Here is a 144179-nt window from a genome sequence, read left to right as displayed (position 1 = left end):
CGTGAGATCCTCAGTAATGACATCATTAGCACTGGGGGTAGGGTGTGGACATGCCATCATTGAGGTAGCATTTATTTATTTAACCTCCATAATGCATTCTTTACATAATAAATACACACACACGTTTTCATATCTTAGTGAGGGCATCTCACTGACATAATTCTTTCTCGAGCCACTTACCCTAACAGTAACCATCGAAAATGAGTGCCTAAACCTAATCCTCAGCCTAAACGTAATCGTAACCTAACTGTAATCGTGACACTAAAACCACATTTTGAGCGTTAAAAAAAGGCCTTCAATGGGGCATTTCCCCCCATAAATGACTGTTAGTCCCCACAAGTATATTCACATGCCAATTTTCTGTCCTCACAAAGATGTCTAAACATGTACACACACATACAACAAACCACACACTAATATTTCTGATGCAGGAGACAGAGAGAGGGAGATACTTGGGACTTTTTACCACCTTTTGCCATTCAGAGAAAAAACATACGCTATACCAATGGGAGACACTTGTTCACATACAACAGGTGCAACAGATGAGGAGCTAAAGCAGTATTAAGTCACAAATCACATTTGCCTTCCTCTTTCTCACTTCTTTTGTCTTCTTTTTTTGTTTGCTTTAGGCCTGTAGTTCTACTACTAACTCATTCAATCCTTTGTTGTGTGTGTGAAGGGGCCATCCACCTCTCTTCCAGTCTGCACCAACAAATGCACATATCTTGTGACTAAAAATGTCAGGTAGGAGACAAGCATTTCTGCAAATGTACAGTTTTTGTTCTAATCTAAAACCAAACCCTAAGACAGAAAAAAACTCCTGCTGTTTTCTTTCGTTTTGAAATGACAAGTCCAAGATTGCAAATGTTATATGCAGTGACGACGACAAGAAACTATAGTGAAAAAGGTTCATTTTGCTATCTGATATCAATCTTTATTTACAGAATTAAAGAGTAAAACGTTTTCGCTCCTCATCATTCCCAGGGTTGTCCATCAGTACAGACCTGGCATGTACACATTTGATCCTGAGTTCTTTGTTCTGGTTCTCACTGTGGACGTCTATTCAGGCAATTTTTCAGCATCCGTTTTGTGTCACTTCAATGTTTTGTGGTGCTTTTTGTGTTACTGGATGTCTGATTAAATTGCCAGTTTTTATTGCAAATTATGTTGGAACCTGTGCTAACAGCACAAAGCAATCAGTAACCACAAAAAGTATTATTTGTACAGGCACATGAATAACCAGATTTCTCTGTGCTTGATTCAACTTCACAACCGGGATAATGCTGCATATTTAAACAGAGATATTATAGATTTTAAAGTTGATGGTTTATAACCTGCTGGTGTTATATTTCTAATTCACTCTGTAAAGGGTATTTTTCCAGTCGGTTGGTCTTTTTTTTCCCACATAGCAGATACTGGTCCTGCTGGTGGGTTAACGATCTTCTACGGTCCTGTTCAGCTCTCCTAGAGTAACTGCCTGTCTCAAGGAATCTCCTCCATGCTCTTGAGACTGTGCTGGAAGACATTGTTTCAATCCTGTCCCCCTAGTGCACCTGTTTTTAATTTCATTAACACGAAACCGATTAACAACCTTACGGCTAGGGTATATCCCAGAAGTTTAATTGACTTGATGCTAGGGCTGGGCCATATTATACTGTTTACGGTAATACCGGTATAATGTTAGGCAACGATAGGAAAATGAAATATCGCAATAGAATATGAGTAAAACGCGCATGCGCAGTGCCTTTGTTTTCATACGCACATGGCCGATTGTTGAGTGAAACAGATGAACCAGAATTGGTTTGTAAAAATGGTGCAACTTCAGTGATGTGAAACTGGTTTGGTGTTTGTCCGTCAGATACACGACAAAGCACATTTTTTTGCAGAACATCCAAGCGGCCGTCGTTATTGTCATATTTGTCGGACTAAGATGCTCTTAAATCTGGGAGTAATCTGGGTCCTAAACACTGCAGCATCACTGAGAGTTAAAAACTGTCTAAATTCTTTCATCTTTAATAAAACGATCAGCATTGCTGCTTTACCAGGTGTAACTATGAAGTTTAACTTCCAGGTGTAACATGTTGACTCATGTGTGTATCAGCCACTAGATGGCACTGTGTTGCTGCAATGTGTGTAACTCACTGGCGAGCAAGAAGCTCCAGAGGAAATGGAGAAGTAGAGGAATAAAGTGGAATCGGAGCAGAGAATGGTGTGTGCGTGCAGTTAATAAGAAGCTCGGTATATAAACAAAAACAAAACATGGTGTCAGAGTAGCGGTCTTCTACGCAATCCCTCGCCGTCGGACAGCGCAGACATGGAGGCTTACGGCGTTCCCACACCGCGTATGGATTGGGACTCCAGCAACCTGCCCGAGGCATGGCGGCGTTTCAAGCAGCACGCCGAGCTAATGTTCGCTGGTCCTCTTCGGGGGAAGGAGGAGGCAGATAAATGCAGCTACCTTCTTCTATGGGTCGGTGAGAAAGGACGGGACGTCTACAACACGTGGACACTCACCGCAGACGACTCCCGAAAGCTTCAGACGTACTACGATAAGTACACTGATTACATCATACCGAAAGCTAACCCAATCTACGCCCGATATAAGTTCCATGAAAAGATGCAGGGTGAAAATGAGACACTTGAACAGTTTATTACGGAATTGAAACTGCTTGCTAAAGACTGTGGGTACCCAAATACAGATGAAATGGTCAGGGATCGCATCGTATTTGCCACTAACTCGCCACACGTCCGAGAAAAGCTACTCAGCCAAGGCGCAGAGCTCACGCTAGAAAAAGCTATAGATATAGCACAATCACACGAGCTAGCAAAGCAACAGCTAAAAACTATGGGTCACTCCAGGGGCCAAGAAACTGTGCACGCCATCGGCAGGAAATCGCACAGACAAGAATATCAAACAAGAAGCGTGAGACCAAAAGAACACGCTAATGCAACACTAAAAACGTGCAGCTATTGTGCCGGACAACACAGTAATGAAGACACCTGCCCAGCAAAAGGGAAGCAATGTGCAAAATGCAAGAAAAGGAACCATTTTGCAAGAGCATGCAGGTCAAGACTCCCTTCGCAGACAAAAACCCACCTCAAATCAGTACACACTGTGAGAGAGAACATAGAAATGTCAACTATGGACACAGATAAGGACCAAGACTGTTTCTACATTGATAGCATCACCATAGAAAATGAAGGAAGAAATGATGAGCAAGCATATGCAGACATGCAGCTTGGTTCCCCCCCACAGACAGTGAGGTTTAAAGTTGACACTGGGGCGCAAGCAAACACAATTCCAGCTAACATGTTCCAGACACTCTTCCCACATGTGACACTGAAGCCTGTCACACACAAGCTCACAGATTACAGGGGACACTCACTCAGCGTTGAAGGGAAATGCCAGTTAAAATGCAAACACAAAGACAAGACCTGCACGTTGGAATTCCATGTTGTTAACACAAGCGCCCCACCTGTATTAGCAATGAAAGCTTGCCGTGACCTTAACCTGGTAAGGATCGTGATGGCGGTGACGGAGGAAAGAGGCAAGACAACCAACAGTTCACAGGCAATACTAGACGAATATGCAGACGTATTCAAAGGGATAGGAGAATTTCCTGGTGAATGCAGTTTCCATGTAAATCCAGACGTTGCACCCACAGTCAGCCCACCTCGTCGGATTCCCATCGCTCTGCGAGCCCGACTCAAAGACGAGCTCGACAACATGGAAAGGAACCAAATCATATGCAAGGTCACAGATCCTACGGACTGGGTGAATGCACTTGTTGTCGTGGAAAAACCCAAGACGGGCAGACTCAGAGTATGTCTGGACCCCAGATCCCTCAACAAGGCTATACAAAGACCCCATTACCCTCTACCCACCTTAGAGGATGTCACCACAAAACTTGCTGAGGCCAAGTATTTCAGTGTTTTGGACGCCAGATCAGGCTACTGGGCCATTAAGCTAAGCCACGAATCATCTCTGTTAACCACATTTAATACTGTGTTTGGCAGGTACCGCTTCCTTAGGTTGCCATTCGGCATAATCTCAGCTCAGGATGAGTTCCAGCGACGCGTGGACGAGACCTACGAGGGCCTGAGGGGCGTGGCAGCCATTGTGGATGACGTACTGGTCTTCGGAGAAACCAAACAGGAACATGACGACAATCTGAGGGCCATGCTGCAGCGCAGCAGAGAGAGAGGTGTAAAACTGAACCCTGACAAGTGCACCATCTGCGTCAAAGAGGTCAGTTACTTCGGTCACACATTGTCACATGAAGGGCTGAAACCAGATCCACAAAAAGTAAAAGCAGTCCAAGACATGGCACCCCCACAGAACAGGGCGGAATTGGAAACAGTGCTGGGGATGGTTAATTATCTAGCAAGATTTGCCCCACACCTGTCAGAGATAAACGCTCCGCTCCGCCAGCTGTTAAAGCAGGACAGTGAGTTTGTATGGGACAAGAACCATGACAGAGCCTTTCAACGAATGAAGGAGCTGATCACTAGAGAACCAGGCCCAGTTCTCTCCTTCTTCGACCCCAAGAAAGCGCTACGACTCCAGGTCGATGCATCCAAAAGTGGCCTCGGTGCTGTGATGCTGCAGGACGGCAAGCCAGTCGCCTACGCATCCAAGTCACTCAACAGCACTGAGCAGAACTATGCCCAAATCGAAAAAGAGCTGTATGCTGTTCTCTTTGGTTGCAAGCGGTTCCACGAGTACATGTACGGTCGACATGTGACCATTGAGTCGGACCACAAGCCACTTGAGTCCATACTCAAAAAAACACTAGCATTAGCACCACCACGGCTACAGAGGATGATACTACAGCTGCAAAAGTACGACATCAGCATCATCCACAAGCCAGGGAAAGACATCCCGGTAGCCGACACGCTCTCCCGGAAATCCATAGAGTTCCACGTCGAATCACTATGTGACGGGATGGATGCGTAGATCCACTCAATCCTCAGCAACATGCCTGTCAGTGATCAGAGACTCTCAGAGATAAGAAACGAAACAGCCCAGGATCCTCAGCTCAACAGCCTGAGAAGGACCACATTGAGTGGATGGCCGGATAAACGGTCTCAATGTCCGCCTGACATTCAGGAGTTTTGGAACCACAGGGATGAGATCTCACTGATAGACGGGATCATGTTTAAAGGAGAGAAAATGATCATCCAAAAAAAGGCTCAGAAAGGACATGATAGAGCGGATTCATTCCAGCCATATGGGCATAGAAAAGAGTAAAAACAGAGCCAGAGACCTTCTGTTTTGGCCAGGCATGGGAAAGCAGATTGAGGAAGCAGTCGGAGCTTGCAGCACATGCCAGGAGAGACAAGCTGCTAACCCCAAGGAACCCCTGTTGTCACATGCAATACCAGAACGACCGTGGCAGGTCATAGCCACCGATCTGTTCACTTGGAACTCGGAAGACTACATCATCATGGTAGATTACTACAGTAGATTCTTCGAGTTGGAAAGACTGCGCAGCTGCACTGCAGAAGCAGTGATCCACAAACTAAAGTCAGCCATTGCTAGGCATGGTATTCCAGAGTCGGTGATTAGTGATAACGGTCCGTGCTATGCTTCAAGTAAGTTTCAACAGTTTGAAAAGTCATGGAGTTTCACCCACACCACTACTAGTCCCCATTACCCACAGAGCAACGGCCTAGCCGAGAAAACAGTCCAGACAGCAAAGAAACTTCTGGACAAAGCCAAAGCGGAACATAAGGATCCCTACTTGAGCCTATTAGAATACCGGAACACCCCTGTGGACAACTTAAAGTCGCCTGCACAACTACTCATGAGCCGGAGACTTCGCTCCATCCTCCCTGCAACACCAAAACAGCTGGCACCCCAAGTAGTTTGCCAGCAAACAGTGCGTGAGAGGAGAGAGGTCTGCCAGCAGCGCCAGCAGACTTATTTCAACAAAGCCGCCCGACCTCTGCCTCAACTATGTCCGGGCACACCGGTCCGGTTCCGGCAACAAGATGGTTCCTGGAAACCAGCTGTGGTCACCAGTTGTGCCGACACGTCCAGAAGCTACAACATAACTACAGATACAGGACAAGTTTATCGCCGTAACCGCCGACACCTCCGCGAAAGCAGGAACAGCGTAGGAGGTGAGGAGTTCATTCAACCAACAGGCATCAACGATAACAGCCCTGTGGTATCTCAGCCCCCGCCTGTGGAGCCCCCTGATAAAGACATTACAACACCTGGATACACGACTCGTTATGGGCGTGTTACTAAACCAAGACAGGTCTTGGACCTGTAATATTGTAAAGGGTGCAGGCGGATCGCTGCCCTAAAAAACAAAAACAAAAGCTGTTTACATGTTTGTTGTTCCAATGATGTCACCAAATACATCTGTTTATTATGGTTGTGATGTAGCCAGTATTGAGTCGAATGCTATGTTATCAATGGATGTGCTCAGGATGTTATTCCTGTAATTTCAGTTGCCTTAGGAATTTTACAAGCCTGAGTTATGTTGTGGTTTTTTTTTTTTTTAAGAAGGGAGATGTAACATGTTGACTCATGTGTGTATCAGCCACTAGATGGCACTGTGTTGCTGCAATGTGTGTAACTCACTGGCGAGCAAGAAGCTCCAGAGGAAATGGAGAAGTAGAGGAATAAAGTGGAATCGGAGCAGAGAATGGTGTGTGCGTGCAGTTAATAAGAAGCTCGGTATATAAACAAAAACAAAACACCAGGCATCCATGAAAACAGAATTTATTACATTTAGCGGAGTTAGAAGTTAGCAGGAAGCTAGCGGAAGTTAGCTCGCTAGTTTCACTAGTTACCTAAGCATGATATTGCATGTTCTGACTGAGAGATTTCTGAAAAAATTCAAACGTACAGCTCTGCTATCACTTCCAACATAAATGAAGACAGGAAACTAAACAGCAGTGACGTTTGTAGGGTTACTGAAGTTGGGCTAGCTAGTATATAATGATGTGCTACGTGATCGCTAGCGACACAGCTATGTTAGCATAACATAAACAGTGAAGCTGGAGGACGAACACTAACACTTTTCCACTTATAAAAGTTAACGTTAAGGTTCCTGATAGTTAGAGACAAATGCAATCGCATGGCAGGATGCTGTAAACGGACCAAACTTCAGTCAGCAGAACAACTGAGATAATCCATCCACAATACAAGGTTAGTCATTAATATACTGCAACAACATGGGAATAGAGCAGCTGCCAGAGAATTCAACATTAATGAATCAATGGTACAGAAGTGGAGGAAGCAAGAAGAATGAGTTTAATAAAGTTTGATTTATCTGACTGCTTTGTTTCGCTTAATGTGCCTTATAATCCTGTGCACCTTATGGTCCGAAAAATACGTACTGCACACTGCAGTTTAATGTTGCAAAGCACCTCTTTTTAACTTCAGTGGATATTATACATGGTTATGCTCAGGATATGTCAGCCCATTTCTACTGGAAATGCCTTTTGGTTAAACTCTCAGCAAAGAATTTGCATTTGCACTGTTACATTTTTATAAAGCTTTAATGTACATAAAAACCAGCTTCTTGTTTAAGTGAAAATGGAAGGTTGTCTTTTTGCGCTAGTAATGTTGTGGAGTTGTATTTTGTCTCGCATCAATTATATCGTCAGTTATATCGTTATCGCAAATTTTCAAATATATATCGTGATAAATATTTTTGGCCCTGTCGCCCTGCTCTACTTGATGCTACATTCTGATTTAAAGTGTTTCTTTTTTTTCTTTTTTTTAAGCAGTGTATTTGGCAGTGTGACTCTGTTCTGGGACTGCACGCCCCTCCAAGATGCATAGGAGCAACAAGAACCTCAGTGCAGAACAGAGCAGGGATTAAATCACAAGAAACCTTGGGACAGGTGCTTCTTTGTTTTATATAACAGTCTATACAAACCATGTGACAGTGGGCCTTGGTTACTTAGATTAGTAATTTTGTTCGCTTTTGTTCTGAGTGTGAGTATGGACATTTGCAAAATGCGCAATAAAAACTATGAACATTTGTTTTTCTCTTTCTTAGGTTTAATATTTACTTCAATCATAATCTAGCAAAAGAGCTAGCCCATATCAAGTCCCCTTCTTTGATTGGAAGTGAAGTGAATACACTCAGACCCTGGCATTAATCTCCTAAGGGGAGACACAGAAGCAGAAAATGACTTATTAAGTAAGCAGCACCATGAGGTTGGGTAAAACGAAGCAAACAAGTAAGTGTCCAAAACTGCAATTATCCCAGTGGCCACTTGAGACTGACTCCAGAAGCAACTCCCATCTTCAGATGAAAATTCACACCATGAAAATAAGAAGTTTGCATCCGATGTACCAGGTACCAGCTATTGTTTTGCATGTGCATAGCTCACTCAATTATTTTAATTTTATTAAGGGTTAAATTTAGTGACTCGGCTTTTTTGACCGAGGTGTGCAGGCAGCTGTTGTTCTCTGTCTCTTTTGAATATGGCCTGCTGCCAGGAATAGCTTGTAAGAACTTTGTTTTCCCAGTTTTTGTGAATTAAACTGTATATTGCTGGTCTGCTACATAATACTGTTTAGTAGATATGAGTGTCACTCGTCACCCCATGCAGTTTATTAACTCCACCCTGTCTTCCAAATATCATCACCTTTAGCTCTAAAAAACTAGCAACTAAAATACAATATTAACAGTTCAGAATGTGCATCTATGCTAGAGATATACTGCAGTTGTATTAATTTGACCCTCAGAGAGAAACTGAAGACATTCGTTTGCATTTTCATTTAAATACAATATGACCGACAGGTGACATAGCGTTGGAGGTGAATCAATTCAAGACGTTTGTCGTATCAGAAGGCGGTAATAATCTGGTTAACTCTAAGGTGCAATATCAATTTCACTTTTCACACTTTACAGTGTTTGCTTTGAATTAATTAGTTGCTGAATATTTCCAGTTTTAGTCGGCTTTAATTTCACTTTTAGTTAAAAGCATCAGCTCCAATGTTCATTAAACTAATCTGTCAGCAAATTGTCTTTTTCCTATAAATACATTTCAAATTAAAGACTGCAGCTTAAGGGTGCCATAAGGGCCTTTTCTGATGGGGTTTTACTTTAAGCCCAGCAGGTACTGGAAGATAACTTGAACAAAAATGACTCTCCTATACAGATGGCCACATATCCATTTATATAATTAGACACATGGAAGGCTTAGCCTCTAATTGCAATTTTATATGCACACCTCCTTCTGTATTTGAACAGTATATGCTGCATTACATTCATCATAACATGAACTTACTTCATAAAGTGATTTACCTTTCTGATAATAGTTGTAATATACGTCGGCCCACAACTACGCACACACACACTCACAGCTTTCCGCACTCAATACTTCACCCTGTCAGCCACGACTTGTGTGGTTGGTCTATCAATCAGTGTAAGCTGACAACTATGGCTAATGCTTCCCTTTTATTTAACCTTGCTTCATAATTTACCATTAGATTACTGGGTTTAGATCACATACAGCATGTTGTGCTGTTTGTAGTGCTCTGTGACGCATATTTTAAGGCGCCAAATACTCATCATTTTATGACATTCTGAGGCATTTATTAACTACACATACCTTCAGTGCTTTGCATATTTGACATAAACAGTGTCAACATAACACGCTGAACCATGAAAATGCGCTATGCGCAATCTGATTATATTGCTGTTTTTAAGAGCGTAACGCTCAATGTTACCTAAAAGACAAATTTAATACACATGCAGATTCGCTCAATATCATTCATTATATATATAATATAACCATTTGCCACAACATCTGTGAAAAGGCATGTTAACAACTTTGACAGTCACACTCCATAATTGGCAGGCCAGGGCTTGCTTAGTTATTCAGTGATAATGAGAATATCTCTTTCCCCCTCTGGACAGAGCGATGTGCTCACTCTCGCTCTCAGACACACAAAGACACACATACAGTCATGTTTTCAATGGTTTAGAGGACAAAACAGTGGCTTACATTAGTTTCTTTATTATGCTTGTGCCTATTGTCTTTCAAACATATACAGTTAAAGTGGATTTTGATAGTAAATGGTGTGTTCTTAAGTTGCAGTGTGTTTGACCTTTCAGGGCCACCGTAGAAGGCACTAAAACAGCTTCTTTCGCACAGAGAGTGAATTGAGGGGCTGCACAAAAGCCCAGGTTATTTTGAACTATGAATCATGCAAAGCTACTCTCTATAATTATTTACATTATTGAGACCTGCTTTTTGTCCCCGAGGCAAGTTGCTACCCCAAAATGTCACGGTGCTAACAGATTTACTGTGTGTCCACAATACACGAGTAAGACACATTCATATAAAACCATGACTTGCAGATGTTAAACAACAGCGGTGACAGTTCTGCCCAATGCGCCGGCTGGATCGTTGCCAGTGCCAGGGTGAGACTTTACCAAACGCCAGTCGAATTGTGTTCATCTTCTGCAGCAGAGTGCCTGACTTGAGGGGAAAGCACATCGCAAGTTTAACTCCAGAGCTGTGAACTTTAAGCGACCTTTCAGCAGGCTCGGATCTAACATCTTAACTGAGGCGATCTGGAGATGACAGCCCTGCACATCCATCATGAGAACTGCTCAGGCCTGACACACACAAAGGCAGAAACAGGACAGAGTCGGACCCAATAGAACAGAAAATAAGTTAAAATCCGAGTCCCACCGTTTCCCATATGACTTTGCTTTGACTTTGACAATCATACAAAAACCAAAAGATACGCTTGGAAATATGTCGTCCCTTTGCGGCGCCCTCTGTGAAACTTCACTTTGCATTTTAATACTTCTCTCCATTCTAGCAGGTCTATTTCTTTGTCAAATCCCCTCTGTTCTGGCTGCCGTCTCCCTCTACATAGAAAGGTTAAACACACCTAAGCAGAGGCAGTGTGACTGATGCTGGGGCTGTTTCTAAATGTTAATGACACCCTCCGGGCAGAGCGCCGTACACGGCAGTATCCTACTGTAGAGTTATAGTGTGGCGGTTATGCTATAGTGGCTCCATCTGTGCATGCACACATCAAAATGTGTGTGCGAGTGCAGACACAGACGCACACACGCTGGGGACGGACCCACTGTACCGCTGGCACGAAGCCAGGAGTCCTTCCACTGAGTGGTCAGGGAGAGAAATCAATCAAACATGGCTTGTCAGGCCCCTGAATCCATTATGGTAGAGAGAGTGGTGAGGCTTGAGTAAACAGGGATGACAAGAAGAGACAATTAGCAAGAATTCAGGCCGCTGTTAGAGGCAAGCTTGGGGATTTGGTAGTCTTGCATGGCCGTTTGGCCCACCTAGGCTCAGTGCTGACAACAGGCAAGGCTTCACAGCTTTGTTGCTGGTAATTCACTAGCCCTCAGTGTTTTATGCCCTCTCTCTTTACAGCCTAAGCAAGCCAAATCCATTTAAATAAACACCAGTGCTGCAGAATGATGGCTGAGGTGTTTAAAAGCACCGATGCAAGACTCACACATACAGCTGGGGTCATTACGCCGTTTCAGGTCAACCTAGAGCCCAAAGTATGCAGACACTGGATATATAAACTGAGAGCCTCTTTGAATTTATACATTGTGTAGGCGTAGGTTGTACATAACAGCACCATGTCTACTGTTTAACAGTCGCCAGTCTCACACCAGTTGTTGACTCAAAATGATTAACCTCCAAAATCAGCCTTGCCAGAAGATTCAGAAGAAACCGCTATAGAAACGGCGAGCGGATGGCTCACTGTGTCAGAAAGTGTGCGGCCATTACTCATACATAAACTCATTACATTGGTCTAATAGCTCTGTCTCATGACTCTGCCTGCCTATACCAGGAGGACATTAGTGCAGCCTGTGTATGGAACAGAACACTGGAGTTCATTCTTTCCTCTCAATGGTATGGATCAGGCAGATAATTAACTGCAGAGACGTGAAGTCATTGTTCAGTTGGAGATATGGACCTGGTCTAATAAGAGCTTGCTCTTTGCCAGGGAGAGAAAGGGGTGAGATAAAAGGGAGACCTGCACTGTCTCTATGCACAGCGGTGCAATCATATCCAGGGGCCCCTATTCTTTTGGAATCATTATTTAATTTAAGGTCAGCCTGGTTCTACTGAAGGTTTCTTCCTGTCAAAAGGGAGTTTTTCCTTCCTATCGTCGCCAAGTGTTTACGCACTTGTATTGTAGATTTCTCTTATTGTAGAGTGTCTACCTTACAATACAAAGCAACTTGAGGTGACTGTTGTTGTGATTTGGCACATTATAAATGACACTGAAATTGAATTAAAAATGCTTTTTCTTCATGGTTTCTTCAGTTGGACTGTTTGACAATCATTGTGTCAGCTGTGTATGTGCAAAAACCAGTGTGAAATTAACAAAGTTTGTGTACTAAAAGAGAAAAGCTATCAGTTAAATGTAAGATATGTATACATCTTTGAGCATGATTTTCATAATCGTCACAAAAGTGTGACGGGTGGGGAGAGTTTTCATTTAAACAAACAAGCAATTTTATGACAGAGAAGCAGACTCAGTAATAGCCTTAATGATTTTAATACCACACAGGTATTACGCTTATTCACGGTCCTGCATTCGTGTCCATCTTCAGAGAGAGGGATTATGGGAATTTAACCACCATAGGGCCTAGGGGTGCAGTCCTCTAAAAAGTCAGCAGCCTGCCCCTGACACACTGTGCTAAGCAAAGTCTTTGTGATTCCAACAGAAAAAAAAGTTAATCTAGTTAAGTTGTGGCATCAGAAGCTTGTTGTTAAGATGTGTCAGCCAGCTGTTATCACGACTGTGCCAAAGATGATGTAGCATGGAAACAAAACAACAGCAGCCACAGCCCAAATCCACGCCACGTTACCTCTGTGACGTCTGCATTCACTGAAGCCGATGTCCTACTCCAGTTATTAGATTGCACAACAAGGATACGAGGCTGTTGAAATCTCAGAGTGTGCAGGACCCTTAAAACAGCGAGTGAAACACAGCAAGTAAAACCCAAAAGATGTAATCATGTTGGGCCTTAAATTAACATTTTAGTTAGTTGTTTATTGGGGTGCTTTTTTTAGGCCTGTGCAAGTTCTTGCCATAAAGTCAAATTTACATCTCCTGCTCAGAATTTGTCTGGATCTCACAAACAAGGCTGGTCTGTGCTCAGTTCAACCCATAAATCCTGACTTTTTAAATCTTTGAATGGACCTCTGTGCTGGACTCGGGAGCCCCATGTCTGAGGGGCTGTGTACGGAGGCCCCCAAACTGAGGAACACAGCAGGAAAACAACTGTGAAGTTTATCACGTCATTCCAAGGACTGTGGGGGATCCTTCAGACTGTTGGTCACAGAGGAGCGGCATCTAACTTTATTTACTATTTAAGGGTATGCACGATGGCACAGGAACTCCATGCTTCAGAGTGCATGGCTACTACACTGGACATTGACTAAGCTAATGCGTTGTATCAATCTATATATGCATACTGTGTGTGCGTGTGGATGCTAGATTATTAATAAAAGGACGCACAACCTAAAAGCCTAACATAAGCGTAAGTGTGTACACTTTGTTCTGCAGACCAAACAGAAGACAGAGCCAGTTGAATGATTATTGAGAATAGCACAGCTCTCTGTGGGAACTGTGGGTAAAGTGGGTGACAGCATCAGAACAAATCATGATGAAATGGTTGCATCACCCTTTCTGATAGCCATCTCTATAGTTGGTATCATCTCTTCTCACATATATGATTCATATAGGAGCGTGGAGGGTTTCTTCAAAGCGCTCACATGTTTATGAGTCCATAACATCTGACGCAGTCATGTTTACGCTCCCAAGCCACATTTGACATTTTCTGGATATGATGAATCATTAATGATGACCTCAATAGGCTTTCACATCTTTGGCCCACAGATCAATAAAGTGGTTAGGGGAGTAGGTCAGAGGCTCTCCAGGGGTGTCTGTCAGTATGTGTGTGTGTCTATGTACGCGTGTGTGTGTGTGTGTCTTTGAGCATGCCTTCAAGCAGTCGCACCCACCGAGCGGCGGTAAAATGCCGGTGCTAATTGGTGGCCGAGCGAGGGCCCTGTCTCCGATGCAGCACTCCGGGGCTGGCAGAATTGCGGATGGTTTTCCAAGTTTTTTCCAAGCAATCCCTGCCTGTCAGGCTGTGGGAGTTCCATCCATTATTGATCACATCCAAGGATGAAAGGCAGAAACGCTCAGTGGGGACTGAGCATCTTTGGCCCCACGCAGGAAAAAAAAAAAAAAACAGGGGAAAGAAACACAGCCTGGACTGCCAACTCTGTGTGAAAGGAGACGGGGAAACATCTTTTTTAAGTCGTATTGAACTGTGACTGAAAACCAGACAGTTTGAAAAGTAAATACAGTGTTACATCAATAAAATGTGTCGCACGGTTTGAGTCCTCACTCACCCCTAACTCTCAGCAGCACAGTCCTCTCTGAGATTTCTTTTTCATTCCCAGATGATGACATTGTGCTATGCACCGCTTTGCCAGCCTTGGACGCGGGTCAGCTCAGTGCTGTTCAATGATTCAGCTGTGTGGAACTGACCTCCACCTCACCTTGGCAATATCGTCTAACCAAATGGACGTTTGGCAGCCAGAACACACACTGGATATACAAGCATGCATGCACGCCAGTGACAACACACACACATGCAAGCACACACGACGTCTAGAAATAGACACACACAGACACACTCTCTGGGAAAGGGTTACAATGCTGATTGAAACAAAGGGGCAGATGGTTTACAATGATGCAGTGCCAGTGCTGGCAAGGTGGCTAAAATATGCATTTCAGTTTGTATGTGCGTGCTAAAATATGTCCACATACATCTCTCTGAGGTAGTTTTTACTGGGTTGGTGTCCACCCCCCACCCTATTCCACCTTCCCCCCCCCCCCCACACACACACACACACCAACATCAGTCTAAGCATCTGCCAACAGAATGCAGATCTGTGTGCATTTGTCTTGGCCTGCCAGCGTGTCTTCAGTCTTGCGGGAGAGCAAAATGTTTTGCCAGAAGTTGCTGCGAGATACTTTGAAATTTTACAGCGCACTATAAACTCTACCGCAGTTGGTACTGAATCATCATTTAAGTAGATGGCTGCTATTTTTCAGATGTGAAGGAGTTCTGGGGAAAAAGCACAAAGGCACATAAAAATGCATAAAAGTGAGATACTCCCTTGTGTTTCCCTCTAATTACATCCCAATGAGTTTTTCACGGAGTGTTTGGGATACAAATATTCATGTTATAACCGATGTGATTTAAGTCTTCTGTGATTTGTCAGTGTCTGTGTTGGCTTTAATACTACAGGCTTAATACTGCAGCATTACTATATAAAACAGTCCTTCAGAGGCTGCTTCTGTAAAGAAATTACAGCAGGAGAAGCTTTTTTGCCCGTCTACAGAGCAGCCATGGAAATTCAGAGGGTTTTAATAGAGAAACAAGTTAATGATTGCACACAGCATAAGTTACACAACACCCTGCAGCAAATGCATTGCATGTCTTGCTCTTAAATAAAGTGACTGTGTGTGTGTGTGTGTGTGTGTGTGTGTGTGTGTGTGTGTGTGTGTGTGTGTGTGTGTGTGTGTGTGTGTGTGTGTGTTTACAGTTCCAGCAGTAGGAAATAATGGTTTAGGGTTAGCAGTAATATAATACAGCTGTGAACTGTGTGTGATTAAACAGCAAACAGTGAGGCTGATAGCACTGATAAAAATGACACTAACTGGGGAACTGTGTGTGTGTGTGTGTGTGTGTGTGTGTGTGTGTGTGTGTGTGTGTGTGTGTTATACTCTCCTAGTTAAGTGTGCCTATGTAGTGGCACACTTATTACTATTTGACAGATTTATTATTCTAGTTCTTGGTTAAACTTTCATGAATAGATGGTTTCAAAGTAAACTGCAGTAAAAAGTAACTGCAAGTTCAGAAAACAGAAAAAATCCTCAAATCAAATCAATATTATTATGTGAGCAATTCTTGTGTTTCAAACAGAACAAATTCACTTGGTTGGTTTTCTGTTTCAAGCATCTGCAGGAGTCCTGCTGTTGATGCGTCTCTAACAGCGTCCTCCATCTCCTCATGCGATCCTAGTCTGACTCCATGTCAGTCCAGTTTTCCACCAACATATTACCACATCTGATTACTGATCCAGCTCTGATACAACACTTACTGCATCTGCAAACATCAAGTGTTACATTAACAGGCTCTGAGGGAAAAACTAAGAATATTTTTTTAATGTGCAAGCATAGCAGTTTTATTTTCCATAGTTCCCTTCAGTCTGCTTATCCCACCTGTGCCTGTCTCTCCTTTGTCTGTGTGAATAAGTGTGTCAGTGGAGTTAACCACTATTTTTCAGGAGTGGGCGAGATCCAATCACAGGAGTACCTAAACCCTGCTCTCATCTTCCTGTCTTGCTAGATTGTAGTAGTGTTTCTCGGGCCAGTTACAATTCTGTTCCATGATCTCTGTTAACTTGTGTAACCACAGTTTTACTCAACTACTTGTCTCCTCCTCTTCCTCCTGTTGGATGCTGTTTGGTGGGCGTGCTGGACTATCTCTCCATCTCCACTTTCCACACCCTCTCTGGAAAATGAACCTCCTTTGAACCACCTAAAAAAAGAGGACAAAACTGGTGCATGGGGATAAAAATACCCTTCAGACAAAATAACAAGTATTCACCTGAGACACCTGAGATTTAGCTTATCATGGACTGCTAAGAGAAATTTTGACAAGACTTGCTTTAGTGACTTACTTGTGTTGAGTATTCAGCTGCTGAAGTGATTTCTGAAGCTTTATCTTTCTGGTGTGAGTCAACCTGCTTTTAGTTGGATCGACTGTGGTTGCAAATATTCTTGAGCTCTGATCTAGTGCATATTGTGTCAATGAACCAAACCAAACATCCAAAAATATGAACGTGCTGTTTTTTTTCCATTAGTAAAATAACTGACACTGAGTGAGATAAATAAAAGTGCACCTGCTCACACATATCGCACGTGGAGAGGTGCTGAAAAGAGACGGGCGAAGTGAAATGATATCAGACTGACAACAGCGTGTTACGTTACAACAAGCGCCAACAAGTGTTACAGCAAAAATAACAGAAGTGAGCAAGCAGGAGAGAAGGTCAGGAAAACCATCGTTGTTGGAACTTCTAAGTCATTTCAGGTATTTTATTTTGTCCATGTGGGCAGCTACAAATTTCAGTCGAGCTTGAAGATGCTGTTTTTAGAGCAGGGGCTTCTTTCTTGGGCGTCACCCTTTCAATCCGTGGTCGTATAAAACTCCCTTTGGACAGTGACGCTGGTGTTCGGGTTTCCAGTTATGACAGGTTTGAGCCTTGGTGGTTGCTGGGTAGTTCCTGAACATCCTAACCAATTTCCTGCCATCTGAGTGTGACAGTTTGGGTCTTCTTCCAAAGTGGTGACACATCTGGATAACCTGATTTCTGGCAGTTGTTCAGAAATGGCACCAACAGACATTCCCAACTTGTGTAAATCTACAATTTTGCATCTTAGACTTACCTGTTGTTCTGAGTATTGATCAGTCCAATGAGAGTCAAACAAATGCTTTTTATACTTGCAAAGAGAAAATCCCAATTGGAGTCAATCATGATCACTAACGGGAAATTAATAGGCCTTTTCTTTGCCAAGTTAAAAGACGTTTTATCCTTAACCTTGTATATTTGAGCCTATATGTATACTTGTGACCACGTGTGGATTGTGTAGATAAAAACTGTGTGGAGAAAAGCTAATTCAAACTTGTGCACCCTATCCTTTTTTTTTCTAAGTTCAAAGAAATCATTAAAAGTCCCAAACTATCATGGCATTTATACCCATCGATGTAAACTGACGACAACTGTATATCCGTGACCTCTTCCAGAACTCACTGGAGGATTGTTCTTCAAAAATAGTACTGCATAATTAATAAACCTTTAAAAATCTAAAATACTATAAACATGCGCATAATTGTTCTCTTGCAAATACAGTTTCCCATGTATCACAACTTATTCAGATATAAAGCAGTTTGTATGTTAAGAGTGCTACCTTATTTACAAACAGAAACACTGCGTCATATGCTGCATCAGGAAGCAAATCAATTTGTACATGCAATGGCAGAATCCACCACTTTTACTGAATGTAATCAAATAGAGTTAATGGTTACTGAAATAAGTAGTATGAACAGCAGCGTTTAAAGCTGATGGCAATCTTAAGGGTTGCACTTGCAGATTTCATTGGCTCAGAGCAAAGCCTACTTCACTCGTCTCCTCTCCCGACTCCTTTCCTCCTTTACACCAATGAGTCCATCCACTCCATGTCATTGCCACATTCAATGGCCATCCAGACTAATCCATCCCAGGTTGTTAGCCCTGTCTGCAGGGCTAATCATCATCTCCTCTGGCTCAAGTTAGCCAAAAAGCGAGCATCACCAGAATGAGACAGTTAAATATTCATGCCCCAGCGCAGTGTAATATCCTCCTCAATGATGTTTGAACCTTTTGACCCGAGGTAATCAGCAGTAATCACACGGTCACACCGAACAGCGAGACATTTGATGTGTAGATGGTTGAGTCTGATGAGCTTTTGACACTGCTGAGTGCCTGCATCAGGCAGAAGCTCAAACTTGTGATCGGCACAAGCGCGAGGCGCACAAGTGACACGCGGCGGCGTTCCCGGTGACAGACACTTCATTTCACCCCCAGGCATACCGGTATGACATCACTCGATTAATAATGGAGCAATTAATTATGACCTATTAGACTGATGAATTAGATTAGATAGAAAGGAGGAATGTAGCTGTGTGATAATATTACACTGGGATACATTAATGACTTCTTGGAGAGCGGGGTGTGCTGGGAGGGGCTGAAGGGAAGAATTTATATATGCCAGTTTGGAATGACACACAGTCAACGATCTAATTATATCGGTGATAAATGGTGTTATTGATATGATGATGATTCCTTACCCCAACATGCTAATACTCCACTCTGGAAACACGCGGATCTATACTGCGAGACTTTAATGTCTCGTAGTATGACAGCAGACACTGTCTTCAATGAAAGCTCCATATTGATGACACACTTAGCGTCACAGAAGCCACCGGTGAATTCAGGGTACCTTTGAAGCAGCTGTATGGAGGCTATTTAATGATTGAAAATGTTATGTGGCTTTTAAATATGAATGCAATTCTTCCATCAAACCAGCAACACAGAAATAGAGAAATAACAATAAAGACTGAACTTTGCTGTCACACTGATAGAGATTAAAGCAAGTGATTCTACTCTCGTGTATTTGACCTTTTAACTGTTACTTCTTAAACCTTTCCATAAATAATACAGATATAATATAAGGGTGATTTGTTAGTGTGTGTGCGCAGTGGGGGAGGGGGGGGGGGGGGAGGGGGGTGATACAAACACAATTTTGACTAATTAGGAAAGTGTTAAAACATTCACTTCTCATTTTTTTCCTCTACATTAACTCAATGAAATTACTACTGCACTCAAAGTCCTAAGTGGAGCATCTGCATAGGATGAGCACATTATATGGTTTTAAATATGTAAGCTGTTATTGCACAGTGTGTGATGAAAGAAAAAAAACAAAGGAACTTGCACTGATGAACTCATTTGAAGCCCTGAGCTGCATTCCACTGACATCTAGTGTCAGATTCAGGAAGTGAGATATCGTCCCGTGCCTGTGTCTGACCCCGTGCAGGTGTGTGTTTGTGTGTGTCCTGTTGTCCACTTCCCAATACATCAGTGTAGTCCTATTGATCTGTTTGATATGACCTTGAACGATCAGACAAGTGGAAGAGTGGTGTTGGAATGAAACTCATCCATTCCCTCTGTCTGCTATCTGCTGCTGCTGTAATGACTTGAGGGAAGACGGGGAAGCGAAGAAGCCCATTGAGAACGACTCCTGAACCAGTCAGCTCTGCAGCAGCCTTATGCCGTGGCCAGCCTCGCCTCCAGGCACAGTCTGCTTTCTGGGTAACAGGAAGAGAAGTGGGTCAGTCTGTCTGAGACACGAGTGATGATATGTGGGCTGGTTAATGCTATATATCAAATCATAAAGATAGATGGGTAGATAGAGCTCAACTATTGCAAGGGTTATGTAAGTGGATTTGTTCCCAGGATAGCTTTACATATGAATATGAAATACAGTGTATTAAAATGATAATCAGTAGATGAATGATGAAATTTATCCTCATGGGGCAAAAGATGAGGAGAAGCCATGCTTTAGGGCCTTATGGTGGATGGTTTAAGCTGAGCATGTTTCATCCTCTAACATGTAGAATCTAAGAGTATATGTAAAACATTTCCCCTGCAGCTGAAGCATGATGAAAATTGAATAATCATTGTTTTGCCCCAATTTCAAATCACTTACATGACTACAGAAATCAGTATGTGAAGAGGGAAAAAAATCACCCAGTGCCCGTTTCCTTCTTTTTTTCTTTTTTGCTGGTAGTTAGCGAGTGACTGAGAATCGCTAATATGATAGCAAGTGATGAAATGCACCTGAATGCATTAAATTAAGTGCTGAAGCCTTGAATGGATACAATGGATGTGGAAATAATTTTCACAGAGATCATAAAGTTATTAAATTATTTTCAAATGATTTTAGTTCATGTAGGCTTGTTGACAACATCTTGGACTCCTCTGAGGACACGCCCACATCTGTGGCATACCATAGTCATGGATAATGTTACGGAGGGAGAAAAAGATGCAAGTAATGTGTGTTTTAATCACATGATTCACATAATACTGTAGATACATGTTTGCTATTAGCCGTTTACTGTTACCTTGTGACTGTCGCAGCTGTTCCGTCACATTATTGTCTCCCCAAAGACATTTGTGTCGTCTGCATTTTTCTATTTGCTGGTATTTTCTTAAGTTGCAGTGTGTTTTACCCTTCAGGACCACTGTATCCATTCAAGGCTCCAACACTTAATTTAATGCATTCAGATACATTTCATCACTTCCTATCATATTACCGATTCTCAGTCATTCTTAAGATCTTTACATCACAGCTAGCACAGTACAAATTAAAATTGCTCTGAATTTTAAAATCTTGCATAGACAATAACAAAGTAATGCACTGTAATGTTGTGCAATGTATTCCATCATAACTGTAATTAGTAGAGATGAATAAAACTAGTGAATAAAGCTAGTATTACTGTTATGCATGTAGGATTTGTATCGGAGCACTTTAAAATAAGTAGTGTTCCATTCTCTACCACTTTTTATTTAGTAATAAAAGTAGCTGTCCAAGCCTAGAAAATGTGTGGACTTAAAGTGACAGCTGTATATTTCCCTTATATTTCCTCTTCCACTGTCTGGAAATCTAATTACTGTGAGTTCAGCACATGCTCTGCTCACAGTGGTTTAAAAAAAAAGACACAAAAGAAATTCCTCCTTCATGACAAACACCAACAAGGAACATGAAGCTGAAACCTAAAATAAAAATTTTAAAGATTTTTTTTCTTTAAAGAACAGGGTTTTATAGCCCACATTGAACAGTAATGAGCAGAGCACCCATGCTGCACATTCACACAAACACACACACTCCTTTACCTCTTCATCATGGGACGTGACACCTGACGGCCCATTAGTTCCTAAAGTGCTATTCTATTCTATGAATTCCTCTCCTTATAGAATATTTAGACTCTGTGTGGTTTCCCGCCGCTTGTCAACATGGGATGCATTAGTCATGTTAATGTGCCATCATCTGACGTGCTGCGTGATGTAACGCTGCCATTCCCTGACTCCTGCACCCACAAACGCATCCAGTGACCTTCTGAACTGTGCACTGCCATCGCCCCCTACAGAATCGCAGCAGCTTTCCCTCATATAATGCAAAAAAAGAGAAGGAAACTCAGCTTTGACAAGCCTTATTGTGCAATTAAATGAGTGCTTACTAAAAGCACAGCCACAGCTGCATTGACAATAACAAAAGATCTGAGATTTTAGCACACTTTAGGTGCATGCATATCTGTGGGCCTGGATTACCTGCTTTTACAAAAGAGATAAAGAGCAGCAGAGTGACTTTAACCAGCTTTTAATTATGAAATTAAAAAGGTATGCCTGTATTTGAGATAGAGTAGATGTATCCTCACTGTGTGTCTGAACTCAGGAGAGATATGACACAATGGAGTGAAGTGAAAGAATTTGAGTTACCAAGCCTTTAGTGCAATTAAAAGATAAGTCAAAGGCTGCTTCTATTTGAGATGGAATGAGCAAATGATTCAGAGTTTTAGTAAGCCTTTTGTTTAACCACAAACTTTGCATGTGTTTAAGCTGGAGAGAAGAAAAGGAAGCTAGGAAGAGTTGTATTAGCAAGTTGTACAAAGGTAAGCTTAAAAAACATGTTAAATTTAAAGCTGTCCACTTTGTTGATTTTAATGGACTGATGGTGCCACTCAAACTTAACATCTCATTCGAAGCAATCCAATGTATGTATATATGTTTCTATGGACCTTATCTCCTCCTTAGCAGCTGGGCCAGTCTCAACAAAACTTTGGACAAACACCATCACGCATACAGCAATCATGTCTTTCCATTTCTCTTGATTTTTGTATTCATTATCGCGTTGAGGAAGCAAGGTTATGTTCTCTGTCTCCGTTTGTTTACCCATATGTATCTTAATGGTCGATATAACTTGTGTCTGCAACAGCTTTTTATTGGACCCGGCACTAAAAACGGATTGAAGAACTTGTGTTGCTAGCTCAGCTCAAATGTTACCTCAAGAAGATGAGTTTTAAAGAGAAAATATCAATTGATATCAAACTGGTGTTTTGAAACTGGTCTGCAGGGTCAGGCTCAGCTGTGAAAGCGATGACCATTAAAGAGACTTAAACTGTTTGCACATCCATGTCAGCTTTTTCAGCTTCAGAGGTTTGACCTTAACAGAATGAAAAAAAAAACCCAAACCTGCCAACTATGCTTCTTAGTTCTCTGGCAGATCAGGATTTTTAAAAAGTGAAATTAAGACTGGCTGAAGAAATTTTCTGTTTGTGTGGTCCACGCAGATAATTTGTGTACAGTATCAACAATGTGGAAGAAACTGAGTTTATAAGACACAAGTTTTAACGATAGTTATTGTTTCGTGGATTTACACGCAGAGGGGGCGCAGAAGAAAATGTCTCTGTATCTCAGTTAGCACACAGATGAACTGCCAACTTGTCAAAATAGTCTTCCAATGCATGCTGGGACAGCCGCCACCATCACTACCACCCCAAAAAGGATTTGACAGGTGGAGAAATGAAATACTGAAACTGCTTCCTCAGTCATCCAACCTAAATATTGTGGCTTTGGAAAACGCTTTGCCCTTTCTGTTTGATGAGCCAATAAATGAAAGGCTTTTCACAACTAATTAACATGATTGCTTGGGTATTCTATGACATTGATAGTGGCTTTATAGGCTGGTGTGGGTTGATGCACAGGTTATTTTTAAGATACCAAACAAGCATAATGCATAATTTATCACACCAAAGAATAACCCTCCCAAGCTGGTGAATAAAGGAAGTAATAAGGGCAGCAAGGCAGCTGAAATGACTGATAATGCTTTACAACAGCTTCTAAATAAAGGAGATGAAAGAAAAAAAAATCCTGTTTGCACATCATCTTAAAGGAAAGTGTAATTATCTGTCAGCCAATCAACACCTAGCAATCACTTCATGTGCCTGACCTTGCTGGACTGGTAACCATGGAAATTTTTTCTCTCTCTCTCTCTCTCCAGTTGAACACAGCTTGGTCATACAAAAAAAAAAAAGCCTTTATATGTGCACGGGGATGAACGACAAACAAGAGCGGTTTTCCATGGCTTTCTCTCACCAGGGCACCTTGGAGACAATCTTACCCTGGCTTTTATGGCTCACCATAGTGCGTCCAAATAACAAATATGCAGGGAGGATGAAGCACAACCCCCCACGCAGACCAGATAAATATGTGAAAATGACAGTATTTGTTTTCTTTTCATTTGGGATCTGTTATGACAGTCTGCATAAATAATGCACCTTCAGGAAATATTTACAGAACACATATTGGTCTATATCTGACTGTGTGTGTGTGTGTGTGTGTGTGTGTGTGTGTGTGTGTGTGTGTGTGTGTGTGTGTGTGTGTGTGTGAGGCTGCTTCTTTTAACATTATTTCAGCTAGGTCCCGTGCCTTGAAGTGAGCCTGCTTTTAATGAGTACTACCGCTTACAGAGGCATCAATGCTTCTTTAGTTTGCCTTCCCAGAGGCATTATCAGCCATTGACAACTGGTTGAATGCTGCTCTCTATTTAAGCACACTATCCTGTCAGCACTGGCAGTTGATGGACAGAGTTGTACAAAAACTACCTTCCAATATTTATCTCATTGTAAGCGAATAGCTTAAAAGAGACTCAGTGAAAGCGAAGGACACATTGCACAGTAAAGAATGCAAAGGCGTGGACGAATGTCTGCATTTTCCCCCTTGAACCGAAACAAGACAGCTGAACGAAAGAGTTCTCAGCCTGATAAATTTTGGTATGTGGTGAATTTTGGTATCTTTTTAAAACATTTGTAGCGAAAACATCACTTTGTAAGTAGAAGAAAACATTGTGGCATTTCTGTAATATTTCTGGAAGATGTTGTATTTACTTTTTATGGTTGATTTAATGGAAGAAAATATATAATTTTATATAAGAAAAAACTTAATACGGTAAAGTAGTAAAATGCCTGTAATATCTGCCATTTTTCTAATACACTGTCCAGAATGATTTACAGTATGTGTGGATAGTTTCTCTGTATGCACCCTGAATCTGAGTTTAAGATACGTATGATACATATTACAACTACTGTGCAACTTACAGTGGACCTAAAATTCATTTTAGGCAGATAGTGGATTATGTGAAAGTCCTCCACCCACTTTTACTTAATCCATGAAATAAACCTTTTACAAAAACAAAGGCTTCTAAAGTTCTAAAGAAATCATGGCGATCTCTTGATCAATAGAAAAAAGTCCCACATCCACCTCTTGGAATTAAAAATACATTTTCCATTATGGTCCATTAAGGAACACAATACATTTCATTAATGTGAAGAATCATATAACATCCTCTACTGCTCTGATTTCTCTTTCTAACTAGTCAATGCAACCTCTCTCTACAGCTGTCACATGAATAGTGCAATGTTGGCAGACAATTCTGACCTGTGTCTCCCCCCACATCCCACCATCTATCTAGGTTATCAAAGTCTGTTTTTCTTAGCTTCCAGTAATTCCAGCAGTCAGAAAAAGACTGACAGAAAGGCTCATCATGAATCAGATTCACATGAAATTGCCAGTGTGAGCAGTGTCGACAGCATGCCAGTAGCGAGATGTCCGAGAGTCCTAAATGATGATCTGAAAACCAACAGGAGAAGTTACTGCCCTAATCAATTTGCTGTTATGTATCTGATTAACGTAAATCCAATCAAGTCTAGCTGTCCTCACACTACCCTCAGACACACTCATATGTGCACTGCTTCCTCCAGACATCCAAATGTCCACAAGATCATTTTCACCAGTAATTGTTGACAGGAGAGAGGCTGAAGGTGGACGAGGCTCGCCATAAGCCAAAGGATGTGTGGTGCAATTACAGTCCCCATCAACCACCGCCACTGAGTTACTGCTGCACTGTTTTCATTTGTTGTTAAAGTTATGAAATAGCTAACACAATCAGTACTGCTGTTGTGGGCACAAATGTTTATGAACACGCACTGTATACCTCTAATTACAGCCTCTACTATTTGGGTCCTACCCTGCTCTGCTTCATTTGCTGTAATGTACTTGTATTTCCTTTAGAAATACTTCTCACCCTTTTTTTTATCACAACCCCTATTTAAGTTTAAACTTCCAACTCTTAAACCGCTCATATTTAATAGAGACAGGAAGACGGTGAAAGCTTTATGAGAGAGACCACCTTCAGTGCTCCAGGCATCTTACTGCACTTTTAGAAGATTTTTCCTTGTTTCTTCCTGCTCAGTTTAGTCAGTATCTTTTTTAGAACTAACCTTTTTGCTTGCTCAGCTGTTTATAGCTGACCACTCTCCTTAAGGTTATAAGATTTTATAGACTGCTCAACCCTTGGGGAAAAAATCGGTAACTTTAATGGATTGTCTGCCAAAAGTTCCATCTAGTAATTCGATGATATCTTATAAGGAATATGACCATTGATTTGGGTCTTTCGTCTTGTCATCCTTGAGCATGGGATTTTACCATTTTCAACATTTGAGCAGCCTGCAGCTGTGTTCTGATTTTCAGCCCTACTTGTCACCGCTGTCTGTTAGTGTCTCGGCTTTCCTCCACATTTTCCTTGTCATTCCTGTCAGACTGTCTATCCTTCACCTCATCAACACATTGCACCATTCCCTCGTCAGTTTGTGGGGCACCAGTTGTGACCTCCACTGTTTCCTGCTGCATTACTTGCAGGTTGCTTGTGACCAGTTCCCTCAGCCCCTTGTTTCCCTAGATCACTAGGTGTCTGCTATTTGCCAGCAGCATTGGCTACAGCACTATGTTGTCAACCTGAGCATGAGCATGAATGCAGGGTGAGCATGTTCCTAAAATGTAGTCCTAGCTTCCCAAACTCAATCAGCACCTTTATGCACTCTTTCACTCAAACTCCCAACATGCAGTGCAGTAAGGAGAGGACATCAGATACATGTTACTCTTCAAAAGAGTTTTCACATGCCTTTCACACCTTCAAAGGTCTTCCAGTGATCTAATAATGAACTTTCATGAAGTTCTTGGAACTAATAAAAATACTATATTTTTATATTCCTACTATGGTTCAAGCTCCAAAAACACTCTTCCTTGGTTAATGCCATTGGAAATGGACAGTGGAAGATTAACCAGCAACACCAGTCATGTTATTAGTGGCCTGTTCTCAGCGATATAAAACACATGCCACCTGCAAATCAAGAACCAAACACCCTATGAGTGCAATAGTTGTAAGTATACAGTGGGCTTTGTGAAACCTTTAATTTTATGAAAACATTACTTTCAGCTACCTTCTTATTCACAAGGGGTTGTAACCCCAAGCAGGCAGCTCCACATGTTTGATTTGTTACATTTTTTACACCAGATACTGTTTGTGACAAAACCTGGTCCCAGAATCAAACCGGGAATCTTCCACTTATTAAGCACATGTGTAAACCACTACATACACAATGGAGGCATTAACTTGAAATTGTATGAACGGTACGAAATCCAACCAACCATCTTTGATTGGAGGCACTTGGCTAAAAATAAATTAAATAAAATATGACAGTAAGAGCCATTAAATTTACATTTAAAGAGCGCCATAAGAGCCAGTCCTATGACTAATAAAATTAAATTAATCACTGAGCTACGTTTACAGGAAACACAACAAATTTACTTACAACCATACATGTACTATCTATATTATTCTGTAGATTATGTACAAATACGTACACATGTGACATACAGGTAAAGTGCTTGCAATGTACCCATCTCAACAATGTACACATGTAACGTGCATGTAATATACATGTAATCCCTGTAACATTTACCATGTAATCCCTATAACATACACATATAATGTATATGTAATGCACACACGAGGTACAGATCATTTAAACAATGTACCCATAAAATGTACATGTACCCTACACATGTCTAAACTTGTAAATGTAACATACATATAATGGATATGTATAAAGTGTGTAATGTGTAAGGTACACATAATATTGTCATTGATTTTGAGATCAGCTGATCACAGTGTACACCTTTAAAGCATCATCAGCCAGCGATTCTTCCTGTATTGACCAATCTGAAACCAATATTCATATAAAATGTCCTCTCAGTTCTTCTCTACCTCCTGACCACACTATGCTCATTGCTCATGCTCGCTGACTCATGCTCATTCATGTTCATTTCAAAAGTGCTGAATGGAGTTTAGGTGAATCAAATTCTTCTACACCAAAAAGGCTGAGCTTTTTTCTTTTCTTTTCTTTAACATATTATGTCACAATTGAATTGCTATGTTGAAACGGATAAACACAGAATGCCGTGTGGAAAACATTTCTTTACTCAAAGGCAGTTTGGAGAGGACAGAGGGTCAAGATGAGGTCAGTCAAGAAAAGTTTGAAGCAATCCTAAAGCACCTGCGGCAAAAAGCCCTTCAGACTAAACAAACGTCAAAAGGATAACATCTAGACAGGTGCAAAATGAGCCGGGGGGGTTCAGACAGCTCATCCCAGCTGAACTGATAACAGTCCTTAACTTCCACTATGAGAATGGGAAGAATTATATAGGGGTCTTAATCTGGCTTTCTCTCTTCAGGCAGGTAGTGAATCTGTGGCACCCAGACAAGTTCAGAGAGGATCATGTTTAATCTTTCGCTGTATATGTAGGCATACTGTGTTTTCTTTTTCAAACAAGGAGTTCCTTTTCATACTAAAAAAATTATAAAGGGATAAAATATTTCTTTCAGTAAATTTTACAGATTTTTTTGGATTAAATTCCGCATGATTTGATGATTTATTTATTTATTTATGTGAAGAAAGTTAAAGGTCAGCAGTCACTCATACTTTAAAGATGAAATCGTGTTATCTGGTTAAAACATGTGATTCATTGTGAGGACAGATGTTTCCATATTTTCATAAGACAAAACAGCGGAGTAAATACTCAACATCTTTCCCAAAAATGAGAGATCGTAGATTAGCACATGTCGTATTTAATTAAGTTTCCACGTTTTTGTCTCCCCCCCCCCCCCCCCCCCCCATCCTCACGCATGCTCAGTGTCTATCTTCGGCTGATTCACAGCAGCAGCAGCGTTGGAGATCCAGCGGTCCGACAGCACATGGATCCCCAGTGAGAACCTAGAGCTCTCCGGCCAGGAGGGGTAAGACTGCGTCCTTCATTGCTTGTAAAGTCGGTTACAGCAAAAGAAGGAGGCTGTGAGGAAAGAGAAAGATCACCGTAGCTGAAGTGCGATGGAGAAAAAGTGTGAAATGGACTGAGAGGCTCCATGGCCGCGATGACTCACTGGTGTTCAGTGCCGGCGGTTAGTTTGCGTCTGTGAGTTGAAATGACCGTTTAGAAGAAAATGTCGGCAGTGAGATTGAGGGCGACCTTTTTTCTTTTCCCGTTTCAATGTGAGCATTCAATGAATTTGAAATCATATTTCCTGCATCGGTGTACTCCAGTAAATAGCCTGTTGCATTCTTTTTAGCATTATAAGAAACGGTCAGATAAAAAGTGTGTGTTTTTTTGTTTTTTTTTTACTTGTCTGGAAAGCTGAGACAAGCTTACTAGCACCATGGACAGCTCCTTGTTTTAACGACCCTTTTGATTATGTAGGCCATACTATTAAAAACAACAACAACAACAACAACAACAGTAGTAAGAACAGTAAGCAAGGTCAATAGTGTTCAATTCTGATTTTAACAATAAGTGTTTAGTTGGGTTAAACCAGGCTGCTGGTTTACTGGTGGTTACAAGGGTATTTAAAAGTAGAATGGGAGGCAGAGCCTTCAGCTTTCAGGCCCCTCTTTAGTGGAACCAGCCCCCAGTTTGGTTTTGGACAGACACCCTCTCTACTTTTAAGATGAAGCTTAAATGTCTTTTTTGATAAAGCTTATAGTTAGGGCTGGATCAGGTGATCCTGGAATCTGCCTTAGTTATGCTGCAGTAGGCCTGGGCTGCCGGGGGCTTCCCATGATGCACTGAGTATTTCTTCTTCACCTTTTTTCACTTTTCTCTCGCTGTCATTGCTATTCTCTGGCTCCCTTCCACTGTCTTCCACCCCTCACCTCCAACTGTTCACAGCAGATGGCCGCCCCTCCCTGAGCCTCAGGTTTCCTCCTGTTAAAAGGGAGGTTTTTTTTCTTCCCACTGCCCCCAAGCACATGCTCATAGATGTTTAAGTGATTGTTTGGTGTTTTCTTTCTACTATTGTATTTATATATTTTATATAAATAAAGCTGAATTGAATTGAATCTTAGAACTTATAATGAAGAATATCAGTGGACTTCCACGTACGTAGAGGACTGCTTTGTCAGTTTTTGTTAAAAAGTTTTCATTGAGCCTTAGGTCTCAGTCAGACAGCACTAGAGACCAGTCAGTGAATCCCTGACAACTGCTCTGGGGAAAAATGTCTATTTCCCAACACGTTGCTGAAGGTTTAGTCACAAATAGGGTGATGAACCAAAAACCTCCTTGTGAGTGCTTTTATCACATTGCTGCACTTGCCTGTAGTGTTTATGGAAAATGGCCACTTGTCTCCAAACACTCGCTGATTAACCACCAAGTGGTACTGAAACTTGAAAAATGCAACAAAAACCGGAGAGCCTTCAAAGTAAAAGTTGGGCCTTAGAACTGAAACTACTATGTTTTAAAAGCCCTGCACATACCATTAACCACCACAACGAGACAATCCTTTAACTCTGCTTTCAGTGTCTAGTTTTAGTTTAGCCCTTTAGCTTTATTCATTGAGGACCATCTCGGGGATGCCCTCTTCTCCACCTCTGGCTTTATTATAGGCAATTTCAGCACAGTGGGATTAATCAGAAGTGGCTCCCGTAGCTCTGACCTTACTAGTGCTTCAAAGTGTTCCTATTTAAAATTACTAGAGTATCAGTGTTTTAAAATTTAATTAACCAAAACGAACAAACAGTAAACTTTGAGTTATTGTGTTATGAGTGGCTTTTTTTTTTTAATCTTAAAGCATAGCTGAATTGTTGAGCAGTGGTGAATGAACTACTGAGCTCCCTTACATAAATAAAAACACCATTAGCACTGTCCTGCAATCAAAATTTTGCTAATGTAAAATTAAACTTCCCAGTATTCCAAATGTAGATAAAAATTTTTAAATATAAGCGCTCCAATTTTATACACTTGTTTATCATTAGATTTTTAATACTGCATCAAGTCAGACATGGTATTTTATAGCATTATAATTAATATTGCAACACGAAAAAGTGGGATAATAATAAATAACCAGTAACTATAGTTGTTATGTGAGTATATTATGAGATAAAAGTATGCCCTTGTATACAGCCCCACAATGTTTCTGTTTCAATGTTTCTATGTATACACCATGTATATAGTTTACTCACATATATGTATACATATATATTGCTTTTTTCCCATTTCTATATTGTTTCCTTTACTTTTGCACCTTTGTGGTCCACCTACTCAGTTTCGCTGTGCAAGAAACTGCACAATGACAATAAAAGCTCAAAAGTCTAAAGATGCTGCCACAAATGTGAAGGTTAGTAAATGTAATTGGTTTGTAATCACTGCTCTGCAGACACATTTAAAAGTAAAGGTGGAAATAAAAATATGTATTTGTTATTTTCTGAATTTGTGTTTTAGGGGGCTCATACGTCTAACTATCTCAACTTTACAATCAATTAAGGGTAATGTTCCAGTGAAAGATAAAACAGGGTATCAAACCATAGAAATAGACCCTTGGCTGGCAAAGTCTTCCCTTATTGAATTGTTTATTTGAAAGAAAATGTAGGCAAATGCTTTGCAAAACCCTTTTTCTCAGTGCTTTACATAGGATAAGATAAAAACATGCTGCGCATCATGTTCAGCTCCAGCATGCTTTCTTTGTGTCTTAGTTTTATTTTTATCATATCAACTTACAGCTATAAAGACACCAAACAGAGATGTGGTATATTGGATCACTTTTGTTAGTAACTCATTATTTTCAGCTTAAGCAGCAAAGGAAGGTAATAATGTAACGTTACCTGAACAGGAAGTTCTTTCCGTCATTTGGTCATTTCAAATTTAGTCATCAGGATTGATACTGCAGTCGGATTAGACCACTGCTGTGCTACAGACTGAGTTCTGGCGTTTGTGCACAGCTCAGGGAAACAGTTTGAAGAATGAAATAAATCAACCCAACAGCCTTAGGAGAATAACAACAGAGGGACATGAATACAGTGTACACGCACTTGCATATGTGTGACTCATCCGTGGGTGGTGATAGAGTCACCTCAGGGCCGTCAATCGTTCACATGCGGCAACAATAACTGGGGCAACCTGAAGACACGGGTGAAGGATTTATGACGAGTCTCTGCAGGGAGGGAAGGTTTTTATTGCAGGGAATCCATATTCAGCAGATAAACAATGTCTGTGTTCACAGCCAGGCAGCTGATATGTACACAAATCAGTCTGTTCAGAAGTACGGCTGGCTGTGTATCACCATTCTTATCATATGAATTTCTATCTTTATTGTAGGTGTACAAGGAGAGAGATGGCTCTGTGCTCCGAGGCCTGTGCTTCTGGCTCAGGAGCAGAATCCTCCGGCAGTGAGGTGAGCTGCGCTAACACCGGTGATCATTCTGATCTGATTACAGCTGAAGTAGTGATTTTGGAGTTAGGCAGATGACAGGAAGCTCTCATAAAGAAAATGTTTGCGTGAAAGTCAGTGTAACAATAACAAAGTTGTAGCAAAAATAGTCTGAACATACCTGCTAATTACTTTGGCACTGTGACTGATGGATTGATAACTATATCTTGGAAACTAAGATAAATTAAAATATATACCAAACAAGTTGGCTCTACTCTGAGCCCATCACAGATGGCCGAACTTCTCACCCTATCTCTAAGGGAGAGGCCAGCCACCCTTCGGAGGAAGCTCATTTCTGCCGCTTGTATCCGCGATCTCATTCTTTCGGTCACTACCCACAGCTGGTGACCATAGGTGAGGGTAGGGTTGCAGATCGACCGGTAAATAACCTTAGAGATAAAGTGAGGAGTGGCCCTCTCTTTACCACGACGGACCAGTACAGCGTCCACATCACTGTAGCTGCAGCACCGATCCGTCTGTCAATCTCCCGCTTCCTTCTCCCGTCACTTGTGAACAAGACCCCAAGATACTTAAACTCTTCCACTTGGGGCAAGAGCTCGTCCCTGACCCGGAGTGGGCACTCCACCCTTTTCCGACTGAGGACCATGGCCTCAGATTTGGAGGTGCTGATTCTCATTCCCACCGCTTCACACTCGGCCGCGAACCGTTCCAGTGCAAGCTGGAGGCCATCACCTGATGAAGCCAACAGAACCACATCATCTGTGAAAAGCAGAGATCAGATGCTGAGACCAACTAAGCGAAAGCCTTCCGCCACTTGGCTATGCCTAGAAATTCTGTCCATAAAAATTACGATGATTCATGTGTTTATTTCAAATGTGATTTTTTTTCTCTCGTTTTGGTCACAACTTCCTTCCAGGCAGGTTCAAGCTGTCTTCGTTTTGGGGTTCGTTCCTATCTGCACCACTTCTATGAAGAGTGCTCCTCCTCCATGTGGGAGAGAGACCCGGAGGATCGGGGGTTCGTCCAGAGCCAGAGGTCAGCCCTGTGGTGGAACTCAGCAGTCTGGAAGGTAAAGCTACTGTTCTCTGTACATACCATGACATGGTTTTCAAATGTTTCCTGTGGCACAATAAAGTGCTACATTTCCTCTTTTACTGTGTTTATGGTACTAAAATTTTAATTCCAAAAATAATATTGATAATATTAACTTGACCTCGGATCATTATATGACTCACAGCTGCATCAAATAATTCAGGGGATGAATTCTTTTATGAGGCTTACGGTGTAAAAAAAAATTAGATGTGGTCCTTTCACAGCTAAATCCATGAAAAGTTAAAATCAATATACATTTTTACTTCATTGGCTTTTCAGTCGAATTGACTTTTGAGTTCTTCCACATAAAACTGGACAGCCCTCGTCTTCACACATTGATGCCCTGTCAGCCCCGTGGTGCCCTGAGGAGTGAATGTGTCACCTCTGTGACACATGGTGCCTCTTACTGGCAGTTTGCAGCTGCCAGCAGTGAGCTTCACTGGTGTAATAACTCTGCAAAGTGTCTATATTGTTTATATTTATATATTTAGGTATAATTACAGAAATTAAACCATCATTACATATTTTCACAACTGTGGCCAAATGCTATGTACATGGGCACTTTATTTCTGCAATACTAGTTAGTTTCTCGTATAAACTGATGCTTTAGATCACAGGTGTCAAACTCCAGTCCTCGATGGCTGGTGTCCTGATACTTTTCCATGTGTCCCTGCTGCAACACACCTAAATATATTTACTAGGTCATTAGCACGACTCTATAGAACTTGACTGCATGCTGAGGTGGTAATTCAGCTATTTGATTCATGTTACAGCAGCTCGTGAGTGAATGAACATGGTGCAATAAAAGTATTTTTAGAAGTACATTTTTCCAAACTCTTACATTTACGTACATTTATTTAAATTTACTTAAGTAGGGTTAGGGGTTACCAGGGACACATTTAAAAGTTTCAGGACACCGGCCCTCAAGGACTGGAGTTTGACACCCCTGCTTTATATCCTTCAATAACATTTCTGCTGGGCTAAGGTCATTGGTTTGACTCCTTCCTTTAAAAGCAAATGATTTATATATCATTTATTTTTTTTATTCAGGTATCAGATAAATGTCTGGACATTTTTAATTACAACATGCTAGTAAACTTCATAAAACTGATTGTTCCATTGATAACAAGCTGTCAGACTTAGCATAATGAGCCCAAATCATGACACTACCTCCACCATAGATGGTTTCATAGATGATATAAGGTTGTCATGTTGTAATCGTGTGTTTTCTAATCTCTTGAGCCTTCCTATTTAATCCCGGAGGTTCTATTTTGGTCTGACGTGTCCCATAAAATATTTTTTCCAACAGCCTTCTGGCTTCTCCAGGTGACCTGTAGTATTATTGTTGAATGTGATTCTGATGTTGGACTGATAAAAATGATTAGCTAGTGTTTAAAAAGGCCTTTTGCTGTTTAGCTGTTACCCTGGGCTCCTTTGTGACTTTCAGTTGATCTTGATCTTGCTGGTTCGTATACATACAGGGAAAAACCCAACAATCTTATGACCCCCTTTGGCAACAGTGGGAAGGAAAAACTCCCTTTTAACAGGAAGAAACCTCCGGCAGAACCAGGCTCAGGGAGGTGTGGGGCCATCTGATTGCTCGGTTGAGTCCAAAGTCTCCATCTATTAAAATCGATTAAAATTTGGCATACGTCCACAAGGGTCTTCAAGGTCAACGTAATAATTTCAAAAACTAACAAAAAATTTGATGCTTACAAATTTGGTGTGTTTTGTCAAAATATAGAAAGTACTGTATTATTGTTTCAAATATCATATTTGACCTCTGACCTTTCCTTCAAGGTCAGTAGGTTGATCTGAAGGTCAAAAAGATAATAATGATATTTACTATTTAAAATTATGTCTCTTACTGCCATTGTTTGTATGGCCGACATATAGACTTATAGGGGGTGATATATGAGGATTCCTAGTATCATGACACATTGGACCTCCGATGTCACTTTTTTCTTTCATATTCACCCCAAAATGTGTTACAGCTTTAAAGAAAGTATTGTCAAGAGAACGAGAATGAGCTGGCTATGTACTTAGAAATCAACTGTAGAATCATTATCTGATAAGCCGAAGCCGATGTCCATTTATTTATCTATTATTTTTCTTCATTACCTACTCCTACATAATGTTTGTGTAATTAAAGCATTCATCCATCATGCTGTCCTTTTCTAATTTTTAGTGCACTGCAAACATGTTAAAGCACAAAGGAAAGAAAGCACAATACTATTCCCTTAAAAGTAAATGTTGCCCAGAGAGTAAGCTGCCTTGGCAGAGGTTTGTGCTCTCAGGGTTGTATAATTTTGCATCATTTTCCCAAATACACGAATGGCCAAATATTATACTTTTTTAATCATTGTTTTTCTTCTACTTTGAGGTGAAATTCTGCTGATGTTTCAGGTTGAAAATGCAGAAACTTCTCTCTGCGACTTTACTCATATAATGTAGTGCATACAGTGCATTTTTAAGCTTCATGATGAACAGCAGTCATGTGCTGGTATTTGTAAAGCAGCGGGATTCCAGGTCAGCACGTGTGGCAATTGGGATTTTTCTGCATTACAAACAACAAAATGACCTTTCTTAACAAGTAGTGAAGAGCACTGAGCAAACAGGGCCACCTATACAAAAATTAAATAGCCATATCTGCAAAAATGACCACCTCAGCTTCCTTTCTTTACCCTGTCTACCCTTAGGTGTCCTTGGCCCTGGGTGTCCTCATCTTGACTGCAGGTATTGCCACACTGTCGGTCGGCTACTCCACTCCTCCCAAAATCGAGTCGTTCGGAGAGGGAGATCTGTTCTTCGTGGACACGCAGGCCATCAGCTTTAACAAGGGGCTGCATTTCAGCGCCGCAGCCGGGATTGGGCTCTCCTGCCTCGGCTCTGCCCTGGCTGCAATGGGGGTTGTTGTTTGGATCCTCCCCAAGGCCAACTTGAAAGAGAGGCTGTCCCACAGACCAGGGGGAGTGGAAGGGAGAAGAGAGTGTGGGTCAAAGTGGAGGGGCTTTAAGGATGTTAGGGATGTGGTCACTAAGCCACCTGGTTCAGAGGAGGGGAAGGTGCCCTTTACTTTGTCGAAGGTGGAAAATGTGCAGCCCGCTTCTTAAAAAAGATCACGACTGAGCTATAAGGCTTTTGTTCTAGTCCTGGGGCCTTTTTTTTTTTTTGCATGGTCTTAACTTCTTGTCTTACCTCTGTCAAAGGAAATGTGTTATTTCAACATGCAGATTGTTCAGATGGAGGCTGTTTTGTCACCTCAGTATTACAGTTAGACCCCTGCAGTTTGATTGGATTGGACTGGATTGGATTGACTAGCCTCTCTGTAGTTCTAGGGATGTGATTTTGTTTACAAGCACCAGTCAAGAAAACCCACATATATTATGATTTAGTGAAAAAAACACATAAATAAATACATTAGAGGATGTTAAAAAACTAAAAAAAAACAACTCAGATTTACATTACACATATAAAACCTACATTTGTTGTTTGTTTTTTTAAAGATACATAGCAATGATCTGAAATGGCAAGAAGAGCCAAATCCTCTCCCCTCCCCCGCAGCAAGGAGCGAAGCCTTGCATGAAGCATGAAGAGAGTTTTGAGGGTCTGGACAGACTGGCCTTTTCCCTCCGAGTGGCTCTAATCTTACAAATATGTCATTCAACTCGATGCCAACAGTGTTTTGGGAACATTTAACACTCTTTTCCAACCGTCTTTTGTTATCTGCACCGAGGCTGCCAAACCAACAAATCATTGTTTATTTAGAGCTGATGAATAAAACATTTTCAATCAGCTTCATGATTGGGCTTTTTGCACATGAAATCATTCAGTGTCATTTTGTCGTTCAGAGTGATGCCCAGGTACCTGTAATGGCTCACTATCTAGGTGTAGCTGTGGATTCGATGAAAGTGGGTGCAGAGACAGAAAGATTTCAGACAAAGCTCCTCTTTTGTTTCTGAGTGAGTATATGTCATCGCACAAACTGACAAAATTATCTGAAGCTGGACCACGGTTCACTTCATGGTTTGAAAGAGGCTGATAATCACCAACGATACCAACGCTGGTGTTGTTGCTGGATCGATACTAGAACGATAGGACCGATAATGTGTTTGTGTTGCACAGCACTGCAAAGAACCTCAGTCCAAACGTTAATAGTCATTGCAAAAATAACAAAGTGAATAAAACACACCCATGTGGTGATCCTGTTGAACTGTAGACATGATAAAAGATGGATGTCCGTACCGTGACTTCATCAAGCCTCCAGATTAGCACTTTTGGCATCTTGGTGTTTTCAAACTGGATGCGCCCACTGATTGATAGCTCTGACCACGAAACTGTACGCTTACAAGCCATTAGCCAATACTTCATAACATTTTCTGAAACTTAAAATGACCATAATTTACTAAATGAACTTGCTCTTTTCAATATGCCTAAAAAAACAAGTGATTGAACCAGTAAGCTCACAGCTATCACCTCCTTGTAGTGAAAAGACTACAAGGAGGCCCATCCAGCACTGACTATGTCCATCTTTCGGGTTGTCATCAGGGCTTCAGACAAGGTGTCATCAGACCTCATTTTCAGTAACCCAACATATAGTACATTTGCAGTATTTCAGAAAGCCTGTGTGTTTAATATGAGACTGGATGCTGTCAAAAAATGAAAAGAAGTCATAAGCATGAACATAAGTGTGTCTTCTTGACCACCGACCAGATCCAGAAATGTGGTGTGGCATCTACTGCCTCCATCTTTACTTCTCTTTGTTTAATATGTTGAAAAGCTTTCAGAGAAGATAAGCTGTAGAGGTATTTTTAGGCCCCAAGACTTGAACCATAAGGCACGTAGTTATCGTAAACACCTCGTAGTGCAGCATAGAGACATAGCTGTTGACCGGGTAGACTGTGTTTGTCCACTAGCATTAAGAAAATACACTCAGTTCTTAGAAATGTATGTTTTTATTCCTCCTATTTCATGTTGTTTTTGCCTTGTGTTTTGTATTTTTTTAAATAGCGGTACTGGCTTTCAAAGTACTTAGTGATGATGGTGATGATGTTGTGTGAACCGCACGTGAATCCTGGCTCTCCGCTCATAAAGAGAATCATTAACAATTATGTACCTGCAGCTACACACATCTACACATACGCTAAGCCTGCTGTGTTGAACACAGTCACACGCACTCTCACTCTCACCCACACACCCACACGCACAGACGCACAGTAATTTGTGCTCCATTGACAGTATCACCTCCCTTCTCCACACTGTAATCTGGCTGCGTAATTGCCTGCAATCTGTGTCTCCAGGCAACAGTTGGGCTTCAAGTGCTCTATTTTGAACTCCGAACAAAGACCCTTTTCTGATTGGTCCCTCACGTCCCCTCTCGTTATTTTTACTCCAATCAGATTTTGTGTTTACAGGCGGACACAGTAGCAGCGAGTGAGTGGTGAAGGGCTGAGGTGAGAGGAATTTGCACTGGCACCTTAGAAGCCCCTGTCTGATTAGGTCCTCAAATTTCAGAAAAATAGACTACAACCTAGAAAAAAAAGTATTTAAAAAAAAAGAGCAACCCCGATGTCCTGATATAATGGGAGTAATTTCACTGAGTGTTTCTATTGCTGTTTCATTGTTTTGTTGTGTTACTGGTTATGGTGAAGATAATGGAGTAAAATGGGGTTTCGTGTCACTGGTGCAAAGAAAATCACCAAAATAAACTTGTGATCTGCAATTTTTAAAGTGTTTGGATCCATTTAATAAATCTGTGCCACAACGACACGTATGCAAAGCTATCTTTAAACTGGAATAATTCATATTTTCTTGTCTCTCTGTTATGTCCGACTGTATTACAGCAGTTAAACCATTTATGCTTAAACCCAATATTCACTTGTTGTATGTGTATGCTTGGAAGCAGGCATAGAGATATGACCTAAGTGGTTTCTATGGAGCTTGTAACGATAGAGGAAATGTGTCCACTGTGTCTCATGTTTACAAGAAGGAGAGTATTGGAGAGGTGGGGCAGAAGCAATCCACAGGATGTACAATCATGATCTGAACAAGAGATTTTGATTCTGTGTGACATACTTGTTTAACCTTACATACGTCAATCAAACCAGTAAGCGTCAAGAATTAGACTGCTGTATGCTGTATGCGGATGTCTTCTGAAGAAGAATCCCACTGGTTTGATGTTCTTTGGCTTGCTCAGGATGTCTTTCCAGTTTTTTCTTCACATTGATTTCGGAAGGAAAGCTCCCTGAATCAGAACAAAGATTTATTTCCTGTTCAGCTCCTTTTTGTTTGTTATGAACTTAAGCTGCTCGGCAGTCGGTGGTCTTGCGCTGACTGCACGTCTCTATTGATGTTCTAATTTTATTATTTCAATGTGGGTGAAAGTGCCTTTTCTTTGGAATGCTCTTTCATAATTGCCACAGACTGTGAAGGGCAAATTAGCGAGACAGTGCATGCTGCTAGGCAACAAATACAACCAAGAGTGCACTCGTGCGTGTTTTTTTAAGCCCCGGTGTAATAAATCATAAAGAAAGGAAAATAAAAACAGTTAGATTAGGTTTGTGAAACCAAAGTCAAGTCTAATAATTAGTCTGGATTCCTATTTTTTAAACTCATAAAATTATGGATCTTTTCTACACACTTTTACTAAGGAGAAGTTTTTTTCTTTTCTTTTTTTAAATGTTGGAACAGCTTATTGTTACTTTTAACCTCCATCCATCCATCCATTCGCTTCCGCTTATCCTTTTCAGGGTCGCGGGGGGCGCTGGAGCCTATCCCAGCTGTCATAGGGCGAGAGGCAGGGTACACCCTGGACAGGTCGCCAGTCCGTCGAAGGGCCAACACACAGGGACAGACAACCATTCGCACTCACATTCATTCGCACATTCACACCTAGTGGCAATTTGGATTAATCAATTAACCTATCCCCTCAAGCTGCATGTCTTTGGACTTTTAACCTATTTTAACTAATTATTTTATTAATTTTTAACAAAGCAAGTATTCTGGTTTTATCCTCTTTTAGGAAATTGTTTTAGTTCTCCAAGTGATAGACCAAGCTGAGCTCCAACAAAGAGCTGAACATTGCACTGAGAAGCAGCAGCCTGCTTCTCTTTAACACGTCTAACAGCACACTGTCTGTCTGCAACAAACAGATACAGCATAACTTTGTTCACTTTGTCACTTGCCCCTTTGGTTCTGTCAGTAGTGCTGTGCAATACTGCAAATTGTGGTATTAATCCAATAACAAATAAATACAAGGTCACTGTTGCCAATACCAATATTGATACTGGTGCTTTTAACCTGTAAAGGCAAATTATGTAGAGGAGACCAGTGTGTGATGATTTATGAGATGAGTCATCACACAAAATTTAATGGCCACTAAATCACTTTGATTTTACTTTCCACAATTATTAGTTAGCACAGTAATACACAAATGCTAAAATGCCTAAAAAATAATGAGAAAAAAAGAGTTTTTCATGTATTTAGAAAGTGGATTTTTTTTAGAGACCTGGAATGTAAGTGTGCATGTCTCTGAAGCACTTTGGGTCGACTTCGTTGCTTAAATGTTTAAGTGTGCTTTGGGCAATAAACAAAATAGACGTGACAGTCAACACTAAAAGGTTCAGACATTTTTCATAGTCCATGTTTGAGGTCTGTTTGAACTTACAGGATAGAAACAATGTATCATATCACATTAGTATTCATCTAATACCAATACCGGTATTGATACTATTAATATTGATACTCCCACCTCTTGTTAAGCTGATGAATTGGTGATTGTTAGCCACTTCCAAACCATGAGGTGGACATGATGTTTGACATTACAATTATTTAGAATAAACCCCACTAACCTGCTCCTGCAAAGGGTCCATTGCAGTTTTGTCTGATATACACTGCATTGTGTTGCAGCTTTTTAAAATGCATTTTATTTTATTTATTGATTTTTATTGAGGATGCTCAGTACACTGCCTAGGATGGCTTCCTCGCCTATTCTCCATTTCCATATGACGAAATATACTGTTTAAAGAAAACTATATATAAAGACAGATGTAGCATCTGGCTCCAAAAAGTGATATTGGCATGTTTTGTATGGCCAGCAGGCAATGACTCCTCTGGATGCCAAAAAAGAAAAGATGGGAAAAAACAACCCGAGGGCTCAGTTGATCTGTGACCTCAGTAAATGCTTCTATAATTTATGCATCGATAGTTCTACAAAGCAGGTTATACTTAGCCTAGCTTTTGTAAGTCACTACCTTTTGAGCAGGCAGTACTTCTCAGTTTATCATGTATCTAAAATACTACAATGACTACAAGTTGTTAAGTCCAAGATTTCAAGATCTACAGAGAGTCTCATAGTCTAGGTCTGCCAATTACAACCACCTGCCTTTTGACAAGCATCTGCTGTTGTAGTATGCTTGTCTGCCAAACCACTGGTACTTCCATATAAGTCTGAAACCGTTATGTCCATGCACAAAGGAAAATGTTGGAAAAGTAAAATGTGGATGGTGACAAAGTTAACATAATGCAAATGCGTAACTTTTATATCCAGGGTGTCCAAACATTTTTCCAAGAGTAACATATTCATTCATGGAAAATCCCCCAGGGGCCAACAGTCCTTCTTGCCTTTTTTTTTTAAACATAAACATTATGGTGCTGCCACCATGAGATGAAAAGAGAAATTACACTTTTTTAACAGGAGATAAATAATACATTTTAAGGTAGTGTATAGGGGCCATATAAAATCTGACCTAGGGCCACGATCAGCCCCTGGGCCGGACTTTGAACATTCCTGTTCTGTATGGTCTGGGCTGCTGGGTGGAATCTGGTGGTTTATAGAGTCACCTAACAAGCAACAGATCCCAGTTCAGTCCAGAGAGGAGACACAAATGCCTCAGGATTTGCTTCATGAAGGGCATCCAGTGTAAAAATCTGTCAGTATCAAACACAGATCGACCTCCTTTGCTGACCCCTTTGTGAGTGCAGCCGAAATGAACGTTTTGTCTCACTAGCTTTACCTAAAGCTAGTGAAGGTGTTCAATGTAAAAGCCTTTGTTATTAATGTGATTACATATAAATCTGTAATTTTAGCTTTTTAATAATAATAATGGATTGGATTTATATAGCGCTTTTCAAGGCACCCAAAGCGCTTTACAATGCCACTATTCATTCACTCTCACATTCACACACTGGTGGAGGCAGCTACAGTTGTAGCCACAGCTGCCCTGGTTCAGACTGACAGAAGCGAGGCTGCCATATCGCGCCATCGGCCCCTCTGGCCATCACCAGTAGGCAAGTAGGGTAAAGTGTCTTGCCCAAGGACACAACGACCAGGACAGAGAGCCCAGGGATCGAACCGGCAACCTTCCGGTTACAGATGCGATTCCCAACCCCCTGAGCCACGGTCGGACGGTTTTTATTTTGGCAAGTACCAAAAGTTTACATTTCAAAAATGTTGGCATTAATTTGTGGAGTGTTTTCCTGAACAACATGAAACTGAGCTTACAGAGCTCAGAGCTTATTTTCTGAAATAATCCAAACGCCTTTGAGAAAAACCCACCAGTGTTTGGTTGGGGGAACCAGGGCTATGCTAACAAACTGTAGCACTTTATGCACTTCCTACTTTGACTGGTTTTGCTAGGTTCTGCTTCCAGATCTACTGTAAATACTCACACCAGAATAATCAGAGAAAGCTTACCTGCTAATAAAATTCCTACTATATTTACAACATTCAGTGTAACATATTATAATGCTAAAATGTATTAATTAGTATTAAATATGGTTTATAGTTGAGGGGGATGGTGTTGCAAAAAGAAAAGACATAAAAGGCCTTCATGCCCAGATACTTCCTCCAGCTCTTCTGGGGCAATGCAAATGTGTTCCCAAGGCAACAGAGAGACCTAACTTCCAGTGTGTCCAGGGTCTGCCCCGGGGTCTCATCCCAATTGAACCTGGCTCGAGGTGCTAAGGAGGCACACTAGTCAGAGGCAACATAGCTGGTTCCTTTTGATGTTGGCGAGTAGCGGCTCTACTCTAAGCCCCTCCCAGACAGTAAAGCTCTTCACTCTGTGCAAGACACCCTACAGAGGAAGTTCATTTCTGCTACGTGATCCAGTAACATGTGGTGAGTTTTACAGAAAGGCAAGCAGAGCCTATTCTATATGTAAAGAACACGTAACTACATCTACTTCTTGATTTTTTTAACAATATAACAGTGTGTGACATGGCTAACTGTCGATATCTACAGGGGTGATTCAAAGTAATAATGAAAAATGAAGTTGGAGTGTTGGCAAAACAACTTGTAAAACATATCTGATTTATTTAATAGACGTCTTATTGGCGCCTGTCTCCTCTCCGTCGTCATCTGCTAATGTTCTAAAGGCGTGATTAAAAACGTTTTCACACTCTGTCTTCTCTACATCACATATGTTGGCCAAGGCTGTTAGCAAGAAGCTGAAGCTCGTCGACTTGCTAATGCTAGCTGTGTTTCCATACGAAGCTCAGATCATAACTCTCAGAGCAGTGAAAACAGGACCGCTCTCCTATCAGCTTACTGTCAAACAGCCGTGGTTTATCCACAATGCGCATGCGCAAACCAGAAACAAGCTGCTGGCCTCTCAGTTTGCACAGTTCAAGTGATTGTTAACGGGAGGCTGATAGAAGCTTTGTTACAACAAAGAAATAATCAAACAAAGAAAACTTTTCTTGCTTTTTGTGATAAGTTTATATGTTGATAATGATGGTACCCTAGGATCACCAACCATAAAGTAAGTATATAGCAGGGGTCGGCAACCCTGGGCAAGCGTGCCACAGTTGGCACACGAAGGGTTAACTGATGGCACGACCATAGCTGGGCTGGCCATCGGGCATACCGGGCAGTAACATTAGCAAGTGGTGGAGGCCAGCAGGTGGATGAGGGAAAGGTGAAGCAAGAGGAGAGACCCGAGGCGGCCGTCGGTGTTGTGCCAAAAAGTGATCGTTTGCCAAAAACTGATTTCCGGTATTTGCCAAAAACTGATTGCTCGTATTTAAACTGCTATAAGTAACTTGTTGGGCTATAATATGTGAAACATATGTCAAAGGCATCCCTCATGGATCACTTAAAGTTATCTTGAGCCACAAACAGCATTCGTGTAACAAGATAGAAGCCGCAATCAGTTTTTGGCAGTGACCTTTATATAACCTTTATTTATGCAGTTAAAAAAAATCTCATTAACATTAAAAATGTCTTTTGTAAGAGTAAGTTGGCCAAGAGGACAGCAGAAATGGCAGCAAATATTACAATAGTTCTGTAAAAATATTTTAAGTGGGGATAAAGGACCGGATTGGTTATAATGTAAGTACAATAAAACAGAGTTCAATTCAATTTAATTAAATTTTATTTATATAGCGCCAAATCACAACAAAAGTCACCTCAAGGCGCTTCATAGATACAGAGAAAAACCCAACAATCATATGACCCCCTATGAGCAGCACTTTGGCGACAGTGGGAAGGAAAAACTCCCTTTTAACAGGAAGAAACCTCAGGGAGGGGCGGGGCCATCTGCTGCGACCGGTTGGGGTGAGAGAAGGAAGACAGGATAAAAGACATGCTGTGGAAGAGAGACAGAGGTTAATAACAGATATTATTACAGAGTTATAAAGATACTTGAAACACGGATAATTTTTTTAATTGTATATATAACCCCTTTGTAAACCCTGTTCACCAAAGTCTATTTACCAACATACATAAAGATATTACACATAAAAAATACACAGAAACATTGGAAATCACTTTTGGCACAACACCTGTCCGAGCATCAGGTGAACTGAACTTCAGGTAAGAAGTTACGACCTGCAGTCTATCTGGGTCAGATATAAACCAAGTTTAGGTGGAGTTTATTTTCGTTGTGCTGACTTTTTACAGTCAGTTACAATAACTCGTACTGTGTACTAGCTAGCATGACAGAGTTTCAATACAGCTGGGTGGTGCTATGATGTTACTGATAGTGAACTTTATTTTATTCATAAGGTTAGTTAGTAGAGTTGCCAACCGTCCTGTAAAAAGACAGAATCGTCCCGCATTCAGAGAAAATATTACGCGTTTCGTATTGAGCTGAAAAGGAACACAGTTTGTCCCGGACTTCAGCTAGAATGAAAAAAGACGCAAAGCTGGAGCTGCACAGCTGCCTCTTCTTCTCTCATTCTCTCCCCTCTCTCTCCTGTTTCTACTTCAATCATGAAACTGATCAATGATCAGCTGATCGTCTCTGTTGTTTGTTTATCCCCCACTTTGCGCCAGAAAGAGGAAACCAGCCGATGTCGCACTAAACAACAGCAGCACGTTTAAGCTTGATCAGCTGTTGTTAAATTTATTTAATATTAATTTCTAGTATCAGCTGATGTTTGCTGGAGCCACAGCTGTAAAGCTGCTGGTCATGATATGGTTTGGTTATCTGGTGAGAGGGAAACATGAAGATGAAACCAGGAGATGTCCTTACTGAATCATCAGAGCTGAACAGGTGATGGAGAAACAGGTTTACCTTTTAGGTGACATGGATGAGTTGAAGGGAAGTTATGAACTGTTTCTGAGAGACAATTAATCCCAGGATCCTTTTCTAAGTAGCTGACAGCTGGTAACTGTGCAGGGGCGGGTCTAGCAAAGTGTTGCCAGGGGGGCAGGTAGGGCATTAACAGGGAAAGGGGGGCACAAAGAAATACTCTCTTATTCTTCTTTTCTTTTTTTTATTAAATAATTATCTGAAGCTTACAACCAAAGTTTTTATTTAAATTAAAAAATATTAAAAAAATAAATGGTCGCGCCACCAGTGCACATCGCAAATCAGCTCGCATAGACACATTAGTTGTGCCTCTTCTTAATGACGGTATCTTAGCTAAAAACCCAACTACCAGATTCAATTTTTAATTGGCTAAAAATAACTTAGCCTACTGGTGAGAGGGACGCTGTTGGCTTTCCACATTCCGACACTTCAAAAGCTTCAGGAGCTGTCTGCTCAGCACAGCATCACGGAAATACATGGATACATCCATAGACTTGAGACACAATGCGTTTTTGGGACTTTCAGGTGTTTGGACCAATGTTTTATTTTCTGATCAAACCAGAAATCTTTAATGAGCAGCTCGATTTGTCTCGCATTAACTGAGTTAATGCCAGTTAATGCAACATCGAAGCAGCTGGAATCCACAGCTGTGTGTGTTCATGGAGCTGCATTTTCACCTGCTGGACGTCACTATCTGACAAGTTTAACTGTCTTCAGAACATTGCAGAGGCCTTATTGACAGTATTTGGCTCTACATATCTGTGTGAGCAGATTTTCTCTCGCATGAGTGTCCTCAGGTAGCCGTCTGAATGCTGGACACTCGGAGACCTGTGTCTCTGAGTGGGAGACCAGAGATCACATTAACATGTGTGACTCTGTATTAACAAACATGCCATATTGGCCCAGTTTATTTTTCTTATCATTGTTGTGAGGAGACCATAAATAGCATTTGCATTTTCTGTTGTACAGTTCATTTGCTGTTATGGATAAAAAGTCTTTTTTTGTTTCAAAATAACTGATAACTATTCGCTGATAGCTGCCAACATCTGCGAACAAATATAATCCTATAAAGTGGCTCTATATAGTGTGTAACTGTTAATATAGAGCATTATTAAATTTATTGCTAATGCAGTGATATGGCACACTGACCTCTGAGGAAATTTCGGATGGCACTCGTCATCAGAAAGGTTGCCTACCCCTGGTATATAGTAAATTTTATCAATTGATTAGTTTTCTAAGGGAACATACATAAATATATTTATGTCCTATGATCATTACAGTAGGATATTGAAATGAGATTAAAATTTGGTGAAAAAGGCCAAGATTTTCGTGAAATACGCTGGATGTCAAAGTAACATTTTGAGTCACTTATGTCGTCAATGCTTTGCTTAGACATGAAGAACTCAAAATCAAGCTGAACTAGAAGAGGATCGCATCTTTAGTTAAATGCACATTGCAAAAAGTGTTTATATAATCTTATTATAAGATGCTGCATTGAGGTAGCTGTGAGTATGTGCAGGAGTGTGTTTGTGATAGTGAGAGAGAGAGTTGTGTTTATGCCCGTATGAGTACATCGTGTTACTTTGGTGAGATGAATCACAGCTGTGAGTGTGACTCATCTCGTCTCCCAAGTCACACAGCAACATGAAAGACACCTAATGTTCTCTGACCGAGACAGTACACACACAGTGCACATTCATTGTTGGTCACAAGTTGTTCTCATCATCGTGTTTTTTTTTTTTAATCACATTTGGCTTTTAGTTTAGTTATTGTCTGATGTATGATTTATTTTTTATTATTTTTTTGCATTTTATTGTCGGACTGACACACTCATCATCCGACAATCTGCTCTTGATAAAATATAATATTTTGTTTTGTTTTTTTGTTTTGTTTTGTTTTGGTGGCTCTGTTATAATGGTTACACTGACCACTGCACTACATGCACTACAATACCTCTTGTATTATAAGTTATAACCATAAATGAACTTTTTTTCTTTAAAAAAAATAATAAAAGCAACTACAGGAATGCATATTGTGTGTTATGTTTGAAGAATATCTCCCTTTCTTCCTTTCTTCCTGTGGCAAAATCATTAACACATCATGCCTGCATGTAACATCCGTGCCATCACAGGGACTATTTTCTCCCCCAGTTGTCAACATGCTCCTTACACCTTGAGCTCATGTTTGAGTGGCTGATTTGAGCATGCTAGGTTTATTAGCAAGTGCATGTATGTGCATAATGGGATAGAAAAGTGTGAGCTGCGCCAGCATTTCCTGTGAAGATGGTAGGCTGATACGCTCCACTGTCGGCGGAGCTCGGAGTGTGAGTCACACTGTTGTTACAGAGAGAACCATACAACCGAGGACTGGGTTGCAGGCCCATCCATCCCAGCGCTCGTGTGTGTGCGCTGTATCTCTACTTGTGAGTCTACAGATTTGATATGATAGTGTAGCATCTCATCTGCTATGGAGTACAAAGCTGGAATTTCTTTTGAATAGGGTGTTGGCAGAGCTTGGATCAAAGCAGCTTGCTTGGCATGAGAAGTAAATTTAATAAATTCTAATTTTATATTTCATCATAATTCTCCACAAGTAATAGTAAAAAGAAATTCAGCATAAAAACAAGTAAAGTAACCATTATACAGAATAGTTCTTTTCAAAATCATAAATATTGTATTACCAGATCACAATTATCGGTTCATTAATGTGTCTCATCACTTAGATGATGCAGATGGAGATCGTTTTTGTTACATGCTGCTCGGCAGCACATCTGTAATAACACTGCACATTTTACTAATAGATTTATATTTTAAACCCAGAAAATCAGAAAGCTGTTTCTTTTACACAAATCATTTTAGATATATTTTTAAATGGGTCTAAAACATGTTCAGTGTCGTACACAGAAATAAACACCAGGCTAGTTGCTCTGCAGGCCACTTACAAGCACAGAATAATGCTATTACTCTACATGTGGCATAATAGCACGTGGATGCTATTATGATAGCATCCACGTGCTACAGTAACATATAATATTACCATGCTGATATTTTCAGGTATGGACATTTTAGCACCTTGAATTAGTGTGTTAGAATTCGCCCAGCTTTGCTAATTGTTCCGTTGATTATAGAATAAAACACGCTGAATTTTAAATGTGCTAAACAAAAACTTAAGAAATCCCTAAAGTTGTAACAGTTTGTCCTGGGGCGATGATGAGTGTGTGCATCATGTTGGGTCGGTGTCCTTTTAGAAATTAGTGAGGCACAAAAGTAAACATGGAGCTAGATTTGAAAGGTTTTCTTTAAAGGTCCAGTCAATCATATTTTGAGGATGTTTAAGAGAAAAAAGACTTAATTAGACACAGAATAGTGTGTAATTATTTCTTACAATAAACTGATGGATTCTCATGAAATTCCTATTAATGTATTAAAAATCTACACGAGCAGGCACCAGGTAGTGGAATATGTGGCTAGAGACCAGCCACATGTATAGCACACTAAAGGCAGAGGAGAAGAGAAGTGGTAGGCATTCATGTGTCATCGACAGACATTTAAATTCGTGCTTGCACCTCCAGACTCAAGACGTGAAGCATGATACCTGTTTAATCATTAGAGAAGGGGTTCCCTGCACCAAAGAAATGAAAACGCAAAGGAAAGAGACAGTGCCACCAGCATCTTAATAAAATGTAATCCTCTACCTCCTTACCTCAAAAGCCTGATCTGCTAAACTGAAGTCGGGGTTTTAATACAAAAAACATGCATAAACATGCTCATTATTCCTGATATTGTCACAACTGGACATCAGACTTCATCAGGAAGCCAGTGGGGATTTGGCAAATGGCACTAGAGGCCAACTTCAATCCTATAGCACAAATCACCATCAAGTGTGGGATCTACCAAGGAGATGCTGTGTCCCAACTGCTGTTCTGGATCAGTCTGAACCCACTCAGTGAGATCATTGACAAGACTGTCTATGGAATGGAGCAGGTGAGCGGCTCCAGCAGATCCCAGAACAAATAACTCTGAGAACTCTGTCCAGAAGAGCACAGTCCAAGTCGTAGAGGACACGGGGTTGAAAGACTGCCCTCGGGGGTGAGAGACCATCAGTGCAGTGAATATAGAAAAGCATGGCCTTGCCTCACTATTACCTATACAGCACTGACCTTACAGACAGACTCCAGAAAGATGTGACCAATGTGAAAAACATAGAGCTGAGGGTGGGGAATGGCATTCATGTGAATTTCAGCGGAGGGGGAAAAGACAGCAATGCAGCAGCAGATAGAGTCTCACTTCCACTTTCATTTGTCATTACATGCCCTCAGGCTGAAATTAACATTTGCTTCTAAAAGTACCAAACATGCACAGGGCTCCATTACAAATGAAGCAACAGCAGGCAATCACATTGCCAATGAACCCATCAAAATTTTCGAAATGGTTACGGTTGACCACGCTCGTGTCTCACCCATCAGGACATAAAGAGATGTTATTTCCCTTCGCAACCACAACTCAATCTAAGCATTTGCAGTGGCCACATTCTTATCTGAGCAGCGCAATATACAGCCCATCATCACCATGAAATATTCAGCTGCAGCCCACTGTGTGCTGTATTCCTGCAGGAAGCTGACAGATTGCCCAGTATTATGAAGAAAGTCATGTCAGTCAAATTTTTCTCTTCACTTCATTTCTCTATTTTAGTGAAAGGAAAGTTTTGCTTTCTGGCAATATAGTACAGTGTGTACCAGTTTAGACAGAACTAGCCCTCACATGCACTCTCTGTACTTTCGAGATGTCCTCTTCCACCCCCAATCACTCAACCTCAGCTCAGAGGCTCTGAAGATGCAACGAGGTCTGCCGGGCAGTCCAACACCCCGTTTCATCAGCCAAAAGTCTTCATTACCAGAGGCCGACCTGCGAAAGAAAATCCACAGAGAATATGAGGCAAAGGAAAGAAAACAAAGATGAGTAGAGGTATAGTCTCCAATTAGACACTTAATTTACAAGATTCTGAGTGGAAATTGCAACAATTAAATCACAGAATACTGAATCAGCTCAGAGCAAATGAACCAAAAAGCCAATGCTTAATAAGAAACCTGATAAATTCAATGAAAACAACCAAATTTAGAGAACATTAATGATCATTTGTCACATTGAGAGGTCTTAGGCTAACCCACTGTGGTTATTTCTGAAAGTGACGTTGCTATGGTGCTGAGGTAATTAAGTTTCCTTATTAGAAACGCTTCAGGTAGTATTGAAAAGAAAAGAGAATGAGACCTTCTTATATTTATAAAGTTAACTGATGAATCTGAATAATTGAAGCTCAGTCAATCATTTTCTGAAACACTTCAGTGTTTTCTCTTCAGAAAAACTAAAGAATGTTTTTCTGAACAATTTCAGCTGATCACATGTGCTATTAAAAAAAAGAAGTATTTTTAGGGTAGGCACAATTTGTATGGTTAAAGACCTAATTGTTCATTATTGCAATAATGCCAAAAACACATGAGCTTCTTATATTTTAATTACTCTCATGTTTGGCTAATGTTGCTTTATTATTAAAGATTGCTTGCAGTCTTACATCACAGCCCTCTGAACACTCTGAAACAACTTTGAGTGCTGGCAGGAGGTCAACAGGAGCTTCTACTGGAAGAGAACTAAACTTTGAACTACAAAGTTATATCAAGACTAGTTTTCAGTTGAAGCAGCGGGGATGTGAAATTCCAAACCAGTCAACCAGGAATTCTTTGCTGCTGAGTTTAAACACTTTGAAAGAGTTTGAAAACATGGCTTGAGGCTACTATTGTAACTGTTGTGCAAGTAGGCGCTAACTCAAACTTCAGTTCACACTTAGGTTTATAGTTCACACTTTAATTCTGAACAAAGTTTGCAGTCCTCAGAATGACTACACTAGAACATCCTGACCACCTGCACACAGAGCCTTTAAGCCCTGTATGGTGGAAGGTGGGGCCTCCATGGATCCATCTTTTTTGTTCAGCACATCCTACAGTTGCTCGATTGGGTTAAAAGATAGAGGGAAAAAATGAAAATAGCAAACAAATCAGTGCATTTCATTTTTTGGATCAGGATTAGTTGCCCCCTGCTGAAAGAATGTAGGTTTAATGGTCTTTAATTTGACATGAAGTCATGTTCCACTTCGATCAATACTCTGCTGGTCGAAGCCTGCCCTCAGCTCCGGCCTTGAGCAGTACTAGTATTCTATTCAGATCAGTTCAGTTTTATTTATACAGCACCAAATCACAGCAACGGGTCCTTTAAGGTGCTTTATATTGTATTAATAAATACACAGAAAACCCAACAATCATATGACCCCCTATGAGCAAGCACTTTGGCAACAGTGGGAAGAAAAAACTTCCTTTTAAGAGGAAGAAACCTCCAACAGAACCAGGCTGGAGGACTCTAGTACACAAGTAGTACAGAAAACGACTCTGAGGACCATGTAAGGGTTAAGAGTTTGCTGTGTTTGTTCACAGATTTTCTGTAGAGCTTAAGGTTTCACGCCTGGTAATAAGAATCCCCGAAACAGACAATTTATGCAAAAGTAACAGTTTACACAGACACGAGGTGTTTACTACTTTCATTTTAACAGAACTCATAAGACCGCAGAGGCACCGGAACAGAAACAAATACGTACAAATCCAAAGCTTGTGGTCTTAAAAACACCCAAACGTCACATGAAATCTTATATTTATAATGTTGTAATATTAATACACCTGCACGCCCACTTTGATTGGAGCAACTACTCACTGCTTCCCTGGTGGCTGCTGCAAGTCCTTCATGCAAAAGCAGGAAACAACTGAGTGAAGAACGAGGACTGCAGAGCAGACAAGCTGAGGGGAGCAAAAAAAAAAAAAATTAAAGCACTTCATCACAGGATAACTTCAGGAATACATTAAACATTAGATATTGGTGATATATAACTCTGTTAGGTGATTTTGGGCTGGATCTTAATTTCAGTTTTACTAACTTGCGAGAAAGAAAGAAAAAAAAGTCTATCTTTCTTGCCCAACAATTTCATTTACCGTGTTGATCCACCTTGGTTAAGTATTTATGAGGGGAGGGTGACAATAAGGTGGCTAAATTCAAAGCTGCAGGTGTGCAAAGGCGGATCTTAATAAAGAGGTAAGTAGCATGTTGAATTATTATACTAGCTTAAGAATAATGTGCTGTGAAATAAGTGGGAATGTGTGGTGCACGCTGTCATAACAGCGCATCTCAATGAGAATTAAATCTGAGTTTAAATGTAAATGTGTATGTTTAAAGGAGGGGGCAGCATATGAGATTACCCGACTTAGTGAGGCAACTGTCATAGCTGATAAGAGTGATGAATGGCAAATAAGGATTTTTGTGTTTAGAAGGTATCGTGGTTGGACAGTGTTTTCTTAAAGATTATCTCTTTTTTCCCTTCCCTACAATGTCAATTTAAAGGCAATTGACAGGAGAGTCCAAACACGTCGCTCGAGCTAATCAAAAGTTTGCATTGTGAAAAAATGACCCCCCCCCCCCACACACACACACACACACACAGAGCCGCCTTTGTCTGAAACCCATCAGGAGATTTGGCACAGTCAAACACCTCTGCGTATTTGCAGTCACCACTGGTTTGTTGAGCATTAAAAATGTTAATTGGAATTTTGAAAAAAAAAAAGGAAAGAAAGAAATAAATATATCGCATTGCCATCCCACCTCCTCCAGTCACAGGCTGTCAAAATGCAATATTCCAAATTAGATTGTATTTGGATAATCTTTTGAACTGTAATAGGTTTCCAGCCTGCAGGCATATTACTATTGGCACATCATTATTAAACAAAAGTGACACCGAACCATCACTTTGCAGGCGGCGCCAGATAAACGCTCGACACCATGCAAATAATATTAGTTCTGCTTCCAGAGTCACTGGCTTATCTCTGGGATGCTATATTGGGTTCATATCCCTGTCGGCTGGCGAGGGCCTTCTGACGGAAGTGTCTAAATTTATGAGTAGCCCGTATGTGTGAGGTGCATGTATGAATAGGCTGCTGTGTGCGTGCGTGCCCGTTTGTGTAACGTGTGTATCCCACACTAAGGCTTTTATATGTAAATACTCTGTGTGTGTGTGTGTGTGTGTGTGTGTGTGTGTGTGTGTGTGTGTGTGTGTGCAGCTCCATTCATATGTAAATAGGCAGTGTATGCATGCCTGTATGTGCAGCGGCGACCCATATCATGGCGTAATGAGATCCGCCACTGTTGGTTACCCTCAGACAGTGGTAATTATGGCTGCAGTGAAAAGGAGTGATGCTGAAGGCAGGATGGTCGCTTACACACTAACAGATTGAACCACACACAGGGCCTCTGTTCACACACTGACAGCCCGGCTCCAGGCAAAATGACGACCCGTCCCGTTTGGCACCGGGATGGCAATATGACTCGGTTAACCACGTATGATAAATTAGACGTGCGTCCGCTTTCTAATCAGCTTTCCAAAACCTCCATACCTGGTCGAATATTCAATTCCAGCGAGACAGAGGACATTCGCAGACATGTCGTGTCAGTAAAGCGTGGATAAGAGGAGACAGCGTGACGCAAAGAGCTGCCAATAAAAGACAAACAAGCAATACAAAAAAGAGAAAAGGCATTTGTCTTTCATCTGAACTCGTTCAGTTTGAAAGTGCGTCCAGGAACGCCAAATTGAACATTACACCTTTCTAACGGCGAGTGAAGTGCTCTATAGGTTTGGTGAAATGGGCCAAAAAAAGCACATTCTTTGTTGTAATGGGTGAAAACCTGGTTTGTAAAACAATGAACGGAGCATTCCACAAAAAACATCATCGTTTCCATGGAGCTATTATACTCTACAATAAAATGTTAAAAATAATAACAGCAAGAGAGCGCAAACCTGCTCCGAGCAGCTCTCTGGGCAGCATTTACTTTTAAGGGAACAGCATTATATTTTGAATATATTCATGTTGGTTTCTTTCACATCATGACGGACGTTTACTTTGATTACACAAACATTATGTAGAAGTACGTTGTGGACAATATGTGTAGATTTCTAAACAAATGGCCGTGAATAACTTGAGCTTATTATTTAATATCATACTGGAGGAAATTTCTGACTGACTGAGCAGCTCATTCTCTTTCCCTTGACAGTACTTTGTTAAAAGATGAAACACGTTTTGGGGTCAACTTGAAAGAAAGGCAGATTTGAAAAGTGAGGTCAGAGGTCAAATGTGACACGATATTTGCAAACTATAATGCAGCATTTAGAATCCCCATATACCAGAATCATTTCCTAAATGCTGCAGATATAAACAAAGGCAACATAAATGTAAGCATAATTTTAAAGTAAAAGACATTTTATGAAATTTGACCTTATTTGACCTTAATAATGCGATATTTAGAATCCCCTTATATCTATATGTTGTCAATACAAACAAGACAATACAAATTGATATCATTGCGTTGGTGTTGTTCTTGGATCACCAAGAATGTTGGTTCAGGTTCAACACTGCAAGTGACCAACCACAATATAGTGATGTCATAGTTTCGTGACATGGAAGCACCATCACACCCTGGTCGACTGCAATGGTGATCATGGAAAAATATTACTATGTTGATCCAAAAACAACAACAAAACAAGGATATCAGGTAGACCATCACCACATATAGTTTCATGCTTTCCATTTTAGAATTTGACTGGTTTGGGAACACTTTAGAATTAGATAGTTCAGATGGGAATTAACTTGGGTGGTGACTATCGTTTTTAAAGGCAATTTACAGGCTATATATTTCCCCTATGCTATATACTACTGCCAACAATCATCAACACACTGTTCAGATTTATGATTTGTCCAGCTTCTAAAAAAAAGAACTCCAGTAAAAACCTAATTCTTAACTAAAGGTTTATTTAATTCAGGATAGCATTAATGCAGGCAAGCTAGAAAGCCAAGCTCAGCAGCAATTCTTGCAGATCAGCTGATCTTTATACCAGATCACATCAGCTCATGCACATGGCTCAGCTGATGTCCTTTCACACATTCAATTGGTAAATGTCATATAGGGTATGCCATTTAAGCTGCTTTAGCATGCTTGCAGTTGCTGCACATCTGCAAACTGCTGACTTAAAGTCTGATCAACTGTTGTTGATGCCTGCTTTGCTCTGCTCTGTCTTGGGTGTTTTCATGGTGGGCTCCCTGCTTCTTTCCTGCATGCACATGGAAGGAGCAGGCAGTCCCACATGGAATCATGCTGCTAGATATAAACTACATCTTCTTTTGACCACAGTGGGCCTGACTGAAAGAGCTTTTTTTCCAGTTCTCACAACAGCATTATGCTGTAAAAACTTTCAGCAAAAACTCCATAACTCACTTTGTAACATAAAACTATCAATCACTGGTCTTTTCACAAAGAAAGATTTCCATCTTGCTGTTCTACAAATATAGATGCACATCCATCCAGTGTCATAAAAACCACAGGAAAGGTTTCTGTGTTGTGCTGTAACACTGCAAAGGAAATCCAAAACAAAGGATATATATATATATATATATATATATATATATATATATATATATAGCGGGACACAGAAAGGAATTGGCAAGAATACCAGAGGCGCAAAACACCAGCTACTGGTAGACAGAACAATCAGCCGAGACTGCAAGACCAGACTGACCAACCTGTGCACTGCCTGGATTGATTACAAGAAGGCCTATGACTCAATGCCCCACAGCTGGATACTGGAATGCCTAGAATTGTACAAGATCAATGGGACCCTAAGAGCCTTCATCAGGAACTCAATGGGGATGTGGCGTACAACACTAGAGGCCAACTCCAAGCCCATAGCACAAGTCACCATCAAGTGCGGGATCTACCAAGGAGATGCTCTGTCCCCACTGCTGTTCTGCATAGGCCTGAACCCCCTCAGTGAGATCATTAACAAGACTGGCTACGGATACAGACTACGGAACGGAGCAGTTGTCAGCCACCTCCTGTACATGGATGACATCAAGCTGTATGCCAAGAGTGAACGAGACATCGATTCACTGATCCACACTACCAGGCTATACAGCAATGACATTGGAATGTCGTTCGGACTGGAGAAGTGTAGTCGGATGATAACAAAGAGAGGGAAGGTAGTCAGAACTGAGGGGATTGAACTACCAGAAGGCAACATTGCAGACATAGAGGACAGTTACAAGTACTTGGGGATCCCGCAGGCGAATGGGAACCATGAAGAGGCCGCTAGAAAAGCTGCAACCACCAAGTACCTGCAGAGGGTCAGGCAAGTCCTGAGGAGTCAGCTGAATGGTAAGAACAAGATCCGGGCCATCAACACGTACGCCCTGCCCGTGATCAGGTACCCTGCTGGGGTAATAGGCTGGCCAAAGGAGGAGATAGAAGCCACTGACATAAAGACAAGAAAGCTCCTTACCATGCATGGAGGGTTTCACCCCAAGTCCAGCACCCTGAGGCTGTACGCTAAGCGGAAGGAAGGGGGCCGGGGACTGGTGAGTGTCAGCACCACAGTCCAGGATGAGACAACGAACATCCAAGAATACATTGGGAAGATGGCCCCAACTGACCGAGTGCTCAGTGAATAGCTCAGGCAGCAGAAACCCAAGAAAGAGGAGGGAGACGAGGAACCATCATGGAAGGACAGGCCCCTGCACGGTATGTACCACCGGCAGATAGAGGAGGTGGCTGATATCCAGAAATCCTACCAGTGGCTGGACAAAGCTGGACTGAAAGACAGCACAGAGGCACTAATCATGGCAGCACAAGAACAAGCTCTGAGCACAAGATCCATAGAGGCTGGGGTCTATCACACCAGGCAAGACCCCAGGTGCAGGCTGTGTAAAGATGCCCCAGAGACTATCCAGCACATAACAGCAGGGTGCAAGATGCTAGCAGGCAAGGCATACATGGAACGCCATAACCAAGTGGCCGGCATAGTGTACAGGAACATCTGTGCCGAGTATAACCTGGAAGTCCCGAGGTCAAAATGGGAGATGCCCCCAAGGGTGGTGGAGAATGACCGAGCTAAGATCCTGTGGGACTTCCAGATACAGACGGACAAAATGGTGGTGGCTAACCAACCGGACATAGTGGTGGTAGACAAACAGAAGAAGACGGCCGTAGTGATCGATGTAGCGGTTCCGAATGACAGCAATATCAGGAAGAAGGAACACGAGAAGCTGGAGAAATACCAAGGGCTCAGAGAAGAGCTCGAGAGGATGTGGAGGGTGAAGGTAACGGTGGTCCCCGTGGTAATCGGAGCACTAGGTGCGGTGACTCCCAAGATAGGCGAGTGGCTCCAGCAGATCCCGGGAACAACATCGGAGATCTCTGTCCAGAAGAGCGCAGTCCTGGGAACAGCTAAGATACTGCGCAGGACCCTCAAGCTCCCAGGCCTCTGGTAGAGGACCCGAGCTTGAAGGATAAACCGCCCGCAGGGGCGTGCTGGGTGTTTTATATATATATATATTAAAAAGTTGTTAAAACTTAACTAACAAACAGCACAAAAAGGAGTTAAAAGAGCATGAACAGCTCTAACAGACATTACATACTGCAACCTCCTTTAGGTAAAGGAGTACACATGTAGTATATGGGTATATTTTACACAGCCAGCATTCTTCTCCTAACCGCACAGACGTGATAGAGCAGATGTTGAATATTGCTGATGCTCAGATCTGTTAATGACTGCAGCTGTGGCCATTCAAAATGCATATGCCCCTGGTCTTTGTGTGGGAGAGGCAGAGATGGGGGGGGGTCTTTCCCTGACGCCATGGTTAAAAGTAAATTTGCCTTTCTATTATAACTGTTTATGCTGTGCAGATAAAATCCCAGTTAAAGCAAAATGATTATTTACTGGATACATTTTTAATAATGAAATCAACAATTGGAGATTAAATGTGATGGGTCATCAAAGCTTATAGGAAATAAACCTGAAAACACTTTTCAGTGCAGTCAGCAGTAATGGAAAGAACTCATGATTGATGGTAACACTATAGAGAAAAAGGCGTGCTTCTCAAACAGCCTCACTCAAAGCTCCACAATGTCCCATCTTCCATTTGTAACATTTGTCATCACTGTAAATGTCCTTGTCCTACTCTTTCTCCTCCATAGAGCCCCGGCTCCGTGCTCCGATGCTGCTGACAGGCTGTTCTACCTGATAGGTGCTACATCCTGTTTACACATTGACAATCACGCTAGGCGAGCCCTGATTTATTCTCTTGGTACTTGCCTTGAACCTTTCAGCCACAGTCTCGCTCTCGTTGCATCTCTCCATCTCGTAATGCTTGTGTTTTGTCCCCGCTTGTCTAAATGCCTAATGGGCTCCATACAGACATGCGGTGTCTTTTATGGCGAGGGTCCCTCGATCAAGTGCACGTTTCCATGGCTTATATATGCAACAAAGAGGGGGAAACATAAAGGATGTGGCAATATTCTATGGATGCAACCCATCGGCCATCAATATGTAGCACTCAGAGTAGCACAGGCACATTATCCATTTTCTACAGCTTTTTACTTCCACACTTCTTTAAATGGCAGATATATAAAAGGCTTTTTTCCCTCCAAATTGCAAAAGCTTGTCAATACAGCTAGCTTAGCGGTCTGGAATTGAAAATAGATCTAATCACTGTAATGTAATGTAAACCGAAAATGAAAAAGCAACGCAAAGTTCTTTAAAAAGCAGCACTGCCTGTGGTGCTCGCTTCTTGGCATGATGTGAATGTAACAGAATCACTGTGACTCAAACAGCAGGGTGCCTGTTCCTTTTTCTAAGAAATACATTTTATTCTTTTTTTAGCAGTTTGCTTCTGACATTTGACGTGTTAAAAACACACACACACACTCTCACACACCTTTGGATATAACATAGAGGATGGATGTTCAAAAGTGAGAAATTTGGACCATGAAAACATGAAAAGTGACTCAGAAGAATTTGCTGCATGCATCACTACTTCAACACCTACATCACTTTGTTTTTTTGGGAGCAGCCACTGCATGAAGCCCTCACGAGGCAGAAGAGGAGAGTACGAACTGTGGATGCCAAACAGGCCAAACGAGGAGAGGAGTGTTAAACCTCCACAGGCAGCCCACAGATATCGTGCCGCTCCTTACACCCAACCGGCGTGAGTGGATCGAACTGGCAGCCAATCAAATAAAGCTGCAATGCTGCCTACTTTTATTAAATCCACAGTGCACCATTGACAAAACAATAGATAAAGAGAAATATGACACAAGGAGCGGAGGCATCCCATCTCTGCAGCAGGCATAAGGTGTTTACACTGGAGATGCTGATTCACTATTTTCAATCAGCAGTAACTATCGAGTGATAGTTTTATTACATTCATAGTCCCCAGAAGACACTGTGCGCTCTATATTGTACAAGTAATTGTTTGATATCTTCTATGTATTTCAACAGCTGCTGTCTGTCTCAGAAGACACTCCCAATTAGCTTGCAGTGTATGCTTTACTTAAGGGAAACCTATGCAAAGAGGTTTCTCCATATTATTAAGCACACCCACTTCTTGTGCAATAGAGAGAGAAAGATCTTCAGAAGATGAAAAGCGTGGAAAAGATCAGTGTCTCACAAGAGGCATGAAAGCTGAAGAGAAGATAACGGGGCCGTGAAAACATTTGCGAGATAAATTTGGTGAGATAAAGGCTAATTAAGGAAAATCAACAGATGATAGTCCTGTGCACAGATGTGAGTTCATTTATCATCCCGGGTGCCAAGATAAAGCAGGAATAATGCAGCTTCACGAGGTTCACTCATTACACAAATGTTGCACCATGAGACTGGTTCGCTCACAGATTTGTAACCATGTATGACTTTTAATAAATGAAAGCCACCTTGGATTTCTGTTGAACGCCTCTGTCTCTGACCTACTAAAGAAAGTTTCCATCAAGCAAATTAATCGACAGCTTTAAGAAAAGAAGAGAAAAGAAAAGCAGCAACTTGTTGTTTGAGACTGCTGGTCTCAATCTCAACAACCTCTTCATGCACAATCCTCTAAAGCCTGGTAGCCACTGCTAACCAAAGCTTACAAAGATGTTTTCAGTATTGTGATGCTGTGCTTGGTGTTCCAGGTGAATGGACTTTGACTTGGTAAGTGAGCATAGACTGTATATGTATGCAGCCAACCTCATACATGCTATTTTGACTCCTAATTTTAAAGCCTTAATGCTAATCTCACAATGTTGGCTTTTTAAAGCTGTAATTGGAAGAAGAGGGTGACGTGCTATCAGCTAATAATGCTAACAAGTTTGGTCATGCACTAGCATTCATTTACAGGCATAAACTTGCTCATTTGTGCTAATTAGCAGGTGTGATCACCAAAACTTGAGCACAGACTTCACAAACATGGGCTGTAAGTCACAATATTTGTCAGGTACATTCACAGAGATGCTCTAAAAGATACCAACGACTTATTCCTAGTGTTGAGAATCTTGAGCAGTGGGAAAGCTGAGCAGATGGTGAGGCTACTGTCACCTGTGTCATTAAACAAATAAACTTTAGTTTTTGGAACAAAGACAGAATAAAACATGGATGCAACCTCAGGGATGGAAACATGAAGCCAATCCAGAAGTACCTGGAATCTGCATTCTATGTGAAGGTCACCAGATGGCGATAGTTACAGTTAACTTCTATTAGTCCAGTAGAAGGAAGATGGCTTCCGTTTTGACCTCTTTAAACACCTTCCAGGTGAGGTTTTGTGCTCATTTTACGTCATAGTGATTAAAAAACTTGAGTCTGTTTTGTAAATCTTGGTTATGCCATATTTCAGAATAGAAGATTATCTGTGGTATGAAACCACAAGGTCTTGAATAATCAGGCCTCATCATATCTTAATGACCTTAAAGTACCATATCGCCCCAATACAGCATTCAGCTCTCAGACTGCAGGCTGACGTATGGCTCCAAAGGAATTTAAAAGCAGAACAAGAAGCAGAGTCTTCAGGTTTCAGGTCCCTCTTTTAGAACCAGCTTCCAGTTTGGATTCAGGAGACAGACACTACCTCTACTTTTAAGATTAGGCTCAAAACTTTTCTTTGTGATCAGGTGAGCCTGAATCTTCCCTTAGTTACGCTGCAGTAGGTGAGGGATCCTGGGAGATTCCAATGATGGATTGAGTATTTCCTCTTCTTCACGCTCTTTTTCACTCTCTGCATTTAATTAATTAATAATTATTATTAATCTCTGGCTCTCTTCCACAGGATGTTTTTGTCCTGTCTTCCTCCCCACTCCTCCCAACTGGTCGTGGCAGATGGACTGAGCCTGGTTCTGCTGGAGGTTTCTTCCTGTTTAAAGGGATTTTTTCCTTCCGACTGTCGCCAAATCGTTTGGTCATAGGGGCTTGCATTATTGTTATTGGGGTTTTCTCAGTTTGCTTTTTATTATTGTAGCATCTTTACTTTACAACATAAAGCACATTGAGGCAACTACTGTCACAGTAATTGCCTCAATATGTTGCCTTTTTTTTCTGCAGTTAAGGCTTCAAAATACTCTACCAGTCAAAAGTCTGGACACACCTTTTCATTTAATGGCTTTTCTTTATTTTCATGACTATTTACATTGTAGACGCTCACTGAAGGCATCAAAACTATGAATGAACACATATGGAATTATTTTGTAAACAAAGTGTGAAATAACTCAAAACATGTTTAATATTTTAGATTCCTCAAAATAGCCCCTTCGCTTTGATTACTGCTTTGCACACTCTTGACGTTCTCTCCATGAGCTTCATGAGGGAGTCATCTGAAATGGTTTTCTTGAAGGATTTCCCAGAGATGCTGAGCACTTGTTGGCCCCTTTGCCATCACTCTGCGCTCCATCTCATTCCAAACCATCTCGACTGGGTTTAGGTCAGGTGACTGTGGAGGCCATCTGGTGCAGCACTCCATCACTCTCCTTCTTGGTTAAATAGACCTTACTCAGCCTGGAGGTGTGTTTGGGATCATTCTCCTGTTGAAAGATAAGTGGTGGTCCAACTCAGCGCAAACTGGATGGGATGGCATGGATGCTGTGGTAGCCATGCTGCTTCAGTGAGCCTTCAATTTTGAATAAATCCCACAACACTGTCAGCAGCAAAGCACCCCCACACCATCACACCTCCTCCTCCATGCTTCATGGTGGGAACCTTTCATGTAGAGACCATCCATTCACCTTTTCTGCATCGCACAAAGACACTGCAGTTGGAACCAAAGATCTCAAAGTTGGACTCATCAGACCAAAACACAGATTTCCACTGGTCTAATGTGTTTCTTGACTCAAACAAACTCTTCTGCTTCTTTTCCTTAGTCGTGGTTTCTTAGCAGCTATTTGACCATAAAGGCCTGATTCGCACAGTCTCCTCTGAACAGTTGACATACAGACTACATCTTGAAGGCCAAGGGTTTGCAACACATATTTATATTTATTTATGAAGTTAGTTATTCATACAATAGACGTCAAGCACTCATATAAAATGAAGTGTAGGAACAGAGATATTAATAGATAAATAAAGATAAATATATAGCTAATATAAAGATATAGGTATAAATATAAACATAAATATAAAAGGAGACAACTATATGTCATGGCATATAAAAGTAACAGAGTGCAGCGAGGTGTGTTTAATCCTGTTCTGCATGTGTGGATCTGACCCAAGTGGATGAATTCCATCAGACAGTGAGGTTGAAGAAATCTGTTGCTGAATCTGCTCTTCAGATTGTCGAGTGTGTTACGGAGGGGGTGGGAATCGTGAGTCATTGCCCATGAACATTTGATAGTTATGTCTTCAGTAAAAATAGTAGTAAAAATAAAGAAAAACCATTAAATGAGAAGGTGCATCCAAAAATTTGTGTTGTAGGTCTTCAGAAACCAGTGGGCGAGGCCCATCTTTTATACTGCCCCAAATGGTCATCAGATGAACTGCAGTTATTGACTCTTCTGCACTGGCTTCAATTTTCAGCCCTTGAGGTTTCCACTTAGTGTACCTTGCTCTACCAAGGTCAGGTGGAGAGGCAGAGTGGGGATGTGTGCAGAAATAATGGGGACCAAGATGGTCAGTCCCTTTAGGATCCTCAAGGGTCTCAAAATGACCTCTACAAGGTATGTGGAGTTCTTAACTGACCATTTCCTGAGAAATGAGCCATGTGGAAGGAAATCATTTCCATTCCGGGCAAAGCACCATCCCATGTTACACAGAAAGCCACTGACTCATAGGTTGCTATGGGAATAAAAAGAAAAAAAATGTCATGGTGTGGCTGCCACTATACTCTGACCTTAAACCTATGAGAACCCGTGGAGACTCCCTAAAACAGAAACTATGAGGGTGGGCAGCAGTAGACCTCAAAACAGCAGGTCTGGGAGGCAGTACTGACAACTGTACATGAACCAAAACTTCCCGGGATGTTAGGAGGTGAGACAGACATTCAGAAACAATTAAGAGGAACTAGTCTTGCTAAAAAAAAAAAAAATCCTTTCATCTCAGTTTTTAACAACTTAGATATATTTAAAAATGAGTCAACACTATAATGCTTTTTTCCCTGACAGGCCATTGTGTTTCTTTCTGTCGCTGCCAGCTAAGGCTACGGACTGAACTCTGTGCGAACAATTGAAAATGGGCAAACAATTGTGTAATTACTTGTGACATACTCTATGTTTACTTTGTATACTTACGACTTCTTTCTTGAGCAGAGGAGCCAAACTGTAAGCTGGTGACGCCTCGGCAGAAAGAAAATTTCACTGGTGATGATTTCATTTATTATTTTTGTCAGTGAACTCCGTGGGCAGATAAGCATGATGAAACCAGCACACGAAGCTGAGTGGCAGAAGCAGCTGACATGTTTGCTCAGATGTGTCACTGCCCCAAAAAACACATTTCACTTTAGCAGTGAATAGTTAAGCAGAATGAGGTCACAACTAAACCCAGCTGAAATGCAGGGTATTTAAATAATGCCAACTGAAGAGGAGCTCAACAGTGAAATCAAAGCCAACACGTAGCTACAAATGCAGCTTCGATTATGAGAGTGGGAAAGACTGACTGACAGCAACAGAGATTATGCTACTTCTACTTGGACCTTAAGACAGAGATAACTATTTTTCAATGGCCTTCAGATGTGGCACATCAGTGGTTCCAAACAATTCTGTTTGATGCACCCCCACAGCTCATCAAGTATTTATCGAGTACATTTAGCATGTACTCAATCCTTTTAGCTGCCATTTCGAGTAAGAGACTTTAGTTCAACTGGATTTGTCCAATTGTTTTTGCGCAATGAAAAAGTATTCAAGTGCCTCCTGATTCTTTTTTTCCCTCCAAACTACATTTTCAAGGGTCTACTGTCCAAAAATCCAGAGAAAGACAGAAAATCTATGAAGTACTTTGAACCTCAGCCAACCTTTCCCTTCATTTCGATTAATTCAGTTTCATTTATATAGCTCGAAATCACAACGACCGTTGCCTCGAGGTGCTTTATATTGTAAATAGTGCTGTCAGCGTTAATCTCGTTAAAATGACGTTAACACCACAACCGCATTAACGTGGCAAATCTCCGTTAGCGAGTTGGCACGGATCGCCCTGTGCGTGGGGCTGCACGGCGCTAGCACATTAACCAGCTAAACGTGCTAACGCGTTGACAATATCAGAGAAATCACTTGGCGACAGTGGGAAGGACAAACTCCTTTTTAACAGGGAAAAAAAAAAACTCCTGCAGAACCAGGCTGATCGCACAGCACGGCTGTCCTTTATATCTGTGTAATGTTAGCAAAGCTGGTGATGCTGAAAAACTCATTACTCCATGAAAGCCTGCTCTTGAGAGCACTAACAGGGAGTTTCTCCCATATTAGCTTCTCTTCACTGTCTTCTTTTGAAATCCAGAATTACATTTAAAATCTTTATATACCTTCCTCTCGTGTACAAATGCTGAGTGATTAGACTCCATCTCATCTAACAGCCACTTTAACCTGGACCAAAAAAGAACCCCTATGTTAAGAGGGCCAACTCAGTACAAAGCAGGTTTTTAGCTTGATACCAAAAAAATATACGTTTCCGCCTTCATAGGCAATGTATAGCGGGTGATTTTTTCCCTCCCCCTAATTAACTCACTCATTTGAATGTTGTTAAAGCTTAGAAATTGGGTCATGATCGCATTCAATGCCAGGTGTGCCATTTCCTAAGCTTGACATCTGCTAAACCTGTGTTTGAAATGTTGATGGCTTTTAGTATCTAAGAAATATGATGTATATTATGTGTTATTGGCTGAAAGTGCAGTAATTCATTACTCTTATTTAGCAGGTGTCCATGTCTGCACATTGGCCCTGTAAAAGCCCTAACCAAGCTTGCTAGCATTAGACCATAGCTTAGAACATAGGTGTCAAACTCTGGCCCGCGGGCCAAATTTGGCCCGCAACCTAATTACATTTGGCCTGCGAAGCCATACCAAATTATCATTAGAGCTGGCCTACCGGTATTATACAGCTAATATATATATTGTTTAGTATTAAGCTTTGCTTGTTCCATGTTCAGTTTTTCAGCAAAACTTGTTTGAGTCCATAAGAAGAGATTCATTCTTAAATCTGGAGGAAGATCCTTTTTTCAATAAATATTAACGTTAGCCCGCGACCTTGTTCCAGTTTTAAATTTTGGCCTACTGTGTATTTGAGTTTGACACCCCTGGCTTAGAACTACTGACAATCATCACTTCTGCCTTTAAAAAAAAGAAAAACAAACAAACAAAACAAAAAATGCTAACACTGATGTTTAAAAATTAACATGCAATTTTACATCTGTACAGGCTATGTCCTGAAGCATTTCCCAGCTTTCACATTGGCCTGGGACCTCTGATCGTGCAATGAGCAACTGTCTTTCCCCTCTTTCCCTAACCATGTATTTATACACTATTGGACGTCATTAACTTTGTGTTTCCTCTCTATAATTTGCCTTTTGCTCCATTTGTTATCTCTGTATACTTTTTTTCCTTCTTCTCTTTTCCCATTCTCCCATCCAGTGGTGGCACTGGGCTGCCCTCGTTGCACTTGGTTTGCCAAAAGGGAGATTTTCCTCCCCACCCACACAGTTTATTCTCACAGATGATTGTTGGAACAGTGGGTTTCTGTCTCTATTTTGAGATAACCATTTCTATGACTCGTATAAAATAAGTGGATTTAAGAATGAATGCAGGAAGTCACAAAAATCTAACCTCTTTTCAAATATTTGCAGTCACAACTCCACTGTGTGAAAGACACTGGAGGCTAACAAACCATTAAGGGCAAAAGTTACAGTTTTACTATTTTTATGTCCTCTGAGAGGCACAGAACACACATGTAAGGTAAAAAAAAAAAATCTGTTAAATGTAAAGAAAAAATCCAAATCATATATATCAGGCATCGGGGTCCTGTTATATTCCACAAAAAGCAGCAGCACAATGTTGTGGGGATGCTTTCCCGCTCCAGGGTTCAGGCAATAATTGAAGGAATCCCACTCTCTAACAGAGAGGTCTGGAGAGGAAAGCATCAGTATGTCAATTGAAGCTCAAGTGCCACTGCAGCATGACAGTCATTCTCAAGCATATGAGTGAGTCCACCTGTGAACGGAATGAAAAATAAAAATGGAAACTGGCAGAGAATAAAAATAAAATATTCAAAGTCTGGACCAGAACCCTGTTAAGATGCTGGGGAAGTGCCTGAGAAGAGGAGTTCACCCTCTGATGAGGCTGCAGTAAAGAACTTCTGAAAGAAGAATTGGATAAAATTTCATCACAGCGACGTCTGAACCACATCAAGATATTGGACGTGGCACTGTTTGCAGATGTTTTCAGAGGTGTGGGTAGCACAGCCAGGTTTGATTGATGATTCTCGTATTGGATAACCGCGTAGCTTCTTTAAATGCAAATACGATTTAAAATTTGTATTTTGTATTCGCTCAGGTTGCCTTTATGTTTCAGATAAAATGTAAAGAGAAACTTAATTTATCTCACATTTATCCATCACTTTACGCAAGTGGATAAATCGTGGCCTGTGATTGGTTTGGTTTGAATAGAGGAGCAGATAAATGCTTGTTTATTCAGATACAGATCCCAGAATCAAAAGATATCTGGGATATAGGAGTAAACTGGGCATTTTGCATCACAAAATCAAGCAATTAAAAAAAATTAAATTAAATAAAAAAGTCAAGTTCAAGAAAATGTCAGAAATGAATCTGAATCTAAATATCTTCCTTTATCCAGGAGCCCAGTTCATCCACGGTTTGTGTGGAGGAATTTTTAACCTCTGCTCCATTAGCTGTACGTATCGCCAGAATAAGGTACAGCATCCTTCCAAAACTGCATTCATTTTTCACTTCAAAGTTCTAAACACAATATCCCACAATGACAAAGTGGAAAAACTTTGCTTGAAATTCATCAACTTTATTAAAAATAAAACAAAAACATGTACAAAAGTATTCACAGCCTTTTCCATGACACTAAAATTTAACTCGGGTATATCTTGTTTCCAGTGATCATCCGTCATCTGCTTCTACAACTTGAGTGGAGCCCATCTGTGGTAAATCAGTCTATTGGGCATGATTTGGAAAGGCCACCTGCCTACATCAGCTGTAGTTGACAGTGTATGTCAGAGCACCAAACCGTGAAGTCCAAAGAACTCTGGTCTGTAGACCTCCGAGACAGGATTGTATCGAAGCACATCATCCGTAAATGGAAGAAGTTTGGAATGTCTACCTTCTTATTGAAGCAAGTGACCAACCACCCAGTTTTCAGTCTGACAGAACTACAGTGTTGCTCTGGGGAGAGAGGAGAACCTTCCAGAAGGAAAAGCACTTCTGCAGCTCTCCAACAATCAGGGTTGCATGGTAGTGGCCAGACTGAAGCCACTCCTCAGTAAAAGGCACATGACAGCCCAGCTGGAGTTTGTCAAAAGGCACCTGAGGGACTCTCAGACCATGAGGAAAAAAAAAAAAATCACCAATCTGATTAAACAATGATTGAGCTCCTTGGCCTGAATGCAAAGTGTCACGTCTGGAGGAAACCAGGTACCGCTCATCACCTGGCCAATACTGTCCCTACAGTGAAGCATGGTGGTGGCAGCATCGTGCTGGGGGATGTTTTTGGCAGTGGGACACTAGCTGGGATCAAGGGAAAGATGAATGCAGGAATGTACAGAGACATCCTGCTCCAGAGCACTCAGACTGTACCTACAAACATGATATATTTTTGTTTTTAATTTTTAAATACATTTGCAACAATTTCAAGCAAATGTTTTTCAAATTGTCAATACTTTCAAGATGAACTGTGGACTTTTATTTTATTTATAAACCTTTGACTCTAAACATTATAGCTGGCAGTAGCGCCATCCACAACCTGAGTCAGAGGACCACGAGGATCATCCACTTTGTCTCTACGACAAAAATAAGTAAACGTTATGTGAGCTGCTTCTTTGGCCCTGCAAAGCAGAGGTACTACAAAGGATCTCCAGTGGATGCGCGGTGATGTTTCCTTAGTCACCTGGATTAAATCCAGGGTTGTGTTTACTGTAGGGGGGATTTTTGCTTGGCCAGGATGAGGGCTGGTGATGGATCCCCAAATACGGTGAACAGATTCCAGCCCTGCTATGTGGTCGGCTGCTGCTGCTGTTGTCTTTCATGGCATATTCCTTTGAGGCAGGAGTATCTGAAGGAGTCTGCAGTGAGGCGCTGCTCAATGAGCAATTTATATGTCCTCAACAAAGCTTCTTCTTTAGACCCCGAAGGCAAGTCTTAATTGTTAGACGTGATATCTCCACTCTCCCTCTCTGCTTTCTTTGACTGTTTTTTCTTCTCTCTCCTCCCACCCACCCTCCCTCCCTGCAGCTATTAGGAATTGGATTTGGAGCAGAACGATCCATTTAGTTTCTCTCCTCCGTTTCTATCCCTCTCTCCCTGCTTCCACACCTCCTCTGTAGGTTTCTCTCATCAAAGCCCAGGCTTAATCTGTCTATTTTTACCTCAAGGAATGAAAGCAAGGGATGAGGTAATGTTTTTGCTGTCCATCAGGTGGGCAGTGGTGCATGAGCTCTCTGGTGTACATAGCATACGGAGCTAGTGCCACCACGTGGACCGAGATGAGAAGAGGTCTTACGAAAGCAATAGGATGAGCATGAACAGAACTGCCTTTTCATTAACTCGCTAATAATGATCAAAAGAAAAACACAGAGAACGTGACAACAGATAAAGATGGACAAAAATCCACTGATGATAGCTTTAAGGTAAGTGTGACCCACTGCATTGATTCATACAAACACTGTCAGGCAGTTTTAGAGAACTCAAAGCATCTTAAGATACAACTATAAAAGCAGAGCTCCCCCTAGTGGGTACACACAGTAAGTGACTATGACAAAACAGAAGGTTGTATTTGTAAAATAAAAAGCAGAAAACTTTGATTTCTGCTTTGAATTTTAAAACATAATGGAAACTAGGCATAAGGCATGAAATGTGACCATCACAGATCAACTTTCAAACTGCAGAAAAACAAACCAAAAAAAAAAAAAAGAAAAAAAAAAAGAGAGAGAGATAGATGCGTGAAAGCGAAGACATGTTATTTATCAAGTTTTTAAAGATATGTTCATCCAAATACCGAGCAGTCGTCCTTTGCAGTGTTTTATGAACTGTTTAACGCAGAGGTGGAGAAATTGTTTTGCTCATCATATAACTGTAGGTTCATGCACAAACGAAAGTATGAAGGTAGTTGCAGGCAGCAGTCTAACATCTGGGCCCACATTCATTAAGACTCTCGGAGCAGGAAATCAGACAGCTGTCACGCTGGCACCTCTTTAGTCGTGCTTTTGAAAATCAGGAGTGAAAGCACTGAGGGAGTGTTTTAACTTCAGTCTGGGTAAATGCAGACATTTCATCCAGATTTTCACTAATAACTAAAACTCCACATGAAAAATCATCTGAAATGTCATTTAAAGCTGAGAATTGTCAGTATTTTCAATCATGCTCTAATTTGTATATAGTTTTTCTCTTATGAGGAACCTTTTGGATTCTAATCTCTAAGAGCAGTTTTTGAACCCGAGAGTACTCTGAAAACTTTTTTATTGTGGAGGAAAAAAAGAAAAACAGATAATCCTGCTATTTACTAGTAGAACGCATCCAATCCTGCTGTCAGGAGAGCAGGCAAGAGCCGATGCATTGTGGAAGTTTCCATGTTATTTCTGCTGGGGAGAGAATCACTGAAGAGGCCCCTGCAATCTAAACACAGCACAAAAACCCCAGTGGTGAGGCCCAACGAGGAGGAGGAGGAGGAGAACGATGCTGGTGCTACAGCTCAGAAACCACAGCTGTTATCTCTGACTTTGCATAAAGCAGACACCTAAATGAACAAGCTTGTTGTTGAATGTGTGGTGAGATGCAGTAACACCCTCAAAGGTCTGGACATTGTAATGCAAATGGTTATGCAAATGTACTGCAATATGCTGGTGACGCGTGAAACTTTAATGGCAGTAATCTGGGAATATAAACACATAAATATGGGCCGAGATGCAAAGTGTCAACACGACAGCAGGTATTGTGCTAGTGTCCATTAGCCTGAGATAACAACAATGCTAACCTTCCAATACATAAGGATACATAAAATCCTCCTTTTTCAATCTGTTCTTTATAAACATATATATAAATATTTGTGGAGCACACAAAATGTATCTTAATATTATAGTGGGCATTAAAAATAAAGGAAGGCAAAGAAAGAAATAAAAAAATAAAAACATTATCTGGATCAGGAATTCATACTCTTCCTAAAAGTTTTGCCCTTTCTCTACCTGCACTTGAAGGCACCGTTGTGACAGCATTGATGGGGTCTGATAGAGAAGGTAAAAAAGTGGCTTGAGTCTGTGAGTTAGTCGTCTTTGCTGCGGCTCTGGCCGTTGCAGCTCGGAGATCGGCCTGTGCAGAAATCCCGTGGATGGTCTTTAAAGTGGAGGCAGTCCAGAGCAAAGTGTGGAAACTGCTGGATGTAATGAAGAAGATCATCTGGCAGAGATGGAGTGTGAGATTAAAACAAATGTTAACTTTACATTCTTAATAATCAAAACACTAAACTTAAATATAACATGTAATATGTGGCATCTAAACAGCATATGTAATTAGCTCTTTTGTTTAGCAGCATTAGCATAATTACTCTGATCATTCTAGATCATTAGAGATCGGACTGAAAGTGGCTATTTTGTGCAGATGGGTTGTTTTATGGTAAAAATAAAAAGGTTCTTTTATTGGACAAGAAAAGAATGCTCACAGAGGCTTTGACAGTTTCTAGAAAAGGCAGATGGTGGATGTAAAATCTCGTCTAACAGATGGTATTTATTTTCTTCAGTAAAGCCGAGAAGAAATCAAATGTGACGGTGACAGCACAGACGAAGTGGGGGACACACTGACAGATGCTGTCAATCATCTCTAACGTGGGCTCATTAGTACAATGGTCCTATAAATAATTTGACATCTCTGTCAATGTGTTAAAATGCTTAAAACATGTTACAAACAGAAACAGGGTCTTACCATAAGTGATCTTTCCTGTGTCGGGTCCGAGCGTTAAGCACACACTTGAAAGTCGCACTTCCTTCACTCCTAACATGATTTCCAAGATGCCAGCTAGCTCCTCCTCCAGGATTTCCCCGCTCTCCTCGCTCTCGTACATCTGCGAACCCGGCACGAAGCGTTAGCACAATGCTAGGAAACCTACGCTGGTACACCTGTTAAACTGGTTAATGAGCACAGGTTAATCATAGCGCAACAACTCCATGCATTTAAGCCTGTAGACACAGTCAAGGGGACCGGCTGGAATCAAACCAGCATGAGAATGAGGAAGAAGGGTGGCTGCTGGCTGCTGGTCCAGTCAGGCTGATCTGAGAATTTCAGATTAGCTTCCAGTCAAACCATCTCAAACTGGTTTCTTGAACTTGACAATGAGTTCTCTGTACTCAAATGGCCTCCACAGTCATCAGATCTCAATCCAATAGAAAACATGTTGTAATGTGGTGGAACAGGAGAGTCACACTGTGGATGTTCAGCTCACAAATCTGCATCATCATGTCACTATGGCCCAAAGTGTCTGTGGAATGGTTCCAGCACCCTGTTAAATCTATGCTATAAGGCATCTCTCAGGGTGAAAGCTGATACTAGCAAGGTGTACTTGCTCAGCTGTTGGTCAGTGTATGTTAAACCGGAGTAAGCAGTATAAAAACTTACCTTAAAGGCCAGTTTGAGGGTTTCCATGGACTTTGTGGGTCGACGAACGGTCGACAGAGCGATAACGTAGCGCCTGACGTCTATCTGTCCATCTCCATGCTGGGAACAAAAACACCTCGGTGAACAAAAGGAGCAGGATAAGCCCCACACTTACAGCACAAGTATCCATTGATCTGACCATGTTATCGATTGAAATGGAGGACTGTGGTGTACATATGAAGTCTCTAGTATATTCACCTACTAAGCACTAACCCTGATTTTAACTTTGTGGCAGTGTCATAGCTCCTATATAGACAAGGTTTCAAACTAAACAGACCACTTTTAGCCCAAGCACTTTAATTATTTAATTTATTTAAATATAACATGTTTGTTGTGAGGCCATGGTCCTCAACCGGAAAAGGGTGAAGTGCCCACTCCGGGTCGGGGATGAGTTCCTGCCCCAAGTGGAGGAGTTTAAGTATCTCGGGGTCTTGTTCACGAGTGACGGGAGAAGGGAGCAGGAGATCGACAGACGTATTGGTGCGGTGGCCGCAGTGATGCGGACGCTGCACCGGTCTGTTGTGGTGATGAGAGAGCTGAGTATAAAAGCGAAGCTCTCAATTTACCAGTCGATCTGCGTCCCTACCCTCACCTATGGTCACGAGCTGCGGGTAGTGACCGAAAGAACGAGATCGCGAACACAAGCGGCGGAAATGGGCTTCCTCCGAAGGTTGGCTGGCCTCTCCCTTTGAGATAGGGTGAGAAGTTCAGCCATTCAGCCGCTGCTCCTCCACATCGACAGGAGTCAGTTGAGGTGGTTCAGACATCTGACAAGGATGCCTCCTGGGCGCCTCCTGGGTGAGGTGTTCCGGGCACGTCCCACCACGAGGAGGCCCCGGGGCAGACCCAGGACACGCTGGAGAGATTATATCTCGCAACTGGCCTGGAAACGCTTTGATATTCCCCCGGACAAGCTGGAGGAGGTGGCTGGGGAGAGAGGGGTCTGGGCTTCTTTGTTTGGGCTGCTGCCCCTGTGACCCGGCCCCGGATAAGCAGAAGAAAATGGGTGGATGGATGGATGGACGTTTGTTGAGAGGTCAGCATAGACAGAATCTACCCAGCTAACTATCAAGCCCAACCAATTAAAGTATTTTATCAATATCAAATTATTTTTATTATTTTAAAGAGGCTATGATGGTATTTGACTGCATTTAGGACTAGATAGCCACACAAAGTTCAGTCTACATACAAAGACGCCCAATTTTTAAATTTAAAGTGGACTCATTACAATTTTCCAGCTGCATATTTTTATTCCTGAAGAATTTTACTAGAGAAGCTTTGGATGACTCATAGCTCATAATAATCCTTATTTAGCTTATACTGAGCCTGTGACATAACACTGTTTCGGTTGCCTTTCCCCTTCCTTTAAATTAGCTTCTTTATGGTTGGCTGCTTCTTACAAACAGATGAAGCTGCTGAGCTCACAACTAGCAAGAAAAACATCTATTTGTTGATGCCTGTGGACCATCACAATGCCTAATGTTCATGCCTCCATATTAACGTCAGACTGTAACTGTGTGATTGTTCACACAGTACAGAGAAAACCATCTAGTCTTAATTTAAGGATTCAGCTCATGAAATTGTTTTTTTTTTTGTTTTTGTTTTTAAGGAGTTTCTGAAAAATTGTCACTCCTTTGAGCACCTTGTAAAACCCTCTGTTTATTATTAGATTTATGTATCAGGATGCCACAAAGAAAAGCACTGTTCCAACTGTGGCTCACTATTAGAAATGTATCTTTTACCTTTTTAGGATACATACAGGCAGAGTTAAACCACACAAAGCTTGTGTTGTGTTACCGATAAAGTGGAATATTAAAGGCAGCAGATCCGGTTTTAAACTATGCTCATTTTAAATGGTCACAACACTAAAAACAGATTCAATGACAAAAATCTAAAACTCTACAACTAGTTTCTATCAAAAATGCAGGAGAAGAAAACTTTGCAATTTCTTCCAAAAGCCTCCAAACTTCCAAACATTCTCCTCATATCCTAAACATTCCTCTGTGGCCCGTCAGTCCTGCCCAAAATGCCTCACCGCTTCCCTTCACCCTGCAAACACATTAACTCTGAAGTAAAATTCATTGACTTTACCTTTTTTTATTCTCTGCTATGAGAACTTTATTTTATTTTATTGTGATTTTCGTGAATTTGAAACAAATTTTAAGAATTTTATCGTTTTTATATTTTGCAGAAAGAAACAAAAGAACAGATTTTTATGTATTTTTCTGTAAAGCTCATTTTATAACTTTGTGTGATTATTTGAGCATTGCTGGATCTTTTTAAAAAAACATTTTTTTAATCAACTTTTCTTAACATTAAATCCACGTTTATACATTTCCCTTTGCTATATCTTGTGCTTCCTTCATGTTTACCTCATCAAAGAAGCTGTGAACTTCTTTAAGTGTGTCTGTAACAGGGAGGTTGAGGAACTGGGCAAAGTCCTCCAAACCCAGTTTGTCTCCCTGGAGCTTCCTGGCTCTCCTGGCCTGCTCTTCAAGCACCCTGTCTGTTGTTGCTGCTCTCAGTCTGTTAGGACGAAGCAAAAAAAGGAAAAACCTCAAAGAAGCCAGATTAAATAAGAGTAAGTCATACTGGAAACAACACTAAAAAAAAGACAGTACAAAGTGTGGAGTTTCCTCAGCCTTTTTTAAAACAAATCCAGGGGGAAGAAAAAAAAAAACAAAAAACAAAAAAACAAAAAAGGAGGTCCAACATGGTTATAATTATACTCGTAAATTGAAGTTCATTGGGGTTTTTTATTTTGGCTTTTGGTGTGTGTTTCTGCTCAGCCACCAATAGGTGGCAGTGTTTACACACTTTTCCCAAAGTGTTGACTCAGCACCCATCAACCAAGCAGTTTAACTAGTCGTTCCAGTCTCCCACCACTTACCCTAAACGACATGTTAGCTGGTTGAACTCTAGGAGGCTGCGATAATCATATATGCCCAGAGGGCCGCGCGATAGGCTGATCTCAATGTCATCAAAGGACAGGTCTTTGAGCGGCAGGTCCAACGCCCTACGAGGACAGAGAAAAAGTTTTGAGTCAAGAACATCCAAAGCAAGCGTGCGTTGATCATCGGACACTTACTTGGCCATGAGCTTTCTGACGTTGCTGGCGAACAGTGCGGGGTTTTCTTTCTCCTCGTTCGATGGACTGTAAACAGGCAAGTACTAAAGAGAGAGTTCAACTCAGTCTTGTTGTTGTGACACTGATCATACTGCTCGGCAACATAATAATGAATTGCAATAAGTCAGTTTGCTGACTTCTGTCATACGAAACCATTCACCTCAATCTCAATGGAGTTATGAGGCTGACACAGAGTGAGCCACAAAATGTGAAACCTGGAAGACAGAACAAACAGCTTCATCTACACCCTGATGGAAACAAACAGCTTGTAACTTTAATAACACAGAGTGGGAGACTGTGTGTTGTTGTTTTGTGTATATTCTATGTAACCCTGGGAATGCGCTGGAGTCGATCACACCAGACGACGATGTTTGCTTTTAACCAGCCCGTTACACATGCACCTCTCTGCTCTGGTCGGCTAAAAAAAACAAAAAAAAAAAAAACAGCACCTGGTCCCTTTTTTGGTGTGTTTTTTTTGCATGCTGTGCTTTTTTTAACGCTCCCTGATGGAACAAAAGTGTCCTGGACACACAGCCTCGCAGACATATTCCCAGCGTATTCCCACAGTGACTGTAAAGGTGTGTGAGAGAAAGAAACACTCACGCTCCGGGACCTTTCCACGTCCATGTAATGGTATCCTGTGGAGAGAGAACCAAACACCCCATGAAGCAGTTTTATACAAATCCACAAACTCTTTATGTATCCATAATCACTGTGAGGCACACTTATTACAGTGAAACATAGCAGAGATCCTAGCCTGTATAGAAAAACCACCTGTTGGTTTGCAGAATATTGTTTTTGAAGCCTCAACTTTGCTTTGTGAAAGCAAAACACCTCACTTTCTATTTTATAAGATGGAAATAGTCTAATATATTGTTCAAGGCAAGGGTCATGGCCATCACATTTAAAAGTCAGACACAATGTAGGCTGCGATTCAAAATTGCATTAACCAATAGCGACGCTCCCCTGAAGGAAGGACGACTGAAATAAAGCTGTGGACCCTCCCCTCACCCCCAACCGAGAGAAGAATAAAAAAAACCAAAAAAAACCCCACAAAACATAAAACCCCCTTAATTCCACAACACTTCCTGCGTGCTGCTATTCCACACTCAGTCTCATAACGTGAGAGCTGCCAAACATGACCTGACTTGACCTCGCATCGAAGAAGGCGGCCATCACTAAATTAACAAATGCAAAGAGACTGAATGGAAGCACATCTTGTGGTGCGCAGAGAAAAAACAAACTAAGAAGCAGTCACCCTGTCCTTTATTTTCACCTTCTCTGCCTCACTTAACCGTCTTGCGGTGCCACGGTGTCAAAGACGTCAGCGCAGTGAGTACACCGAGCACCACGGGAAACGGTGACAAAGGCTTTCGAGGGAATGAAAAGAAAAACGAGGTAACAGGAGCTGCATGTTTAATGAAAGAGCGGGGAGAGGTGCTGAGAGAGAGACATGACACCTCTGTGTGCATGTGTACATGCGCACGTATGTACGATGTGTGTGTGCGTGAGAGACAAACAAAGGATGAAATATCATCCCACTACAACATGAGCTCATTCAACACAAGAGGAACACACTAATGTGAAGGAAAGAACTCACTGCATCACAGGCGTGTCAGTGTGGGTGTGTACAGTGTACGTGGAGTCACTATAGACGTGACCTACGTCTAAAGCTGCAGGTATGGGAGGAGCCACAGAATAGGATCAAAAGGAAGAGGACAAGATTTATGGTGTATACCAGTTTGTTTGGGTAGCGTAGTATCACTGGCTGCACTGGGAGTCCTGGGATGAAAGCACCTGAGGAAGACAAGAGGAGGAGGAAGGTGATGAGAACAATCTGGTATTTTTGCTAAACGTGATCGATTGTCCCCAAACCCAGCTCAAAGCTTTTATTTGAATCCTACTTCTTTATCTTGTGTCAGGCATGTCACACGTCAAATTTATTTGTTTTTATAGAGTCAAAGTAACTGAGAAATTAGCAGTATTTGATGGAAAATGATGGGGAGGGGGTTTCCAAATAGATTTTATGAGTACAGAAAAAGAATAGAGTTGGACTGCATCAACTGGTTTAGTGAGTGATAAGATCATAACCTCAAAATAACATCGGGAACAGGGACAGAGCGTTTCCATTGAATTCTATTATATCTTGCTGATGATGGGCAGGCTGATAAAAGCTACATACAATATTTATCACTGGACAAAGACCTACTCAAGCTATTCAGTAACTTATGAATGGATTGCAAAGGGTTACAAATATTACACATGAGCATCAGGCTCAGTTTACCAACTTTGTGTGTCTGCTGTTTAATGCTGGCCACAGACCATACAATAGGTTTTTAGAGTTTTGATGGATAAAACATCTGCCTGATGCTGCTGTGAATGAAGCTGCTTATATCACAGCAAAACAGTGAACATGTAGCTCAAGCTGAAAGTCACCAAATCATCAAAACTGTCCTATAATCAGCTGGTGTAGATTTAAAACCAGGTTTTCTTTTTCCAAGATTCAAGAAAATGTTGCTAGAAAAAAAGAAATAGAAATGAGATATCTAATATATAACAAGTTCCTTGTACCCTGTAAATGAAACACATAAAGCTAACTACACAACAACCTGAAAAAATTACAGTAAGTAAGTAAAAGAAAACCAGACGCATGCATCATGAATCACCTAGCTCAGTGTGTATTTGAATAACAAGCCCTGGAGGCAGGGCGAGGAGGATTTTAATAGTTGTTTAATATCAGTGATGGAAAGGCTGATGGAGAGCTGGCATATTAACTAGAGTGTAAATCAACAAAGAGTCTCCGCCAACAAACACTGATGAGTGGCTGAGACCTGCATTTAAAATGAATAAAGTTATAATTAATCGGTTTTCTCGTGAGACTGTGAGAACGTGAAGAGGAGTGAAAGAGATCTGCAGCATCTGAATGATAATGACGAGACTATAGTAAGAGGACAGGCAGACAGATGAGGAAAGAAACGCTCTATTAAAAGACTGAAACGAGAAAAGGACATAACTGCAGTGTGCATTCACACACACAGGTGGCTTAAGCACATTAACACACACACACAGTTTATCTGTTGAGCTGGGAGCCAGTGATGAGATGTAACAAGAGGAGACACATCCAGAGAGGACCGGTAACACATCGCACAATGATCTAACCAGACACTCACACAGTGAGTGAAAGCAGGACAGAGTGTGACCCACAAGGCTCACTGCGAATGGCCGAATTATGGACTGGAAGCAAGGGGATTAGACAGAGCAGGCAGGGAACAATGGCTGACAACGTCACACACACACACACACACACACACACACACACACACACACACACACACACACACACACACACACACACACACACACACACACACACACACACACACACGGGATGTGAGCAGAAATATAAAGAGATGAGTGCAACAGTTCTGTGTCCTGAAGCAAGTCACCGAACCTCCAGACTCACTGTGTCAAAAGAGAAATTCATTTAACCAGACATCTACACCTCCAGTTGGCAGCTATGGAGTCAGCCTCATTCATACATAATCGTTTACAAGTCCACGCACACTACGTGAAATGTATACTGAACAAAGCAAACAGACCAAGTGTCTCCATTAACAGACACACCCACTACTAAGAACTATAACCAAACACAGTCCTCAGGCAACAAAGGCAACAATGAACCTAATTGTCACAAATGTTTTAATGGGATAAATGAAGTTATTCATGTATTTGTTTGATCCTTTTAGAAAAGTAAAACATAAGGTGCGGGGGCCAGAATCCAATCTAGTCCACTAGACAGCTTTAGAAAATGTGAAGGAGCACATAGGTTTTGAACTTAGCTGTATTATCACCTCCACCCCCCAGTGCCATCCGTACTACAACATGAGCAATGAACTAATAGATAAACAATTACATGTTAAAAAAAACCCAAAAAAAAACCAACCAAACATTGGATTTTAGCAACTATTTGGGGTGTTTTGTTTTGTTTTTTTTATCTACTAAAGTCCATCCATCCATCCATTCGCTTCCGCTTATCCTTTTCAGGGTCGCGGGGGGCGCTGGAGCCTATCCCAGCTGTCATAGGGCGAGAGGCGGGGTACACCCTGGACAGGTCGCCAGTCTGTCGCAGGGCCAACACACAGGGACAGACAACCATTCGCACTCACATTCACTCGCACATTCACACCTAGTGGCAATTTAGAGTTTCCAATTAACCTATCCCCACAAACTGCATGTCTTTGGACAGTGGGAGGAAGCCGGAGTACCCGGAGGTAACCCACGCAAACACGGGGAGAACATGCAAACTCCACACAGAAAGACCCCGGCCTGATGTTGGAATTGAACTCAGGACCTTCTTGCTGTGCGGCAACAGTGCTAACCACCGTGCCACCGTGCTGCATTTTAATGTTTACTTTAAAAAAAAAAAAAGAAAGAAAAGATATTTTTCTGTGAATTAACGACAACTTTCTATTTTGTGATTACACGATAGTCTGCGCAGTGAACTACCTGAACCTTTTCTGAAATTTTACACATTAAATCATGTAGTCTCACCGGTCGGTCCCACTTACGCTCAAAGTCGGCTGTAGGTAAAATGAGTTTACTCGACTACGCTGCTTGCAACTAGTCGGTTAGTCTGTTGTTTGGAAGTTGTGCAAAAGGGGAAGATGGTGTATGTGGCGGGGTATGGTCTGTGGTGCCATGCCCGCCATGATTCATTTAAAGTAGTGCCGAAACCCAGCAGGCGGCATGGCGGAACTGCAGCCGGCGGTGTCACGCTGCCAGCAGGAAGAACTCCCGGACCGGATCGAACGTGGGAGGCAGAGGATTGAAAATCTGGCAGCTCTGATCGGGTTCTGGCCAGCACCGCTGCCACCCCCACCGGCATTCCCCGATAGCGAGGGAGTGGAGGAGGTCCAGACTGTTCTGGCACCCATCCTGACCACCAGGGTGAGGCCAGGCAGGATGCAGCCAGCCACCGCGCCCATACCCACTCCATGGGTGGGAGTGGCTGCTGCCAGGCAGGGGCCTACACCCGTTCCTGCTCCCCAGAGGAGGGCCTCTGAGCAACCGCCGGGCCCACGCACCTGCCCAGCCATAGGTGGAGGACGAGGTGTGTGAGAGATCGGCGCAGCCAGAGATGGAGGTTGAGGCGCCTGCCAAGCTGGAGATGGAGATTGAGGCGCGCGAGGCTCCTGCCAAACCAGAGGTCCACATGCTGTCCGGACCGGCCTCACTTCCACCAGAGGCTGGCGCATTGTGTGATCCTGTGCAGCAGCCGCCCGCCAAGCTGCTGGTCCCCAGACCCACCTCGTTACCAGCCCCACTGGATATGTGGGTGGTCACCTGAATGGACACCTCCCGGTAGCTGGACCAGGGGTGCCGACGGTCAGGGCTGATTCGACCAGATGGCTCCCCGGCCTCAGTTGGGCGATGCGGGTATGTAGCGGGGCGTGGTCTGCAGTGCTGCTACAGGGAAGGCGGACACACCTGAGCGGCATCCGCAATCACGCCTCACTGGCTTAAAAGTCTGGTTGTTGTTGCTGGTGTGTGTTAAGCTGGTGGCTGGAAAGCCGCAGCCTAACACTGCAGTGTTACAGCACCAACAACTGTGGAAATAAACATAGATGCTAAAATGCAAGCAAACATGAACGGGTCTGCCGTGGTTCATTTACAGTGCAATAGTGAGCCTTTTACCATCGAGTGAAAATTTCTGACTTGATGGTGGGTCTAGATGGAAATGAATGAGATTTTATCAAGGTAGTTTGCATGCATGACGAGTTCAGAGCAGTTTTATTGAGAACCAGTAAGAATAAACACACAAAAGACTATCTTTACAGTCAGGCCAAAGCAGGAAGTGGACTGAATACATACCAGCCTTGAATAAGATTAGACCCGACCTGTTGGTGCAGGTCCCCTCCGGGAATATCATGATCTGCAACAGACACAAATCGCTCTTCATTTCTTGTTTGAATTTGCTCTCGCTTTTAATTTATCACCTTTAAATTCCCGGGTGTCAGCTGAGATCAGATCTCTGTGCCCTTATGCGTATATGCATGTAGTTTACCTGAGGCCACTTCCCTCCAGAGCACGCTCTCCGCCTGATTTCCTCGACAGTTTTTCGTCTCGAGTCTTGGTCTGACCGAAACACGAACACTGGCCTGATGTAGCTGATCAAAGCTGGGAGAGGATGATGAAGAAGTGGATTTTGGAAGTAAGCCACAACAAGTGAATTAATGTTCAAAACACTGAATAAAAGAAAACTGATGGAGAGTTGACTTAACAGAATGCAGTCTTTGTCACACAGAAAGAAAGAAAGAAAGAAAATCTGGAGGCATCTATAGCTCAGCTAAATCTATTTAGTTACCTGTCTGAATGCATTCTGTTACATTGTGCATATGCTGTACATTATTATAGGAATTTCAGTAAATGTGCACTTACTGCCCCAGACTGGGATGCTCCTGCTTTCCAGTTTGGTGACTATGGAGCACATGGTCATAGTGACTGGGATGGCATCAAAGTAAGAAGAATGTGGTGCCACAGTGAGGATGGGCGCTTCAGAGGGTTCTACCCGTTGTCCCTTCACTTTGATCCAGTGGAAACCTCCGCAAAACCACATGGCTCGCATGATCGCTCTTAGACACAGGTCTATAAACCTGACGAAGGACACACAGACAGCTGCAGAGGGACGTTGCTAGCTGGCAGAGTTTTCAAGCGATGTTGAAATTTACACTTCCCGACACTTCACCCAATGCATGAAACGATACATTTTTAGACATAAGTTGTAACGGCCGCCGTTTTCTTTGTGAGCATTTATTACACGACGTGCTGCGGGGAAAAGCCTGTTCTAACGTTTGACTCTAAGGTTTATGTTTTAGCACCTGGCAGCTCTTTTTTTTTACTTCTCATCCGTAAATAATCTGCTCTTTCACGTGATTCACATGATCTTGAGTTTTATTGTGAAAGGTCTATGTGGAACATAAACAAGCGGACACGCGATGCTGTTACCGTCGTTGATGCTAACCACAACGCATAAAAACAGTCGCTTGTCCGTCCATAGTGTGGTTATATTAAAAAATATAAGAGAAAGAGAGAACTTTAAGAAATGAATATAGCCACTACAGTGACCATCAAAACGATGAAAAAAAAAATATTGCCGTAAACAGTTTATTTTGCGACACCACGAAACAAACGATAGCGTAAAACGAAACAATAGATGTTTTTATATCCTCATCCGATATGTATCGTTATATCGAACAGCCCTACACCACGGAAATACATGGATACATTCGAAGACTTTCAGGTGTTTGGACCAATGTTTTCTTTTCTGATCAAACCAGAAATCCACAGCTGTGCGTGTTCACAGAGCTTTCATTCTCACCTGCTGGACGTCACTACCTGACAAGTTTTACTGTCTTAAGAACACTGCAGAGGCCTTATTGACAGTATTTGGCTCCACACGAGTGTCCTCAGGTAGCCTCTGAATGCTGGACACTCGGAGACCTGTGTCTCTGAGTGGGAGACCAGAGATCACATTAACATGTGTGTCTCTGTATTAACAAACATGCCGTGTTGGCCCAGTTTATTTTTCTTATCAGTGTTGTGAGGAGACCATAAATAGCATTGCGTTTTCTGTTGTATAGTTCCTTTGCTGTTGGTGTTCTTGTTATTGATAAAAAGTGTTTGTTTGGGGGTTTTTTTCAAAATAGCTGATTTGCCAACACCTGCGAACAAATATAATTCTATAAAGTTGTTCTGTATAGTGTGTAACTGTTGATATAGAGCGTTATTAAATTTATTGCTAATGCAATGGTTGATATGACACTCATCATCAGACCCCTGCTATAGACATATTTATCTTCAGAATGTGAGTGAGTGGCTAAATCTGTTCATGTTTTTAGCAACAATTTTTATTAATCCGCAGTCTTTTTCACTAATGTTGTGTTTTCTGTGTTTTAAATACAACAATGGGCTCAATATTTTATTTTTTAGAGGTTGTCAGTAACGAAGAACCTGTAAAAATGACAGAGTGCTGCACTCTAATTATTCACACAACTAACATTTGTATAAAAGCATACCAGCATGCTGATGTTATACTGAGCAGACAGTGGGCAACAGTCAGCATCTCAATTTATAATTATATATTGCAATACAATTTACAGGATGCTGAGATTTTCACACATTTCTGTCTAATCCCATAAGTCTTAGTAGCACATGGGTGCTTTCACACAAACCCACCTCCTCCACCACGACTGAGGCTCGATCGCAAACTCCGAACGTCCCAGAGAAGCCGTGAAGGCGAAGGGCCACGCCAGCAGCATGAGGAAAGAGACCAGCAGCAGCCGCACCGGAAAAACTGTAACTGACATGAGTCCTATCTGCAGGGACAAAACACACAGAGACACAAACAGTCACACTTCTGCTGCACTTCAACAACCTGCTGTTTACTGTAACATCCCTGCTGTGTTTTAGCCAACTGTCAAAAAAACAATAATTAGCATAGCATACATTCCTATACAGCTGAGAAACATGCTATTACATTTTACAGTGTCAACACTCCATCTGTGCCTTTAGCAGAACACAAAACCACATAATTAACACTAACTGTGCTTGTCTAATCGCGCTTTAAAGGCCCAACACACATCAGCGGTTTGCACTATCAACGCCGATTACCGAAAGTAAGAATAAAGGGAGGATATAGGCTTAATTGTGTTTGCATCTAAACAACGTTTATTTCAATATATTAACAGCAAATCATCCTAAAATATACTCTTATACACACACAGCCCTTTCTACTGCTGGTGTCGTTTGAAACCAGACTCTATGTAAAAGATCCCATTATTTGTGTGTTTTTGGGTGTGGCAAGCCCGTGACTCGCAATTTGCTACTGAATGAGTATACACGGCATCCTCAGGTTCTCAGTCAGATCCAGCGTTTGCTTATTACATCTTTGTTCCTACAAAAAACCTCAACTCCAACATCGCTAATATCAAAGCTTTAAAGAACAGCAGTCCCCAAATCAACCGATTGAACCATGCTGACTAAAGCCATCTTCTACTTGCAGTGAAGACTGAAGAATCATTCGGTATACAGGAGACTTCATGGTCGACTCAATGATGACAATGTGTCTAGATCGTGTGCTTTAAATCACCCCTCTCAGCTGGTGTGAGGTATTAGGTGTGCTGATATGCTGTGTTTGATCTAAACCAGTTGGTCTCATCTGTACAAGGACAAGGTTCCAGAAGTCTTGTGGTTTGTCCAGTTGCATCTTTACAAACCTGAGATGTGCTGACATGTTTGTTTTTTAACATGCTAACTGAGGCCTGTAGCCTGAGCACTCAACAGTCTGGTCTTTGAATGCGGTGGGATGTCCACTCCTGGAAAGGTTGTGCCGCACATCCTTTTTCTGACAAAACCCGTGAAAATTCTGTTTGTTCACCAGAGTTCATGACTACACATCAAATCTCTGGGATTACTCATGAATTACCTTAAATAAGCCTCAGATCTGACAGTTGCTACTTCTATTGCCTAATGTTATGACCATAAAGGATTCTGTTAGTCTTTCTGTTTAGTAAAGGTCACTCGTGGTGAATGGATGACTCTCATTGGGTTTAGCCAACAAAAGTTCACATGTGTTGGGTTTAGTTCGCAATAATTTTACATAAATACGAAGGTAAAAAGGATAAAACTACAGGATGATAAGGATATAAATTGAGTTGACTGACCTGTCATGACTTCTCTTACTGTGTAATGACAAAGATTTGGCAAAGTCACGGCCTCAAGGGCAAATTCAAACTGTGTAACATTTAAAAGCTCCTTCGTTTTGCTCGTATGACCTCTATTTGATCCCTTCATTCTACACATTTATTGCGCTCCCCCTCTCATTGAGCTCCAAGCCTGCCTTACAGTGATCTACAATCATGCTTCTCGCGTATCCATCCATCAGTCTCTCACTCTCTATTCCAAGTCGCTCAGCTGTACCTTCATTTATCTTGCTGTTCTTCCTTTTATAGTTTTCCTCCTACTTTGCACTGGTGTGTTTTTTGTCACCCCTCAAGGGAGTCATATGTAACCTCCCCCTCCCCTCCTGCTCCATCTTTCTCTTCTTCCCTGTGTAGTTGTCTATCTGCAGGAACCCAGGTGCACTCTTCAGGGCTGCATTAATAAATAAACAGCAATGGGGGTGATTTATAATGCTCGAACGCCTCTCTCCACCCATCCGAGCTTGTGCGTCACCATCAGAGCTTAACAAGTCCATCTGGGAGGATCTGCTGACATTTTCTCAAGAGGTGGCATAAGAAAACGCAGGGGCGGGGCAGAGGGGTGCAATTTCCAGTGTTTTAGGAGAACGCCGGCTGATCCTTGACTAAAGATTTGAAATTTGCAGTAGAAATGCACTTCAAGAGCACTGAGCTCACTTACAGCACACAGAATAAAAGTGACTACAGATCAACAGATGTAGATTTTTTTTCTTATTGTACATTGACGCACAATTTGTTCAATATTGAACGTTTTAATCCTTCACCCACTAAAAAATGTATAAACAACTCAGATTAAAGCAGTCACTGAATTTCTTTGTCATGTCATAGTAACTGATGAGGTTGCTCTGTTGTACCTAATGCTAAAGAGATTCTAGGAATCTACAGTCTTGACACGCATACGTGTACATTCAATTCAATTCAATTTTATTTATATAGCGCCAAATCACAACAAAAGTCGCCTCAAGGCGCTATGTATAGTTGCGTTAACACTTTCAGGAGACATTTAAGGAATGTAGTGACTCAGTCTCTTACTTCTCACTACTTTCACTTTCTACACATATAAAGACAAAGCAAAACATCTGGCACGTACCTTAAATGTGACAAAAAAAAAAACAAAAAACACACAGGGGTCTGGCCAGGCAGCAGAAAGTTAGCTCGATGTGATGGAACAGTATTCTCCCATAGGTGTTCACTTAGGTTAAGATCTGGTGAATGTGAAGGCTATAGCACATGATTCATGTCATTTCCATATTCATTGAACCAGTCAGTGACCTCTTATGCCCTGCAGTGACCTCTTATGCCCTATAGATCGGGGAAATGTCATCCCGGTAGAGACCACTGCCATCAAGATTGAACTGTTTTATTATTTCTGACCTAAAGTCCCTCGACCTCTGGCTCTATAGATGCACAGCTACAATATTTATTTCTGCTTGACATGTGGCAAAACGTGTCATTTGTAGGTGAAAACACAGAATTTGTAGTTATTGGCTCCCCTTTGTACAAAGAAATATTAAAAATTATTTTGAGACCATGTTCTACAGGTTGTGCTGCACGAATTGACATGCAGAGCTGCAGATGTGCACATTTTGTCTGCACCTCACACTTTTAAAAGTTTCACTACTAGTGGTTGTTAGCAAGTATCTGCAGACTAGTGGCATCTGCAGCAATCTGATAGTCCCTAAATCAATCACAAGCAAGTTTTTGGTCTAGCACCCTCTTTGTGATCAACTTCACACAATAGCCAGAAACCCCAAGACACCACTTGAGGGGAATATGCAGTCTCAGGGCTCGGCCTCTGGGCCTGTGTGATTGAGGCCATAAGAGTGACTGATACTGGGATATCATGATGGGTGTTTCAATTTTTAGAGGTTCAACAAACCACCTATTTCAGAAAAAATAATCCTCATATAAATGGTAAACTTGATGACGATTACAACGGATCTAAATCCACTAAAATATTTTAACACTTCCGCTGACAAACCATTTTCCCAAGATACATTGCTCCCCTGTGTATTGTGGCTCGCTACAGTTTTAACCCGTTAGGAAGGTAATTGCTCTTGGCTAATTGTTTTCATTGAGGCAGTGAATGCGTACCCAGGAAGCACTTAACCTGTCCTACCATTTGTCATATTTCGGCTGCCTGTGCAGCAGGAACTGAAGCCAGGCAGTAGCAGATCAAAGCCAAAAGAAACACAACTTTATACACACACGCACTGTTAAAGCCGTGTCTGGTATTAATCCCCATCCATTCGCCGGACATCACAGCTCTGTTTAATGTCACAGGCATTTTGTTTGTGAGCTTGAGAGCTGGCAGCTGTTGGCCATTCAGTAATGCGTGACTCAGCTGGAATGAGCTTCATTTGCTGACCTGGTTGGTTTACGGTGCTGTGATCATGTTTGCTGGGAAGTTAGAAAAGACATTCCAGGAAGAGCAGCACCAATCTACTGCCTATAGCAAACAGATTCATAAGCATTAAGCAACCATGCAGCCATATCTCTAGAAACAAAAGCACTGAGGAAGTTGCGTTTTGTCGCTTTCCTCGTTTTCCTTCAGGCAAAACGTGTATTTGTTTACACGAGCGTATAAACCCTTCACAGGTTCTGCAAGTGGAAAAGCGTCCCTCTGGAAGCAGAGCAGCAGGAGGTGTGAACCAGACACAGACACACACATGGTCAAGTTTACCTTCGATGACCTGCTGCGGTCATATGGCACAGACACGCTTCCAACTTAAAGCACAAGCCGACTGAAAAACTGACACACTCAGGCACTAATAAGAGGGGCCGGTGGAGTTAAAAGCTTTCAGCAAGCCAATGTCAAGTGGTTGATAATAAACACTCACGGGCCTTTTTTTTTTTCAGTCATCTTATCTCGGTGGATTTGTTAATGGTTAGGCAGCAGTGAACCAATTTTCAGACCGTTGTATGTTTCGTTGAGCATGAAAGCAGACACCTCTGGGCCCTGGAGCTATGGGAGAGGTAACCTGAGGGGGTCGATCAGGGCTCTCTTCATGTTTTCACATAAACCTTTAACTAGATAAGATGATTTTCAGTTGATCAGTAACTTGTGTTTAGGACAATGGCATGCTGTCAGCAGACCCTAAATCACTTAAGTCAGAAAATCTGCTGAACCGCTTGATTAATGAGGAATCATTTCAGCCATACTGCTCTCCTCCAGCAGCGAGCCAACTGATGCAGGAATGAAGCCACAGCTGTCCTGTCTTTTCTACATTTCCATGCTTTAGAGCACATGCCTTATTTAAACTGTACTTTTCCCATCTTTGCTTTTCTTACTGCTGTGCAGGCTTTCACCACTCCGGCAGCCTAATGAGGACTATCTGAGTACACATTAAACTTGTTTAGCTGTCAGCTTGTTTAGCCGTCGGCTAAAACTCAAGCGTAAACACAGCCCAACTGTGTGTGCACTCAGTGAAAGGAAGCAGCTGGAAATGCAGAACTGTGGCCTAACAGAAGTGAAGTGTATGTTGGGCTGATTAGCATGTGTCACTGTGCCAGCTAATCAGGTCAATATGATAGTGCACAGGGTTTCGGTCTTGCAAGGTCTTCCCATCCACAATAGGCCTGTCATTAAACAAAACATTAAATAAACAAACAATGCAAATGTCTGATATGCAAAAGACGGTCAATTAAGATTCAAGACTGGCTTTACACACCCATCCAGGAAAATGTGAGGAAAGTGGCTGACTCCACAATGAACCCACAAAGCTTCAGATAACACCAACAATGCAGGAAATGGGTCTGCATGGCAGGTGCTGCTGTGTGGGTAAGACTGAACAGGTGCTGCTGTTTATCTCTGAGAAAATAGAGTTCATTCAAACGTTTTTTTTTTAAAAAAAGACAAAAAAGGAGCTCTTACTCTTGCATGATTTTCCTCAACACTGAATGAATTCACAGCATGTTTTTAAATCCGGTATGACACAACTTTTGCTTTTTAAAAAGGGGCACAGAAACTAGATTTGTCACCGCACGGTTTTTGTCCTTTTAACCTGTTTGTCGTCATTTCAGCTGAGTGTCGGACCTGAACCAGGAAACAACTTTTTTCCTAGACAGCCACACAGCATTATAACACTGCTGTCGGTTATTGAAACCCTATCCGTGTTCTGTGTTTTCCTCGTCCGTTTTTATTCCAGTCAACATTAACGAATAAGAGTCATGAAAAAACAGCGTCATTAAAGCGTCGGTAAAGTTTAGGAAAGTAGGAAAGTCACTAAACAAGCAGCACATTGTGGTCGGAGGACGGAGGAATATGTCTATCTAACATCATCTTAGACAAACACAGTTTATAACTTGTTATTATCTTTACTGTCTTACCTTTATTTTTTCTGTCATGGTCAATTTGAGCTCGTGCACGAAGGGGTTTTTACCCCCTCCTGAAGGGCGACTGTTTGAAGGCTTCATGGTGAACGACCTAACCCGCAAATAATAAAAGAAAAATGGTGCCTCAGTGTGTCCTGTTACTCTTTCGCTGATTTTATTCTGCTGGAGAAGTCTTCCCCCTCAGTCTGTCACGGACACCGATGATGCTGACTGGGTGGAGAGGTGTGCCGCTCACCTCATGCTTCAGATCAAGCCAGCTAGATGAAACCGGAAGAAGCGACTGTGTTTGTGTTCCCGTTGTGGGTTTCAAAATAAAACGAACGCAATTCCTCCTCATTGTAATGACGCTAAAGTGAACAAAAAAAATCATAAAACCGAACTGAGGTGAACACCATGCTATTTACCGCACATGAAAAAAAAATCATTGCTTTTTTTTTTAGTCTTTTAAGCTGGAAGCTCACATCGAGCTTGTTATTTAAACCATCGTGTTGAAGCTTTTACTTTGAAAGCAACGACAGTGCAGGGCAATCAAATTTGACACATCTGCCTTCTTATAATCGGTCATCTATAACAGAAGACTCTGAGTTGGGCCAAAAAACCTCCGGTGATTGCAAAAATAATATATAAATATTTAAACTGTTGTAAATAGGCCTATAATCTGCCAAGCATATCTCACGTGAATGAAAACAGTATTTTTCTTTAAACCAGTCTCACATTTAAAAAAAAACGTGAGATCTCGTTAAGAGGACAGCATAAATTGCAACAAATATGACGAAATAGTTCTATAAAGATATTTAACTTAAAGGACTGAATTGATTATATCGTAGAAACAAACACAAAGAGTCATAAATATACTTGCAAAAACATGTAATTTCTTTATTTCATATATAACACTTTCATAAGGCTCCTTACCAATATAACGAGAGATATTGCACGTTACCTCTACTAAAACTAATACACCAACATGATTTTGATTAGAGGAGTATTAAGAATCAAAGCCACTGCTTCTTTGAGGCCCACCAACATGTTCGCCTGATTACAGCAATCGAGCGGCTGTTACTTCAATAAAGAACTAAGAAATGAGTAGTATGATCTAGATGAAGTGATGTGCAAGTGATTGTAGCATATTAATTTATTTGGTCAGTTATCAAAATCAAATTGATAATCATAATCACAGTAGCGAAAGAAATCCAAGATCATCCTTTTCTAAGAACCTGAACCTGCTGTGGGGACGTTTGAAACCGTCACTTGCTGATGCTCGCACACCGCACGGTCTCACTAGCTGTGGAAGGCGCCTCTGAGATGCTTCGGGTGATTTGCCTTCAATGAAGTCCAGTAGGCGTTTGAAGTCCTGTTTCCTCTGTCTCTATTTGATCCACCCATCCATTTCTGCTGTCATTTATTTTCTACATGCCAGTAAATGCCCGTGTAAACAGACTCTGTTGATCTTCAAAGCCACAGATGGCTGATTTACATTGTATCCTGTGGCTGACGCTTTGCATTAAGACTCGTTTATTGACCCACAGAAATCACTAGCTGAGTCTGCCAGGTGAACTCAGACTTACCTATTTGACAACCTTCCACAGCTCACACAGAAACAAAGGAAACATTTAATCTGTGTTTCTTTGACCAAATGCTTCAGTGGAAAGCAATTGGACGGTCCCAAACACTGGATCAAATCTTCCTGCCGTGCTTTTGCGAAATTAGAAGTGTTCAAATAATATATGTGCATGTACACACGTTTTCCGAATCCCTGATCCTCCATCAGCAAATATTAACCTTTAGTTTATTCGAGCAAAGCCAGCGTACACTCAGTGTTTGTTGCCAAACATCTTTCAACCAGTTTGGTTTCTTCGGCACTTGGGACTGAGTATTGCAGTCAGTCAGAGCGTTTCATGGCCCTTTTTCTGACCTTTAGTAAACATACAGTGGCTGAGAATTTGCCCAAAGTTTTGAATGTGACTGGTTTTAAAAGTGACAGGGAGTTTGAAAAGCGACCGTCCATGATGCACACTTTGGCTCCCTCTTGTGGAAGAATGATGGAACTCAGCCTGATGTTGTTAGAAACTTCAGTTCCACCAAAGGTGCTCTGTTGGTTGAGATCTGGTGACTGTCGAAGCTGTTTGAGTACATTGAACTCACTGTTCTAGAAACCAGTTTGACATGATTTGAGCTTTGTAACATGGTGTGTTATGCTGCTGGAAGCAACCATAAAGGTCATAAGAGGAGCGACATTGCAGTAGATTGGTCATAATCTAACAGGATTGATCAAAATGCTTGAAAAAAAGGCATGAACATTTGCATAATGACAGATTTAAAAAAAAAAACACTTTTCCATTTAAAAACAAGACAAACAGTTTTGATTGAAAATCAAAGTCTCCATCTTCTTCCTGTTATTGGCCGCCATAAAAAAAAAAAAAAGTGCCTTAAATATTGCATATTTGTCCAAACAAATACATGAAATATCTACATCTTGCTCACACACAGCGCTCCGACCTCTGGACAGCCCTCGCAGCTGAATAACCAGCATTGTTTGGCAGAGATTTTGAACACTTGCAGTTTGTCGGATGCACTGTTTTATATTTTATGTGTAAAGGCTGGGATGTGTGTAACGGATTTTAGTCCTTTGAAACATTTGTATTTGTCTTTTGGGGGGTGCTAAATGTCAGTAAGTGTAACCATAAATGGGTTTTCAATGCCCCTGTAGGTGTTAACTGGTTAATTCTATTGCATTTAAAAAATAAATGATGATTTTAAATTGTATTCATAAAAATAAACCATGTTATCAGTAAGTGTATGCTGTGCAGTGTTCATTTTGTGTTTTTGTTTTAGATATTTTTTAAAAGAAGACGGTGGTGGAAGTTTTGGTCAGTTCATTTGGGTCCTGATTTTAAAGAGCATAGAAAAACCTAGTACACAGATCTTCCCGTTTTTTTTTTCTTTTTGTTTGTATTTTTAATGATTTTTACATAATGCACTGCACTAGGTGGGTTGTGGTATTTATACTTAAGAGTCCAAGAAAACATCTCTTTACACCGTCACTGCCAGCCAGAACCAGGGTGGAGCCATAGTTTTATTTTGTTTATGTTGAATTCTGACCCCACTATCCAAATGTTGCAGAAGAAATGGAGACTAACCAGACTTGGCAACATTTCAACACAATCTTCTGTTGTCTCATTTTCATGATTCTATGTGAACTGTAGTCTCAGTTTTCTGTTCTTAGATGAGGAATGGCACTTGATGTGGGCTTCTGCTGCTGTAGCCCATCTAGCTCAAGGTCAGACTTTACTGTGTATTTAAAAATGCTCTCCTGTACGGGTGTTTTATCCTACTATTAGAGGTCTGACCCTCTCTGTTGACCTCTGGCATCAGCAAAACATTTTCACCCTGCTGCTCACTGGATATTTTGTCTTTTTTCATTCTCTGTGAACCCTAGTAAGGGAAATTGCTAGTGGACCGCAGTTTCTGAAATACCCGCCTGGGACCAACAACCAGGTCATCTTGACAATCTCTACATCACTACTTGCCGCTATCTGATTTTCTGACCATACAGCTGAATCACTCTACCTAATAAAGTGGCCATTGAGTATGTATGTATCTATCCATAGTACTGCGCAAATGTCTTGAGCAAACCCTCATTGATTTATATTTTCTTTGAAAAAAAATGGGAAATAGGTTCAAAAATAAATGTAAATACAGTATATAAGGCAATATCATTGTTCAATTCTCACAAGCTTTAAAATCAATACTTGGCATGACCACGTTTATTCTTCAACACAGCCTGAACTCTTTTAGGTCAGCTTTCTTGTCATGCCTTTATTTAGTCATTAGGAATATTTCTCCAGGGTTCTTGAAGGACGTTTAAAGCTCTGGATGTTGGCTACGTTTCGTTCTGTTCATCCATCAGGATGATCCCACGCTGCTTCAGACCTTGTTGATGCAAAAATACTTTTCTGCTCCTGTAAAACTTTGTTATCGTTGGCATTTTTTAATAGACTCAAGATGAGTTGAGTCAAGTTGAGACATAATTACTTCTCATTTCTTTAGTTGAGTCACTTACCCTAAAGAAGTGAGAAGTAATTATGTCTTTTGAGACAGGCTGCTAGTAACAAAGTGCCTAAAGACACAGTTTACAGTTTATTTGCTAAGTTGTCTGCTATAGAAGCAACACTTGTGCATTTTTAATGGTTGAATGATTGATAGGTCGGTGTTAAGTGTTTAAACAAATAAAATAATAATTCACCTGAAAATGGTCAGGTACAAGAACTGGACTGAAAATAAGTGAAAAACAAGGCCACTGTCTAAAGAAAAACTTTTGAAAGACCTTCAGAAAGTCTGATAACGATCGCTCAAGATCACATTTTCTTTGTAAATGACAAAAAAAACCCAAACAAAAAAAAACAACCCCCCCAAAAAACCCACCTGGCTTTAGAATCAAAACATGCAGAAACACAGGGCGGCTCACGAGTATTGCTCAGTATGCGTAAAAAATGTGTCTTTTTTGTTGTTAGGAGAGGAACTGTAGAGAGGTGAGAAGACTTCAACGTATTTTTCACCCAAACAATTTATTACTTCAGCACAGTTTTCGTAAATATCCACGCCTTGGGTGCAGTCACCCCCACGCTCGTACAACACTTCAGCCCTGCCTCTGCTTGTGTCTTGGATTTGTCTTGCAGAACACAAACAAACGTCCCCTCCTTATAACAAAGAAGCAGTCCTTGCAGCGCCTCTTCAGGGCAGTTTTGGTTTTCATTCCTGCAGAGGGCTGAACGCAGGGAACATGCCAACACTGTCCCAACAGAGAGGTTTCACGACGAGCCGGGAAGCCAGAAGAAGGGCGCTGGATGGAGCTGATGCTGGCCGATGATGGGAGAAATGCACGAGAACCGCCGGTGAGCATAAAGAGAGATCTGTGAACAAAGGCTGCCGGTGAGGACAAGGTCAGACGCCAGTGGCTCATCTGGGCCACTTGCCTAGCTAAGGAGGTAGCCAGATGCTTTAGCAGAAGGGGGGCCATGGCGGAAAAGCTGCAAAGAGAATTCCAAAAAAGGATATTTTTTAGTTCCTCACGTTGTGATGCAGAGCTGAAAAGATTACTTAATTTTTTCACTAGGCACGTATTAGCCATTCCTCAAGCAAAAACTATTGAAAATGTGACAGTTACTGAAACTCCACGTTCTTAATTGGGTGGATTCACCATCTGTTTAAAATAAGTGCAACAAAATCTTTTGGTCAGGTGAAACAGGGCATCCAGAGAGGTCATCTTAGTCTGGGAAGGTGACATTTCATTGGGAATCAAACGGTCACACAAAATCACAAAACATTCATTCATTCATACGGACCTATCCTGGGGTCCTTAGTTTCTCATCTGTCTAAAACATCCTGTTTTGGCTCCCTCGCCCCTCCCTTTGAGCCCGCACTCATCTAATTGGCTGCCCCTCACAAACCTAAAGTTTTAACATGAGGTGGAGCTGCGTGCCTGACATGACCACATTTGGAATACCTGTCCTAACTGACATCATACAATGTTTAGAGTAGAAAAAAAAAGTATCAAATTTGAGTTTTTTGGTCAGAGTAAATTCTTGCACATATGCCGACTTCTTTACTTGAAACCTCGGCCTTTATAACACAAGCATCACCCATTGCAACATGACACAAATGAGAGGAAATAACAAAAAGCACAATACACCGCCTTAAATAACGTTCTAATACTATTTGAGATGAACAAACTAGCCTGGGCTAACAAAGGTAATCATATTAGCATGTTTTTTAAAATACAGTCAGCAACATATTGCAGAATAAGCACTACTCATGAGGCCTAGTACGTAACACATTAACCAGCTACACACCAATTTAATAAAATCTTCCATGGGCCTTTAAAAAATGATATATTTATAGGCTACTACCTTCCTTGTACAAAAAAACTCTGTACATGTAAAAATTACCACCCGGTGTCCACACAGCAGAACTATGTAACGGCCAAGGAGACGAGCATGTCAGAGCTGACCTGCTAGCACTAGACCGAATAAGCATTCACACTGTGAATGCTTGCGCAGAAAACATTACAAAGTCAAACAACACAAACAAACCTTTCAGAAATCACTAGAAAGTTGAATTCATGAGTTCATTTATGCCCCTGTAAGTACGTGTTAATCGCCACAACAAGAACCACACTGCTTTCTTGCTTCAAGTACATACAACAGCTTCCGGTGTATAGGAGGATAGTGAGGCCCTTATTTTTGCCTTTCAGGCAGTTTCCTCTCGCTAGTTTTGTGGGAGAACACTTCCCTTTCTCCATACTAACAGTCTCGGATTCCGTCTTTTTTAAATTTGAACTATTTTACATTTTATAATATATGTCAAAATAAAGAAAGGCACCTTGCTGAGGCTTGCCGCCGGTAAAGTTTGTTTGAGCCTGAAAAGCCAGACTCGGGGCGAAATTAACCTCGGTATTAGCGTCCTTTGCGAGGCAGTCTGGGAAAGCAGATTGTTGTAAACATGGCGGCCACAGTGGGCAGAGTTCTGTCCTTCAGTAAAAATGTTAAGCTGCTCGTTTCGCCTTTGAAGCTTTCTGCAGTACCTGCTCACCGTTATAGTGTAGATGTTTCCACTACCGGCGAGCCCATCACTCACACCGGACAGGTGAGCTGAAAACTACCTCTCTGTTACTGTTATTTTACCCCATGGAGCAACGTTAGCTAACCTTAGCATAGTGTTACTGACGCCTGCAGCTCCAAATTACTCTGCTTATAAGATGTTTGATGTTTGAATGCTGGTCACTGATTATATTGCATACACAATATGCAATATAATGCAATAAATCTAAAAGTTTCATTTAGTTCCGCTCTTAAAACAGTTCTCATATTAGGACCACAATGTTAAATCACAGATAAACAAAATAACAGGATGCCTGTAAACTGCTGCGTGTAACTTGTGTTTTTCTCCTAGGTGTATGATGAGCATGATTACAGGAAAGCCAGATTTGTTGGCAAACAGAAAGAGGTAAGAAATAAGCACTTAACAATTTATTCATTTGGCTAAGCTTAGTGTAACCCTTGCTAACTGGGTTTAGGGCCTAGGTCTTTCAGATCCAAGACCAAAACTGTGAATAACAAATCAAGAATTGAGAATTGTAGTCTCAAAGAAGACAAGCACTGGAATCCTGAATAGACTGTGAGGTTGCAGACCAAGAAAAACTTCAGTTTTTCAGAAGATACAACTTTAAACCAGACTGAAGTATGCTAAAGACAACCTGGAGAAAGATTAATGCTTACTGGAAGCACGTCCTTAGGTCAGATGTGGGTCATCGCTTTGTCTTCAAACATGACAACGAGTCAGAACATATGTTGCTCCTGGTGAAGAACTGCCCCCAAAATACCAAAGTGAACGTTATTGACTGGCCTGCACAAAGCCCTGATTTGAATCCCACTGAAGACAGAGGTCAATGCCAGTTTTTGTTTTTTGCGAAATAATTGTTTCTGTGTGCAAAGTAAATTAATGTAAGCATCCAAACTAAAACTACGATGTTTGGAAAAGCTGTTTTAAGTAGCACTTGGAAAATACTTTAAAAAAAAACAACGAAAACATGCACATCAGTGCAGAGTCCCCATACCACACCTAGCGACTTCCTCGCCGAGTTTTGGAAAGTACTTACACAATTGCTTTGTATTGTTGTTTAAAGGTGAATAAGAACTTTGCCATCAACCTGGTGGCAGAGGAGCCAGTGTCTGACATCGAAGTCAGAGTGGTATCTTGCGATGGGGGCGGAGGAGCGCTGGGACACCCCAAAGTCTACATCAACTTGGTAAGACCCTGCAGACACCATTAAGATAAAACTATTTCAAGTGCTTGGTATTCATATTGCTGGGATAGGCATGAATCTCCTAAACCTAGCAGCTTTGTGCAGTGAGGGATCTCAGAAAACACAAAGGTGCTGTTGCACTGATGAAGCTGGCAGCATGATGGTTAGCACCATCGCCTCACAGCAAGAAGCTCCTAGCTCTGAATCCTCCTTTCTGTGTAGAGTTTGCCTGATGCCTCTCACCCTCGGACAGCTAAGACAGCCTCCAGGCCAACCAAAACCATGAACTAGATAAGAAAAAGAAAATAGACAGATGGAACGATGAAGTTTATTTAGCACTGAGGTTGAGTGATGACTCCAAAAGACTGTCAAACCCCGTTTCCCAAAATGTTGGGACGCTGTATAAAATGTAAATGAAATTCAGTTTAATATTTGGTTTAATATTTGATTCATGATGGTATACAAACCTGGGAAAAATATGATTTTATCTGAAAATAAAATTGATCAATTTCATTTTTCATGTTCGTTCGTTCGTTCTTTCTTTCTTTCTTTCTTTCTTTCTTTCTTTCTTTCTTTCTTTCTTTCTTTCTTTCTTTCTTTCTCTCTCTCTCTCTCTCTCTCTCTCTCTCTCTCTCTCTCTCTCTCTCTCTCTCTCTCTCTCTCTCTTCAACAAAGTTGAAACAGGCCAAACAAAAGACTTGAAAGTTGCGTAAGAACCAGAAACCATTATCTCACAATGGCTTTTACCTGATTGGCCATTTCTGTAGGCACAGGACGAGGCCATAAACTAATAGTAAAGATGGCTCCGTCTCTGGAAACAAAAATAAGCTACTGATGCTATCCAGACTTGTAAGCAGGACAAAGTGTACATGTATTCTAGCAGCATGGCTTTCTGAGTCTTTCTTCCACTTACCCATTTCCTGGTTGGGGGGGCTGAATCCTATCCCAGCTGCTACAAGTAGAGCGGCGGGTACGCCCTGAACAGGTTACCAGTCTGTTGCAGGGGTCACACAAAGAGGCTGACAACCATTAGTGCTCACACACACACCTATGGCCAATTTAAAATCACCAGTTAACCTAACCCCACTAACATGCCGCATGGATTGAACGAAAAAAAAAAACAAAGTAGGGCTCTTTAGCTGAAATCTTGTTTCAAGCAAGGATTTCAAAACTAGAACAGCTGCTCTCTTCACTTCCCGAATGTGTACAGTAGTGTGTTAAATATTAAATAGGGTTTGAAAAATATGAAGATCCTTTTTTTTTTTTTTTTTTTTTTTTTTGCTTTGCAGAATATACAAATGATTTATAATGTCCCCACCTTTTACCAACAGTGTGGCATCATTGTTAAAATGGATAAACTCAGCGAATTCTATGATTTCATTAGGCAAACAGTAGGTTGGAGTAGAACAGTAGGAGAGATTATAGCCTGACTCTGCACATATAATCTGTAAATTTTTATTTAGTGTTGTTTTAATCTAAGATTATTTGATGTAATGTTCCCAAACTGTAAACGCTCTTGTTTTTTGTCTTCAGGATAAAGACACAAAAGTGGGAACGTGCGGCTACTGTGGACTGCAGTTCAAGCAGAAGCATCATCACTGAAACATTTCCTCTTTGCTTCTCTGTGTAAATCGCCATATTGCTCAATAAATTATATCTTGTCTGAGAGTTCATTCTTTGTAATTAAGCATCCTGGAATAAAGACAAAGACTGCACTACACAAAGTTTTGTAGACAGTCAAATGTGTACAGGCAGTTTCTAATTATTGCTCTTGTAGATTTGAAGGCGAAGCTCTGAATAAGTTGCTGCTCTTACTGTAGATTCCCCGATGCTGCTGTACGTTTGGTTAATAGGATGCAGTTCCACCCTGTGACAGCCAGAGGTCAGCAGAGTCCTGCATATGTGTTTATTCTGAGGCTGGAGACAGGCTGAAGGGCTTTCTTTCAGGAAATAAGACAAGTTTTACATTTTCTTCTTTGGACACAGCAAAGTTCATTTTTTTCTAATATAATGCATTGAAAGGTGATGCAAACTTGTAATTAAAATCAATGAAAATACAAGTAGTGCACCAAAGTGTTATCTGCTTTAAAGTTATGATTATTTCTTTAGTACATGAAAGAGATGATAGATAGAGGACTTTTGTCAGTTGTTTACAATGAAGAGCGCTGAAAGGACCTTAACATTCCTCCGTCGGCTCCCGACGATCCAAGCTGGAAGGTCTTGCTCTGCCAGGATACTGTTGGGTGGGGGTGGAGGGGCAGTCTGATAGGACACAGCAGCGTGGAACAATACATGTTTGAAGAAGATCATATATATATTTCATCAGGCTTATTCTCCATAGACCTCTGCATGCCAAATTGGCCTGCGCTTGGCTCGGGCTCCAGACAGCACTACCCTGTTCTGTCCCCAGTGATGCAGGCAGTGGAACTGCATTTTCCACACCACGGAGCTCAGGTTGGGAAGAGTTGTCAGGCTGATATAATTGGCCCTGGTGACTCCTGGAAGTGAGGCTTACGCTGTAGTTAACCTCATCTATAGTCAAGACCACAGTGGATGATTGAAGGGGAGAGAGGTGCACTGTTAAAATGAGGCAGGCGAGCCGGGTCAGTGTCAGAGAGCTGACTGGTTGGTCTTGCGGTTGGTAAGTCTGAGTGGTTCAGAGGCGGTGCTTGGATGGGTTGGAGGCATTGCCGGGGGCAAAATCTTCAGATGAAACTGAGCGTGTGAATCGCACAGTGTTTTAGTCCTGGGTTTGACTGCACTGCTTCATTATTCAGCGCCTTTAAATGTGCTGCTCCAGCATAATGTAATATTCTTCAGCATCATACATATATATATATATCAAGGAACTCCAGATTGCAAAGGTGGATTTAACCAATTTGCAGACTGGCTCATTCATGGGTGCCGTTTCCAACTGTCAAATCAGCGCGGGATTGAACGCTACATCCACTTACCTATTTTCCTTCTCCATAATATTAGATCGTAATTGGAAATAAAACCCTTAAGCATATTATGACCTACAGTGTCGGGTCAGACCATGCAGACAAAGATAAGCTCAAATGAGACTGTAATCACAGTGAAAATGTCCCCACCACCGAGCCTCACAGTAGATAATGGAGTTAAATGCCACAAAATTCCTTAGCACGGCGTCCTTCCACAACAATCACTCACTCCACACAAAACATCCTCCTCATCGCTGTAATTGCCCTATTAAAATATTTCTCCTTGAAGATGTGTCACATTACAGACCCCGCGGCTCATTAAGGAGCTCCCTGCAGCCAATTATCTGAGCCTCCATGTCTGGAAGCCAGTGTGACCAAAAGGGGCTCAGAGGCAGATCTGGGAGCAGCCTGTCCTCCTCAAATCTACACCTACTGTATGAGAGTCAAAACAGAAAACTGACCTTTGGTCATTGTCTCGGGGCGACTCCACTCAGCTCCACTTTAGAGTCAGGTGACAGAGCGTCTGACCTTTACCATGGAAATAATGACTTGTTCTTGTGCCAGGAGCTCAGAGGGTTACCGCAGGGAGCGAGACACCTCTGGCGACATGTGACAGTTTTTGGAGGAGAGAGTTTGCACTCAGCACTTTGATAGCCCCGGAAAACCAAAGTGTGTGTGACAAGACACAAGCGACTTAGAAGTGTGTGTATATCTATGGCTGCGTGTGTGTGTTTGATTGCGCACCAGAGACATAGTGTTGAAAGGAAATAGGTGTCAGACAAGAGGTGCAGAGAGGAGTAATTTAAAGTTGTCAATACTTCCTGTGCAGACATTCCACCTGAAATTTTAAAAATAAAAGTGATTGTGAAAAAAGGGTCTGATTGTGAAGGGAAGAAGAAAAGAAACAGAATCCGAACAAACAATACATGTTGATGAAATTCGGGCAAAACATTTGCAGCTTACTTTCCAAGGTCACAAAAAAAGCCCTTCGCACATGTCTCTGTGTCAACTATCCCTCGAGACACAAAGAGCCCAAAAAACTCCCGGTGCTGTGAGACAGACAGGTAAACAGAGAGTCTAACATTCCCCGACCTGTGCAGCAACACACTGAGTCTTAATCACATTATATGGCCCAGGGAGCAGGCCTGCGTGTCAGACTGGCTGTTGAGTCGTTCGACTGTGTCGACAGCAGACATAGGAGAGGTGAGACAAGTGGAGGGACAGAGGGAGGGAGAAGACGGAGGAGGGAATATGGAGAATGGTGGAATAAGTTGGGGAAGGAGGTAAGAGGAGACACGACATAGCTGGAGTAGTTAAAAGAGAAACGTGAAAAAAACAGGCTGTTAAAAAAGGGATACAAGAGAAATGTCACGAGGAAAAGATTCATGCTCAAAACTTTAGCTGCATTTCTAGTTTTAACATTTTTGACTGGGATTTCACTCAGTGTTAAGTTTACACACGATATCCTCCCCAAAAGCATTTATTTGAAAAAACTTTTGGTCTGATTTGATACTTTAACCATTAAAAGAAGTCTTCATCTTCAGTCATTCTTCTGACTGAAATGTCATTTCATTTTTGTAATAATTTAGGTGTTTAAATTCTTTTCATTACCATAAAATTAAAGAAGATTAAATCTAAAGCTGATTTATGTGGTTTTGCTGGTGAGAGTTGTGCCACGTGGGTTACAAAACAGGGAGCTGGTTGTACCGTTTTGCAAAAAAGTGATCCCGTCATCCCCTTCTGACTGGATCACTTACAAACTAGTCCCACTTTTCTACACAACTTCATTGGATCTCATTTCTCCAGAATATCTTCATTTAATTTTTAATCGCTGTTGCAAGTTTCAACATCTTTAAATCATAGTTTTTGGCCTTGTACCTTAGTTTTTAGTTAGTTATAAAATTGCTTTTATCAGAAAAAAAGGTTGTTGATGAAAACTGTGACTTAAAAATATTGGTCAACAAAATGAGCACTGGTTAACAGCAAACTTATTGAAGTTCATGCTGACCTAGCTGAGATTTTTAAAATGTCAACTTCGCATTCATTGATAACCTTTAGTTAGCTTTAGCTAACAACAATACAAATGTTTTGCCCAAATTTCATTGACATGTATTGTTTGTTCATATTCTATAAGTGAAGTTTTTTTCCTCTTTTTTATTTAAATGAAGCTAACATGGAAGTGTAAATAACTGCAGTTCCTTGGAAAGCCACTTGAGGCTGGCTTAAAAAATTAAATTAGTCCAATAGACAGCATAAAAGATTGATGTAGCTACCTTGCTTTCCTTTTGGAACCTCAAAAAGTGCGTTTTTTTCTTTTTTCTCTTTTTCTGACTGAAGCCCCCTCATTGACAAGTTGTTAGCCAAAGAAGTTTCAGTTTCATATCACAAATAATCCTCCATTTTTTTTAAACATAGTATGAGTAAGATGTTGTCTGATTGTTACTCGGGTGACTCGGGAGTGACATCATTCCTGAGTTAGTGTGTCAGAGCAGGCACAAAAACCTTTTTTACTTCTTAGCAAGGTAGTCCAATTCAAGCATCACTAGCAAAGACAATAATATGTTTTTGAGGGTGGGGGTTAAAAAGACTGCTGCAGCACATCCATGGATAGAGCCAAGTCAATGCTCTGCCTGTGGCACAAGTCACAGATCCACAACAGATTAAAGGTTCAACAGTTTTACTACTGTTTGCATCCGCTGCCTCCGTTTAGGAATGTAAACTTTAGGTTGGTGGGGCTGCTCCGCCTTTCCAAACTGGAAATCCCATATCATTGAATGTTCCAGATGAAAATTTTTACTTGGCACGTGGAACTCAATCTGGAACACATCAACAGAGCTGTTTGTCTGCTAATCAGAAGGTCGTTGGCTGAATCCCCGAATCCTCTAGTTTGGATCCTGATGCATTTTTCGGGAGTAAATGTTAGAAAGTGCTTTGGAATATATAAAAGCACAGTATGAGTATGTTTGTCACTGTGTGAATGAGAGTTGCCCTAGAAAGCCTGACTGTTCTACTGAGTAGAAAGGTGCTATAAGTGGTGAGTGCTATATGGTGGTAAGTACCATTCCATTTACCATTTGCAGAATGTTAATTTTTAATTTTTACTATTATTAAATCTGACCAAAAAAGAGTGAGCCCATAAGCTCAGCAGGAAAGTGTTTACCGAGGTCAAGGCTGAAAGCTTTTTCCCCCATAGATTCTGTAGGACCATTGCTATAAGAGAGAATGCAGTTTAAGGTACTTCTGCATTGGCTTCGTTTTCCTAACTTGGAAGATACATCAGTGTTTTATGGGGTCTGTAGTCAGTCCTCATAGACTCCTTTTTTAAAATGTTCAGATATACCGCATTAAAACTTTTCTTACATGTACAAAAAACAGTTTGTTCTCTATAGCTAATTCTTTTTCTAATAGCTAATTTGTTCTTTCTGGCCATTGTATGGGGGATGAATTTACACAGTTCAGTCCTCTAACCCACAGGTGTCGAACTCCAGGCCTTGAGGTCCACTGTACTGCCCTTGTAGCTTCTTATTGGCAAAGCACACCTGATCTACATATTCAGCAGCTGGTAGGGCAGGGATATCTCAAAAACAAGCAGGATGTTGGCCCTTGAGAACTGGAGTATGACACCCCTGCTCTAACCTGTTTTATGCTTAAAGTTATATCTTATCAGTTGTAACTGCATCTGAGTGACAGTTGTTTTTTCTTCAGCATTTAGTCATCGTAAGACACACTATGTTTGTTGTTCAGTCTCTCCAGTTCCTCATTCAGTTTGAAAGCTGTTTTCTGCTAGCCAAAATCAGACTGCCATCCAATATGCTAGCACTGAATTACCGTAGTACCTTGCTAACCAAGCTAATGTTAGCTAATAGCTCTCCAGAGCTACTCTATCATCCAAATGTGGGTTAAAATGTATTTAAATTAAAAGACCCCCCCCCCCCCCCCCCCAAACAATTAGAAAAAGAAATAATCTGGATTGTAACACCAAAATTACCAAAGGCTTAAAAAAGGCAGTCCAGAAACCAAAGTATGATGGCTTCAAGTCTTTTTTTTTTGTACTAAGGCTATGCTAATGTAATCAATAGATTGTTCACTTTCCAAGAGCTGGACTATTTGAAATGTTTTCCAGCTCTTTGATTTTGGTTTTTAAGATTATAGCTCTAACCTACTATTTTGGTTCTACTTTGAGTAACAAAGAAAAAAAATGAGCCAATTTTAGTGAGGCAGACTTGCAACCAGCTAGCGAGTACAGTGGAGTGTTTATCAGCAAAATATGAATCATTTTCTTAGCAGTTATTTTAGACCACAATAGGAAATGAGTAATGCGCTCAGTTTCTGGTGGCCGTAAATTTCCACTGAGTGCTAATATTGCACAGTGATTGAATGTGTAAGTAAGCAACCTTTAGCCATGTCAGTTTTAAGTGTACATGTCAGTACTGTGGTCACAGCTTCATGCTGCTGACCCTTAGTTGACAATAAATGTGTTGTTGCTTGTCTGAATTTTACAATGAGTTTGCATATTATTCATGAAATTATATAATGAAAACACAGGCACAAACACTGTATTGAAAACAATTGCCAATTAACATATAAAGGGAAGCTGGACCTTTTCCTAACCAAAGCTAAGTCACATTGACACAACTTGATAAAATGCATATTCCTCTCCCCGTACTCCCTGTTCTCTCTACCAGAGGAAAAACGTTTTTTCTCAAACGGCTAAGGGTGAGAGCAAGTATACCCTTATATCTCTTTCCCCACTTAGCACAAAGCCAACCTCTTATCTGGCTGTCATTCAGCGTCCTTCACAACACTAGTACTTCTTCTTTTGAAGTCAAATCTGCCTCAAGATTGTTTTTAAACCAGAAACAAAATTGTACCTGTTCTGGTTCATTAAATTTGGACTGAAAAATGTAAAAATTTGAGCGAAAATATGAAAGATATATCTGCAGCCTACCAAAATAAGATCCCAGTCGCCAGCAAGCAGGAGAAAGAAAACTTTCCAGAAATAAAACGTCAGATGTCATTATTTATCATCTTAGATCTTACTTATTTATGAAGCAGAAACAGAATGAAATTCTCGGTTGAATTCATCCTGAATTATTTAATTTGAAATGGTTAATTCCATACAAAGCCCAGGCAGATCCCTCCTCTGTTCTGATAAATACTTTATCACTGCTACTAAATCGAAAACAGGATGAGCAGAAATATTGTTGGGGGGGTGAAGGAAAAAGACAACAGCTCTTCACTGTTTCTTGTTGTGCTTTATTTGTGAAATTTGTGGAGGTTCCTTTAATAATTAAAGTTGATGAAAACGCATTTTTTCTTAAAAAAAAAAGTTATTTAGGCTAATGATAACTGCCTGATTTCTGTTTATTATAGCAATCTTTTCTATTTATTGCCTGCATGAAAAAGAAATCACCAGAGGGGATAAAGACGTGACACTTAGTTAAAATTACTTAAGAGCTTTTATGAAGCATTTTGCTTGTGGTGGATTTTCTTGCAGTCCCAGGTTGACAAAGTCAAAAGCCGTCTAATGAAAAGGGACGCATCGCTGATTGCAGCTATATCTGGAGCCGAGGTGGAAGTGGCATCGATTTAACAATTTAGCAGCACCCTCCTCTGTGTGTTTCCATTAGTCACGGCTGAATACCACTCACATTCCCCCTTTCTTTCCTTCAAAACACACACACAAATACCCTGTCTGTGGCACACTCACACACACGCATCCAAAACTGCCGAGGTATATTCCCTTTCCCCTGAACTGGATTTATATCAGCTAACGTGATTCTACTATTGGTTCCAGACAGTGGGCAGCTAATGTAAGGGCACAGTCGGAGAACTTTGCCATGCTAAGTAACACGCCTTTTATTTCTGTGACTCAGTGCATGTGCAGGCTATCGTGCAAGTGTACAACACTGTATTTTTTCATGTGTGTGCATCATACAGCCTTGGAGCAGAGAAGTGTGCCGTGACAGTTGATCGTTGATGTAGTTTGCAACAGTCTGTAACTTGTAAGAGAGCATTGGGGATATCAAATTGCCACATTAGGATCATACACCAATAACTGACCGTTCACTAAATTCCTTCAATAAAATAAACTATTTTCCAATCATAGCTTAGCAACTGTGACTATGCAGAGCGGGTCTGCCGGGCTTTGGATTTCCTGAAGCAGTGTGCATGGGCCTTTAGTAAAAGGAATGTCTTTTTTAAACCATTCTCTGAACGAGGAAAAACAGTGCAACGGGGGATGACACTGCTTTCACTTAAGCTTGTTAGCATGGCTCAGTCTGGATTGTGAGCTGGTAAAGATACTAAGATTTTACTCTAAGCATGACATTTTTACCCACTGTCTTCAAGCCCACAAAAACAGTTGTTGAACTAGAACTGGCGGTCCTGCCTTAAAACAAAATGGAAACTTCAACAGGCAAACAGGGAGTGGCTCTTAGTGAACGGTCAGCTGATCAAGTCACACAGTCAAAATATCGACTTTCACATTAAGTCGAGTTTAAGTCAGTCTCTCCCAACGATGGCTTGTTGATGAACTACAAAGCTGAAGCAGACCGCCCAATTTCAAAGGACTGTCCAGGTGTTCTGCTCTCTATCGTAGCTTCGTTTAGGCCTTTCCATACCTCAGCCGGTTTGGGCTGTTGGAAAGGAGGGCCGTGGAAAACGCCATCCACCCATTCTCTGAGTGTGGCGACTGGAGATTCCTGTTGCCTTTCTGTCTTGGTGAGTGCCATGTTGGTCGGATACCCGGGTGACGAGGAAGTACCGGTTGATGACAGCATACATGGCGGGTACTCAGACTGCAAGCTGGCATCCAAAGACACAGCAGTGTGAGCGATGGACCAGATTTTGGGTTTGGCATCTGTGCTTCGAAGGTCTGCATTAAGATAGAAGGAGCTGCTTTGGTGCTGGACCGGTGTGAGTTTGGGGCAGTCAGGGGACAGTCTCTCTTTTCTGTGCAGTGTATCTGGGTTGTGTGCGAGCTGCACGTGGGGTAGCTCTGTGTTTGGGTTCACTTCATTGTCCTCAGGTAGAAACTGTGGCTTTGGATCACAATCAGAAGCATCAGACTCCAGCAGATCGAAGTCCTCAAGATCACTCTGCAGGTCTGCGCACTGTTGCTCTGAGAAAAAAACAAACGACACCGACAGTAAAGAGTCTGTGCATAACAGTCAAAGCTCGGAAAACCATGAAACAAAGCAAACTTTGCTGGCAGACTGATTTAGGACTTGCATACCAGGAAGCTCCTTGTCACTTTTAAGTGGCTTCTCAGCTTCATCACTGTCATCTTCACAGCCTCGGTCATCTGAGCTTTTACAAGCCCGCGGTGACCACGTCACCTTGTTCTCCTTTTTCAATCTCCTGCGTGCATTTGCAAACCACGTAGACACCTGAGGGAAGGAAGGAGAAATCAGAAGCGAATTTAAAGTTAGAAAAGGAGGAGAAGGAAAGTCGAAATGTGGGAAAATGTACTATTTGTATGGAATTAGGAAAAGGTGAAAATCAGACACATTATCATGCAACAGAACCCAAAAATTTCCCGATAAACATCAAATATTTTACAAGAACCCACTTGCGTAAGCGTCATTCTGGTGATGATGGCAAGCATTATTTTCTCCCCCTTAGTGGGGTAGGGGTTCTTCTGGTGCTCCTGCAGCCAAGCCTTAAGGGTGCTGGTGGTCTCTCGGGTGGCGTTTTTACGACGCGAAGCGCCGTCTGAGCAGGAATAACTGAGCCAGATTATGAGAATCAAATAAACAGTTAGCTCATACCAAAAGTAAGTGAAAAACAGAGGGAAAGAAAACTAGATATTCGTAAGAATGTGGTATTATAAATTACAATTAAATTTGAGTAAATTACAATAAAACACTATAAATATAATAAATCTTATTATAGTATAACACTGACTCCATAAACCTGCTACAGACAGGTTTTTCCCATCATTCTGAAGTAAATGATAATGCTGACACAGATATTTTACAGTTATCATGTTAAAAATATGTTTTAATTTAAGAGCAGTGAAAACATTCTTGTTCACTTACCCATATCTGTCATAAGGATATTGTCCAAATGTGTATTCATAAGGATAATAGGCAGGAGTCTGAGATGTCCCCACATGCACAGATGCAGCTCCTTCTTTGTGATCTAGTGGCCCCTGAAAATATTGAAGAAATTAATGCCTAATCAAGGTTAAACAAACTTTTATTTATTTATGTGTTTTCAGAAATGTTCCTGCACAAGAGACAATCTGTACACGTTTTTACTGTAAGGGCAAAACGAATAAGAAAAAAAATCCGGAAGTGAACACTTTGAAATCCGAGAATTAAAGAGTTAGAAGTGAAGTGTGACACTCACTCTGGAATAGAGAGCGGCGTCCGTAGCGCAGGTGTTGTAATAGCTCTGGCTCTTGGGATAAGGGCCGCTGTAGACTCCGATGCCTGCTCCTGGGGTGAGCTGGTGGCCCGGTGAGCGCAGCACCGGGTGGGACGGGGGGGTTCCCGGCTCCAAGCAACCGGCCAGGGAGCCTGAAGTCATCAGAAACTAAGGAAAAATGTATGAAACGAACTCACTGATATCCATAAAGGAAAGGGAATCTGGTGTGTATAGAAACTCTCTTACGTACACTGGCGCTTTAAATGTCTCCTAACTTTCACAAAGGAGCAAATGTTTAATCTCAGTTATTTTCTCAAAAGCAAAACAAAAGCTGGAATAAAACAGCACCGATGTGCTGATTTTGTCACATTTTCTCCATTGTGGACTTGTTGATGGACTATTTTTTGACCAGTTAAAATCTATTTATCCTCCTTATTTAGCTCAGGCCCTCATCAATAACATCAAAGACAAAACAATATACTACCCGTACCTGTGGCGTGGTGGAGTAGGAGTATCCCAGCTGAGAGTAAGCCATGGTTCAAATGTGACCAAAGAGGAAATAAGTGGAGTGCAGATGTGGAGCGACTTCCAGCAGCATCCGTACCAAACGCAGATTTTTAAAAATTATTTTAAATTATTTTGCCCTGACACTAGTTCAGAGATACTTTCCGGTCAACTTTGCAGCTTTTTTTGTTTTTAATTAGAATTTCATCTACCATCTCGTCCAAAAGTGGACACGCGGACATTTACGCAGCGCTTTCATTTTACGCACAAGCGCTGACGGACTTTCGAAGTAACTTCTCGGCTTCACCCGCAGTTTCCACCTCATCCACCAGACTGCTCCTGCTCTTTAAAGTGTCCCTGCTCTCTTACAATCCAACGCCAGTTTGTGTGTGTGATCAAACCACGCATCTCTCCGTGATGCGCTCTTTGGTTTTTAAGGCGCGTCTGTCTGACGTCAGCCTGGACTCCGCGCGAGTGTGTGTGTGTGTGTGTGTGTGTGTGTGTGTGTGTGTGTGTGTTCATATCAAGATGAAGAAACTCACTCCTAATTAATTCCCTCCCAGTTTCCTTTCGCCTCTTATCCAAGAGAACAGCTCTGCGCAGCGATGCTCCCGAGAGTCCCCAGGCGTAAAGAGAGTTGTGATCAATTCTCCTCTCTCTCAATAAACACAGGCGCACAGCTGCACACGTCCACGCACGCATTTACACTGGCACACATGGCCAGAGGGGGTGGGATCGGGAACGTGATGCGTTGACACCACATTGACACGCGATGATTGATGACTACAACCTGATATTAGCATAATCGTTTTGCCCTGTTGTTTAGATAACTTGTCACCACGGAGAAATCTCGCTGTCACCCATATATTCATGAGTGGGGGAATTTCAGGTCTCCTCCAAGCAAATTAATCAAAGAATAAACATTCCATGCATTCCCTTGAGTAAGCACCTTTAGTGGCTGAATGGGTTGTCATGTTTTTAATAACAAACTCTTAAGCTGCCCCGACGAAGTGGAAACGTTTTTTCCCCTTCCTCTCTCTTTCTCTCAACCCACTTTAAGGTTTTCATCATAGAGGAGGAGGAAAAGGGCAGGTGTGAAAGGGCTGTGAGGATAACAGAGAGGCTTATTGTACCAAAATATTTGGGTACACATTTGTGGCACACCGGCAGAACAGAAGTTTTTGATGTACAAGAAAGAAAAGGAGGACAGATATTAGGGACTTTGTTTTCTGTTTTCTTCTTTTGTTTCTCTAAAAAAAAATGTTGCAAATGATCATGCAGTGATATGAGACAGGTTTACATTTGATGTTGAATCTACCTTTAATAAATGCAACCAGTATAACCATCTCTGCAACTTTAGGACTTTACAGACATCACACATATAATATCTTCTTATGTAATTGATAAATACATTTTTATTTTAAAAATTGCAGAACCTGACTAATTTATAGGCAAGCAGATATTATTGGACATTTGCCAATCGACTGGTATCTGCATTTGTGTCAGCCGATAAATTAAAATTAAAAACATAAAGAAGAGATGGAAGAAACACCCTTCAGCCGTGTTAGGAATGATGATGTTGAATATTCCAGCCACCAGATGACCTCTTCATCTTCCCTGTTAGCAACACGTATTTGGAACGCCTTAATCACAACAACCATCTGACCTGGTGAGTGAGTAAATGGATAACTACACATAACAAATATTAGGGTTTATTAGGTTTATGTTTTGTGTGTCTGAAAGAAAAGAAAAATATAATGGTGCTTATATAGGATCATCAGCAACATCATCAACAAAATATAAATATATTTGCTGACATATCGGAACACTCAATTTTAAAATCACCAAATAATAGTATCAGTACCAGCCTGAAAAAATATCACTCTACCCTCCTCACATAGTCCTATATAAGAGGATAATCTTTACACAACCTTTCCAGGGATTTGTGTCCCCTCCCATTCTTGAACCAGTGATCTCTGGTGTGTTAGACCAGTGGTCCCCAACCCCCGGGCCTCGGACCAGTACCGGTCCGTGAGTCGTTTGGTACCGGGCCGCGCGAGTTGAGGCTCAGGTGTGAAATGTATGGTTTTCAGGGTTTTCAGTGTTATTTTGTTATCGTTTTTATCGTTAACTCAGTTTTCCTGGGTCTTTTCACGTGTGTTATGAATAAATCTTCTTTTTTTCGGTACCGGTACTAGTTTTATTTTGTTGTATTTATCCGCGACACCTTAAAGGCCGGTCCGTGAAAATATTGTCGGGCATAAACCGGTCCGTGGCGCAAAAAAGGTTGGAGACCGCTGTGTTAGACAACTGTGCTAATCCATTTATCATCACATGAACGCTCAAGATTTTCACTGTAATGTACAAATTAGCATTGAACGAGTCCACAAACTGGTCAGGAAAGTGTTTGTGAAGGCTACATAACAAGATAGCTAGGTGTCGCTTTCACATAGATGAATTTTGTGGTGACAGGTGTCGCCCCCTTCTGGCCATCAGAAAGAGTACAACGTAAAAGCAACTGCATTGGTTTTCAGACACAGAACTTATGTCCACTTTTTGAATACAGATTTTTACTTCTACCCACATTAATTGCTTTTAGCCAGACTGAAAATTTATAGCGACATTTTCAAGCTAGGAGATTGACATTCTCTAAAAAAAAAATGATTCAGAATATCACCTTGCTTAAACTGGGTCTAGAGTTCATAGCAACAATAACAGAAGTAGCTTTTCATACAAAGTTATGTCTCATTTTTACTTCCTTGTGGACGTACACATGCAGCTTTATGGTTTGCTTGGAGCTACTTTGAAGATTTGTTCTATGCATGCTGAAAATTATATCTTAGCAAATCAGGGTGAAAAATGTTGCATCATGAGGGTCACAGATTCAGATACAGATTGCAAGAAATGTCAGCCTAAATCTAAGAAGAAGAAGAAATTGGATTCCCTTTAAAACATATTTGTTGTGCATATTGGTTGTATATGAACATATTTTCTGAATGTCAAGATCTTCAGTGCCAATCTCAGGTTTTTCACCTTTTTTGTTTCTTTTCCCACAGTCTCTAACACTGGGAGAAAGGAGAGGTTTTAAAAAAACAAAAACTTTCCGTGCAAAAATCCAACTTGAAAAAATGGATGTGGAGAAGAGGAAAAGCCAGAGGAGGCAAACTTGGAGAGCTAAAGAAATCGTTAATAGTCAGGGGATCTGAAATGGAGTGAGGGGATGTGGAGGGGTAAAAGGACAAAATATTCCCAGTGCACCCAGAGTAAGGCTGGAACAACAGAGCTGCATCACCAGAAAGCATCTCAGTCCCCACAAGGGAGAAAGCATCTGTGTACCGGCTCTTGATTGACATTCCATTTGTCCCATGAAAGGTGCTCATATACTGAACACGGACTAACTGTCTCGCCCTCATCTATGCTCAAAGCTCGGAAATGAAGTTATCTCCCTGCTCTGGCGTTGCACGTCTTCACACAAAACATACGTCACTCAAGGAAAATGGCAATTTGTTTATCCGCTGACAATGAACACGGGTGTGTTTAATGTTTGTTTGGGATGGTACACGAGGAAATAACTTGTACGTTTATTTGAATGAAGAGACTCTGCAGAGCCTGAATTAAACTTTCAAAGCTCTGTACCAGAGTATTCCACAAATAATGATTATAAAGCATGAACTGCACATAGATAGATAGACACAACAGATTCTGTTATTTCAAACACCTACTTATATATTAATATATGGTCTGTTTATAAATTCATGGCATTCCTGTGGTATACATTTCTTAAGGCTCTGCGTTCGTTAGACCGTGATTATATCTTTCTGATCTCGTTCCCCTCACATCAATCATTCATTCAAGATGCTCCGCAGGAAAAAAAAAGAAAGGAAACATTCTTATTTCCTCCCTCCTGCATGCAGCTCTAGCTATTATGCAGTAGGTGGGGCGTGGGGGTTAATGATAGAAGCATGTTAATGTGAGAGGAGGAGGGCTAAGTACAGCACAAAGTGTTTGCAGTGGAGGGCCAAACAACTACAATCACAACTTCTTTCAATCACAGCGCGTCCCATTTGAACATTTTCCACCTTAAAGTATGAAATCTATGCAATTTTAATCGCTGTTTAACATGTAGATGCTTTTTGAGCCTTCGACTTGGTTTTAGCTCTCAGTGGTTGGTGCTGAAGGTCCCAGAATGAAATCAGAATCCCTCTAATCCATTTTTTTTTACGCCACAGTGAAAACTAAAATAATTAGTTTGCAGGGTCATGAAAATGCATGTAAATGCCACACCAATTTTCATCATTAATTTTCTGTGTTTATCTCAAAATATTCTTTTAATATATATATTTTTTCCTCTTTGTTTATGTGAATTTCTGCATCACAAACAAATTACTGATCCCAACCGTTTTTGTGTTTCTTTTACTTCAATGAAATGATAATAACGAAGTTACATGGTGTAGACATTGCATGCAAAAATGTGCCAGTTGCCACCTGCAGCTATAATTTCATCATATCCTTTAAGTACATCCTGCAAGTACACACACACTTTTTATAATCAAGGATTTTTACCAAAAATCAAAGATGTGACAGAAATGCAGACTTTAATCATTTTAAGTATAAATCTATTGAGTTTCCATATTTTTAATACATGGATCCTTTGCAGCCAATGAATGCCTAAACGCTAGAACTCATGGTCGTCACAACAAACTGTGTTTCCTCCCATGAGATGCTCTGTCAGAGTATTTGTTGTTTGTGGAGCTCTCTGCCTTCCGTTTTGTATTTAATAACTGAAAAGCTGCTCTGTTTGGTATCAGGTGACTGACTTGCCTTCAGAAACACTCGGGTTGCTTTCGCGGTATCCGTTTGGACTGTGAAGCGCTGTTTAATCCGTTTTGCCATATTTGGCAGAATCTGAAGAGAGAATATTGCCCTGGTGTAATTACCTTTTTGTGTTATCAACAGTTAATGCACAATAATTTTAGCAACCAATCGAATTGTTTTAATCAGCTCCAAGTTACATGAAAATGCTGTATATGAGTCTTTATAGTGTACATCTACATGTCAGTCATGCTTGCATGGCCAAACAATGAGAGTAAGTGACCACATGAACAATTTGCTACGTAAACATGCTAAGTAGCTAGTTTGAAATGTACTTGTAGGTACATTTTTACCACTGGGCTGTGGACAGAGCAAGGTTAGCTGTTTCCCCATTTTATAGATTCTAGTGTTTTTGTTAGGCTAAGCTCACCAGCTTAATTGTTTTAGTTAATAGGCTAACATTTAAGGGAAAAAAACAACTCATTGAATGTTAGGCTGTTTATTTTAACGCCTTTTTCACAAGTTTGACAGAAAAATTGAATGTTTCTTTACATCAGTGACTTTTACAGAAAGGCAAGAAGAGATAATGACTTAAACATACCTTTTTAATGATTTTGAACTGCCTGTCTTTTTTTTTTTTTCTTCACCTTGCTGCACTACTTGGCTTATTCACAATTAACTAACAATGGCAAGTGCTAAGGAAAAAAATCATTGAGTAAAAATAACTACAAAACACAATGAAAGAATTCACACGGGCAGTGTTTTATTATACATCATGTGATTTTTTAATGAGCTCAGAAAAAGGTGTGTGTGCATGTGTGTGTGCAATTGTGTGTGCATGTGTGTGTGTGTGTGTTAGATTTTACTGGGCAAATGCTGCTGCCTTGCTTGCCCTGACAGAAGGCCACTGCTGCTTTACATACTGTTTGTATCATATGGAATGTTTTATCTGAACCACTTTTAAAAAAGGAAAACTTGAGATACTGTAAGGTTAAGTAAAACATAATAAAAATAAAATAAATTTTCCTGTTAGACTTCTTTGTCTCGCAGTGTTAAACCAGCAAGACCAATGAAAACCAGGGTGAAATGAGGTAACGTTTCCACCTCACATTCATGCTACTGCTCTTTGAGAAAAAAGCAGGAATGTTCAGGGAGGAAGAAGAGGACAGAAGAGGATAAGCAATAAATGGATCATGAGGAAAGAAAATAGCCCTTTCTTTTCCACCACAAGACACGGTCTACAGAGGCTGCCTCTTGTTAAGCACGATGGCACCAACCAAGTACAAGTGCAAGCCAGGCTCGATCTGATCCACAAACAAGGCTGCCAACACCAAGTAACCTGTCTGACCACTGAGTAGCAGCCATGCTATCTGTGCGTGCTGCTTCTCTGCTCCTGTCTAATAAGAGGCTCATGGAAGATCTGGAGCTGCTGAACTCTGAGTGGGATACTATAAATGCCCTGGCCTTCCTCATCAATGATGTAAGACAGAGGAACAGAGACAAGCTAACCCTCTTAGCCAATGTGCAGCATGTGCGTGTGTGTGTGTGTGTGTGTGTGTGTGTGTGCGTGCGTGCGTGTGTGTGTGTGTGTGTTTGTGAGAGAGCGAGAGAGTCTAAGAGGTAGACACGGACAGACACAGGCAGAGAGCGAGACAGGTTTAGGCTACAGGAAGCTCTTAAGAGTGTGTACAGTTTGCGTTGAGTCCTGGGAGGCCAGCCGTATTCCTCCCTATCACTTCCACTTCATTACTTCGGGAGCGGACATACATTATTCAACTCCGCAAGCCTCAGTCCACAGGGACCGATAGAGCCTTTAACAAACACTTTAACCTGCCTTAACTCGCCCATTGATCCTGTATTTATTTGTCCATTATCTCTCGTGGACTGCTTTGGTTTGTCTTCATTTATATCTCCCTACTGGTCTCAAAACAATTACTCAACCTATATGTGACCAACAGTATCATCTGAAATAAGCTTTGTATTTTCTAAAGACGGGCTTTACTCTCTCATTATTATTATTTGGTATTACCACAGATCTCACAGTCTTTATCAAAATTGTGCAAAAATCAAATATTTCAGTTTAAATATTTCGGTTCTCTTTCTTTCTTTTGAAGGAAAGCCATTTCATGTGATTTTTTATCCAGCTGTGTGTTAGGTTGGTTCAAACCAAAGTGGGATAACCTTGAATAATTAAAATATTAGAAGCATTTTTGAGCTGCTACACAGAACCTGGGATATTGGTTATTATTTCAATGGTAAACAAGATAACCGAGGCTAAATTTCAGAATGAATCAGAAATCAAATCAAATCAAATCACTTTTTATTGTCACATCACATGTGCAGGCACACTGGCACAGCACATGCGAGTGAAATTCTTGTGTGCGAGCCCCACAAGCAACAGAGATGTGCAAACACAACAACACAAACGAGCAAAATACAAGAATGGCCAACCTGAAACTAATAAATATATGTACAATATATAATAGTGTATGCATTTCTGGATGTGTATACTAAATATTTTCCTACGTGTGTGTGTGTGTGTGTGTGTGTGTGTGTGTGTATACACATTTTTACAAATTAAATAGTAAAAAAATAAAATAATAATAATAATAATAATAATAATAATAATAATAATAATAAAATATATAAAATATACAGAGTTGAATATGTGCAAAACAAGTGGCATTTATATCATCACATCACAGAACATCACAGAGTAATCAGTCTGCACTGATGTGTCCACCTTAGAATCATGGATGAGGGGGAATACCATGATAATAGATTCACTATTTCACATTTTCCCTGGTGTTTCGGCTTCTGCAGTTCCACAGCTTAGACCTCAGCTGCCATCCTCTGGCAGTCTAGAGAATTACACCCTTATGACAATGCTGGTGGTGCCTGTGTGTGTGTATTTGCTTGTGTGCGGTGGTGTAAGCCTGAGGGTGCAGCAGGCTCGGTTTGCAGTTGTTATTGACCAGGGTGAGGAGGTCAGCCACAACTGTGTGAGTGACTAAAGATGACACAGTAGATCTACTTGTCTGCATGCTGTTCACTTGGGTGTGGTTGCAGATTTCATGTTACATCCATGGATGGACCTCCCAAGAAATTTGACCACCAGCAGCGTCTACCCCAGCTGAGCTCACACCATTTTTTTTATTATTATTATTTTTGTCCAATTAGCATATCATGCTACTAAAGTGCAGGAGGCCAAACAATAAATACAGTAAGGATAATATTAAAAAAATAGTCTTCTTCAGTAATGACACTATCTTAAGTTTTTATCCATATATCAAACAGAAATGTGGATTAAGGTAGACAAAAGATATTAACTAAGGCATCAATCTTCATTTCCACTGATCATCTATTTCCCAGCAAATGCTGCTAACTGTCTGATCTCTGCATTCCACATCTAGAGAGCTCAGCAGCTCCCGTGAGAGCCTTACTGTGTGCCATGACTGATCACGTGTCATCAAACGCATTTCACTAGTATAAATCCACACCAAATGCCTCAAAAAGCTATGCAATGCAGCCAACAGAGAAGTCGCATGTGATAGCAGTCGATTAAGTGCTTCTTTCTGGAGCGCTGACACTCCCCGGAGAGGAGCTGGGCAATAATTTCCTCAGATTGCCCCTATGGGAACAAGGCTGCTGGTTTTCTATGTCCACTCCAATCACATCTCTAATGGAGAGGCGGGTAAGCATCTGTGACAGTGGGAAACCAGATCTGTACTCCCCCAGTGTGTGTGTGTGTGTCTCTTGCAGATAAACAGTTGGCAGGTTTCCCCTTTCCCTGTGCATGTGCGTGAACACACACACACACACACACATCTGAGGAGGGGAAATGCAAGCTGGACAGGGTTAATACACTCCATTAAGCTCTATTACCCTAAACGACTTGGGCAAATGAATGAGGACTCACATTACTCTGCAACTGTTTGTGTGCGTTTTTGTGTGTGTGTGGTAGAATGATACAGTGTATGTACATGCACGTGCATGCATCTCAAGTGTAATTAATCTGCGAAGATATGTGACCCATGAGCCATCTATCATTATTCACAAAGTAAAGACAGCGGGGGGGAGGGGGGCTTCACCCTGTCTTAGTGTATCTTACCATATACCATGATATCATTCTATTATGAATTTAAACATATTTTTAAGCTATTTTTAAAAATATGTTGTTTAAAAATCTTTCGATACCTCCAAGATACCTCCTTTAGAGGTAATGGAAAGCTTTTCTATGCGTTTCCTTGGCAGTGCCGCAGTTTGAGGTAAAACATGCTAACATGTTCACAGTGACAATGCTAACAATGCTAACGTCAATATCTTCAGTCATTTTATTTTACTTTATAACAGGTAACTTGTCTAAAAGCAGTGTGAACAAATATGACTGATATATGTGGCATTCAGTGCACCAACTACACTTGCTATGTTTCTTGTGTTATGTTTGAGGGTTAATTAGGGTTGTGGCAAGGGAGCAACCAGAATGTAGCTTTTCTTGGCTACAGCATTTGACTTGAAAGTCAAATGCTGCTAGCATTAGTCAGCTAACCTTAATTAGCCATAAAATGTGTTGATAAGCCGAGGCTGCTGTGTAGTGCTGTAGTCATTGAAATGGATGTAAGTCACAGTAGATTATATTAAATCACTGGTTTTTCATGTTTAATTCCCATGGTAATAACACCTCTAATGCTAATGTTTGCCAGGTAAATATTTTACAGATTAGCGTGTTAGTAGCTTTCATGAGTTTTTGTTTCTCTTTGATGCCAAGAGCTCCATTGGGAAAAATGAATAAGAATAATTGTATAAAAATGCTGGCCACATTAGCATTGTCTTCTACAAATGTGCCACAGTAGTATGGCAAAAGCTGCCCAAGGTTGGTTGACATGGAAAGCAAAAAATCAATGTTCACCATACTCCAGGTTTCAATTATTTCACACACAGGTGAGTGCGCCACTACTCTTATCAGTTACATTTATCAAAATCCAGCTAAAGAGGAAATTATGGTTCAGCTGTCCTAGCAGCTCATCTGTTCATTGGTAGCTACAGAGTGCCCATTTACCTGCAGAGAGTATATTGTCAGCTAGAGGCAGGGTTAAAATATGTGGTACAACTGGTCTGTGGGGTACTCACTGCTCAACTCAACTCAAAAAATAAAAAAAAAAATCCCAAAACTTCACAAAACATAACAAAAGTGATTTCAGAGACAGAAAGCATGTCTCAGTACAAACCTTTGATTCTTTTGGCCTCTGTCACTTCAGTTGTTCCATCACGTTGATGAATTTCCAAAAACACTTCTGTTTTATTCAACTTCTGTTGTGTTTTGTGTATTTTTCCAGCATTTTTCTCTTTTTGCTCATGTGCATTTGATCTGCTTGGGCCACCGAACTAATAGGTCCCTTTTAACCAAATATCTGGGTAATTAAAACTCATAAAGATGCCTTTTTTCTGTAGTTTAGTATTAGACCCATTTAAATTGATGCTGTGTCTAGAATATGATAGACATAAGTTGTTTGTATTGGAATTTTTACTTTCTTACTGTCTCTTAGTAAGTACACAAGGCTTTCATGGCTTAATAAACAAAAACTGATTAGTATAGTTTTCTAACTGTTTGCATGCTACACTGTAAAACCTGACCAGTTAAGTTAACTCAAATGATTTGGGGAAACCGATTGCACCAATTGATTCAAGTTTTATAACTTAAACAGTTTTGGATTATTTAAGTACTTTATTAGAGTCCCAAGAACCCAAAGCAAATATGATAATGTAACTCAAATGCATTATGTTTATTTACTCATTGTTTTTAGTATGTTTTAACTTAAACCATTAAATTTGTTGTACTAAGATGCTGTATTTATTCAAACTTATTTAAAGTGTTACATGCTCATATTCAAATTAAGTTAAATTAACTTAAATAGTTGTATTTAAACAACTTAATCCATTTGGGGAAACCGATTGCACCAAATGGTTCAAGTACTATTAACACAAAACCAAGCTATTGTTCTTTCCATTCAGTTTTTATTAACTTTAACTGCAGAGAAAATACAGAATGAATACAACCATACTTTGAGTCATAACCTATGACTGCTAAAGCCATTATCAAACAAACAAATAATTAGGCATTTTAAAACTTGCGCTTTTAGGGAATTTTGAATGTTTTTTGTAGCATTTTGAAAATCAATTAAATATACAAAACACACATTTAGGTGTACATCATATAAAAAACAATAGTCTAGAGGCAATTAGAGCCATAACAATCACAATTTTAAGTAACATTTAGTATAATAATGAAATCAGATGCACTACAGCAATGCAACTATAGAAAACAGCTGAACTAACAAAAAATATTCTCAAAGGTATTTGTGGCTTCTCAACAGTTTTGCCCAGACCTCGAGTCAAGTGAACTGGCACTCATCACACAATTAAAAAATAAAGCTTGAAAGTATACTGTACATATTGACTAATTATCAGTTATCTTCCAAAAGATTTCCATGTAACTAAAAGGTGTTTTTAGAAATAAGCTTAAGATTACACACTATGTAAAGATTTTTTTCAATCACAAACAAAACGTCAAATATGGATTGTCTCCTTATTCTTAGCTTTCTCCACATTGCTTTTTAGAAAGCTAATTACCCTGAACAAATAAAACTATTGAAGCCATTCACAGATAACTGAAAAAGCACGACTATACTGACAGTGAAAAACAAACATCATCTACACAAGCTCATTTTTTAGTGTCTGCAATTTTGGTTTTAGTTGCTTTCTCTCATCGTCTAGCTTCAGCAACACTACTTGAATGAACTCAAAAAAGCCAGTACACTTCTCAGGATAGCTCAGATGCAGAGCATAGATTAGCCCAAACAAACACACCAGGGCATCAGTCCATGAGTGATGAGTCATAACAACCTGATCTTCAAGTACTATGAACACTTGGCGTGGTGAGAAAGGAACTCCTCCAGGCACCTCCTCTTCATCGACATCAGCAACCAGAGCAATTGTGGCTTCATAGAACTCAATTTCCTCCTATAATACACAGTGCACAATTATTCATCTGTAATACCTCTGTTAAAAGTATAAATACAAATGGTCAGGCACTTTTCTTCAGTTTTTCAAATTCTATATATCATAACATGTTTTAAATTGACAGTGAAGGTTCATTTTTCATTCATCCAGTCAAATCAAGGATGAAAGAAGTTTATAAGTCATTCAACTTCACGTCTTCAACTTTCAACCCAAGTCCAGATGACTTATAAACTCCTTTCAACCTTTTTTAAATTCAAATGTGCAAATTATTGTAATACCCAAGTACCTTGCATGTTTTGAAAATCTCTGAAGAATCCTCCTTGAGGTACATTGGTAGGCCGGCCAGAGCTGCTGTTCTAGTTGCATAGATGTCGTTTTTGTCCTAAAAAAAAATAAATAAATAAAAAAAAAAAAATATATATATATAAACATAGCAATGGCAACTGCCAAGCAAGCAGAATAATAATTAGTATTTTTAAATACCTGTTTTCCATATGCCAACAAAAGCTGCTCCATCCTTTCACCGACCCGTCCAGTTTTCCTCTTTTTGTAAAGTCCAATCAGCTGAGGAGCATAATCATCCAGTGCAGCATAAAACACATGTGGCAGATTCTGATTGGTGATCCGATGAAATTCAAAGTAGAGCTGAGGAGAATTCCAAAAATATTATAAGCAAAACACAGCATACTATATGAACAGCAAATGTTATATATGTAGTTGTACTTACCTGTGTCTCATGAAAAAGTGCTGGCCATCTGTCCTTGAGCTCTGATACAGGAGGAGAAGTGGTGACAATCTCTTCACGCCGGAGGGCAAAAGTGGGCATCATATGCTGATGAATGAGAGGGATGTCTCTTTCTGCTGAGGTCTTCTTGAACTCCTCTACCATCTCAAGTCTTCTGGTTTCCAGAGACTCCCTTGTTTCTCCAGAAGGATAAGAAGGAAGGAAGTTGACCTCACCTCTCCTAGGTCTTTTAATATTGGCCCTTGGTGAAGCTCCATCTGGGTTTGTTCTGCTGCGCTTTCCAGCATTCACAGCAACATCCATGATGCCAGCTTTAGCCAACTTCTTTCTTTGGTTTCCCATTTTATATCTCAGGCTATTCTTCCACCCTTCCCACCCAGTGTCAGAATTCCTCTCTTTCAGACAGGGATGTTTTCTAACTAAAGCTTCTGCAGCCTTGCCAATTTGTGTTGTACTAGGGTATGCTTTTAGTTTGTAGATTTCTTCCCCCATTGTCTCAAGTATGTTGTGTTTTTGATCTCGTGTCAGCGTAATTACTTTCCCATTTTTATCAAATGCTGCATTACCCTCTCTTAATACATGTTCCACTTCATAAGAAAATGGCGGAACAATAAAAACTTCTGGCCATCTACTAATACGCTCTGGTGAATCTATGGTATCAGTGCTATCAGTCTGAAGGATTGTGTCATCAGTGCTCGTTGAAATCCGGTCAAGCTCAACTAACCTGACAACTTTAACAGATGCTATAGCTGGCAGGTCTTCTATTTTAACCAAATTACACAAGGCATTATCAAAATCTGGGTCATGAAACTGAAGCCGAAAGTCAAAAGTAAAATTTAGCCTAGATTTGATCGCATCTATGAGGGCTTGCACACTGTTTGGACGAGATGGCAAAATAAGTTTTTCAGCGTTATCCTTATCAAGGATGACCCTTAGCTTCAATATTCCTGTTGCCTCCATCTGAATTTGTTATTTCTGTAACAGACAGGTTTCACATATTATAGTGGCATTTTAATACATGTTTGTGTTTACAGTTATTTGCAAAATATTAATTGTGCAAAAATATAAAAACATTTATGTGAATACAAAAAAACTGAATAGATGAATTACCTTTGCATTGGTTCAGAAATTGGTGGAATCAGCTGATGTCTCAGTTCTGTTTCTTTAGTCAGACACTGGAATGAAATGGTTTGTTGTTAGAATGAGTTCATTTGCTATCTTGTAAGCAACATGCGGCATGTGGTCAGACAGTTGGCACAGAGATTTTACACTGTGACGGAGACCCCTCTGTTGATTCTCTGCTACTTCATATGAACGCAAGTGCTCAACGTAATAAGTGTCATAGTCTTTCAAGAGAAAATAAATGTTGTTTCTGATGAGCAGTACATTAAGAATCTCTTTGAACTCTGGCAATGCAGCATAAGCACCTGTGCATACAAACATGCCAATTGCAAAGTTTGTGCCATTAATTGTAACCTTTTTTGTTGCATATATTGTGTCACTGTCAGCAATACCTGAAATAAATAATTGTGTATCTGCAGGTAATGATGAAATGTACAAAGACTCCATTTTGGATGTTTGCACAGGTGGTTTGAAAAACGTTGATGAGGACAAATAAAATGCCATCATGCTTTGATGTCTCTCTGCCAAAGTTTTTAGTACATTTTTGTAGTTGTGAGTGTCATGAACTATTTTTTTGAAAACCTTATGCTTTCCCTCAAATCTCATTGTCCAAAGATGAACTAAGGGACCAAAGCACTTTATTAAGTGTGGGTAATGCTCGATGTAATGATGCTTTGGCCTGAATCGAACATTAGGAAACACTTCCTGAAAGAGTTGTCTGTGATCTAATATTTTACAGGCCATGTACTGAATGGTCTCGTCACTAAAAGTATGAGACATGGCAAGCTGAACTACGTCCTTTAAATCCATTAGCACTTCCCAAAAAGTGTCTCTTTCTGGAACTTTGGAGCCAATGAGAAGAGGCAACAGTCTAAGAAGGGCATGATTTTCATGCCCGTTCCCACCAATGGTCCCTCGCCTGGCAAAATTTGAGGGTATTGGATGAGGGCGATCAACTTTGTCAGAATGTTGGTAGGGAAAGCGCAGAATTGCTCTGTTTAAGTCTTCTAAGGTAAAATATCTCTTAGAAATCAAACCTTTTAAACAATGTGCCAACTCCACTGGAACGACACCTTCAAACAGGTCGTGTAGGAGGTCAGGTGGGAAGCCTGTGACAGGATGGAAGAAAGAGAGATGGTCAGAAAGAACACAGGGGTTTTTAACACCATAGTTTTCCTCAATGTCATCATTCTGAAGCTCTTGCACAAGATTATCATGAGCATCTTTTGTTCTCATTACATAATTCCCTGTAACAGCATTTTCAGTTTGCATTTCTGTTTGGGTGGCATGACAAAACCTACAGAAATATGTAGACCTGAAACTCATTGAAACCAGCAAGTCCATGGGCAGCAAGGTTGTCTGCCACAACAGAGTAGACAGTGCCTTTAAGACATTCACCAAGAGTCTCAATGTAGACACCTACTTCTTCAAGAGTTTTCAGATCATTTAAGAGTGGTGACAACATTTCCTTATACCCAAACTGGCGTACATCATTGGAATTGCACAGCAGAGCAAGCTGAGTGCAGTGTAGAGCAGAACGAGATTTAACTGGAAAGTTTGCCAGTGTCCAATAAACTGCAAAAACTTTATGTATTTTCTTTGAGGTACCAAGTGGGTTTGCGATTTCAAAATCATCCACGTAAAGTATTATTGACAATTTCTGTCCCTCTTGTGACAGTAGAACATTTTCCTGGTAGTAGGATCCATCACAAAATGACATGAAATGTCCAGGAATCTGTGTGGGTGCTTGTTTAATTTCTTCAAGCACATCATTTTTTTTCAACAACAATTGCAAAGATGTGAGAATAGGCACATACATATAAGTGTGCTTTGACGATTCAATTAAATACTCCACAGGTTTGACATATGGAAAATTTGCTTCGTAATATGATTTCCTCCTCTTTGCTGTAGATAGTGGTCCTTCAGATGTGACACATTTATGTAAAACATTACTATCAGAAACTGCCTGACAAATCTCATCCACCAGTTTGTCCGTATATGTACAGTTGTGCTTTTTCAGTATATCTACAACTGATTTTCTAACCAGAGGTACTGATAACAAAAACAACTGATCAATATGCTCAATAATCTCCTGTGTTGCTCTCTGAGACACATGGAGAATGGTCTGCATTTTCAAGAAAAATCCAGCCAGATTGTATTGCAACTGCTCTTCTAAACCCTCAATTCCACTGATTTCACTGGTGGATGCCACTTGATTGTCATCTGATGACTCTATTGAATCAAGCTGCATGTCATCTTTTTGTTCTACATTTATAACACTTTGCACAATGCCTTCATTGTAACTTGTTGAATTTTGGTGGTCTCTGCATTTGTGGGCATTGAAGGTTGAGTATACATTGGTTTTAAAATTGCAGTTCTTGAAAGGACATGGAACAGTTTCTTTTCGTTTTAAATGCCCCCTCAGATGGATAAACATTTGGCTTTCAATAAATGGCTGCTTAAAATTACACACAGGGCAACAAAATCCATATTTATTCAAATCTAGATAAGAACCGTCTTTTCTTTGTGTGGGAGTGTGCATTCTTGACATGTGTATCTTTAATGAATTAAATGTACTAAATGTACACATGCATGTGTTGTAGAGACAGGGTAAGGGTGAAATTGTGGCGTACTGACCATGGTTGAGCCGATAATGCTTCAACAACATGACTTTTATGGCAGTAGAAAAACTACACAACTTGCAATTCCACATTTTGATGCCAAATCGTTTTAAAATCACCTTTACTGGCTGTCTTTAGTGCAGTGCTGGATGATCTCTCGGCATGCTACTGCTCCTTCAATCGTCAGACTGTAATAACACAAAGCCATGAGGACAGAATGCTAGCAGAACAGTTTTTACTTTTAGACTTTTACTTCACTTAAAAACAGTCAACCTAGATAACACAAGCTTTGAAAACAGTAACTACAGTTCATTTTCAATTCAGGTTGGTCAACTACTCTAAATGTTATGAAATAATAAAGCAATTTTACATAAGTGAAGTACACAATAGGCTAACCCTTGGAAAGTACAGAGTCAGAAACGTTTAGGTTTGGTGCAGTGCAGCTTTGAAAAGGAAAATTATTTCACGACTAAAATGCCACTAAGCATCATATTTTAAATTTGTGAAGGTGAACTTGTCCAGTAAACTCTTAAAATGAACACTAAATAAATCTTCTACCATTTTCACTGTGTCAAAAGTAGGCTACATTTGAACTTGATAAAGTTCAGCGTCAGAAAAGCCTAAACACTGATTTTACCAAAGGTTTTGTGGCATGCAGTTTGCAAAAATTAGACTACTTACCAACTATTTGATTGAAACAAGCCACCAACCGTTAATTTTTTAAATTGTGAAGGCAGACTCCATACAGCGCTAGGCGGGAATTGTGTGCTGGCAAGCTAAGTTACGAGCTACTACAACAAAGTAGTCTGATAAATTACAACAAAGTACAACTAAAACAAAGCAGTCTGATAAATGTACGCTAGAAGTAAGCATTAACAAAAAAACATAAAAATAACGTTTATCTTGTACTTTCCACTCTTGCAAAATTTCTCTTGACGAGACTTGTGTCTCATGGCCGACAAGTCCAGGCAAACGCTGGGGGCGGGGCCGTGGATGATGACTAATACAAATGAATTAACACTACTTAAACAGTTTAAAGCAACAGTACTTAAAACATTACAGAACAACTTACTTCTTTTAGTAAGATGCACTGTTGGGTTTTACAGTGTACAAAAAGTAATTTTTCACATAAAAAATGTCAAATCATGGGTTAATGGTGTTCGCGATATCCAGTCAGTGAGTCCATAGACCCTCAATAAGCATTCGCGGAGTGCATTCCCCGCAACATTTTCCCAGATATTCTGAAAACGGCACAAATTACAGAAATCCCCAAGATCTGATATTTCGGGCAGTTTCTCCGCCCCTCTCTAACACACCAGCATGCCTCAATGGATGCTGAACAAAGACGCAGTGAGTCCTCAGCCCGCCTTTAGGACTCTCCCAGCAGTAAACTAAGCTAAGTTTCGACGCTATAACAAACCCGTGGATAAACATTGTTTCAAAATGGCTGAAAAGAGCCATCGATGCGAACACCGTACCGCAAACCTCCCCTTCGCTCCTAATCGGCTTCCTCTCTCAGATTATTGCCGTGAATGGGCAGACAACAAGAGAAAAGACTTATCACTCCCACTCTTTCATAGCATTTGTTGTGTGTATTTTCCCCCTGTATATTAAATTTGTCTGCTTTTTAAAGGCAGTGGCGACGTTTGCTGTTTGTCTGTACCGTACTCGCAGCTGCAACGCGACAATAAAGCAGGCTAAGCAGCAGCACTCTGTAAACTCAGTATTGTGGAGCTTGTTGAATTACCCATGAGTTTTGATACTTTGCTTTTGTGCCTAATTCCACTAATCCCTGCGGAGGAACAGTGAATGGTCTAAATTCCCTATGATATCTTGTCTAGGCTAAACATTTGCTCACTTACGTATACACTGGGTACAGAAAATTATTCTTTTGACAACATTACAACAGATTTAACCCAGTGCCCCGCTTATCCTGCGATGACATGCATTAGCTTCATTGCATTGGGAGGTACATTTCCATTTCAAATTACAGCTCAGCAGTTAGCATCCAGACACACACACCGTTTTGTTTTGTGTTGTTTTTTTCTGTAGCTTGGTCTTGAGCTGCAGTGTTAAAGAGTTTTACGTGCAGAAAGTCCATTAAAAATTCCACAAATATTAACTACCATGTTAATTATTACTTCTCCAGGGACTTTAACCGCGTGTCAGTCCTTTTCTTCTCCAAGCCCCTTGAGGTCAAGCTCTGTAAAGCCTATTTGGCAATCAAACACTGACCCTCCCTAACTCTCATTTCTCCCCCACACACCTCTCTTGCCCTCTTTTTCTTCCCATGGCCTTTTTCTCTGCCTCATCATCCCCCCTTTCTTTCTCCTCCCCTGCTCATGTCCCTTTCTGTCCGGCTGGCCCTCTCAGCGGGGCTATAGAGTCCTAACTTGTCTACATTTACCCCCTGCGTTGGATGACCAATGGAGCCGTTGAGCAGAGAGTCCCTCCTTCTGCGCTTCGCCATTCTCCGCAAGTCAGCTCATGCTCTCTGTTTTCACGACCTCTGACCCTAGGCCATGGCAACTGTGGCAGGAATGTCAGGAGTGATTGGCAGGATAAAGAGTGCAGGCCCTCTCTCCTGCACAAGCGGATTTGAGACACTTTGATGGGTGAACAATGGCGGATTTGGGCTCGATTGGATCACTGATGAGCTGATGACTGTCAAAAGAGCACGTCGTCTTTACATAAGCCCGATTATCTCTGCGTGGCGGAGGAGCAGAGGGGTAATCGCTGTAGGAGGAAGGGGCAACCGGTGGGGATTTCACCCCCATGCCGAGTCCCTCGAAAAGGGGATAGACCTGCACACGAGGGCCAGGCTTCGAGGCTTGGACCTCTCTCATCCACTGGGGGCCTTTAACAAATCTATTCAGGCGACCGGGAGCCCTCATACATGTGGGCATAATCGCAGGAGGATGGCAAAAGAGTGATGAGGGGGGGCTGCAAGGGGGGATGACACATGGAGGCGATCATTGTTCAATCCCTGAACATCCCATCAAGACGACAGAGGAGCAGAGAGAAAGGAAACGCGAGGATATATATAGAGAGAGTGAGACGCTGACAGAAAAGAGCAGTGGGACACGCAAATCAAAGCCAAATCCCTTCCATAATCTGCCTTATTAATGGGGATTAGAACTCACCAAAGAGCCTATATCAGAATACCAAAGCACCAATAAAGACTCTGCTCACACTGAGAGTTTGAGGAGTTGATATGACTCTAAAACTCCACACAGAGACTCTTGTGTTGTGTTGTGTTTCTTTTTATAAACTGTTGGATTCTACCAGTCGAAAAGTTTCAGGACAATTTGGACCCTAAACTCTGATGGAGTTTGCTTTGGCACAACAAAAAAAAGAGAGAAAAAAAGAAAAACCTAATCATATTTTGGATCTGCACTGCATTTTCCACTCCTTTCATAACGCAACATGTTTTGGACACGCCGTGTAACAGATATAAAAAGGCCATTTGATGTCATTTTCAGCCCCATCATGCTAAGCTCACTGATTTCCAACTCTGACAGAATAACATATTGTTCGAAAGAGTGAAGGGGTGCGAGCGAGAGGAGCGGCTGATATTCTCCTCAGCGGTGCTGATGGCAGTCTGTCAGAGCTGGCAGAGGAAATGAAAATGGCCTCAAGTGTCTGGCTCCCTTCCACGCCGCTCTCACATCAATGACAACCCTCGCTGCATCATCTCTCCCTCCCTTATTTGCCTTCTTTAGACTTAAATTTGCTCTTTTCGTCCCTCGTTTGCTGACACTCTGGGTACGTGGGTGGGAAAGCAGAGGGACAGACGAGTGCCGTGCTGACTTTTGAGAAAGCGTCACAAGTCACGACGCTCCTCTTTTTTTCCCCACACCTCATACGCACGTCAGATTTACGGCGAGGTTCCAACATCGTTATGAAACCACACTCGGCAGCCTGGTAGCTTACCTTAAAAATCAGGTTTAAAAGAATGTCCTGCCTTTGTCCAGGAGTGGCAAAATTTGCCTGCCAGCATCTCTTTGAGGGAAATAAGCACTTTATAATTTTGTCCACAGGAAAGCAAAATCAGAAAAGATGTTTTTTAAGGGAGATTTTGAGTCAGCTAACGGCTAACATATTCCTTTAAGACTGTTTATGGGGAAAATGCAAAAATTTGCTACATGTCAGTTTAAAAAATGAAAGGTTTCGTTTTTTTGTGTTTTTTATATACATATAAATTTGAGTGATTCTTATTGGAGGATTATGTGTGCTGTTTCATGTTGTTCTTTGTGGGGATGATTTGTCGGGAGCCAGCCCGAGAAAGCTTCTCGGCGGAGACAATAGAATAACTGAACTGGACTGGACCATTAATATAATGATAATTGTAAAAAAATTAATTAGAGAAAGGACTAATGTAAAATCTCAGATTTTGATCACTTGTGCCTATATTGTTTTTTAAACGTGGATCAAATTTTTAGGATAATCTAATAAAGTTAGACGAGACAAACTGTGATGTTTGAGCACAATAGATCAAATGTAGGATTTTAGAATTATAATGTGATTATAAAGTATTTTACTTGTTTTTTTTAAGACAGTCTGACTTCGAAAAACATATATATACCATGGCGATGGGCAATTTTGGTCTTTGTTCAGATTGTGGTCCTAAAGATGAAAAAACTATAGTGCTTGTGTTTTTGAACTGGAGTTCATAATAAGTAGTATTTGATGCCTGGCTTAGGGTTACTCCTCACTGCTTTAAGTCCAGTGGAGAGTCAATTAAAAAAAAGAAAAAAGTGTATCTTCATATATTTTATATCTCAGATAAAACCTTTCCAGTTTATCAAAATAAAATTAAAAAATGACCAAATTAGTTCTTTTCGCCTCCGATTGGATGGCTGTCAGGATGTCAGCTCTTTGCAAACAACAGTTCCAGGAGCTGCTCGGCTTTCAAAACCCGATCCCGCAGCAAAGGTTTGCGTATCGTACCTGAGAGGTGGTGCAGACACCACCGTGGGGGCAGCCGTGCTCTTACTTTCTCTGAGAGTCAGGTGGCAGCATTGAGCCAATCTCCAGATTCACAAATCTGGTGGTTCTGATTTTATTTTCGTCTCCTTCCAGAGCACGATTTACATTCAGATCACCATATAACTGTAGTTTTGCTCGATGCCCAATCTGGACCTCATTTAGATTAATTTCCATTCCACAAAACAGTTTAACAAAGAAATCAAAGTTAATGCACAAGCTGCTGTCCTGTTATCAACTGTTGGTGTTAAGCTACTGGATGGCAGAAAGCAGCTATCTAACATATTGCCACATATAGATTTTTCCACCTTTGAATATATGTAATTTTTTAAAACCAAATTTACTCCAAAATTTGTACTTCTATAGACTTCAGCAGTACTTCACTGCTTAAACTTCATCATACACTTTACAGGCCACATTTTAACAGCACCTTGCTAAGGCCACTTCCCTTCTTCCATCTAACTAGTAAGTGTTAATAATTTTAAATACCAGACTTTCAAAGACTTGCAGCAAAGATTTCAACAAACACGTCAATCTAAATTTTATCTGCACGTAAACCTGGAGCTGTCTGGGCCCCTTGAGAGGCCCCAAACTGTGCCGCTAAACCAAGCATCGGACCACAGCTTTGAAAGCAGTCGCCGTTAGCAGCTCTCAGACCCCCCACCATCTTCTCCCTCTCTCTCTTTTTCTCTCTATGCACCCCCCTGTCTTTGGGCCTGTGAACGTCAAGGATGCCACAAAGTGACACACAAGCCCACCACCGCCGCCCCAACCCCTTCTCTCGCCTCCCCCGAGAGCTGCTGCCCCCATACTGGCTTGCTGGCCTTTCCTCTCCGTCTGATCCATATTTCAGAGGCAGCAGTGGTGGCACAGAGGGGTATAATCCAACATTAAAGCGAGGAGGCCTGGGCTGAAAGCACAAGCGCAGGTTCACAAGGTCCTGGAAATCTTCAATTTTCAATTTCCGCAGCGTTTGCAGTGGTTTCCAAGGCACGGGCATAAGTCTTCGAGCTTTGTTGGCGAGAGTGCAGGTTTCAATAAAACTGACTTTCCTGGTAGTTTAAAAAAATAAAGGAGCTGACACTGCATGGTTCGTGTGAAACAAACTAGACACAGGGACGACGAGGTCAGCTGGAGATTAACTGCAATACTTGTATTATATGTATATTAATATAGATATATAATTACCCTTAAAATACCAAATCCACTTGAGCTCTTGAAGGAGAATTTCTCTGCATACATTAATTGCACTCTCTGTATTGTACTGGTTACTTATTGGAAATTTATGTTATAAAAATCCTAAATTCAGGCACTAAAAAAAAAAAAAAAACAATACTAATAATAATGTGTGCTTAGTTTAGGAAGTTTACAGTGCTTCTTAATCTGCATTCTGCCCTTGTTTCTTTGATTTCTTTGGCTGGAAATTGGTCCCCTCTTATTAAATACAGGTGGTGGGATTTTCTTCAGTAATAAAGCGCTATAATGACATTTATTTAGTTCCCAAAAAATATATTCTTTAAAGACAAATTCATATCCTGTATTTACAATTTTTTTTCCAAGGTTTCCATTCACAACAGAGGAACAGAGGGGGGACATAAGAGGACATAAAAGAGAAATACAAGTGATTCAGAGACTAAAAAAAACAAAAAACAAACAAACAAAAAACGCGAACATCTCTTTTTCATGTGGAAGCTAAACAGTAATACTACAACAGGCCTCCCAGTCCAAAAAATATCCTTCGTTAAACTGTTCTCCATTAAATAAAATTATTCCTCTTTTTCTTTCTCTTCTCATATTGTTGTTGTCAGAACTCGCTGTGCTGCTGTCCCGTGGTGAGGTCTGAGGAAAGAGAAGAAGAGGAAACTATTGCTCAGAGGTGAATAAAGTCTAGACATTATAATTATATTATCTGAAACAAATTTGGCAATTTTACTCTTAAAAAGAAATCCTTCGTTTAAACTAACGAAGCAACTTTTTTAACACTTCGAGTTTGTTTCCTTCAAACGGTGTTAAGCTGTATTTATGCAAATTAGAAACCCCACTATAGGTAAATTGTTTTATGTCTTTTCACGCTCTGCTTCATTCATGATGTTGCCATCAGGGCTTTCTTTGACATACATTAGCTTCATTCAAGGGGGGGGGGGGGGGGGGGGGGGGCGTGAATAAATAGCGGCAGATTATTTAAATGACTTGGTGGCGATAGCTCATTGTTGGAGGATGGGGGGGCAGGCTGGGAGGGGAGAGAGGGAGGGAGAGGCGCAGAATATATCAGACTCCTGCCTGACGAGGCGTTAAAGTGGGGACTCAATCGTATGATTTATGTGCCGAGTTCTGCCTCCCCAACCAGTCAGGTGTAACAGTGTTTACCTCTTGCTGTAAGGTTCATTTAATCGAGGCTGATGGTGTTATAATGCCAAAATTGATTTGAAATCACCTGTCAGTGATCATCTGAAAGGGGGACTTCAGGGAATCGGGCCTGTGGTCGCTCTCTTCATCTGCGGAAGGAAAGAAAACAAACTAGTGAGTGACAAGGTGTTCGTGAAATTACCTTTGAAAATAAAGTGAAACTGCCCTGCAGGAAGGAGAGCTGCTGTTGTCTCCATTTGAGTGATTCAACGGAACAAGTCCTATGAATAATAATAATAATAATAATAATAATAATAATAATAATAATAATAATAATAAGAAGAAGAAGTTGAAATCAGGCCCATACCATCTCTTTTTGGACTGAAGCTCCCTGATGACTCTAGATCGCTGTCGTCTTCCGTACCCGACGTTCCCGTGCCGACCGTTGCCGGTCGTGCGTCACGACGCGCAGCCGGCACTGCGCCGTGGACGGGCAGGTGTCCGGCCGGCGCCCCTGCCAGGAGCGACCTCATGTTCAAAAGAGAGTTGGCATTCAGAAAAGCTGCATTGGCCCAGTTGTGCAGCTTGCCAATCTGGCACGTATATATTCCGTGACCCGGGAGTAAGGCCGGGTGTCCGGTGGAGGCCAAAGCCGCGTGGTGCGCAAGGGCCGCGGGGGGAGATTTGTGAGAGCTGTCGGGCGCCGTGGCGGTCTCAGCCAGAGACCAGATTTTAGGTTTGCTCTGTGCTGGTCTCTGGCACTCCTGCCTGCCGGGCGAATGATCCGCGGGAAGCTTGACACTGGGCGATTTACCGAGAGAAACACCCGCCTCGGCTCCTCTCAGGGCCTCCGCAGAAAGCGTCCTGCTGCTCTCCGAGCTCTTCGACTCAGAGGCCTGCTCGGCGGCGGACAGGCCCGCCTCGGCCTCCCCCCTCGCGGAGCCACGCTCCCCTTCGCGCTGCTCCTCGGGTCTCTCGATATCGACGGTTTCCAAATCTATCTCCTCCTCTTCATCTTCGTCGTCGCTGCCGTTCTTGCCGTGCTCGTCCTCGTTGTCGCTGCTGAAGATGCGGCCGTCCCGGTCCTCAGCGCTGCGGCCCCAGGTGACCTTGTTCTCCTTCTTCAGGCGTCTGCGGGCGTTCGCGAACCACGTCGACACCTGTAAAAGAAAAGCGCGTTTTTAAGCATTATTATTCAGATGCTGTGGTTTGAAAGCTGTAGATGGGGAATTATAAAACATTTAAAAAGACATCTGATTTTATTTATTATTCCTGAGCTTTTTTCCCTCTGCAGGTGTATTAAAAACAGTCATATGGGCCAACTGAGTTCTCATAACAAATAGCAGTGCTATTGAAGGACATTAAAATGAAGAATAAAACCTTTAAAATAATGATTAGAGATTTATTTTAAGTGGGCCTGGAGGCTGATGCCCACCAAATTGTGCTTGTAAGGTGCCAGAAAGACCACTGAACTGAAACATTTTATACAAATTGAGCTCCGAAAACATATCACGCTGCCCACCTGTGTGAGTGTCATTCTCGTAATGATAGCAAGCATGATCTTCTCTCCTTTGGTGGGGTAAGGGTTCTTCTGGTGTTCCTGCAGCCAGGCCTTCAGGGTGCTGGTGGTCTCCCTTGTGGCCGTTTTGGCCCTTGACGGGTCTCCGTACGGGTACTGGCCGTAGGGGTAGAAGCCTTGGGCGGTGTGAACAGGTAGAGAAGCTGGGTGGGACCCCGGGCTGTCCTTCAGCTCATACTGTGAGCCCTGGAATGTTGTTGGGAGAAAAAAAAAATGGGGGCAACTTGTTGAGCAACTCCAAAGATATTTGCGCCTCAAGTTCAGAAAAAATGGAAATTTGGAGCAAAAACGTTTTGCGTGACAAAACAAAACAAAAAACTTACAAGTTTGAAAAAAAAAAATCAGTAATCAGACACAGATCACAACAAATATCCTTCATTTTTAGGTCGCTTGCAAATTTCTATGATCTAGGCCTACCATATTATTTTGTTTTGATTTTTATTTAATTCAATATTGATAAATGCCTTTATGCTAAAACGTGCAGCCTACCACAGTAGACAGGTCCACATTTGTAGAAAAAAAAGCAAAAAACAAACAAAAACAACAACATTATGTTCACGCTTTCAAAAACCATGACCTCAAATTAAATTTGAAACTGAAGTTTAGTGTCACGCTACCAGAGATCGTTCATTTGTGTTATGTGGCTATTCAGTTCTTTGCAATTCACCCAAGAATTTATAGCTCCAACACACAGACAATTAAATATTAATTATTAATAATTAATTTATCTAAATAAAATTCACAAAAATTCTCTTAAAAAACAAATAAAAAAAAGCGAACAACCCGCCATTTAAATGGTTCAAGTTGTATTTACGCATTACAGTGAAAAGCTCAGCCTCACTATTTTCTTATGAACACCTGAACGTGTATCATCTCTCACCATCTGGGATATGAGGGCGAGGTCTGTGGCTCCGCTGTACGGCAGAAAGGCACTGTAGTTATGAGCCGCCCATGGGCTTCCGTACATCCCCAGCATGGAGCCGACAGCCGCGGCGGTCGCTGATGAGCTCACGCCGCCCTCGGTGGTTCCTTCCCGGGCAGAGCCCGGCCGCTCGCCTCCGTACACCTCATGGGAGGCGCTGAGGAACTGGGGATACCCCAGCTGAGGCAAAGACATGTCCGGAGTATGCGTGCAGTAAATCTCTCCCAAAGTCACAAGAGCGAAAAAAAGAAAGATGATGCAGGGAAAAAAAAGAAAAGAAAGAAGGAATCCCCAAAAAAGAACAGAAAAACGGGACAGTTAAAAAACAAAACAAATCAGGATGACCCCCACTTAAAAAAGAAGAAACTGTCAGCCTTCCCTTCCACCGAGTTGTGTCTCAGGAGCAGTTTGGCACTTTCGAGTGCGGAGTTGATGCGTATGTCTGGCCGCAGGAGCTTCTGGATGTGGAGCTGAGTGACTGATTGGCAGCCTACTTAAGCACCAAGCTCCTCCTATGCCCGGGGCAGGCGATTAGTGCATTGGTTAGCCCAGGTCGTCTGCGTGTGTGTGCGTGTGTATTGATGTATGTGATTTAATTTCGACAGTCTTCACTGTGTCTACCGAAAAGGTAACCTGTGTGTGTGCGCGCATGTGTGCGCAGTGTATGTGTGTCTTGCGCAATGAATTCATTAATTACTACTACTACAATAATAATAATAATAATAATAATAATAATAATAATAATAATAATAATAATAATAATAATAATAATAATAATAATCTCTCCGTATTTTGGTGTCATTTTTCGGTGCTTTGACTGCTGACTCGTGGGGTATGCCCGGACATTCCTGGTCCAGCAGATGGGCCGGGAAGCATTGATATGGTCGGACAGATCCACGAGGAATGTCCGTGATTATCGGCGGAAGTCAGTGGAGCTTATGTTTTCAGAGCTGTTGAGATAAAGGAGAGTGGAGGTAATGACAGAGATCGAAGATGATAGGAGATGGCAGCGATACGGAGCGCACGGGAGCTGTGGAGTGGAAAATGACAGATGTTTGCTGAGAAGAATAGACTACTGTAGGCCCTTGGTATCAGTTGCAGATGTCGCAGAAATGTTAAAGCACCACCACTTTTCATCTCATACCTCAAATAGCAATTTGAGGTATGAGATGAAAAGTGGTGGTGTTTTTTTTTTTTTGAGGGGGGGGGGGGGGGGGGACCATATGTATGTGGGAGAAAGTGTAAAAATGGACCCTCACGTGTGGGAGGAGGCAGGCTGATGTGTCCTCATTGACAGGCTTAACCATCACAACACATAGCAACTGTGCTTCTTTGAACACACACACCTCCTTTCACACACTGTGTCACACACTCTATCACACACACGCACACTTGGGCAGTGCTAATGAGGTTGAGCACCCTGCACCCTGCTCTGTGGCCCTGTGGCCCTCCTGGGTCCCCTCAGAGGTTAGCGCTGTAATTACTCCATCCCTATAAATACAGATTCATCATTTCACACTCTGAGCTCCTGATGAGCTTGGCTGAGCCAAGAGAGAGAGAGAGAGAGAGGAGAGAGAGGAAGGGGAGGGAGAGGGGGAGGGAAGAGGGGTCTAATGATTTAATTACAGTGCTTAAAGCCCACTCTGGCTAAGTGATGGTCCTCTCTGTCTCTTTCTCTGCTCTCTTCCCTCCTCAGCGCTGGCACCTAGAGGGCTTTACTCATGAATCTCAAAGCTGTTTTTCCTAAACACATATTATGACGAGCCCCGCCGCCGCCACTGCTGCCGCTGCATATGTGTGTGTGAGAAACAGAGAGCGGGAGAGGGAGAGAGGATGCTTAATCTCCATGGCATTTTAAATGGCATTCATGGAGAGCGCCTCTATCCTCATTGCCAAGGTAAATGGAGCCAGGGGACTCTCCATTTCAGCTCGATAAAAGAGCAACGTTAAAGACCCTCACCATCTACCCCTCAGCCCCCCACCCCCTCTCTCTTCCCCTCTCTCTCTCTCTCAGTCTTTGCCTCTCTCTCCCTCCCTTCCTCACTTAAAATTAATGTTTTTCTCATGACAGGGGAGGGAAACGAGACATATCCACCATCTAATAGGATAATATAGCCCCATTCACCACCACCATCACCCCTCCCTCCCTTCTCTCCCTCTTTCTCTCTCTCTCTCTCTCTCTCTCTCTCTCCCTCTCTGCCTTTGTAGCTGCCTGATTTCCATAGTGTCTCTGTGGAGAGGCAGTTAATGAATTCCTCTGAGCTGGAGAAAGGGGGAGAATGGTTTGGCGGTTTAGAGAGAGAGAGCGCGAGAGAGAAAGAGGGAGGGATAGGGGGAGGAAGGCTTTGAGCTATGCCATTCAACTTCACAGCCTCGGCCTGCTTGTGCATTCACCCTGTGCGTTTGTGTGCGCCGTGCATGTGCGTGTGTGTGTGTCTTTTAACATGAACCTGCTAAGACTACCAAATATTTAGACTGGCCTCAGACCTCTTTTTATGGCGACGGTGGATTGAGGGATCTCAGGAGGCAGCTTGACTCTATTTGAATCCCATTCCCTGCTATTAGCTCGGCCCAGACAAAGGAATAACTTACCGCAGGAAACAGACGAATAAAGTCCCCACAATCCACTCGCACTGGCCATTTCCTCTTGGGTAATTTGCAGCGGGGAAAATGAAGAAGCCTCCAAACATCACAAAGCTGTTTTTTTTCTGTGTGTTTGCTAACAGTTCAACAAAGGAGAGGTGGCAACAGTGATGCAAAAATGTTTGAATTATTAACTTGTTTGGTATTCGTAGATACTGTTTGGCCTCAGATTTGCTGTTCACACAGTCCTACATTTGCAACAGTGACAGAAAATTAAAGGAAAATAATCTACAAAAGTCATCGGTCTACAGTGTGGGGGAGCAGCAAAAACAAATGGACACACACTGAGTGTAATATCAGTGATTGCACTGCAGTATTTTACACTCTGAGGATCTTTGGCAGTGGCACAAAGTTGACTTTTCATGCACTTTTGCAACTTCAATTTTTACTTTATTTTTTTTAAATGCTTTTTAAACATATTTCTATAATATAATGACGAATAATCATGAGGATTTCACACTTTTCAAACACCATTATTTGCCAATTAGTCAATTTGGCAGCGAACCTGATGCCATGACTGTATGCTGTCATTACTGATGTTTGATGGTTAGTAACTTTGGCTGAAGATCTACCAAAACAGGAGAAAGTCCAAATTTCTCTTTATGTGTGTCTTAAATTAGTACTTTAAACCTGTACATATCGGTATTATGATACAAAATCCACATGTCACCATTTTATTTGGAGCAAAATGTCCTACAGTGGAATAAACTAGTAGTAAAATTATATTTACAGTATGTTTCAGCTAAAAACTCCACAGTGTTATTCTCTGCCTTTTATAAAATCTGTATGTAAAAGTAAGTCGTCACTTCCTGGTGTCAAACCTGGATCTGCATTCAGCCACCTGCTTGCCTGGATCTGGCAAGCAGGGGCGACTCCTCGGCTTACAAACAGCGGTTCAGTTGAATAGAGGTCTATGGTGAAATGCCAGTTGAGCTCCCTTGCTCTATGACCTCATTAAATACATTTCTGATGGATTTATGGTCTCATTTGCTAGTTTTAAGTCTTTCCAAATAAAACTCCACAAGAGTAAACACAGATGAAATCAGAAATCCTGACTTTCCAGTTAGAATTTTAAACTGGAATGTCCCCTCAAATCAGATTTCCAACTCAGAAAGTTCGAGAGGCCCCAATAACCTCTGATTTCTCAATCCATGTTGCAGACAGTGTGCACAAAAAGCAGCAAAACTATAGAATTTGTCATCTGTAGTATCACTGTTGTGTATTTGTAACATGCTAAAAAAGCCACACACAAGAACACTGGCCAGCATGTCTGCAGGAACACGTGGTAGTGATGTTTTTGTATTGCTAGCGTTGCAGGAATAATGACAATACTTTGTTGAGTACCCAAACAAATCATGTTTTTCTTTGATTTTCCAACTACCAGTACTAGAACACAGCCAGCTCTGGACTGGCGTCAGTCCTGTCGCTGACACCTGACTTCCAGTGGAGGTGGAGCACAACGTTATCGTGTGACTGACAAGTTGCTAGTCAGCTTGAAGATTTAGCTTGATGCTTCAAGACTTGAATTAACTAACCCGTATGTCATAATCCAGAGGCTAATTCCATCTTTTATAAGATAAATACACAAATTATAGATGTGTGACCAGAAATGGATGATTTATAAATATATAAGATCACAGTTTGAAGCTCACAGTATGGGGCGTGTTTATAGGGTGGTAAGATTTTCATATAGTAACTACTTACATAATACAATCAAAGCTCATACATATTACACTGTATTTAATCTCAAACCCACATAGTTAATGGCAAAGATATGTTAATACCAAGAATATTCCAGTACACGCAAGTTCTCCATGATCTACACAGAAAGTCAATAAAGATCTTATTGGTTTGTATGCTAAAGTTAGCCGCTGGTGAGCTTACATTGAAAACTTGCCTGGTTTGGTACAAAAGCTTTAGATTAGCAAGTTTTATAAGAAAATTTTCACAACAAATAAATTCCACTATGAATTACTAAGTGACAATTTTTTTTACTTGTACATAATATTGTACAGTGTTAGATAGAAAGCACTTAAGCACAGAGAAAAGAGTTTGTATGAATGCTATATAAGAACCAGTCCATACGTCTGTTCACAGCTACAGAACACTGGTTTTTACTAACACTGGAACAACCAGCCTGTTCACAGCTAAACCTTTACAGTGTAGTTGACAATGTAAACACTGAAAAACCACAAACTGCACAGGCACAAGTATCAAAGTCTAAACACAACACAACTGGAATAATAACCCCAACAGAATTAATGATTTAAGGTTAAGCATTAACCATCCACTTGGCAACAGTGGGAAGGAAAAACTCCCTTTTAACAGGAAGAAACCCCTGGCAGAATCAGGCCCAGGGAGGCGTGTTTACAAAAATACAATTAAAAAATCAGTGGAACTTCACTCTTATCATTTTTACTTTTGGTAAATGGCCTGTATTTATATAGCGCTTTACTAGTCCCTAAGTACCCCAAAGCGCTTTACATATCAAGTCATCCACACATTCACACACTGGCTACATTGTAGCCACAGCCACCCTGGGGCGCACTGACAGAGGCGAGGCTGCCGGACACTGGCCCTCTGACCACCACCAGTAGGCAACGGGTGAAGTGTCTTGCCCAAGGACACAACGACCGAGACTGTCCAAGCCGGGGCTCGAACCGGCAACCTTCCGATTACAAGGCGAACTCCCAACTCTTGAGCCACGATCGCCCCTTTTGCTATGTTTTGTTGCAAAATGAAAAAAAAAGGAAAAAAAGCACTACATGAAAGATAACCCATTCACCATTCGTGCAAAATGTAAATAAGAAACCTCTTTCTAGTGTTATCTTCTTTCAGTTCAATTCAATTCAATTTTATTTATATAGCGCTAAATCACAACAACAGTCGCCTCAAGGCGCTAGGCAAGGCTTTCAAGTAGATTTATTCCTTGAAGAAATGAGGAAGGATACACTCTCCAATCACATTTAAGCAAAAAATGACACAACGAGGGATGCTTTGGAAATAAATAAAAATCATGTTTTTCTTTTTTTCATCTGATTGCATTTCTTCATTCGGCTTGTTAGTTTGGCTAATTAGTTAATCTTTTGCTGACTTCATAATCAGTTTTCAGGATGTCGGAGACTGCAGAGAATGAAGAGGGAAGGACAAGCTGCAGGTAGATAAAGAAAAACCTGTCCTCACCTACTTGACAGCAAAGATAAGCAGTGATAGATTCAGCTCTGACCTGATGTTAAAACAGATGGATCACTCTGATGCATAACAGATAAGCCTGCCAGCCTCGGGTAATACATCCAGCAGTCAAATGATCCCTCACACTGAGCTCGTACTTATTTTTTACTCTGTAACACTTTCCCCCCCTCATAGCAGTGATATTTGACATACAGCACAGGAGATGTCATTTCTTAATGGCTTATATCACCTATTATATCAGTGGCAGTTTGACCTGACAGCAGCTCGCCTGGTGATTGAACATTTCGACCCACAGGGGAAAGCCACGACAAAAAGCCTATCATTAGCAATTAACGGGCGAGCCGGCGTTTGTTTGTTAACAGCTCCTTTAGAAGTCCAATGGGGCTCATTTACAGTGGATGGCACTGATAACAAACCCTGACCTAGAGAGAGCCGGGGTCACTTTGAATCCGTCAAAACTGTTGTCTGCTTGGGAAACTCAAACCTTGTTGTCTTTTTATTCACTGAGAGCTGCCGTTAAAAACTGTTCCATCATTCCCTATAGAGAGTGCGATAAAAACAAGCCATGTTCAACAAGATTGCTGACTGAAAAAAAGGTGAATTCCCTCCTCCTCCTCTTTACAGAAAGACTTAGCAGGGGGCTTTTCTCATGGCCGGGGATCTGATTGTTTTCTAAACGGATTATTAACTCTTTTGTTACAGTAGGGGTCACTTTAATGCTTCTTAGGGCCCATTAGCATTGCTTTAAAGCACGCGCGTGCACACACACACACACACACACACACACACACACACACACACACACAGATTGCTGTGTTCTAGGATTTGGCGTTTCTTGTCTTTGTTGTTCACGGTGGGAGAGGAATGATACCGTTATAATGCTGTTAAAGACAATACCTCAACTTAAAAGGGGGAGTTTGAGGGAAGGGATGTGTATGTGTGTGGGTTATGATGAAAAGGTGCCCTTAGGAAGACAAGTGAGCTTAATGCAATAGTGCTGACTTCAATGGATACCTCAAAGAGAAGTGGCATTACACAGTCTTCTCTGCTGAAAATCCCCTACAAGTCCTTGAGTGAAAGAAGGATCAGCCCAGTCTTCATTTAAGAACTGACAGAGATCACTGAGCTGGAGGAGTTAGGATCAACTCAAAGCACCCACAGCAGATATTGTTTATCCAGTTTTTTTTTTTTTATTCTTTGCAATATTTGCTTTATGCTCATCCAATAAGGATCTATTAAAGGCAAAAATAAGCTACCCTTGGGAAAATCAAAGCTATTCAGTTGAGGTCAAAGCATCACAGGGCCACAGAGGTGTTTGCTCTTTGGCTCATATTGACCGTATGAATGCGAGATTGTGAGTTGAGAGGGAGGAGGGCTAGAGACCCTCGGATCCTGGCTGGGTGCCTCCCCGAGCTTTGAGCTGCCGTTCTGGTGGAAGGATAAAGAGGGTATCTCTTACAGGCCTGACCTCCAGCCACCCCCTTCATCAGAGTTAGAGGTCAAAGATCAGATCAATTGGGTCCCTATGGCCCACACAGCAACACGGCTTAATCACCTATTAACTTCCAGCAAAGAGGGGAAGATGTTGGTCTGGCGTTATATTTAATCCATCTGATTTCAAATGTTTAGGCTTACATGATGTTGTATTATGTTGTGGTTCAAATGCATCACATGTCAGATATAGTGTCAAAGACAGTTTGCAGATATAGCAACATATTAGATGTATATTCAAAGATTCCTTAAGGATTCAAAAAAGATGTACCATGTGCCATGTTTTATTTTGTTTTGTAAATCATTTACTTTTTACATTTGTAATTCAAAAGACTGAGAGCTAAATGTCAACTTTACATCATAGCTTGGGCTCATTCATGCTCACGGTTCTTGCCCTCATTATCGGCACATGCACACCAAAAGTGCTGTCACGTCCGCTTGTGCAAGCTATGCTTTGGTGTCATTTCAGCTGGTTGTGTAACTCTCTTTTTCCAACCTTGTGTGGGTGTCACTGCTGCCAGGGTGAAGACTTACATGTCGGATTTTACCGCTAACATCGGTACCCACACCCTAAGTACTGGTATAAACGGTGACGGGACTGCGGTAACGTCATTGTTTTAGTGAGGGACATGACTAACGAAGTGACCATAATAAGCCCATTGGATGGTAAATTGATTGGTCCACTCATTGCAGGTCTGGCGCTTTGACCTCCTGGCTCCGCCAAATGCCAGT

General features: G+C 41.3%; 7 protein-coding genes across 12 annotated transcripts; 2 read left to right on the top strand and 5 right to left on the bottom strand.

Annotated features, from left to right (window-relative positions):
- Positions 1-28752: 28752 nt before the first annotated feature.
- nrsn1l (neurensin 1-like) lies at positions 28753-38731 on the top strand. Its single transcript, XM_086280828.1, has 4 exons — positions 28753-28855; positions 32203-32278; positions 33192-33344; positions 36067-38731. The coding sequence occupies exons 2-4, from the start codon at positions 32219-32221 to the stop codon at positions 36478-36480; spliced, it is 627 nt and encodes a 208-aa protein (XP_086136954.1). The 5' UTR covers positions 28753-28855; positions 32203-32218; the 3' UTR covers positions 36481-38731.
- Positions 38732-52668: 13937 nt separating this feature from the next.
- Positions 52669-90611, bottom strand: lpcat1 (lysophosphatidylcholine acyltransferase 1). 3 transcript variants are annotated; one of them, XR_015126946.1, is made up of 15 exons: positions 90343-90611; positions 84491-84630; positions 82694-82908; positions 82320-82432; positions 82127-82187; positions 77994-78052; positions 76859-76893; positions 76416-76470; positions 76217-76299; positions 76019-76144; positions 75501-75654; positions 73090-73188; positions 72400-72538; positions 71667-71877; positions 52669-52741 (listed from the first exon to the last, which is right to left on the bottom strand). XR_015126946.1 is itself a non-coding variant. In XM_086280818.1 (14 exons), exons 1-14 carry the CDS (start codon positions 90427-90429, stop codon positions 71744-71746), a joined length of 1500 nt encoding a protein of 499 aa, XP_086136944.1. In that variant the 5' UTR covers positions 90430-90611; the 3' UTR covers positions 71107-71743. The 3 variants fall into 3 exon arrangements, 1 of the variants encoding a protein (XP_086136944.1); XR_015126945.1 differs by lacking the exon at positions 52669-52741 and adding an exon at positions 69723-71100; XM_086280818.1 differs by lacking the exon at positions 52669-52741 and having other exon boundaries at positions 71107-71877.
- Positions 90612-92116: 1505 nt separating this feature from the next.
- On the bottom strand, positions 92117-96950 carry mrpl36 (mitochondrial ribosomal protein L36). Of its 2 annotated transcripts, none has more exons than XM_086280665.1 (2): positions 96727-96950; positions 92117-95375 (listed from the first exon to the last, which is right to left on the bottom strand). In XM_086280665.1, the coding sequence occupies exon 2, from the start codon at positions 95363-95365 to the stop codon at positions 94985-94987; it is 381 nt and encodes a 126-aa protein (XP_086136791.1). In that variant the 5' UTR covers positions 95366-95375; positions 96727-96950; the 3' UTR covers positions 92117-94984. The 2 variants fall into 2 exon arrangements, with proteins under 2 accessions (XP_086136791.1, XP_086136790.1); XM_086280664.1 differs by lacking the exon at positions 96727-96950 and adding an exon at positions 96438-96579 and having other exon boundaries at positions 92121-95375.
- ndufs6 (NADH:ubiquinone oxidoreductase subunit S6) lies at positions 96813-99817 on the top strand. Its single transcript, XM_086280663.1, has 4 exons — positions 96813-96990; positions 97297-97350; positions 98030-98152; positions 99683-99817. Exons 1-4 carry the CDS (start codon positions 96847-96849, stop codon positions 99749-99751), a joined length of 390 nt encoding a protein of 129 aa, XP_086136789.1. The 5' UTR covers positions 96813-96846; the 3' UTR covers positions 99752-99817.
- Positions 99818-106199: 6382 nt separating this feature from the next.
- Positions 106200-110635, bottom strand: irx4b (iroquois homeobox 4b). 2 transcript variants are annotated; one of them, XM_086280996.1, is made up of 6 exons: positions 110511-110635; positions 109447-109632; positions 109134-109246; positions 108665-108821; positions 108329-108482; positions 106200-108214 (listed from the first exon to the last, which is right to left on the bottom strand). In XM_086280996.1, the coding sequence occupies exons 2-6, from the start codon at positions 109624-109626 to the stop codon at positions 107628-107630; spliced, it is 1191 nt and encodes a 396-aa protein (XP_086137122.1). In that variant the 5' UTR covers positions 109627-109632; positions 110511-110635; the 3' UTR covers positions 106200-107627. The 2 variants fall into 2 exon arrangements, with proteins under 2 accessions (XP_086137122.1, XP_086137120.1); XM_086280994.1 differs by lacking the exon at positions 110511-110635 and adding an exon at positions 109955-110382 and having other exon boundaries at positions 106201-108214.
- Positions 110636-120792: 10157 nt separating this feature from the next.
- Positions 120793-127261, bottom strand: LOC147304672 (uncharacterized). Of its 2 annotated transcripts, XM_086280128.1 has the most exons (8): positions 126970-127261; positions 126408-126476; positions 124705-124776; positions 123656-123720; positions 122528-123520; positions 122284-122445; positions 122087-122182; positions 120793-121800 (listed from the first exon to the last, which is right to left on the bottom strand). In XM_086280128.1, exons 5-8 carry the CDS (start codon positions 123503-123505, stop codon positions 121492-121494), a joined length of 1545 nt encoding a protein of 514 aa, XP_086136254.1. In that variant the 5' UTR covers positions 123506-123520; positions 123656-123720; positions 124705-124776; positions 126408-126476; positions 126970-127261; the 3' UTR covers positions 120793-121491. The 2 variants fall into 2 exon arrangements, with proteins under 2 accessions (XP_086136254.1, XP_086136255.1); XM_086280129.1 differs by lacking the exon at positions 126970-127261 and having other exon boundaries at positions 126408-126519.
- Positions 127262-132076: 4815 nt separating this feature from the next.
- On the bottom strand, positions 132077-136575 carry irx1b (iroquois homeobox 1b). The gene is made up of 5 exons (XM_086279821.1): positions 136080-136575; positions 135143-135385; positions 133988-134780; positions 133709-133769; positions 132077-133113 (listed from the first exon to the last, which is right to left on the bottom strand). The coding sequence occupies exons 1-5, from the start codon at positions 136314-136316 to the stop codon at positions 133065-133067; spliced, it is 1383 nt and encodes a 460-aa protein (XP_086135947.1). The 5' UTR covers positions 136317-136575; the 3' UTR covers positions 132077-133064.
- Positions 136576-144179: the final 7604 nt, after the last annotated feature.

The sequence above is a fragment of the Aulonocara sp. 'chitande type north' Nkhata Bay genome, linkage group LG22 (assembly GCF_057382095.1).
Source record: "Aulonocara sp. 'chitande type north' Nkhata Bay isolate Kocher_YH1m ecotype deep benthic linkage group LG22, A_spYH_male_GT1.1, whole genome shotgun sequence".
In the NCBI taxonomy this organism is placed as follows: domain Eukaryota; kingdom Metazoa; phylum Chordata; class Actinopteri; order Cichliformes; family Cichlidae; genus Aulonocara; species Aulonocara sp. 'chitande type north' Nkhata Bay.
This window is presented reverse-complemented; position numbering and strand designations above follow the sequence as displayed.

Excerpts from the sequence above, each read along its gene's own strand:
- nrsn1l (XM_086280828.1), top strand. The coding sequence starts at position 32,219 with ATGGCTCTGTGCTCCGAGGCCTGTGCTTCTGGCTCAGGAGCAGAATCC. Across the intron at positions 32,279-33,191 it reads CAGAATCCTCCGGCAGTGAG|GCAGGTTCAAGCTGTCTTCG; the intron begins GTGAGCTGCGCT and ends ACTTCCTTCCAG. Across the intron at positions 33,345-36,066 it reads GGAACTCAGCAGTCTGGAAG|GTGTCCTTGGCCCTGGGTGT; the intron begins GTAAAGCTACTG and ends GTCTACCCTTAG.
- lpcat1 (XM_086280818.1), bottom strand. The coding sequence starts at position 90,429 with ATGAAGCCTTCAAACAGTCGCCCTTCAGGAGGGGGTAAAAACCCCTTC. Across the intron at positions 84,631-90,342 it reads CCATGACAGAAAAAATAAAG|ATAGGACTCATGTCAGTTAC; the intron begins GTAAGACAGTAA and ends TTGTCCCTGCAG. Across the intron at positions 73,189-75,500 it reads TTCACAGCTTCTTTGATGAG|CATGGAGATGGACAGATAGA; the intron begins GTAAACATGAAG and ends TTTTGTTCCCAG.
- mrpl36 (XM_086280665.1), bottom strand. The coding sequence starts at position 95,365 with ATGGCCCCCCTTCTGCTAAAGCATCTGGCTACCTCCTTAGCTAGGCAA.
- ndufs6 (XM_086280663.1), top strand. The coding sequence starts at position 96,847 with ATGGCGGCCACAGTGGGCAGAGTTCTGTCCTTCAGTAAAAATGTTAAG. Across the intron at positions 96,991-97,296 it reads CCATCACTCACACCGGACAG|GTGTATGATGAGCATGATTA; the intron begins GTGAGCTGAAAA and ends TTTTTCTCCTAG. Across the intron at positions 98,153-99,682 it reads CCAAAGTCTACATCAACTTG|GATAAAGACACAAAAGTGGG; the intron begins GTAAGACCCTGC and ends TTTTGTCTTCAG.
- irx4b (XM_086280994.1), bottom strand. The coding sequence starts at position 109,999 with ATGGCTTACTCTCAGCTGGGATACTCCTACTCCACCACGCCACAG. Across the intron at positions 108,822-109,133 it reads TATCCTTATGACAGATATGG|TTATTCCTGCTCAGACGGCG; the intron begins GTAAGTGAACAA and ends AATCTGGCTCAG. Across the intron at positions 108,483-108,664 it reads CCAGAATGACGCTTACGCAA|GTGTCTACGTGGTTTGCAAA; the intron begins GTGGGTTCTTGT and ends TCCTTCCCTCAG.
- LOC147304672 (XM_086280128.1), bottom strand. The coding sequence starts at position 123,505 with ATGGAGGCAACAGGAATATTGAAGCTAAGGGTCATCCTTGATAAGGAT. Across the intron at positions 122,183-122,283 it reads TGTTGGCATATGGAAAACAG|GACAAAAACGACATCTATGC; the intron begins GTATTTAAAAAT and ends ATTTTTTTTTAG. Across the intron at positions 121,801-122,086 it reads AGATTTTCAAAACATGCAAG|GAGGAAATTGAGTTCTATGA; the intron begins GTACTTGGGTAT and ends TGTGTATTATAG.
- irx1b (XM_086279821.1), bottom strand. The coding sequence starts at position 136,316 with ATGTCTTTGCCTCAGCTGGGGTATCCCCAGTTCCTCAGCGCCTCCCAT. Across the intron at positions 135,386-136,079 it reads TCGCCCTCATATCCCAGATG|GGCTCACAGTATGAGCTGAA; the intron begins GTGAGAGATGAT and ends ACAACATTCCAG. Across the intron at positions 134,781-135,142 it reads CGAGAATGACACTCACACAG|GTGTCGACGTGGTTCGCGAA; the intron begins GTGGGCAGCGTG and ends TTTCTTTTACAG.